At 44.7% G+C, this 144,179-nt stretch overlaps 2 protein-coding genes across 5 annotated transcripts in view; both read right to left on the bottom strand.

Moving 5' to 3' along the window:
• Positions 1-67,540: 67,540 nt before the first annotated feature.
• On the bottom strand, positions 67,541-121,852 carry glipr2 (GLI pathogenesis-related 2). Of its 4 annotated transcripts, none has more exons than XM_048558482.2 (12): positions 121,805-121,852; positions 121,259-121,386; positions 105,180-105,244; positions 103,142-103,351; positions 95,323-95,400; positions 91,383-91,583; positions 89,358-89,567; positions 85,521-85,598; positions 83,392-83,631; positions 79,363-79,581; positions 76,008-76,085; positions 67,541-70,801 (listed from the first exon to the last, which is right to left on the bottom strand). In XM_048558482.2, exons 1-12 carry the CDS (start codon positions 121,835-121,837, stop codon positions 70,644-70,646), a joined length of 1,698 nt encoding a protein of 565 aa, XP_048414439.1. In that variant the 5' UTR covers positions 121,838-121,852; the 3' UTR covers positions 67,541-70,643. The 4 variants fall into 4 exon arrangements, with proteins under 4 accessions (XP_048414439.1, XP_048414442.1, XP_048414440.1 ...); XM_048558485.2 differs by lacking the exon at positions 121,805-121,852 and adding an exon at positions 121,555-121,660 and having other exon boundaries at positions 121,259-121,381; XM_048558483.2 differs by lacking the exon at positions 121,805-121,852 and adding an exon at positions 121,555-121,646.
• Positions 121,853-143,274: 21,422 nt separating this feature from the next.
• The window catches only part of LOC125465248 (Golgi-associated plant pathogenesis-related protein 1-like), an 11,515-nt gene continuing 10,610 nt past the window's right edge, over positions 143,275-144,179 (bottom strand). The window contains exon 6 of the mRNA XM_048558525.2: positions 143,275-143,722. Coding sequence (XP_048414482.2) covers positions 143,622-143,722 — 101 coding nt within the window. The 3' untranslated portion in view covers positions 143,275-143,621. The remainder of the gene's footprint in view (positions 143,723-144,179) is intronic.

The following is a 144,179-nucleotide window of genomic DNA, read 5'->3' as shown; positions in this document are numbered from 1 at the left end:
ATGTGACGGGGTGATATTCAATGGCATACCACTGGGATCAGTGCTGGATCTTTTATTGTTTATATATATAAATAACATAGATGTGAATGTTGGGAGAAGATATGTAAGTTTGGTGATCACACAAAGTTTAGCTGGATGGTTAATAGTGATGAAGAAGGTCTTTGGTCACTGGAAAATATAGATGGATTAGTCAAATGGGCAGATCAGTGGCAGATCAAATTTAACTCTGAAAATTGTGAGGTGATGTACTTGGAAGAGGTAACAGGACTTAGGAGTATTCAATAAATAACAGGACACTTGGGAGCTCAGAGGAACAGTGGAATTTGGGGTGCATGCCCACAGATCCCTGAAGGTGGGAGGGCAAATACATAGGATGATTTTCAGAGTTATTTTAAATTTAAGTTTTGTTGTCATGTGTATCAACTACTGGGGTGCAGGGGTATAGGGAAAAGTGTCATATGTCATTGTTCCCAGCGTCATCTCAGATATGAAGTACCTGGGTACAAAATCTTATGCACAAAAATAGAAAAATCAGTAATTTTAAAAGTTCACCACTACAGTTCTTAGTATAATGTAGAAAAATAAAGAAATGAAGTTAGAAATCAAACATTACAGTCCTTTCTTAAGCCACAGGCTTGCAGTTGCACCACAATGGGCTTTGCACAGGAGGAACAGAAATAGAAGCTGCTGGAAAAGCTCAGCAGGTCTGGCAGCATTTGCGAAGAAAAATATCAGAGTTAATGTTTTGGGCCCAGTGACCCTTACTTAGAGCTCAGAATGAAAATTACGCCAGAGAGAGGAGCAGAACGTCTTCTGAGATGAAGGTTCTGAGGAAGGGTCACAGGATCTGAAACGTAAGCTCTGAATTTTCTTCACGGATGGTGCCAGACCTGCTGAGCTCTTCCAGCAATGTCTGTTTTTGTTCCTGATTTACAGCATCAGCAGTTATTTCAGTTTTCCTCAGGAGGACTTTGTCTGTCCTGCCCTGGGCAAAGTCCAACCAGAGCTCACCAGCTGTTTTGCCGCCAACCGCTGCTGACCGCCGCCTGGGCTTGCACTGGGGCCCAGCTGCTGCCACACTGCATTGCCACTGCCTCCACAACCAAGCTGTCTCCAGAAGGTAAGTAAAAAAAAAACAAAAAGGGAAATAAAATGAGAAAAGACAGAAAAAGAACCAAGAAAAGTGGACGGAATGGAAGAGAGCGGCACAAGAGCCCTGGTGCTGACCACTCCGCAGCCGCTGCCATCTTTAGGAGGCATAGGAGACACTTGCCTTATCGGTGATCCAGTAGATTACAGCAGCAGCGAGGTTATGTTGGAGCTGTCCACAGTTGGAGTAGCGATTTGATTTATTATTGTCATATATACCGAGATACAGTGAAAAATATTATTTTGTGTGATAACCAGACAAATGATTTATTACATTAATACATCAGGGTAATAGAACAGAACGCAGAGTATAGTGTTACAACTACAGAGAAAGATCAACTCTAATATACAAGAGGCCTACTTATAAGTCTGACAACAGTGGGGAAGAAGCTGTTCCTAAATCTTTGGCGTGTGTTTTCAAATTGTTGTACCTTCTGCACAGAAGAGGCTCAAAGAGAGTGTGACCAAGGTTGGCGGAGTATTTGATGATGTTAGCTGCCTCCTGAGGCAGCAAGAAGTATAGATGCAGTCAATGGAAAGAGGGCTGGTTTTTGTGATTGGCTGGTCTTGCAGTTGCAGTTCTCTGTAATTTCTTGCAGTCCTGGGCAGAGCAGTTGCCACACCAGGCTGTGATGTATCCTGATAGGATGCTTTCAATGGTACATCTATAAAGGTCGGTAAGAGTCATTGCGGACCTGCTGAATTTCCTCAGCCTCCATGCTGTAGGAAGGATGTAATTGAACTGGAGAGGGTGCACAAGAGATTCCCTGGATGGTGCCTGGTTTGGAGCATTTTAGCTGAGAGAGGCTGAATGGGTTTGCATTGTTTTCTTTAAAGGAGAGAAGGCTGAGGAGTGAGCATAGTTGAGACATATAAGATTATGAGGGGCATGGACAGGGTAGTTAGAAAACAGCTGTTCCCCTCGGTTGAATGGTTAATAACGAGGAGACATAATTTTAACGTGAAGGGCAGGAGGTTTAGAAGAGACTTGAGGAAAAGTATTTTGACCCAGAGGGTGTTGGGAATTTGCATTGCCAGAGAGGATAGTAGAGGCAGGAAACTTCACAACCTTTATGTGGATGAGTACTTAAAATGTTACAGCATTCAGGGCAATGGGCCAAATGCTGGAATGTACGATTATTGTAGTATGATCAGCGCAGGGCTGAAGGGCCTCACCTGTGTTGTATGACTCTATGACTGCTGTAAATGTCTTAAATTTTTAAACAGCAGTCTTAAGTACATCCATAGAACCATAGAAGTGATACAGCACAGAAAGGGTACCTTAGGCCCATCTTGTCCATGCTGACCCAAAGACACCCAGATGCCCTTTCTAACCCTGTCTTCCTGTACACCGCCCATAGTCCTGTATCTTACAGCACTGAAGGTGCGGATGCAGGTACTTTTTACAAGAGTTTAGTGCCTCCGCCTCCACCATTAGGTCAGGCAGCAAATTCCAAACACCCACCGCCCTCTGCTTAAGAATGTTTCTTCTCACATCTTCTCAAACCCTCCTCCACTTAGCTTGAGCCTATAACCCCTGGTTTTTGAAGTCTTTGCAAAGGGAAACAAGTTCCTCTTGTCTTTTCTACCTCTCACAATTTGTTTACTTCAATCATGTCACCTCTCAGGCTTCTCTGTTCTAAGGAAAACAATCCCAACCTCTCCAATCTGTCCTCATAGCTGCAATTCTCCACCCCTGGCAACATTCTGGTAAATCTTCTTTGAACTCTCCCCAGAGCAATTATATCCTTCCTGTAATGTGGTGACCAGAAATGCACATTATACTCCAGTTGTGGCTTCATGAATGTTTTACACAGTTTGATCATTATTACCCAAACAAACAAAGACATAACTTACACAATTATACATAGGGCCTTAGTTAGTGTTGTAGGACAGAGAGACCTAGGGGTTCAGGCACATAATTCATTGAAGTTTGCATCACATACAGATAGGGTGGTTAAGAGGCATTTAGCACTCTTGCTTTCATTACTGAAACATTTGAGTATAGGAGTAGGGACATCATGTTGAGGTTATACATGGCGTTGAGTATAGGAGTAGGGACATCATGTTGAGGTTATACATGGCGTTGAGTATAGGAGTAGGGACGTCATGTTGAGGTTATACATGGCGTTGAGTATAGGAGTAGGGACGTCATGTTGAGGTTATACATGGCGTTGAGTATAGGAGTAGGGACGTCATGTTGAGGTTATACATGGCGTTGAGTATAGGAGTAAGGACGTCATGTTGAGGTTATACATGGCGTTGAGTATAGGAATAGGGACATCATGTTGAGGTTATACATGGCGTTGAGTATAGGAGTTGGAATGTCATGTTGAGGTTATACATGGCATTGAGTATAGGAGTTGGGATGTCATGTTGAGGTTATACATGACGTTAAGAATAGGAGTTGAGACGTCATGTTGAGGTTGTACTTGGCGTTGAGTACAGGAGTTGGGACGTCATGTTGAGGTTGTTGGTGAGATGGCTTCTGGAGTACTGTGTTCCGTTCTAGACACACTGTTACAAGAAGGATATTATTAAGCCGGAAAGGGTTCAGAAGAGATTTATCAGATGTTGCTGGAAATGGAGGGCTTGAGTTATGGGGAGAGGCTGGCACATTTTTCACCAAAGCATAGGAGATTGTAAGGTGACATTATAGAGGTTTATAACATCATGAGGGGCATAGATAAGGTGAATGGCAGCTGTCTTTGCCCTAGGGTGGGTGATTTCAAGATCGGGAGAGAGGAAAAAGATTTAAAATAAGTTGAGAAACAACTTTTTCACAGAGTGTTTTGTGGGTGAGTAAACTTCCAGTGAAAATGATGATGTGGATACGATTGCAATGTTTAAAAAAAATTTAGATAAGTACATGAATAAAAAATATTTGGAGGGACACGGGCCAACAGCAGGCAAGTAGGACTAGTTTAGTTTGAGATTATGGTTGGCTTGGACAGATTGGACTGATGGGTCTGTTTCCAAGGTGTATAACTCTATGACTCTATCCTTACTTTTGTATTCTATACTTCTGCCAATGAAGGAAAACATTCCATATGCTTTCTTTACAACATTATCTACAGTACGGCTGCCTTTAGGGACCTGTGCCTTTGCACACCAAGGTCTCTCACTTCATCTACACCTATCAGTATATTCCTACTTATTGTGTATTCCCTTTTCCGATGTGACCTTCCTAACCGCATTACCTTGCACTTATCAGAATTGCATTCCATCTACACTTTCCTGCCCACTCCACCTATATCATTTTAGAGCTTATAGCTATCCTCTGCACAATCCCCTACGGAGCCAGCTTTTGCATCATCTTCAAGTTTCTCAATTGTGCCACCCACATTCAAATCCAAATTGTTAACATATAGAACAAACAGCAAGGGTTCCAATACTGAATCCTGCACAACAACACTTGAAAAAGCTTTCCATTGGCAAGGGCAGCCATCAATTCTCGATAAGATGCTATCACAGTTTATGGCCAGAACATGAATTTTAAACTAAACACAGAAGCTGGAGTGTGCGTTCTTTCTGAGACCAATGCCATGTCTGAAGCTTAAAATCCCCCAACCATCTTCCATCCAACTTCATAAGGCAGGATACATTCAAATGCAGGTGAGGGTAGAAGCATGCTGTGTTTCAATGTAATGGAAGAGAGATTTCTGATACTCTGTATGTCGCTCCTGATCAGAATTGTTCCTTTTTGAGAAGCTTATATAATTTTGAATCTTGTTTATTTCCTAGTTCCCCAAAAGAAATTCAAATTGACTTGACATGCTGTGAATTAGTCTTCCTTGAAGAAATGTCACTCCTGTGACCACAGGAGGAAATTGGAGATATTGAATTGTTCTTTCAGTAGAAACTGAGGAAGCGGGAAAGAGGTGCATCAAGTATGAAGGTAGCCGGCCTCAACCTGCTCTTTCAGGAAACAGTGAGGAAGCATGACAATAAAAATGCCATTGACACTGATGATTTATTACAGAAAGAGAGGCTAACCCTTGATTTACTCTTTGAAAATAGTGTAGGCAAGGTCCAACCCAACGTCTTTGCTTTCAGAAAAGTGACAAAATGTTCAATTCAGTCAGTTCATGCTGCTCAATGCAGCAATAATGTGATGCAACTACTGCTTTAAAAAAAGACCTTCTGAAACTAGGAATTCTGCCTATTACCAAGGTCAATGTGACAGAACAAATGCTTTCTGATATTGTTGAGTCTGCAATGAAGTCTGAAGATCAGAAAACTGCAGGGTAGCTTACTACAGATGTTAACAGTGCCTTCAGTGTACAAGGAAGAGTAATTTCTCACAAGTTGCAAGCTCATATCACCATTGACATTGGAGATATCATGTGTTCTTCTAAAGTATCAGATGTGTTGTTGCTGCTGAGGAGTAGATTTACACCAAAGGAGTGTGCAAGAGGAACCACTATCGACAGAAAGAGAAATTCCTACATTATTAGTGGGAAATCGTCAATTCTTCATCATAATATTCTTTGCTCTTCTCACTTAATTCATTCATAGATGAGTTATTACTTCATTCTTCTTTTGTTGCATTAGTAGAAAACACAGGTATACAATTCTTCAGAGGACCTGATTGAGCTTTGTTCTATTATATGGGAGCAACTAGCAACTTCACCATTTTCCAATCTGGTTGAAAGAGACAACAGCAATGAAGATGCAAACTTTCACCCATCATCTTTTGTCAGTGACTAAAAAACAGAAATCTGAGCCTGATAATGCCAGTGACTTCCAAGCAGAAGCATATAGAGAGTATACATCCTATACATCCTATGAGGGAACTGAGAACACAGTTGAATAATGACACCTTCATGCAAGGGACTGTGTGACTAGGCATAGGGTGAGAATGTAAGTAAGGATTTGGAGTAGATTTGTAGCTTGGCTTGGTGGTTCTCCCTGTCCGTGTGGATTGAGATGACTGACTTATTGGTCTTATCCTTCTGTAGCGAGTTGGTGTTCATTCCCTCTTGTTGTTAGTTTCCTTCCTGTTTGTCCGATGTAGTGTTGCTCACAGTCTCTGCAGGGGATCTTGTAGATGACATTGGTCCTGTCCATGGCGGGGAATGGGTCCTTGGTTTGGGTGAGCGGTTGTTGTAGGGTTGATGTGGGCTTGTGTGCCGCTGTGATGCCCAGCAGTCGTAGGAGTCTTGTGGAGTAGATTTGTAGCTCGGATTGTGGGTGTTGAGGTTGGTTAGCTCACCGAGTTGGTTTCTTGTTCCGATAGCGTTTCATTACCATGCTGGGTAACACCCTCAGTGCAGCCTCCGATGAAGTGTCGGTGCGTTTTCCCGCCTGGTTTTTAAACTCTGGAGTCCGTTGAGAAGGATTGCCTCACTTCCGGGTTTCCTTTGTAGTGGAATGTATATGGGGTTGAGCTCAATGTGTTTATTAATAGCCTGCTTTGCAGAGTACCTTGCTTCTAGGAATTCTCATGCCTGCCTCTGCCTGGCCTGTCCCAGTATCTTGTATTTGTCCCAGTTGAAATGGTGGCTCTCCTTATCCATGTGGTTTGAGATGAGTGAGTATTGGCTGTGCCACCACAAGACTCCAACAACCGCTGGGCATCAGAGTGGCACACAAGCCCACGTCAACCCTCTGACAACTGCTCATCTGAACCAAGGATCCACTCCCCGCTATGGACAGGACCAGTGCCATCTACAAAACCCCCTGCAGAGACTGCGAGAAACACTACATCGGACAAACAGGAAGGAAACTAACAACAAGAGGGAATGAACACCAACTCGCTACAGAAGGATAAGACCAATAAGTCAGTCATCTCAATCCACACGGACAAGGAGAACCACGACTTCAACTGGGACAACACCAAGATCCTGGGACAGGCTAGGCAGAGACAGGCGCGGGAATTCCTGGAAGCGTGGCACTCCACGAAACATGCGATTAATTAACACATTGAACTCGACCTCAAATACACTTCACTATGAAGAAAACCCGGAAGTGAGGCAATTCATCTCAATAGAACCCAGAGTTTAAAAGCCAGGCGGGAAAACACACCAACGCCTCATTGGAGGCTGCACTGAGGATGTTACCCATCATGGTAACGAAATGTCTGCGAAACAAGAAACCAACTCGGTGACCCAACCAACTTCAACAACCTTATGAATGTAAATAGTTTAGGAGTAGAATGACAGTCTTGGAGGAAGGTAGAGTCATAGAGTCTTACAGCATGGAAACAGATCCTTTGGGCCAACCAGTCCATGCTGAACTTAGTCCCAAACTAAACCAGTTCCACCTGCCTGCTCCAATGGTCAATAACTGCAATGCTCATTGCTAAGGTTTTAATCGTGGCCTGCTAAAGTCTATACCTGCATGTCATGTAAATAGTCAATAAATGTTCACTCGTTAAAAAAAGCATATTTTCCAGCTATGTTCTATCAAAAGCACCAGACCGTGGACATGATATTAAAGTAAGTTTAATGTTTCCTCTTTCTCAATTGTGAAGGCCGATATAGAGTGATTGTGTAGCAGGACTATATTATCCACAACTGGACCTGCAGAATCACTTGGCCTGTCTGTTGCAGGTCCTGTTCTTATTAGTTATTCTTTAAGATGATGAATATGTATGTTAATCTGCACCATTAAGACAATTGATGGCTGTTGCTGATGAGCAGCTAAATGTGTTTGCACTATGACTGTGAACATTTATAATGTTTTCCATCCCATGAGTCATGAAACGTCACCTCTTCTGACTTTGCAGGATTTTATTCAAGAATTACAATTGTGGAAAATGGAAGTGGCAGAGATCGGTGCTTGACCAGCAAGTGTGAATGGCCAAAGGGCCTCTTTCAATCCTGTAAAGCTCTATGATTCCATCTCATCTAAAAGTTGGTTCCTACGACCTAGCAATACTGCTATAGTACTGCAGTAGAGCTTCAGTCACAAATGCTTTGAAAATGGATTCACATGGGAGTAGGCCAGAGTGAAGCATGGAATTCTAGGGCTGAATGACTTATCCCTGCACTGTAACTTTCTTTGTAATTCTGGTTTCAGTAAGCGGTCTGTGTTTCATAAAACACAAACCTATGGTTACGTATAGTGAACTAAATGAACTTCTTTAGTGCTGTGTGTTGTTCTTTCAGACAGAATTAAAATTGCCTCTTGAATGTGATAGGAGGATGCACAAGTGACTGTAATGATTGTGTATGAAAATAGAAAGCAGAATTATATCAATCCACATGTCAAGTACTTATCACATACTGAAGCATTTACATACAGTAAACTTCATTTAACTTTGAAAATTTATGTCACTAAAACTAAAATTTAGGCAAAACATGATAGCAATTGACAATTCAGAAAAGATAACTTCTCTGTTCAGTATGAAAAATCTAATGTTTCTCCGGCTCCTATGTCATGGACAAAAGGAGAATGGGGGAGAATTTAAATTATGTTTGCTTTTCTTTACTTGAGCTCAAAAGAGTGAATAATATTATTTGATTTACTCCTTCCCCTTTTCAGTCCTGTCCTTTACTGAGGTAGGCCACAGAGTTGCCCCAACCTCTGGCTTAAAGTTTGTTAACAAAACTTTCGAAATGCAGCGGAATTGAGTCGATACTCAATCCACAAACAAACACTCAGGAAATTAGGAAAAACAGGATGGCAAAGGAAATAGCTTGTTAAGTACAAGTTTTGGCAAATCCATTGGTATCTTTAAAAATCAATTCATGTGAGTTACAATTGTCTAGGTGTCAGTGTTGAATACACGTTTTGTTTGTGATCTAGGCAAATTAGTTTCCATTCTCGCAAGTGTAAGCTTCCTTATGGTGGCATGGTGGCTCAGTGGTTAGCACTGCAGCCTCACAGCGCCAGGGACCTGGGTTCAATTCCAGCCTCAGGTAACTGTCTGTGTGGAGTTTGCACATTCTCCCCATCTCTGCGCGGGTTTCCTCTGGGTGATCCGGTTTCCTCCCACAGCTCAAAGATGTGCAGACTGGGTGGATTGGCCATGCTAAATTGCCCGTAGTGTTCAGGGGTATGTGGGTTATAGGGGAATGGGGATGGGTTTGGGTGGGATGCTTCAAGGGTCAGTGTGGACTTGTTGGGCTGAACGGCCTGTTTCCACACTGTAAGTAATCTTATAACCAGCAGCTTGGAGGAAGACTTGCTGTCCCTCTGAAGGTCAAACAGCAACTCACTTAGAATCCCAGAATTAAGCCATTCAACAAGCTTGGATTCAATCATGTGACAAGGTCAAGGTTTTCTGGTGCTGATGGCCCACCTCAGTGGGCTAATTGGAAGGGCATTAAGCTAACTGTTTGGCTTTACCTTCCCCCATTAGAGTTTCCACTGTGATGTAGTGAAGTAACTGTAAAAGCATTAGCAGGGATAGCAAAGTCTGCAGATGCTGGAGATGGAGTCTAGGCCCAAAACGTCAGCTTTTGTGCTCCTGAGATGCTGCTTGGCCTGTTGTGTTCATCCAGCCCCATACTTTGTTATCTCAACACAGTGTGGAGCTGGTTGTAGTAACTGGTTTGTTCAGTATGTGGTTGAAGACCTTCAGGGCTGGCCGTAGTAATGGGTTTATCATTAGCATTAGTTTAACATTAAGGATCTTGGTGTCTTGTTTTGTCCAGAGTTATCTGGAAGCAGACAAATTCATTCTTGATTCCTTTGTGTCAGCTATAGCTGAAATACCGATACAGTACAGGGGGTCAGAAATTTCTGGAAATACCATCACGTGTTCAACTTTGGGTATTTTATGAGTGCAGTAAGGTTGTTAACTTTTGAAAATAACAGAATTTTTTTCACAAAAATAGGGAAGAAAATGTTCTTCGCTTTGGGATTTCTCTTAATGCCCGCTGAATACGATACTCGAGAAAGATTAGAACATTTACTTGGAGGAACAATATAGATTACAGGCCGTTTTGGTAGAAATGTTTAAAATTGTGAAGGGACAGGGCAAAGTCAGTGAAAACAAGCAATTTCCAATTATTCAGGGCTCTAGGATGAACTGCCATCAATAATGAACAGGAAGAATCCTTTTTCACGCAAAGTTTGCTGGTAAGTACATAATACAAACACATCTGCTGGTAAATACGTTATTACTTTCTTTATATTTACGAGCAACATAAAGTATTTTAATTAACACCATTAACTTTGTAAAATGAGCCAGGAGAGTTATTAAACAAAATCTTATATTGAGCCACAAATTAGAACCAGCTTAGCCAAAACTTGGGAATGTGAAGAAAATCCAACATGAGTAAGAGGCTAGAATTGAGAAATATGGGGGTATTGGAGGATTCTTGGGCTGAATGAGGTCACAGAAGTAGGGCCTGGTGACTTCAAGGGGAATTTTGATGTTTGTAAAATCCAGGCATTATTGGGCAAGAACCAAAGAGAGTAGTAAGGGAATGAACGCTTTGCCTGCAACTTTAGGTACATTTAAGTCGTCATTGGACAAGCAGATGGACATACATGGAATAGTGTAGGTTAGACGGGCTTCAGATCGGTATGACAGGTCGGCATAACATTGAGGGCCGAAGGGCCTGTACTGTGCTGTAATGTTCTATGTTCTATGTTCTATGTAAATCAGCAAAGTCATGCTGCGTGAACGGGACTTGGTGCAAATTCAGGCATTAACAATAGTTAACCAAGGAAGTTAAGAGTAGGATCAAACTGAAAGTATAAATATACAACGTAGCAAGGATTAGTGGTAAATCAGAGTTTAGGGGAAATTTTAAAAACCAACAAAAGAGGACTAAAAAATAATAAAGATGGAGAAAATAAACTATAAGGGTGAACTAGCAATAATTAAAAAAACTGACCGTGAGAGCTTCTTTAAACGTATTAAAAAGAAAGAGACCAACATAAGCACAGAGAATGAGGGCAGGGAAATAATATTGGAGATCTAGCAGCACCTAATAATAAGTACTTTGATCAGTTGTCACAATGGATTGCGGTGGTGTCAATCGCTCAGTGGTATTATCACTAGACAATTAATCTGGAGACCTAGGTGATGTCCTGGGTTTGAAACTCGCCGTGGCAGATGGTGGAATTTGAATCAAAAGTCCAATAATGACCATGAAGCTATTGTTGGAAAAACCCATCTGGTTCACTAATGCCGCTTTAGGGAAAGAAATTGCCATCCTTACCTTGTCTAGCCTACATGTGACTCCAGACCTACAGCAATGTAGTTGACTCTTAAACTACCTTCTGCCCTCCATCGGCAATAACATTGACCTAGAGAGTGAAGCCCTCAAACTGTGAATAAGTACAAGAAAAGATACCTAAACATTCCAAAAATCTAAAATCAAGGGACAAAAAGTGGGGAAAGGAAATGTAACTATCACTGGAGAAAAAATTACTAGGGAAAGTAGTGGGATAAAGTTCGCTAGACTTGATGGACAAGTATACTGGAATATTAAGAAAAGTAGCTACAGAGATGATGATGCACTGGTAGCCACCTTCCAAGATACCTGCAGCCAAATTTATTAGAGCTCTTTGATGAGGGTAGTACACAGGATAGATAAAGCAGATGTGGTATGTTTACATTTTTGAAAGGATTCGATAAAGCTACTTAACAAGCCAAGAGCACATTGCGTTGGGAGTAGTATAGAACGTAGAACATAGAACAATACAGCACAGAACAGGCCCTTCGGCCCTCAACGCTGCGCCGACCTGTGAACTAATGTAAGCCCCTCTCCCTACACAATCCAGTATCCAAGGACTGTTTAAATGCCCTTAATGTGGCTGAGTTAACTACATTGGCAGGGTGTTCCACGCCCTCATCACTCTCTGAGTAAAGAATCTGCCTCTGATATCTGTCTTAAATCTATCACCCCTCAACTTGTAGCTATGCCCCCTTGTACAAGCTGAAGTCATCATCCTTGGAAAAAGATTCTCACTGCCCACCCTATCTAATTCTCTGATCATCTTGTATGTCTCTATCAAATCCCCTCTTAGCCACCTTCTCCCCAGTGAGAACAGGTCCAAGTCCCTCAGTCTTTCTTCATAGTGCCTGCACTCCAGACCAGGCAATATCCTGGTCACATCCTGGTATATTAGCATTGGGATTAGCAAGGGGATATTCGCATTGGCCTCTTGACAGAGGATTGGCAAACAAGTAGACGATTGAGATAATAAAATGTGAGGCTGGATGAACACAGCAGGTAAAGGAGCATCTCAGGAGCACAAAAGCTGACGTTTCGGGCCTAAACCCTTCATCAGAGAGGGGGATGGGGTGAGGGTTCTGGAATAAATAGGGAGAGAGGGCGAGGCGGACCAAAGATGGAGAGAAAAGAAGATAGGTGGAGAGAGTGTAGGTGGGGAGGTAGGGAGGGGATAGGTCAGTCCAGGGAAGACGGACAGGTCAAGGAGGTGGGATGAGGTTAGTAGGTAGATGGGGTGCGGCTTGGGGTGGGAGGAAGGGATGGGTGAGAGGAAGAACAGGTTAGGGAGGCAGAGACAGGTTGGACTGGTTTTGGGATGCAGTGGGTGGAGGGGAAGAGCTGGGCTGGTTGTGTGGTGCAGTGGGGGGAGGGGACGAACTGGGCTGGTTTAGGGATGCAGTGGGGGAAGGGGAGACTTTGAAACTGGTGAAGTCAACATTGATACCATTAGGCTGCAGGGTTCCCAGGCGGAATATGAGTTGCTGTTCCTGCAACCTTCGGGTGGCATCATTGTGGCACTGCAGGAGGCCCATGATGGACATGTCATCTAAAGAATGGGAGGGGGAGTGGAAATGGTTTGCGACTGGAGGTGCAGTTGTTTGTTGCGAACTGAGCGGAGGTGTTCTGCAAAGCGATCCCCAAGTTCCGCTTGGTTTCCCCAATGTAGAGGTAGCCACACCGGGTACCGTGGATGCAGTATACCACATTGGCAGATGTGCAGGTGAACCTCTGCTTAATGTGGAATGTCATCTTGGGGCCTGGGATAGGGGTGAGGGAGGAGGTGTGGGGGCAAGTGTAGCATTTCCTGCGGTTGCAGGGGAAGGTGCCGGGTGTGGTGGGGTTGGAGGGCAGTGTGGAGCGAACAAGGGAGTCACGGAGAGAGTGGTCTCTCCGGAAAGCAGACAGGGGTGGGGATGGAAAAATGTCTTTGGTGGTGGGGTCGGATTGTAGATGGCGGAAGTGTCGGAGGATGATGCGTTGTATCCGGAGGTTGGTGGGGTGGTGTGTGAGAACGAGGGGGATCCTTTTTGGGCGGTTGTGGCGGGGGCGGGGTGTGAGGGATGTGTTGCGGGAAATACAGGAGACGTGGTCACGGGCGTTCTCGATCACTGTGGGGGCAAAGTTGTGGTCCTTGAAGATCTTGAACATCTGGGATGTGCAGGAGTGGAATGTCTTATCGTGGGAGCAGATGCGGCGGAGGCGGAGGAATTGGGAATAGGGGATGGAATTTTTGCAGGAGGGTGGGTGGGACGAGGTGTATTCTAGGTAGCTGTGGGAGTCGGTGGGCTTGAAATGGACATCAGTCACAAGCTGGTTGCCTGAGATGGAGACTGAGAGGTCCAGGAAGGTGAGGGATGTGCTGGAGATGGCCCAGGTGAACTGAAGGTTGGGGTGGAAGGTGTTGGTGAAGTGGATGAACTGTTCGAGCTCCTCTGGGGAGCAAGAGGTGGCGCCGATGACCCCACCACCCAAGACATTTTTCCATCCCCACCCCTGTCTGCTTTCCGGAGAGACCACTCTCTCCGTGACTCCCTTGTTCGCTCCACACTGCCCTCCAACCCCACCACACCCGGCACCTTCCCCTGCAACCGCAGGAAATGCTACACTTGCCCCCACACCTCCTCCCTCACCCCTATCCCAGGCCCCAAGATGACATTCCACATTAAGCAGAGGTTCACCTGCACATCTGCCAATGTGGTATACTGCATCCACGGTACCCGGTGTGGCTACCTCTACATTGGGGAAACCAAGCGGAGGCTTGGGGATCACTTTGCAGAACACCTCCGCTCAGTTCGCAACAAACAACTGCACCTCCCAGTCGCAAACCATTTCCACTCCCCCTCCCATTCTTTAGATGACATGTCCATCATGGGCCTCCTGCAGTGCCACAATGATGCCACCCGAAGGTTGCAGGAACAGCAACTCATATTCCGCCTGGGAACCCTGCAGCCTAATGGTATCAATGTTGACTTCACCAGTTTCAAAGTCTCCCCTTCCCCCACCGCATCCCTAAACCAGCCCAGTTCGTCCCCTCCCCCCACTGCACCACACAACCAGCCCAGCTCTTCCCCTCCACCCACTGCATCCCAAAACCAGTCCAACCTGTCTCCGCCTCCCTAACCTGTTCTTCCTCTCACCCATCCCTTCCTCCCACCCCAAGCTGCACCCCCAACTACCTACTAACCTCATCCCACCTCCTTGACCTGTCCGTCTTCCCTGGACTGACCTATCCCCTCCCTACCTCCCCACCTACACTCTCTCCACCTCTCTTCTTTTCTCTCCATCTTTGGTCCGCCTCCCCCTCTCTCCCTAATTATTCCAGAACCCTCACCCCATCCCCCTCTCTGATGAAGGGTCTAGGCCCGAAACGTCAGCTTTTGTGCTCCTGAGATGCTGCTTGGCCTGCTGTGTTTATCCAGCCTCACATTTTATTATCTTGGATTCTCCAGCATCTGCAGTTCCCATTATCTCTTAGAAGATTGAGAGTTGGGTTAAGGTGTACATTCAGATGGAAACCTGTGGTGTGCCACAGGGTCAGTGCTGGGTTCCCACTTACTTATAACTTAGATTGCCAAGTTCTTCAGAAGGATATAAACCAGTTAAGCGAGTGGGAAAAACTTGGAAAATGGAACGGGAAATGTAAAGTTATGTACTTTGGCAGAAAGCAAAGAGGAGAGCTGAATACAATTTAAATCGAGGAAGACTGCAGGTAAGGACTTGCGGAATCTCATGCATGAATCACAAAAAGCTAGCATACAAGATCAGCAGGTAATTGGGAAGGCAATTAGAATGTTGTTCTTTATTTCAAAAAGAAATGCAGGTTGGAAATAGGAAGTCTTGATAAAACTCATCAAGGCACTAGTCACACCGCACCTAGAACGTTGTGAATGGAGTTGGTCCTCTTATTTAAGGGAAGATGGAGTGACACCAGAAGAAGTCTAGATGAGTTCACTAGGTTGTTTACAGGTAAAGAAGAATTTTCTTCTGGGGAGAGGTGGAGTGAATTGGGTGGGTACTCAGTACTGTGGTTAGCACTGCTGCCTCACAGTGCCAGGGACCCAGGTTCGATTCCACCCTCGGGCAACTGTCTGTGTGGAGTTTGCACAAATCCCCCCTGTATGCATGGATTTCCTCCTGGTTTGCTTCCACAGTCCAAAGATGTGCAGGGGAGGTGGATTGGCTAAATTGCCCATAGTGTCCAAGGATGTGCAGGCCAGGTCAAATAGCCATCGGTAATACAGGGTTACAAGGATAGGATAAGAGGTGTGTCTGGATGCGATCTCCTTGTAGGATCAGTGGGCACTCGATTGGCCAAATGGCCTGCTTCCATACAATAAGGATTCTATGGTTGTAGGAGAACAAGAGGTGACCATCTTCAAATATGCAAGGTTTTTAGGGCCTTTGACAGGGTAGATATGTAAAGGTTGTTTCCTATTGTGGCAGAGTCTAGAGCCAAGAGGCCACTCTCAGGGTAAGAGGTTAGCCATTTAAGACATGAGAAAGAATTTCTTTTTTCAGATGGTAGTGTGTAGTAGAATTTTTTACTAGAGAGGTGTAGAAGCTGGGTTGTTAATATATTCAAGCTGAGATGAACAGATTCTTAATCAGTAAATGTTAGGGGAAAAGGCAGGAAAGTGGAATTCAGGATTATTGGATCAGCCATGATCTAACTGAATGGCAGAGCAGACATGAGGGGCTGAATGGCCTACTTCTGTTCCTGTGTCTTATGGTCTTCTAGACAGCAGAGTCCTGGTTACCAGCAACATATACAGAAAGCTGTTAAACACAAGAGGCTTCTTGAATTTAGTAATTATTTGAAAGTTGAAATAAGTTATTTGCCAAGGTCAAGCAAGCAAATGCTAATCATCTTCACGCCTTAATATAGAATTAAACATTGCTGAAAAAATGTATGAAGTTGAATATTTTCATCCTGCACTCATCATAGCTAGGCCTGAAATAACTCTGCAAAGGCTGGTATCCCATCACCAAATCACCTTTATTTGCATGTGCATGGTACGTTACCCTGAACCAGCCATCTTCACAGCCATATTCTAGAGTGAACAGCGCCACTGATATTGCTCTTTATATCTGCCAGTCAGGGCTCCCTGATTGGACTAGGTTAACAGTCCTAATCAGGGAACTCATATTCTATGAGATCCACCCAACTGTCCTCATTCCAATCATATCATGACAGAACAAACCAAACTCAGATTGGGAATATCAATGTCCACAGCATGAGAAGACGATACTGATTGGTTGGGTCATGGTTGGCATGGTGATGCAGCCGAAATTGTTAATCATAAATCTTAATTACCTGATTAAACTCAGACCAGACAGGTGGACTCTGATTGGTCAAGGCATTGGCATTGGGAACACAGCAGGGTTTGGCAGTCTCTGTGGTCCTTCCTCAATGAGAAATGTGCAATGTGAACAAGTTCATTTTGTCTACACAAACCAGGATCTTGTGGGTGAATATTTGTTGCTCCTACCGTATGCAATGAGTCTCACTATGAGACCAACTGATGATCTTGAAAGGATTTTCAGTGTAATTCTTAATACAGTTGGGCAACAACAGAATCACAGAACAACTGAATCTAATGTTGGCCATGGTATTCTGAGGTTTGTAATCATGGCCTAGTTGATGAGTGGGCTTAACATCTGTCATTGGGAAAACATTAGGGTGTAATACAAATGATGTAATAATAAAACATTTGGAAATACATATCTAATCAAGCAAAATCAGCATGGCTTCATGAAGCAGAAGTCATGTCTGACAAATGTATGAGAGTTCATTGAGATGTAACAAGCAGGATATTTAAAAGGAGCCAGGGGATGGAATATAATTGGATTTCCAAAAGATATCACACTTAAAGGTCTGACACTCAGGATGCTGCTTGCTACGGATGTTCAAAGAGACATGCTGTTTGGATACAGTGCCCAAGGTGGCCGACATACCTGACATCACACTTGCATTGAAACCCATTTGTGTCATAGATAAATCGTGTTTCTGGTTTGACAACAGTGCTTGTTAGTGAAGAACACCAATAATATACAAATATAACTTAATGTACAATAGCAGAATCTCTTGTAATTGTTATATTTTATTTCCTGTTAATGTACCTTCCACATTTCCATAAATCTGACAAATTAGAACAATTAGAGATATATCTTAGTCTGACAAATGATACTTATAAAAGCAAAGTACTGCCAATGCTGGAGATGTCAAATACAATCAAAAAGTGCTGAAGAAACTCAGCAGGTCTGGCAGCGTCTGTGAAGAGAGAAGAACAGAGTTAACATTTGAAGTCATACTGAACTCAGAAAATTCATTTTGCTTCTATCTCCACAGATACTGCTAGACTTGTTAAGTTTCTGTTTTTTATTGCTTACGTTATTCCCGGTGTCACTTCCAGAGAGAATTTTTATTTGTTAAAGGTTGAGGAGAAGAATTTATTTAATGCAAAATTTGTTATGATCTGGAATGCTCTGCCTCAAAATGTAGTGGAAGCAAATTCAATGTTTACTTTTGATAAGGAATTGGTAACTGGATTGGGAATTAGAAAGCATTTCAGGGCGAAGGGGCAAGAACAGGAGAGCCTAACTAATTATACCAGTCTTTCAAAGGATCAGCATGGATTGATGGCCTAAATAGCCTCCTTCTCTGGATCATTCTGGGACCTTGTCTATTTCACGCAGAGTTAAAATCATCCTTTAAGTGCCAGGTTTCAGGATTAGGCATCTATTTTTTTCTCAGAAAAGATCTAGAAATGGCTTCCTCCAACAGTTATATATTTGGGCAAAGTTAATGGAACAGATGTTTTCAAAAAACACAGGTTCTAAAATAGAGGGGTAGTTAATGTTGAGGTTGTGTTGTTTGGGGAAGGGTTGGGTGGTGGATTGGTGGCCATCAATTTATTGACAAAGCAACAATCTTGATGTTTTTTACAGCAATTGGGCAACCAGGGGAAATTACCTTGGATTAATTTCCCGGAGGAAGTCAGAGGATCATGATCAGGCTAATGATGAGGCTTTACCCATAAGTAGGTGGGGTCTAATAGGTAATCAAAATGGTGACCTGATGACACCGTAACATGGTTTTAACTGAAGGCTTGGGAGAATTTCTGTACTTTCACCGCATATCTGAGATGAAAGTCAAATACTTAACTCTTTTTAGAACTGCCTTTAGCAGCAGGACTACAGACGTCACAAGATAGACTTGGGCCTCCCTGTGCCTGAATCAAATCATTTGAATCTTGCACCTGCTGATCATACTTTCCTCTAGACTAAGGTCAGGGACAATCACATGGTAATTTGTGTCAAAATGTTAGATACGACTCAACAAAGAGACATTGGGGTACAGGTTCATAGTTCCTTGAAAGTGGAATTGCAGGTCAATAGGATAATGAAGAAGGCCTTTGGCATGGGAGTTGGGAGGTCACATCATGGCTGTTCAGGATATTGGCCAGTCCACTTCTGAAATACTGCATGCAGTTCTGGTCTCTGTGCTATAGGATTTATAAGGATGTTGCCTCTCTCAGAGGGTTTGAGCAGTAGGAAGATGCTGAATAGGCTGGGGCTATTTTCCCTGGAGCTTTGGAGGCTGAGGGGTGGCATTATAGAGGTTTATAAAATCATGAGGGGCATGGATAGTGTGAATAGACAATGTGTTTTCTCCAGGGTGGGGGAGTCCAAAACTAGAGGGCTTTCTAAGTAATTTTAAGGTGAGGGGAGAAAGATTTGAAAGGGACCCAAGGAGCAACTTTTTCATGTAGAGGGTGGTGCATGTATGGAATGAGCTGCCACAGGAAGTGGTAGAGGCTGGTACAATACAACATTTAAAAGGCGTCTGGATGGGTACATGGATAGGAAGGATTTAGAGGGACATGGACCAAATGCTGGCAAACGGGACTAGATTAATTTAGGATATCTGGTCAACATGGATGAGTTTTTCAGAAGGGTCTTTTTCCATGCTATACGTCTTTATGACTCTTTATGACTCACAACTACTCATAGAAGGCTTCACCAATAGGGTGTGTAGAGCCTCCGTGCCTTCAATAATAAAAACAGAATATTCCAGAAATACTCAGTAGGTCAGGCAGCATATGCAGAGAGAGAAATGGAGCTAATGGAGGCAAACAGCAAGCAATGCTAGGCCAATTAACCCATTGTTTGAAAAATATTGGAAGCAATTATTAAAGAAGCAGCATATTTGGAAAATCATAATATAATTAAGTGGAGTCAGCACAGTGCCATGAAAAGGAAATCATGTCTAACCAATATATTAGAGTTTTTTGTGGAAGTCTCAACCAGAGTGAATAGGAAGAATCAGCAAATGTATTCTATTTGGACTTTCGGAAGGCAGTCGATAATGTCTCTCACAAAAGGTTAAGTTATAAGATAAGGGCCAGTAGTGTAGGAAGTGGTATATTGGCAAGTACAGAGAATTGGCTAATGGGCAGTAAACAATGAGTGAGGAGAAGGTACTCCTTTTCAGTTGGCAACCTGTAACCTGTAGAGTTTCCAAAGGATTCAGTGCTGGGACTGTTTACATCTATATTAATGACTTGGAGGATGGAAGTAAATGTACAGTAGCCAAATTTGCAAATGACCCAAAAAATATATTGAAGGCAAATTGCAAAGGAGACTCAAACAGTTTACAGAGAGGTATCTATAGGTTAAGAAAGTGATCAGACTGCTGGCAAATGGAGTATAATGTGGAAAAATGTGAAGCTGTTCATGTTGAAAGGGAGAATAGAAGAACAGGATATTATTTAAATGGAGAAAAACTGTGGAAAGCTGTATCTCTAAGGGACTTGGTTGTACTTGAGCAAAAAGCTAACTCACAGGGGCTGCAGATACTCAGGAAGGCTAATGTAATGTTGGCCCTTATTTCAAGGGGATTGAAATGTAAGAATAAGGAAATCTTAATGCAACTGTACAAGGTGTTTGTGAGACCATATCTGGAATACTGTGAGTGACTTTTGTTGCCTTATTTAAGGAAACTGATTGTTTCACTGGAGCAGTTCAGAGAAGGTTCACTAGGATGATCCCTGGTATGGAGAGAGTGTGTTGTGAGCAAAGTCTAAACAGGTTGGGAGTGTACTCACTGGAGCTTAGAAGAATGAGAGGTGATCTTATTGAAACCTAGAGAATCTTAAGGGAAATGACAAGGTAAATGCTGAGGGAATGTTTCCCCTCACAGGGGAATGTAGGACCAGGGACAATTGTCTCAGAATACAGGGATGCCAATTTAAAACTGAAATGAAGGGAAATTTCTTCTCTCAGAGGGTTGAGAGCCTTTGGAACTCATTGCCACAGAGAGCTGTGGGGACAGGGTTCTTGCGTTTGTTAAGGCTGCGATAGATAGATTTTTGATCAGTAGGGGAATCAAGAGTTATGGGAAAAACACAGGAAAGCCGCAGTGAGGAATCCCAGAGATCATGCATGATCCTACTGAATGGTGAAACAGCCTCAAGGAGCCAAACCACCTCTCCCTGCATCTTTTTATTCTGGTCTAATTTTACAGGTCTGTGACCTTTCACCAGACCAAGGAAGAGCTACCAATGTAATAGATTTTAAATAAATGAAAGGGTTGTGAGGGGGGGGGTAAGAAAAACATGAAGAAATACCCATGTGTTAGGCTATACAGCTGGAGAGATTTAAATGACAAAAGCTTTCTTAGTTCAAGGTGTGAGGGAATGGGGACGAGGGAACAAACAAAAGATGTGCCGAGAGCAGTTGGAATGGCAGGGTCCTAAATCAGAAATCAAACAATTAAGGGAGTGGATTATGTTTTTATGGAGCTTTTATTTCAGCTCAATGAGTTAATGAGCGAGGATCAATGGCCGCGTTTACAAGCTAAGTAAGGACAGCGATGGTTTGAATATTAAGTAATTCTTCTTTTGTCAGATGATAGTGGTCTATGGAAAAGGCTGCCAGCTCCCAAGGTGAATGCTGACTCAGTACATCCCTTCAAGGGAAAGTTGTACTTGTTTCTGGCTGGAGTTACAACCTTGTGTGAGTATTCTTGTATCCTGTAGTAACAATCATGGTCTATGTGATCCTGTGATTCAGTTTCAATTACAAAGCAGGGTGGAAAAGGAATTTCCTACCTTTCCTCGGTACTTGAGATTTTGAAAAAAAAATCTACGTTTTCACTTTTTTCCAGGAGATATGGGCACTAGGCTATATTGTCAACATAGTTCAGAACAATCTAAAAGGTGAGCTGGTCTATCTTTTATAGTTCATTATCTTACAAATATTTATGTGAAGTAAAGATAGAATGACCAAGCAATAATTTGTCATAATTTAGTGCTAAAAAATAGATCGCTGTGAATGGGTTTGAAGTGAGATATAACTGGGTCCAGAGAGTGTGAGAGACCGGATGGGGAGTGAGAGGAACAGAGAGTGAAATGTTACTGGACTGACCTGTTTGCAATGGTCTGGGGCTGGAGGAGGGCTTGAGTGAAGACTGAGGGACAGAGACCAGATCATCGCAACAGCGGATTTTACTGTCACTCTTTAATCAGCAAAGGCATGAGGAGCTCCTCCCTGAGTTTCCCAAACTATCACAGAATTGTCACCATGTTTGCATCTGCCAGTGGGAAGATCTCCATGTGATTGGATCCCGAAAACAATCAGAATGGTTACATCTTGCACTCAATCTGGAAAGGTTTTTGACCAAATCAATGGAAGCAAGACATGAGAAGGTCATCTGCCATTATGCAACTCATTAACACAGATCATAAATATTTGACTTCCCAGCGGTGAACCAATGGCACTCCACTGGTTACAGTTTGCTGGTGAAAATGACCGTTTTATTCCAATTTCCTGTTTCCAAGTTATTAGCTAATACACGACCCTCAACACCCTGAGCTCTTATGTTGTGTATAACTTTCTGTGTAGCATATTACCAAATGTCTTTAAGAAGTTCAAATATGCTGTATATATTGATTCCCCATCTGCATATCTTCAGAGAATGCAAATAAATTTGTCAAAATTGATTTCTCTTTCATAAAACCAAAGGTTGCAATAATGAGAGGGCAAGCGTAGACGGTCAGTGTGAGTGTCGGATTGTTCGGGGGTGATGTGAGCCCATGACTTGAGGGAGAGGTGCGAGTGCAATTGGTCATCTCCCCCAACTCCCACCTCAGGTACTTTGAGCTTTTCATGGAGGTAACGCTAAAGATGGTGAAAGTTTGAGGAGATGCATTATTGCCCACAATTAGGAGGACAAGATCAGCTACACAAACTAACCAGATGTGGCTGGGGAGTTGGGGGGGGGGTGGTGGGAGATGATGGGAACTGCAGATACTGGAGAATCTGAGATAACAAAGTGTGAAGCTGGATGAACACAGCAGGCCCAACAGCATCTTAAGGAGCACAAAAGCTGACGTATTGGGCCTAGACCCTTCATCAGAGAGCTCTCTAATGAAGGGTCTAGGCCTGAAACGTCGGCTTTTGTGATCCTAAGATGCTGCTTGTCCTGCTGTGTTCATCCAGCTTCACACTTCATTATCTCAGATGTGGCTCGTTGTCTTTGAAACAGCCAGCAGCAGGTCAGGAGTCAAACATGGCTACAATGCTGCCAGGCACTCAGCATGAGGACAGTGAGGTATATCACATTCAGGAGCCCAACCCCACACACTGACTGCCTCAGCATTCTCCTGCATGGTGTTCCTTAGAACAGCATGTCTTGCAAGACTGAGGTGCAGAAACTTGTGGGTGATGTGACTGTCGTAGAATGAAGAAATCACAGCAGCTTCCTGGATATCTTGCATGGAGTTAACATACATCGCAGCCCAGCTGAGTATCAATGCAGTGGGGTCCATTCTGAGCTTCAAATGCTACAGGGTCCTCTGAGTACACCTCAATTGCCATGTGTTTGCAGTCACTGTCTCTCTCTGTAGCTGTGGGAATCCAGCCAGTGCTGCAAGGATGAGGGCCTTTAGTGTCTGGCCTCACCAATGTCAGAGTTGACAGATATGGAACAAACTTTCTGAGGAAGAGGTGGACATGAGTACACTTGCAACATTTAAAAGACATTTGGATAAGTACATGAAAAGGTTTGGAGGGATATGGGCCAGGAGCTGGCAGGGTGGGACTAGTTTAGTTTAGGATTATGTTCAGCATGGATTGGTTGGACCCTTGTGTCTGTTTCCATGTTGAATGCCTCTATGACTTATAAAGATTGGCTTTGGGAAGAATTAGTCACCAGTCACCTGGAAGACACACTTATGGGTAGCAAATCATAAAATTCTGCAGCTTCCATCTGCAGATCCTAGAAGGAGCTGAAGTTGAGGCTATTCACGTGGTAACTAGTAAAGTGAAATTTCCATATGAACAGGGTCCGAATGAGGATTGTGAGAAGCAATATCCTTGCCAGATGAGTAGGATATTCCTTGGTTCTGGCAATATAGAAATACCTGACACTAAGTTAAGATTTGCTCATTGCAGCCACCACTCTGAATAATTACTGTGCCTATTAATACCAAGGAAGTCATAGCGATTGTGTCCTACTCTAGCTACTCAGAAGTCACAAGAGTTATATTGGACTGTGTAGCTCTTATTTTTCCACAGACCCTGGAATGGTTATCAGGAAATGATAACAAATAAGGAATACAATGCCTGTGTAGGCCATCGCTGCAATATTGGCCTGCTGCAGTGAAATGGCTTTTTCATGACAAACTATTTCTGCAGATTACAGAATTAAGAAAAAAAATCAATGACTATATGAGTAAGGGATGAAAAATATCTTTATTCGAAGAATAGCTACGGAATTTGTTCACTATGAGTGATGTTGTAGCAAAGACATATCACATGGAACTGAAACCTAAGTCTGTAGGTTTCCAGAGCAGTGCTCTCCTACTGTACATCCTATGTAGTTATGATTAATAAAGCTTGTTAATCTCACTCACACACGAGTATGACTGATCTTATTACACTTACCCACACCCAAATTTAATTCCCTCCCCAGCAAACATCAATAACTGTGCTGCTAAATTGTATAAATTGGTTTATTATTATGTCAGGACTATTTCTACCTGATCTAGCCTACCCAAAATTCTAGTCCCACTTACCTGGCTGTTTTAGGGTTTAAACTAAAGTGTTTAACTAAAGTGGAACAAGACTGGCAATGTTAAATCAATTACATGTTCCACACAATGCGTAACCTTCAAACCCATTGACTGGCAACTAATCCAATTGTGCTCATTTTGCACCACTCCATTCGGCATCCCTAACCATCCTTAATTCTAGCCCTAAATCTTATCCTATCCCTAAACTTTTCCCTAAACCTGACCCATTTCCCGATCCAATTCCTAATCCCAACTCTATCCTTGTTCCTAACCTTATCACTAACATTATTCCTAACCATAATCTAATTCCTAATTTAACCCTAATCCTGTTACTACTGATAGGCCCAACCCTCTCCATAATCTTCTTCTTGTTCCTACATCTAACCCCTTCTCTATCCCCGAACCCTCACCCTATTCCTACCCCACTTTAAAAACATAGCAGACATAGTGAGAGCAGAAACAAAATAAAACAGAGAAGAATCTGTTTGGGAAATGGTAGCTCTTTTAGGAATAGTTTTTATAAACTTTATTTTCGATGCTGATAAACTGCTAAATGCAGAAACAAGTTGTGGGATGAACTGGACTTATGGTTCATTACATTCTCTATTAAAAATAAGCACTGGGAACTCACTGTAAGATGGTAATTAATATGAAGAATGTGGAAGAGCGAGTATGCAATTTGTTCAAACACGGTCCAGCCTGTATCGGTTCGTCATTCTAACTCCAGCTCGGGCTTGAATAACTGAAAGCTGGTACTAAAAATTGAATACCTAAATTATGTTTTATCCAAAGCATTACACAAAATTTACAGATCATTCAGCCGAACATTCAGCTCATGTCAGTGCTTATGCTCCATAAAAGCCACCTCCGAATCTACTACGTCTCATACATTCACCGAATATTTCTATTCCTATTTTATGACCTCTCCTTTTAATTACTTTCTATCTGGCACTGAGTTATTTGGTACTCTAATTATAACTGATATTTTATCATTTTCTGTTGATCCAGTTTCCTTCATTTTCCTGATGTCTCTCTGTCTTAGTTGATTTGATTGCTCTATGTTCCCCCATAGAATTTCCCCTAATGAATTTCTTTCTATCATGTATATATAGAACATAGAACATGGATCAGTACCGCACAGTACAGATCCTTCGGCCCACGATGTTGTGCCAAAATTTTACCCTAAACCTAAGTTCTATTTAACCTCCACCCCTCCCTTATACTATCATTCATATGCTTATTTAATTGCCGCTTAAATGCCCCTAATGAGGCTGGCTCCACTACCCTCTCCAGCAATTCTTTCCACACCCCACCACTCTGAGTAAAGAACCTACCTCTGACGTCTCCCGAACCAGCTTTTTGTAAAGCTGGAGCATAACTTCACGGCTCTTGAACTCAATCCCTCAATTAATGAAAGCTAACACGCTATACGCCTTCTTAACAACTCTATCCACCTGGGTGGTGGTTCTCAGGGAACTGTGAACATGAGCCCCAAGATCCCTTTCAAGATCCTACCTTCACTTTAAAACAATGTTGTCTCATAATAGCTACCTCCACCCTAGAAAAAGGTCTCTGGCTGTCTGCTCTATCTATACCTCTGATAATTTTGTAGACCTCTATCAAGTCACCTCTCATCCTTCGTCATTCTAAAGAGAAAAGCCCTAGCTGTCTCAACCTTTCCTTGTAATACATTCCCTCCTTTCCAGGCAACATCCTGGTAAATCTCCTCGGCACCTTTTCCAATGCTTCCACATCATTCCTGTAATGAAGTGACCAGAACTGGACACAATACCCCAGATGTGGCCAAACCAGGGTCTCGTAAAGCTGGAGCATAACTTCACGGCTCTTGAACTCAATCCCTCTGTGAATGAAAGCTAACACACCATATGCCTTCTTAACAACTCTATCCACCTGGGTGGCAACTTTCAGGGAACTGTGAACATGAACCCCCATGTGCCTCTGCTCCTCCACACTGCCAAGAATCTTTCTGTTAATCCTGTATTCTGCTTTAAAGTTTTTCCTTCCAAAATGAATCACCTCACACTTTTCAGGGTTAAACTCCATCTGCCACTTCTCAGCCCAGCTCCGCATCCTGTCAATGTCCCTTTATAACCTAGAACAGCCCTCCGCACTGTCCACAATTCGACCCACCTTCGTATTGTCTGCAAACTTGCTAATCCATCCTTCCACTCCTACATCCAAATCATTTACAAAAATCACAAATAGAAGAGGATCCAGGGCAGATCCTTGTGGTACACCACTCGTAACTGAGCACCATGTTGAATATTTTCCATCCACTACCACCCTTTGTCTTCTAAGGGTCAGCCAGTTCTGAATCAAATCTGCTACATTTCCCCCTATCCCATGTCCCCTTACCTTCTGCATGAGCCTACCATGGGGAACCTTATCAAACGTCTTTCTTAAATCCATGTATACCACGTCCACTGCTCTACCTTCAGCCATGTGTTTGGTCACCTCTTCAAAGAATTCAATAGGTTTGTGAGGCATGATCTACCCCTCACAAATCCATGCCAATTATATTGAATCAAACTGTGCCTATCGAAGTGATCATAAATCCTATCTCTCTGAGCCCTTTCCAATAATTTGCCCTCCACTGGCGTAAGATAAACTGGCCTGTAATTTCCAGGGCTATCCCTGTTCCATTTTTTTGAACAAGATAATGACGTTTGCCTCTTTCCAATCTTCTGGCACTGTACCTGCGGACCGTGAGGATGAAAAGATTCTTGCCAAAGGCCCTGCAATCTTGTCTGTCGGTTCCCATAGAATCCTTGGAAAAATCCCATCAGACCAAGGGGGCTTATCTATCTTCAACTTCCTCAAGATTCCTAGCACATCTTCTTTACTAACATCAACCTTTTCTAGCCTACCAGCCTGTTTCACACTGTCCTCCTCTACAACTAGGTCCCTCTGTGTTGTGAATACTGAAGAAAAGTATTCATTAAGGACCTCTCCTATCTCTTTAGGCTCTGTGCACAAATTCCCTTTACAATCCTTGATCGTCCCTACCCTTTCTCTGGTCATTCTCTTATTCCTCATGTACGTGTAAAAAGCCTCGGAATTTTCCTTGATCCTATCTGCCAAGGTTTTCTCATGCCCCTTTATTGCTCTCCTAAGCCCTTTCTTCAGCTCCTTCTTGGATAACTTGTATCCCTCTAGAACCTTTTCTGTTCCTCTTTTCCTAAACCTTACTTAAGCCTCCTTCCTCCTCTTAATTAGTTGTTCGATCTCTCTTGAGAACCATGGCTCCCTCACTCGACTGCATCTTCTCTGCCTGTTAGGGACAAACATATTGAGCACATGCAGTATGCATTCCTTAAACAATCTCCACATTTCTGTGGTGCTGTTCCCTGACAGCAACTGTTCCCAATTTATGTTACCCAGTTCTTGCCTAGCAGAATTGTAATTACCCTTCCCCAGTTATAAACTTTAACCTGTCGCATGTACCTATCCAAGTTTCTGCAATGGCCACAATAACGTAGTTCCAAGTGCCGACCCATGCTCTAAGTTCATTCGCTTTATTTCTGATATTTCTAGCATTGAAGTATACACACCTCAAACCATCTCAGTGTCTGCAATGATGCTCCATCGGCCACATTTCTTCATGAACCACCTCACTCCCTGTTGTGTCTGTAGTAAGGCTGAATACCTCATCCTCTGAATTATAAATCCTGTTCCCTACCCCTGTCAAACTAGTTTAAACCATTCGGTCACATGTCAGATTAATGTTTTAATCCTGCTTCTTCCTTTCAAAAAAGAATTTTCAATTGTTCAAGGCAGCAAATAGCCTTGCCTCACTGCTCATGGGCAACCAATGCAAACATTAAATTAGAACTAGGTGGTGGGGGGTGGAGATTGAGGAGAATTCTTTAAAAAGAAATTCTTGTGTTGTTATGAGCACTGGCCAAAGGAGTAGAGATTGCAGATTCAACCGGGCATTCAAAGATACCTCGATAAATACTTGGAAGAAAATTATTTCTCAGGTCATGAGGAAAAAGCCAAGGAGTGGAGCTGTTTGAACTACTTCTCTGTGCTGTTACTTGAATCACAATTTATGCAACGTACACAGAATTGGGAATGGGCCATCCAATCCTCAAGCTCGCTTCATCGTTCAAGCAGGTCATACTTGATTTGGTCTTCAGTTTCACTCACTTGCTGAGCTCTATGTCTCAGAATGGCCCCTACTCTATATTGATCACAGATAACAAGGTGTGGAGCTGGATGAACACAGCAGGCCAAGCAGCAACAGAGGAGCAGGAAAGCTGACGTTTCGGGTCTGGACCCTTCTTCAGAAATTCTGAATCTTCACCTATCATTTACTCCATACTCTCTCCCTCCCACCCTACCTTCAGCATAAAAAACAACATTTTCCTGCCTGCCATCAGTTCTGAGGATGGGTCACTCAAACCAAAACATTAATTCTGATTTCTCTCCACTGATGCTGCCAGACCTGTTGAGCTTTTCTAGCTATTTCTGACTTTATTTATTACTCTCATGCCTCATTGAATACTTTGACACTTTCGCAGAACAGCTTATGCTGGGGTACACAGAAATTCTGAAGAAGGGCCCATACCCAAACGGTCAGCCTTCCTGCCCCTCTGATGCTGCCTGGCCTGCTGTGTTCATCCAGCCCCACACCTTGTTATCTCAGACTCCAGCATCTGCAGTTCCAACTGTCTTTATATTGATCACAGACTGCCCACTGCTGGCACTGTGGTGAGATATTGTTCAAATTCCAAAAAAGAGAATAAATTGCATTCATGCGGTGTCTTCAACACAATAAGATGTTCTGATGCATTTCACAGTATAGCTAGAAAAGCTCAACAGGTCTGGCAGCAACTGTGGAGAGAAATCAGAATTAATGTTTTGGTTTGAGTGACCCTTCCTTGGAACTGATGGCAGGCAGGAAAATGTTTTATACACTGAATGTAGGGTTGGTGGGGGAGTTGCGGATATGGATTAAATGATAGGTGAAGATAGAGCCCGAAGACAGAGAAGCACAAATGAAAACAGAAACTGCTGGAAAATCTTGCCAAGTCTGACAGCATCCATGAAGAGAAACCACAGTTAACATTTAGGGTCTGGTGACTCTTCTTCTCAATAGAAAAGCACTTTTGTTCAGACAAAGGAGTGAATGATGATCTGCCTACGAGGGTAAATTGCTGTTAATGGGGACTTGTTAGCGGCTGACAATGGGTTATGTGTTCTAGCAGACTATGTGATAACAAGACCTGGTGTGTGGGGCTGAGGGTAAGATCATGGGAAAGCTCAAGGTTGAAAATTGTTGAACATGATATTAAATCCTGAAGGCTGCAGGATCCCCAGGTGGAAAATGAGAAGCTTCACTGGAGAACGACAGCACACCTGAGACAGACATGTTGGTCAAGGAATATAGTGGTGGGTTGAGGTGGCAGCCAACTGGAAGCTTAGGGGGTTTTTTTTGCAGACAGAAAGTAGGTGGCCCCTAAAGTGATCAGCTGATCTGCACTTCATTTCCCCAGTGTATAGGAGTTCACATTGTGAGCAGCGAATGCAGTAGGCCAGATTGAGTGAAGTACAGGTAAAGTGCTGATCCACTTGGAAGGTGTGTTTGGGCCCTTGGATACTGAGGAGAGAGGAAGTAAAGGGATAGGTGTTACACCTTCTGCTGTTACAGGGGAAGGTGCCTTGGGGCTGTGGGGGGAGATGTTGGGAGTGAAGGAAGAGTGGACCAGGGTGTCCCAAAGGAAATGGCACCTCTGGAAGACTGATAAGGGAGGGGAGGGGACTAGGTGTCTGATGGTGGCATCTTGCTGGAGGTGGTGGAAATGGTGACAAATGATCCTCTAGATGTGGATGCTGGCGGGATGGTAGGTAAGGACAAGATGGGAGAGAAGAGATGGGTTGAGGGCCAAAGTGTGGGAGATGGACCAGATGCGGCTGAGGGCCTTGTCAACTATGATGGTGGGGAATTGTTGGTTGAAGAAGAAGATGGACATTGCAGATGCACCATTGGGACAGATGTGACAGAGGCGGAGGAACTGGGAGAATGGAATAGAATCTTTCCAGGAAGCAGCGTGTGAGGACGTGTAGTCAAGGTCACTTTGGGAGTCAGTTGGTTTATAGTGAAAGTGGAAGGAGCCATTAGAATCAATATTCCATTCCAAAGTCTGGCTCTGCCATTGCGGTGCCTAGTTCCCAGAATGCAACTGTTTTGACCTCCCAGACATTACGGGTGTTGACTGTATCCTCAAGTTTGCTTTCTCTGACACCTTTTGGCTGGTTGGATGTGGTCCAAATTTATGAGGGAACGCACAAAATCTGTCACTGCATATTGTCAGTGTTCAGTAACTCTAAGATCATGGATAGTTATGACCCAGGAGTGGCAATCATCACATCTCAATTCAGCCATTCAGAAAGGCCTAACAGTCCTCCATCGCAATATCCAAGTTGTAGGAATTCCCTCACTAAACTTTACCACCTTGCCATCTCTTCATGTTCTTTAAGGTTCTTCTTCCTCTTAAACCTAGCTCTTTGGCCAAGCTTTTGTTTACCTGTCCAAATATCATCTTGAATTTCTGTTTGATAAACATTGCTGTGCAATGTCTCTGGGCGTTTAATACATTAAAAACATTACACAAATAAACGATGCTGAGGTTGTTAAATAATTCCAAGGTTCCTCTAAAAGTAATATTTCAAATCTATTTTCTCCATTTCCTTCACTTAAATGTCCATAACTGTAACTCTGGGATGTGTCCTTTTTTAAAGGGAAAGTCAGCTGCACCTCAGATCTCAGAGTCCTGACATGTGGGATGAATCTCATTGCTTTTCTCCACTTTACCCTAATGACTAGTTTTGGATACAGCACTAAAGCTATTCATCTGAATAGAACAAACCTTGAACAAAATATTATCCCCAACTGTTTGCGGACTTTGCTGTGTGCATTAGTCTCCTGCAGAACCTACATTCATTGGCTGTAATTTGGGAAATGAAGTCAGGAAAGATGTGAAACTGATGGAAATCTTGCATTCTTCCCTTTAATGTAGAAACACCTTGGCTGCAGACACCAAATGTCGTTTAAAGAAAGTCAGCAGGAACTTTTTAATCATAATAACAAAGAACATTTGTGATATGGTGCATTACGTTTTGCAGTCTCTGTGCCTGTCAGCTAGCCATTTCAACACACAATCACAGTGAGACACATTTGAGGCTGAAGTTGCAAGACCACACAAACAATTTCTTATTCTAAGTTGTAGGTCTAGGAATAATTTCATCTCATCAACATCTGGAAAAACACAACAGTTCCTATTTATACTAACTCATTAACCTAATGAACTTGCAAGGAGAAAAGCAGCTCCAAGCCAGTGAACAGAAATTTTATTTTAGAAAACTCGAGTCTGAAAAATATGCTACTAGTCACTGCGTTTGACTTCAGCTACAAAGAAGCCGAAACAATAAAATTTATGGCAGTGAGTAGATCCCTACATACAACAATGTCTGAATGAACAAGAGGGTTGTGCCTGGGTCGCCAATGATGCACTCAATACAAATCAATCCATTAGGGACCTCCTTCTCCACACATGCTACTTTGTAGAGTAGAGAACAGTGCAAATCAGGGATAGTTAGTGTTCCCAGAAAGAAGGATTGATTTTAACTTCACCTGCACATCCTGACTCACCCCCTTGCTGCCGCCTTTGGTTGCCTGATATACCTAATCCTTGCCAAATCCAAGCCAATTATAACCTAATGGGTTGGGGGAGGGGGCGTAGTTGCGTGTTGTCAATTGGGGGTAAAATGAGATTTGGGTTATGTAGGATGCAAAAATTGTGAAATTTCAAACTTGCATCCAAACTATCCTAATGTATTTTCAATGGAGGCAGGATGGAAGGTGGGAAAGTAAACCTGACCCAGGAGATGGATTAGCCATTACATATGTAGACGATTTTGGTCTCAGCCCTGGCCAGCCAGTTTACTCAGGGACTAGGGAAATTTTCTCGAGAAAAGGAGTTGAGATATACTTAGTGTAGGAAATAAGTCATTTAACAGGACTGCTGTGGGCCAGGAGGAGCAGGAATGCTTCTTCCCAGCACACCAAGCTGACCTGTTCCCGGTGATTGGTGCCAACCCACCTCTGGATCCAAAGAAGACTGTAACTCCCTTCCATCCCCCCCAGTCCTTCTAGGATTTTATATATTACAACACTGATTTTTTTCAGCTTTATCTCTTTATTCTTAAACTATTCAAAATGGCAGCAGTTTTTTTTTATTCATTCATGGGATAAGGGTATTGCTGACCAGGCAGCATTTATTGCCCATTCCAAATTGCCCAGAGGGCATTTAAGAGTCAAACACATTGCTGTGGGTCTGGAGTCACATGTAGGCCAGAATGGTAGTTTCATTCCCTAAAGGACATTAATGAACCAGATGGGTTTTACCAACAATCAACAATGGACTCATGGCCATCATTAGACAGTAATTCTAGATTTTTGAAATTGAATTCAAATTCCACCATCCACCATGGTGAGATTCAAAGGATATTTAAGACAACAAAGTGTGGAGCTGGATGAACACAGCAGGCCAAGCAGCATCTTACATGAGCACAAAAGCTGAAGTTTCGGGCCTAGACCCTTCATCAGAAAAGGTGGCTGGAGAGAGGATTCTGAAACAAATAGGGAGAGAAGGGGAGGCGGACCGAAGATGGATAGACGAGAAGATAGGTGGAGAGGAGAGTATGGGTAGGGAGGTAGGGAGGGGATAGGTCAGTCCGGGGAGGACGGACAGGTCAAGGGAGCGGGATGAGGTTAGTAGGTCGGAAATGGAAGTGCGGCTTGAGGTGGGAGGAGGGGATAGGTGAGAGGAAGAACAGGTTAGGCAGGCAGGGATGAGCTGGCCTGGTTTTGGGAAGCAGTGAGGGAGGGGGAGATTTTGAAGCTTGTGAAATCCACATTGATACCATTGGGCTGCAGGGTTCCCAAGTGGAATATGAGTTGCTGTTCCTGCAACCTTCTGGTGGCATCATTGCGGCACTGCAGGAGGCCCATGATGGACACGTCGTCTAAGGAGTGGGAGGGGGAGTTGAAATGATTCACGACTGGGAGGGTATTTATCTGTGGTTCTGGATTAATAGCCCCATGATAATACCACCAAGCCATGACCTCCTCAGATTGTGGCAACAGTTGAAGCTTTTCACTATATTATTCACTGTGAAATACAAGTGACAATAAATCATCATACATCATTCATTCAATACAGATTAAATACAGTACAACAATACAACATTGTTTTATATATTACAACATGACAACACCGATTTTCATTAAAGTGCTTTTGGATATGCTGAGATTGTGATACTGGCAATTAAATATTATTGAAGTGTACATAATGGTCTTTAGCCAGTGTTTAAATGTTTGTATCCACTTGTAGGACTGAAAGCAGATTAATTCAACATCTCAACCTAAAGTTAGCTCTTCCAACAATGCAGCATTCTCTCAGCGCTTCACAACATTGCCAGGACTCAGAAGTGAACCGAAACTCAGAGATGAGTGCTAACTGTTAAGCCACAATTGGATTGTATTGAGGGAGCAACACAATTCTTCATTATTTGCCGATGATTGTACATAACTTCACAGATACTGAAGCGGCCTGTATCCGTATGCACCAAAGTTTGGACAGTATTCACGTTCATGATGATAAGTGGCAGATAACATTCCCGCTGCATAAGTACCATGTAATGACCTTTTCCAAAAAGAGAGAATCTAACCATCACCCACTGACATTCATTGGTATTACCATCACTGAATCACTCACAAGCAACATCCAATGGTTTCCATTGATACTTCAACTGAACTGGACCAGCCATATAAACACTGGGACTACAAGAGCAGGAAAGACGTTAGGAGGTCTGTGGTATGCCAATCACCTCTTGTTTCTCTTATGCCTATCCACCGTCAAAAAGATAGAAATAAGGGGTGTGTTGGAATACTGCCCACTTGCCTTGACAGGTTCAACAGCCATTAAGAAGCTACATTTCACCATCAAGTATTATGCATCCTCGTCGACTCTAGCCACCCCATTGAAATTCACTTCCTCCTCCACAAATGTACTGTAGCAGCAGTGTGTGCCATTTTACAAGATGTGAAATCTCACCACAGCTTCTTCAATTCCGCCTTCCAAGTCTGTAATCTCTACCGTCTAGAAGGACAAGAGAAGCAAATACATGGGAATGATGCTACTGAGAGAGAGATCAGAGATAATGGGAACTGCAGATGCTGGAGAATCCGAGATAAATTGTGGAGCTGGATGAACACAGCAGGCCAAGCAGCATGTTAGGAGCACAAAAGCTGATGTTTCGGGCCTCGACCCTTCATCAGAAAAGGGGGAGGGGGAGAGGATTCTGAAATAAATAGGGAGCGAGGGGCAGGCGAACTGAAGATGGATAGAGGAGAAGATAGTTGGAGAGGAGAGTATGGGTGGGGAGGTAGGGAGGGGATAGGTCAGTCCGGGGAGGACGGATAGGTCAAGGGGGCGGGATGAGGTTAGTAGGTAGGAAATCGAGGTGCGCTTGATGTGGGAGGAGGGGATAGGTGAGAGGAAGAACAGATTAGGCAGGCGGTGACTAGCTGGGCTGGTTTTGGGAAGCAGTGGTGGAAGGGGAGATTTTGAAGCTGGTGAAATCCACGTTGATACCATTGGGCTGCAGGGTTCCCAAGCGGAATATGAGCTGCTGTTCCTGCAACCTACAGGTGGCATCATTTTGGCACTGCAGGAGGCCCAGGATGGACATGTCGTCTAAGGAATGGGAGGGGGAATGGAAATGGTTCGCGACTGGGAGGTGCAGTTGTTCACTGCGAACTGAGCATAGGTGTTCTGCAAAGTGGTCCCCAAGCCTCCGCTTGGTTTCCCAAATGTAGAGGAACCACACTGAGTACAGCGGATGCAGTATACCACATTGGCAGTTGTGCAGATGAACATCTGCTTGACGTGGAAAGTCATCTTGGGGCCTGGGATGGGGGTGAGGGAGGAGTTGTGGGGGCAGGTGTAGCACTTCCTGAGGTTGCAGGGAAAGGTGCTGGGTGTGGTGGAGTTGGAGGGGAGTGTGGAGTGACAAGGGGGGAGTCGCGGAGAGAGTGGTCTCTCCGGAAGGCAGACAAGGGTCGGGATGGAAAAATGTCTTGGGTAGTGGGGTCAGATTGTAGATGGCGGAAGTGTCGGAGGATGATGTGTTGTATCTGGAGGTTGTTGGGGTGGTATGTGAGGACGAGGGAGATTGTCTTTTGGCGGTTATTGCGAGGGCGTTGTGTGAGGGACGTGGTGCGGGAAATGCGGGGGACATGGTCGAGGGCGTTCTCGACCACTGTGGGGGGGACATTGCGGCCCTTGAAGAACTTGGACATCTGGGATATGCGGAGTTGGAATGCCTCATCGTGGGAGCAGATGCGGCGGAGGCGAAGGAATTGGGAATAGGGGATGGAATTTTTGCAGGAAGATGGGTGGGAGGAGGTGTATTCCAAGTAGCTGTGGGAGTTGGTGGGCTTGAAATGAACATCGGTTTGTAGGTGGTTGCCTGAGCTGGAGACAGAAAGGTCCAGGAAGGTGAGAGAGGTATCAGAGATGGTCCAGGTGAACTTGAGGTTGGGGTCGAAAATGTTGGTGAAGTGGATGAACTATTCGAGCTCCTCTGGGGAGCAAGAGGCGGCGCCGATACGGTCATCAATGTACCGGAGGAAGAGGTGGGGTTTGGGGCCAGTGTAGGTGCGGAAGAGGGACTGTTCCACATAACCTACAAAGAGGCAGGCATAGCTGGGGCCCATGCGGGTGCCCATGGCCACCCCCTTAGTCTGTAGGAAGTGGGAGGAATCGAAAGAGAAGTTGTAGAGGGTGAGGACGAGTTCGGCTAGGCAGATGAGGGTGTCGGTGGAGGGGGACTGGCCGGGCCTACGGGACAGGAAGAAGTGGAAGGCCTTTAGGCCATCTGCATGGGAAATAGGGACTGGTGAATAGGGACTGGACGTCCATGGTGAAAATGAAGTGTTGGCGGCCGGGGAATTGGAAGTTCTGGAGGAGGTGGTGTGCGGGGGTGTTGTCACGGACGTAGGTGGTGAGTTCCTGGACCAAGTGGAAGAAAATGGGGTCCAGGTAGATGGAGATGATTCGGTGGGGCAGGAGCAGGCGGAGGCAATGGGTTGACCAGGGCAGGCGGGTTCGTGGATTTTGGGAAGGAGATAGAAGTGGGCGGTGCGGGGTTGGGGAACAATGAGGTTGGGGGCTGTGGGTGGGAGGTCCCCTGAGGTGATGAGGTCATAGATGGTGTTGGAGATGATGCTACTGGCAAGATCCCCACCAAGTGACACACCAATTCTGATTTGGAACGATATGACAGTTCTTTTCCCGTTTCTGAGTCAGAAACCTCGAACCCTCCTTCTACATAGCATTGTGGCTGTTCCTGCTCCAAATGGACTGCAGCAGCTCAAAAAGTCAGCTCATAGCCACCTTCTCCAGAGGAATGGGGGCAGTCAATAACTGCTAGCCCCCTGACTGCAATGCCCACATCTCATTAAAGAATACGTTTTAAAACAAATTATTAACCAAATTTTGTCTGTGTAATTTCTCTGTATGTTTTGATGAATATTGCATGCGCACTCCAACGATGTTAGATGTCAAACCCCTCTTAACTAACCTAAGGTTATGGTGCATTCAAGGATTTGAAATGCAAAGGCACAGTGTTTCAGATAGAATGACAATGGGTGCTTCAGAGAGAGAGAGAAAAAAAATCCTAGCTCCTACAATCCTTGGGGATAGGGTTAAATGATCATTTTCCATGCCACCTGAATCTCGTGGCTGTTGTTTTGGTTCTTCACCCCTACTACCACCACCGTTCCCCCCCCCCCTCACTTGACAGTAGAATAGACATTACATGCTGCAAATCCTTCAGGCAGGCAGTCTGGTTGTCACACTCCCTATTACCACAGAGTCTCACAGCTCAAGGAACTTTGCAGCACCAGACAGCAGTGCGGCTGTAGATTTGTTGCATAGCAACAGTGCTCTTCGCTCTGCTGACTACACAAAAGAAAGAAATTGCATTTACAGCATCTTTCATAACTTAAAAAAATGCTTTACAGGCAACTAATTCATTTTAGAAATGTAGTCACCTTTGTAATGTGGGAGATGTTGAAGCCAATTTGTGCATTGCGCATGGTAATCAGTGATCTCCTGAGTGATACTGGTTGAGGGGTGAACATTAGTCTGATCACTGCCTTATTTGGAAATAGTAGAGCAGGATCTTTCACAGCTACCTTAGAGTGCAGACAAGATCAGGTTTAACATTAAATCCGACAGACAAAATCTCCAGCAGAGCAGCTCTCACTGCAGATATACATGTGGTTGGTCACATTTAAATCCAGTGTTTAAACCTGATGACCCAATGACTATGGGCAAGACCCTTCAAGAGAGTAAGTACACAATTGATTGGTATTACAAGTTAGGGCGGAAAATTCCAACAACATCTTTTTATATCTGATGACGCCTCAAGGCCTCAAAAATCTGGATCAATATTATTGATCGTTTACATCCATTTCGGGTACGTTTAGCAATCCTGGTGTTTCAATTTAGGATTTACTAGCACAAAAAATGGCCATTCCTCAAAAAGTAGATCAGAGTTCCTTAGGCTGCATAAACAGAATTGGCAGTGCTCTAAGGCTGCACAGGGTTGAGGCCTGTGGAATGAACACTAATGCAGTGTAAGCAACAATGTTTTCGGCTCTAAAGCTATTCCTCAGTATATCTGCTTATCCAGCTGTTTTCTATGTTTTCTTCTTTGAACGCTCTTTGAACATTTGAGTAGGGAGGATATTATTAAATTGTTGGGGTTCAGAAAAGATTTATCAAGATGTTGCTGGGACTGGAGGGTTTGCGTTATAAAGAGAGGCTGGATAGACAATAGACAATAGGTGCTGGAGTAGGCCATTCGGCCTTCGAGCCAGCAGCACCATTCATTATGATCATGGCTGATCATCCACAATCAGTATCCTGTTCCTGCCCTATCCCCATAACCCTTGATTCCACTATCTTTAAGAGCACTATCCATCTCTTTCTTGAAAGTATCCAGAGACTTGGCCTCCAATGCCTTCTGGGGCAGAGCATTCCATATATCCGCCACTCTCTGGGTGAAGAAGTTTTTCCTCAACTCTGTTCTAAATGGCCTACCCTTTATTTTTAAACTGTGTCCTCTGGTCCTAGACTCACCCATCAGCGGAAACATGCTTCCTGCCTCCAGAGTCTCCAATTCCTTAATAATCTTATACGTCTCAATCAGATCCCCTCTCATCCTTCTAAACTCAAGTCTATACAAGCCCAGTCGCTCCAATCTTTCGACATATGATAGTCCCGGGAATTGACCTTGTGAACCTACGCTGCACTCCCTCAATAGCAAGAATGTCCTTCCTCAAATTGGGAGACCAAAACTGCACACAATACTCCAGGTGCGGTCTCACCAGGGCCCTGTACAGCTGCAGAAGGACCTCTTTGCTCCTATACTTAATTCCTTTTGTGATGAAGGCCAGCTGGAGAGTTGGATAGGCTGGAGAGTTTTCCCCTGGAGCGTAGGAGGTTGAGGGATGGCCTTATAGCAGTTTATGAAATCATGAGGGGCTTGAATAAGATGAATAGCAAAGGCCTTTTCCTTAGGGTGGGGAGTTCAAAACTAGAGGGCATATTTTAAAAACTTAAAAGGGACCTGAGGGACAACTTTTGCACACGGAGCAAGGTTCGTACGCAGAATGCGCTGCCAGAGGATATGGAAGATGCAGATACAGTTACAACATTTGAAAGCTATTTGGAGAGATACATGAATAGGAAAGGTTCAGAGGGATATGGGCTTAGTTTAGTTTTGGAAACTTGGTCTGCATGAACAAGTTGGACCGAAGGGCCTATTTCTGTGCTGCATGACTCTAAGACTGGAGAAGATGTTGTTATATGGTGGACGGGACAAACTTATTTATCCAATGACACATACAACCTACAAATTACAACCTAGCCACAGAACAGAACAAATTGAAGAAAACACAAATGAGGATGATAGAGCTATAAGCAGGCATGGAGGACAGTTACTGGAATGCTGATGATCGATTGCTGATGCTGATGACTGGTGAGATTTTCTCACTTGTTTGTAAATACCAAGCACAAACTGGCTCTAACCCAAAGGCCTGCTTTATTGGATTGTCAGTTTGTGTTCGAGGATTCCTTAACATTCCTGTAACGTTTTACTGAGATCGGTTTTGTCAGTTTTGCAGAAATATCTAGCCATTCCATTAAAGTGGAAAAACTAATGTGATTCAGTGGTATAAACTGCTAGAGCTAGGTATGAAGTGTATCCCTCAATCATCTGCTTAATCCAGGAAATCTGCCTGGGATTTCCAGCGTGACTGCTGCGAATTCAGGAGTATTTCTACACCAGCACATCGATCCATTTAAATCAGAAACTCAGGGCCCCAGACACAAATGATCTGTCATGTCTCAGACCATGACTTCATATGAAGCACAATACTAGTTTATTTCTCCTGCCAATTAGCAACAAATTATTGAGTTATTTATTAGCTTTATAAAGCTCTGCTGTAAATTCATCTGTTCCTGTTAATTCATCAGTTCCTTTCTCCTTCATGTCTGGCTTCCACTTAAATACACCTATCCGGTTCTCCTCAACCACTCCACATTGTAACCACTCTTGTTTAATTTCCCGTTAGTGACCATCTTATATCTATGGCTATTCCACAGTCTCATGACATTCTTCCGTGCTGTTGTTAGAAATTACTTTCAAACGATAATTACTGCATGTCTCATCAGTGATTTCAGTTTTTGCCTTTGAATACGTCTCCACCGCACTCTTAGAACATTGAACATAGAATAATACAGCGCAGAACAGGCCCTTCAGCCCTCGATGTTGCGCTGACCTGTGAACTAATCTAAGCCCATCCCCCTACACTATCCCATCATTATCTGTATGCTTATCCAAGGACTGTTTAAATGCCCCTAATGTGGCTGAGTTAACTACTTTGGCAGGCAGGGCGTTCCACGCCCTTACCACTCTGAGTAAAGAACCTGCCTCTGACATCTGTCTTAAATCTATCACCTCTCAATTTGTAGCTATGCCCCCTTGTACAAGCTGAAGTCATCATCCTCGGAAAAAGACTCTCACTGTCCACTCTATCTATTCCTCTGATCATCTCGTATGTCTCTATTAAATCCCCTCTTAGCCTCCTTCTCTCCAATGAGAACAGACGCAAGTCCCTCAGCTTTTCCTCACAAAGCCTACGCTCCAGACCAGACAACATCCTGGTAAATCTCTTCTGCCCCTTTTCCAATGCTTCCACATCCTTCCTGTAATGGGGCGACCAGAATTGTACGCAATATTCCAAGTGAAGTCGCACTAGCGTTTTGTGCAGTTGTCGCATGACACCACGGCTCCTGAACTCAATCCCTCTACCAATAAAACCTAACACATCGTCAGCCTTCTTAACAGCACTAACAACCTGGGTGGCAACTTTCAGGGATCTATGTACATGGACACCAAGATCCCTCTGCACATCCACACTAACAAGAATCTTTCCATTGACCCGGTATTCTGCCTTCCTATTATTCTTCCCAAAGTGAATCACCTCACATTTATCCATATTAAACTCCAATTGCCTACCTCTTGGGTAGACCTTGCTGAAAATGCTGATGTTCAGAGAGACTTGGGGTGTCCTAGTACGAGGTTTGCAGAAGGTCAGCAAGCAGTAGCAGGACAACAAATGAATGATCATCCTTTAGTGCAGGGAAGTCTTCCTACTGTTGTGTAAGGGTTTAGTGAGAAAGCTTAGTTCCTTACTACCTAGCGAAGGATTATATGTGCTTTAGAGGCAGCACAGTGCAGGCTCATAAGACTGGCTCCTGTGACCAAAAAGGCTAATTGGAGTGGCCTTCTCTGGAGTTTAGAGAAATGAGAAGTGATCACGTTCTGAAATGTTCTGAAGAGACTTGACAGGGCAGGCTCTCAGAGACTGTTTCCTCCTAGCTGTGGAATCTAGGGGAGGTTTAGGGACACAGGCTCAGGATAAGGGGCCAATTACTCAGGACTGAGAAGAGGACAAATGTCTTCACTTGGAGAATATTGAATCTTTGGAGTTTTCTATCCTAGAGGGCTGTGCGAGCACAATTGTAGGATCAATCAAGGCAGAGAGCTTACATAAAGGGCCCACTGGCCTCCTGCTGTGTTGTAACCATTCTGTGATATTTGTGATTAAACATATAGACAAAGAAGGGGATGAATGATAAGGGAAATGGGCTGGAAAGAGGACTTAATATAGAAGCTGCCAATCCCAGAATGTGTGTCAGAGTTCAGGCAGGTCGGATGAACCCCAGAAACTGATTTAATGCCTTACTTACAGCAATGTGTCAAACATTTTAGCCTGAAGGAGAGACTAAACTTCGCGGCTCTTGTAGTAGACTAGGTAAACAGCAACTGGATTTAACCATGAATCATTTTAACAATTGCATACTGCAGCTGCTGTATTTTTCACAATCTGAATGAATCGTTTCCACTGGGACAATCCAAGCAGAAATTCAGGTTTGCGTTTATTTTCAAGTGTGCCTCGGTGACAAGCATCTGGGCATTTAATTAGGACTTCACTCAGGCAGCCATTTTCTTTTCAAAAAATGTTGAGCCAATCTAAGTGAATCTCTCTCCGCCAATTTTGCTCCATCATGCTTGGTCCTGAACTTTTACTACAATCAGTGGTAACTACACCAACTGCTCCTCATAAGAGACTGGAACTAAAGTTGTATCCTTAATCTGTAAACATTCCTTGGTAGAGAAACTTTGTCTGGGCTGGAGTCCAGGGTGAATTTTGTTAAAGTCTGTTTCTGTGATCACTGAAACAACCGCTCTGATATCCATTTGAACCATCATCGGACCACTTAACCAAATGTTTTATTTGATCGGTTCCGATCTGGATGTCGCTCAGCAATTTAACTGCTCCAAACCAGATTGAGGTGCGTTTTCTACGTTGTGTGCACTCTCCTAGATACCGGTCAATGAGTTCTCTTACTCAGTTAGGGGCTCCTTTGCTGTTTCAAGTCCATTTACTGGCAGCAACTACAGTGCCTTGTCGGCTGGGACCCTGAAGACAATCTTTGGCTGATGCTCGGTTTTGTTTTGCGGCTTTGCTGTGGGCTGGTCTAGAGACCCTCTGTTGAGGAAATGCCCTGAGTGAGGCTGTGCAATTGCCTTCACTCAAGTGGTGTTCCCCAAGCCCATTTGGACTGGCGAGGGTGTCCACGTCCATTGGAATACCCTGCAACTCATAAACTCCATCTGCTGCACTTTCCAATGATAAAGATAGCTGTCGTGTCTGTTTGAAGTCCAGTTGGGCTTCAGCTAATAGGTGCGTCTGCATGGTTACATCATTAATCGCACATCGCAAATGGCCTTTCAGCACCTCATTAAGTGTTAAACCAAAGCCATCTGCCTCTGCCAGTTGTCTTAACCTAGTCAAAAATCCCGATGCAGATACCTCTGGTTCTCAAACCGCTGAGGAAAACGATAGCATCTAAGAATTATAGTAGGCTTGGGGTCCTAATATTCCTTAATTACATCAACTCTGAAAAGGTGCCTGGTGCCTCAGGGAAAGTTACGTTCTGAGAGAAATACTCATTGCTTTTCATCTGCCCCAAAGTCATTTGTCCAGAAAATAAAAACTCTTTCTTTCCACACACTGGGCCTAGACTTTGATGACTGGTTTGAACAAATCAAGCTTCCCAATTCACAATCCAAAAATGAATGTTGTGAGTGAGTTTCTTCAGGAACCTGCTTTAATCTTGTTGAAATAACATCTCAGAGGCTGGCATCCCATCACCAAGCCACCCTTTATTTAAACAAGGAAAGTGCTTAGCACTGGTCCAGCTCTTCTTACATGTCAGCCAGGGCTCCCTGGTTGGACCAGATTAACAGCCCCAGCCAGGGAGCTCATATTCTATGAGATCCACCTGGCTGACCTCATTACCATCACTTACAATCACAGATGCTGCCAGACCTGCTGAGCTGTTCCAGCAACTTCTGCTCTGGTTAGCTCTTTCTTTTTTGACATTTCAATAGATTCATTCAGCCTAAGAGAAGGCTGTTCAACCCGTCCTGCTTATGCCAGCTCCTGGAAGATGGAGGGGTGCCCAGATATGACGTCCACCCCTGAGCTGGCCCATTGCTGCAGGTGAGATCTTGGCCCACAGTGATGGTCCATATTTCCACACTCAGACCGATCATTCACTGAGCAGTCTGCCTCTTCATGGCAGTCACTGGCCTCCTCTTTGTGGAAGCCGTGTACTCACACATCTGAGCAACAACAGAAGACATTGGTCAAAACAGAGTCCTCCATCATCAATTCACAAACCTCAGGGCAGCTCTGCCAGGTCTTACTACACCCCCCCGCCACCGTTTGCTTCGGTAGCTCCAGCAGATTGAGTGTGGCAGACAGCACCAGAGCTGTATCGTTGTGAGAATGGGAACAAAGAGAATGAAACTACATTCCGTCTAAAGAAAATGCTAACACACAAAATCTCCTTATGATTCTTACTCCAAAAGCCACATGCCTGAAGAACTTTAGAAGGAACCTGAAACATTTACAGCCTTGAGTTAATTCCTTTCCCTGTTGGAACAGCAACCATGCTCAAGACAGAAGCCTAGATTTTCCAATTTCACCGTAAGGCTATAAGATATAGCAGCTCATCAAGTTTGCTCTGCCATTCAATGAGATCATGGCTGACCTAATAATTCTTAACTCCACTTCTCTGCCTTTTCCCCATAATCCTTGCCGCGCTTAATAATTAGAAACCTGTGTATTTCTGACTCACATATACATAACAGCCCAGCCTCAACGGACATCAGTGCCCCTGTGTTCTAGACTCGCAGCTACAGGCAAACAGCCTCTCAGCATCCACCCATCCACACTTTATAGAAAATCCTGTATGTTTTCAATGAGATCATCCCTAATTCTCCTAAACTCCTGGAGATAACTCCCCAATGCACTCAGCCCCCTTAGACAAGTGGGATGATGAACAGAGCACTAGACTGGCACAGTGGCTCAGGGGTTAGCACTGCTGCCCAAAACTGCCACAGACCTGGGTTCGGTTTCACTCTCAGGTGACAATGTTGAGTTTGCTTATTCTGCCCGTGTCTGCATGAGTTTCCTCTGGGCGTTCTGTTTTCTTCCCACAGTCCAAAGATGTGAAGGTCAGGTGGATTGGCCATGGGAAATGCGGGGTTACAGGGATAGGATAGGATGGGTCAAATAACCTACTTCCAATCTGTGGAGATTCAATGAAGTGAGGTAACAAGTGGGGCTACAAATGCAACAATAACGTCCAAGGCACTATCACATGCTCGCTAGAGGAATGTGTATAGGCTTCCTGTTCCAGATGCATATCATTGACATCAGCGCCACAAATGCCTTGTGCCAACATCGTGGCTGGAGGTCCATTTAATTTGCTCTTGTATTGCTAAATATCAGTTTGCCTGGATATTTCACATGCATATATCACATGCTACTCTTGGGAACTGCCTGGATGCTAATGGCTGCCATGATTTCTGCTTTACAATACTGACTACACTTCCAATAGAATTCATTCACAAATAAAAGCTGCAAATACGCAGTTGTTTGGTGGTGCCTGTGGGAGAGAGACAAAATCATTTCATGTCCAATGAGCCAGGATTAAAGCAAATAATAAGGAAATGGGAGAGAGGAGAAAAGGAATAGGGGGGTTTGTCTGTGATACGTTGGAAACAAAGAGATTAAATGATGTAAAATGATGGTACTAGGCTAACGAGGATAGTCATGGGACAAATAAAGAGTCAAAATACCTGTCTGGATGAAGTGTAAACAGGAAAAGCAGAATCATGATTAACTGTTCTCATCCTGAAACGTGAAAAATTAAAGCTTTTTGCAGATCAGTCCCTGTGGTCTCTCTTTGCTTAAGGCTGAACTTCATTTCAATAATGATTCAAAAAGGTTTCAAACAATTAACATAAAAGCATAATATTTTTATGATGCAAACGTTACTGCATTCTGCAGGCGTTCCACAGCCAAACCAGGAGATGCATCGGGATGTAGTTCAGGATGGTAGCTGTAGGAAGCATGTTACCAGGACAACAGGAGTAGTGCCAGAGATCATTAACATCCAACTGAACTTGATTGGATTACCCTTAGTGTGAATGAGATACACAATGTACTGTCATCAGCTCAGGAGAAATTTCCTTCATGTGCTACATCTGTCCAAATCAGAATCGAGTTATTCTAAATGTTGTGTGCAGCCTGCAGAAAGGTAGTACTGGGTCAGACCTGTGGGAGGGGAGTGCAACTGGGTGAGAGACACAACAAAACATTCCTGTGTCCAGACCATTGGTTTCAACTAACATCATGACCATGACTCGCTTGACAAAAACAGTGATGAAATATGTGAACTTTTACAACAAAGTCAGAAATCACACGACCCTAGATTATAGTCCCACAGGTTTATTTGAAAACACAAACTTTTAGAGCGTAGCCCCTTCATCAGGTGAAGAGCTATCAGCTTTCATTCCTTGGAAAAACAGCTCAAAGTTAAGAAGCCAGCATTTCAACAGCTCAAGGTTGATGACCAAACATAAATCCAGAAGATAAAGGATATGTGATGGGAAGTCAAATCTCGAAAGATCCAACAATACACTGACTATTCTGACTAACAAAAGGTTTTTTTCTCTGAAGCCAGCAGGGCCATCTGTAGACCAGTCAGATGGAGAAAATCTTCATTCACTCACAAAGTAGAGCCCTACTTCAGGATGAAAATGCCATCTGTCAATTTGGAAAGATCATTTTAAACAAATCCTCAACTGTGAATCTACAGAGACAACTGATCTCCTCCCAGTGATAATGGGAACTGCAGATGCTGGAGAATCCAAGATAATAAAATGTGAGGCTGGATGAACACAGCAGGCCAAGCAGCATCTCAGGAGCACAAAAACTGACGTTTCGGGCCTAGACCCTTCATCACAGAGGGGGATGGGATGAGGGTTCTGGAATAAATAGGGAGAGAGGGCGAGGCGGACCGAAGATGGAGAGAAAAGAAGATAGGTGGAGAGGAGAGTATAGGTGGGGTGGTAGGGAGGGGATAGGTCAGTCCAGGGAAGACGGACAGGTCAAGGAGGTGGGATGAGGTTAGTAGGTAGGAAATGGAGGTGCGGCTTGGGGTGGGAGGAAGGGATGGGTGAGAGGAAGAACAGGTTAGGGAGGCAGAGACAGGTTGGACTGGTTTTGGGATGCAATGGGTGGAGGGGAAGAGCTGGGCTGGTTGTGTGGTGCAGTGGGGGGAGGGGACGAACTGGGCTGGTTTTGGGATGCAGTGGGGGAAGGGGAGATTTTGAAACTGGTGAAGTCCACATTGATACCATTGGGCTGCAGGGTACCCAGGCGGAATATGAGTTGCAGCTCCTGCAACCTTCAGGTGGCATCATAGTGGCATTGCAGGAGGCCCATGATGGACATGTCATCTAAAGAATGGGAGGGGGAGTGGAAATGGTTTGCGACTGGGAGGTGCAGTTGTTTATTGCGAACAGAGTGGAGGTGTTCTGCAAAGCGGTCCCCAAGCCTCCGTTTGGTTTCCCCAATGTAGAGGTAGCCACACCGGGTACAGTGGATGCAATATACCACATTGGCAGATGTGCAGGTGAACCTCTGCTTAATGTGGAAAGTCATCTTGGGGCCTGGGATAGGGGTGAGGGAGGAGGTGTGGGGGCAAGTGTAGCATTTCCTGCGGTTGCAGGGGAAGGTGCTGGATGTGGTGGGGTTGGAGGGCAGTGTGGAGCGAACAAGGGAGTCACGGAGAGAGTGGTCTCTCCGGAAAGCAGACAGGGGTGGGGATGGAAAAATGTCTTGGGTGGTGGGGTCGGATTGTAGATGGCGGAAGTGTCGGAGGATGATGCGTTGTATCCGGAGGTTGGTGGGGTGGTGTGTGAGAACGAGGGGGATCCTCTAGGGGCGGTTGTGGCGGGGGCGGGGTGTGAGGGATGTGTTGCAGGAAATACGGGAGACGTGGTCAAGGGCGTTCTCGACCACTGTGGGGGCAAAGTTGCGGTCCTTGAAGAACTTGGACATCTGGGATGTGCGGGAGTGGAATGCCTCATTGGGGAGCAGATGCGGCGGAGGCAGAGGAATTGGGAATAGGGGATGGAATTTTTGCAGGAGGGTGCGTGGGAGGAGGTGTATTCTAGGTAGCTGTGGGTGTCAGTGGGCTTGAAATGGACATTAGTTACAAGCTGGTTGCCTGAGATGGAGACTGAGAGATCCAGGAAGGTGAGGGATGTGCTGGAGATGGCCCAGGTGAACTGAAGGTTGGGGTGGAAGGTGTTGGTGAAGTGGATGAACTGTTCGAGCTCCTCTGGGGAGCAAGAGGCGGCGCCGATACAGTCATCAATGTAACGGAGGAAGAGGTGGGGTTTGGGGCCTGTGTAGGTGCAGAAGAGGGACTGTTCCACGTAACCTACAAAGAGGCAGGCCAGTTCGTCCCCTCGCCCCACTGCACCACACAACCATCCCAGTTCTTCCCCTCCACCCACTGCATCCCAAAACCAGTCCAACCTGTCTCTGCCTCCCTAACTTGTTCTTCCTCTCACGCATCCCTTCCTCCCACTCCAAGCCGCACCTCCATCTCCTACCTACTAACCTCATCCCACCTCCTTGACCTGTCCATCTTCTCTGGACTGACCTATCCCCTCCCTACCTCCCCACCTATACTCTCCTCTCCACCTATCTTCTTTTCTCTCCATCTTCGGTCCGCCTCCCCCTCTCTCCCTATTTATTCCAGAACCCTCACCCCATCCCCCTCTCTGATGAAGGATCTTCTCCCAGTATCCTGTGGTAGGATTGATAGGTGAACCTCCATTGATAAATGAGATGCAACAAGCCATCAAAGAGATGAAAACTAACAAAACTTGTGGACCCAGTAACTGAGATCTTCAAAACTGGCAGGCTTTTGCTCAGAACAAGACTCTATGGGCTCATTGTCTTTTCTGAAGAAGGGTCTAGACCTGAAATGTCAGCTTTCCAGCTCCTCTGCTGCTGCTTGGCCTGCTGTGTTCATCCCGCTCTACATCTTGTTATCTCTATGGATTCATCCTCTGGATTAGGGAAGGAGAAGAACTCTTCCTCACCAACTTCATGATCGTGACACTTCAAACCTTATTTAAGAAGGGAAACTATTGATGTATTTCTCTCTTGTCCACAACGGAAAATATCCTGACTCCCATATTCTGAAATGCCTGTGGTTGAAGAAATACACCCAGAGATGCAGTCCTTCCACAGGGACCTGTCTCTTGGTCTTTGTTTCTAGACAAATCCAATAAGTGTGCTGAATGGCTCTGTGAATTGTGTTCCAGAGATTTGGATATCCAAGAAACTTTGTTACAATCCTGCAACTTCTTCATGATGATATAACCACAGCAGTCTTGAGTGGGAGACTTGAAACAGACCCACTGGAAATCTGGACCAGCGTCAAATCCCCATTCTATTTCTGTTCTACCTGACAGTGCTACCCACTTCATCAGTAATTAACTTCCCTCTGGAGTTAGGATTAAATATCACCTCGATGGAGAACCCCTCATCTGTTTGCCTCTAAGCCAAAACTGAACTGATCATGTAGGTGTACATGATCGCCAGTTTTTGGATGACTAGTTTTGTTGCCCAATCTATACAAGAGTTGCAAACCACTCTCAATGTATTTGATTTTAGATACACAAGACTCAGCCTGTCATTGGATATTCTCCAAAATTAAAGTCAATGAAACATCCTTCCTCCCATATATGTTAAAAGTGAAACTCTGGGAAAGGTGCAGCAAGTGAGCTCAGTGGTTAGCACTGCTGCCTCACGGTGCTGGAGACCCAAGGTTCGATTCCAACCTCAGGCAACTGTCCATGTGGAGTTTGCACGTTCTCCCCATGTCAGCGTGGGTTTCCTCCCACAGTCCAAAGATGTGCATGTTAAGTGGATTGGCCATGCTATAGTGTCCAGGGATGTACAGGCCTGGTGGATTAGCCATGGGATATACAGGACTACAGGTATAGGATGGGGGTGTAGGTCTGTTGTGCTGCTCTTTGGAGGGTCAGTTTGATGGGCTGAATAGCCTGTTTCCATATTGTAGGGATCCTATGAATGTCATATTAACTGTACCAGCTCGGCCTTATATGAATTATGTTACCAAAGATTTGACAAGTGAAACCTCCCAGCCAACAACAACCCTACTACACAGAGCTCTGTTGTCATCTCTACACTTCCCTACTGCAGTGAGACTTAGATGTATCAATGCTGCATAAGAACACTAGAGAAATTCTAATAGCATTGCCTATGCCACATTCTTGAGACTCAAAGGGAACCTTGTCATACAAATACTAATATCCTTCTTGAAGGCAGGTCCACAAATATTCAGATGAACCTCTTGTAAACTGTGCTGGACTGGATATTGTGTACTGAGGGACGTCTTGTGTTCTCAACTCTCAAACAGATAACATTCCCGGAAAATCAAAGAAAATGCTTCAGAGACGATTTGAAGCTCATCTTCAAGAGCATCATTGGTATAGCAACTGTTCAAAGTGACAGCAGCATGGAGTGGTATCACACTTTGAGACACAACATCTTAGCGATGAGGCGGAATGGTGGCAGAGCAGGAATGTAAAGAAGCAAATCCCATGCTCTGGGACCAACAATTTGTGGAGTGTCCTGCCCCATGTACCTAATGATCTGAGGATTGAAAATCAACGGGCTTGATCACATGAAGGAGCATGGTACAGATATATTATCTGAGTGGATGCCATCCTTGAATTGAGGGGCAGCCACTGGCTGATGGATTTAGGATAACAAAGTGTGAAGCTGGATGAACACAGCAGGCCAAGCAGCATCTCAGGCGCACAAAAGCTGACGTTTCAGGCCTAGACCCTTCATCAGAAAAGGGGGAATGGGGAGAGGATTCTGAAATAAATAGGGAGAGAGGGGGAGGCGGACTGAAGATGCATAGAGGAGAAGACAGGTGGAGAGGAGAGTATGGGTGGGGAGTTTGGGAGGGGATAGGTCAGTTCGGGTAGGGCAGACAGGTCAAGGGGGTGGGATGAGGTTAGTAGGTGGGAAATGGAGGTGCGGCTTGAGGTGGGAGGATAGGATAGGTGAGAGGAAGAACAGGTTAGGGAGGCGGGGACGAGCTGGGCTGGTTTTGGGATGCAGTGGGGTGATGGGAGGTTTTGAAGCTGGTGAAATCCACATTGATGCCATTGGGCTGCAGGGTTCCCAAGCGGAAAATGAGTTGCTGTTCCTGCAACCTTTGGGTGGCATCATTGTGGCACTGCAGAAGGCCCAGGATGGGCATGTCGTCTGAGGAATGGGAGGGGGACTGGAAATGATTCGCGACTGGGAGGTGCAGTTGTTTGATGAGATTTGTTGCATTTGTTGAGATCTGTAGAAGAGAAGTGGGTCTGGCAGACATCTATAAGCCTGCATCAGAGATAATGGGAACTGCAGATTCTGGAGAATCCGAGAAAACAAAGTGTGGAGCTGGATGAACACAGCAGCCCATGCAGTATCTTGGGAGCACAAAAGCTGACGTTTTGGGATGAAGGGTCTAGGCCAGAAACGTCAGCTTTTGTGCTCCTGAGATGCTGCTTGACCTGCTGTGTTCATCCAACTTCACACTTTGTTATCTATGAAGCCTGTTTTCAATGAGATGGATATAGTTTGTAGAGCTGACAGGTTCAATGGGTATGGGGAGAAAGTGAGGACAGGGCATTGAGTTGGGTGATCAGCCATTTGAATAGCAGGCCAGGCTCGAAGGGCTGAAGAGCCTACACACAGAATCATAGAATTATAGAATTACACTGTACGGATGAGGCCCTTCGGCCCTTCATGTCTTTACCAGCAAAGGTACAATATGGCCTACATCAGTCCCATTTTCCTACATTAGGTCCATAGTCTTCAAGCTTATGACACTTCAAGTGCTCATCCAAGTACTTTTTAAATGTTGTGGGTTTACCTGCATTATCCATGCAGCCCATTCCAGAGCTCCATACCCTCTGGGTGAAGAACTATTTCCACAAATCTCTTCTAAGCCTCCTGCCTTTCACTTTAAAAGTGTGCTGCTTGTTGTTGACTCTTCAACTGAAGGGAACAACTACTTTCCATCCAACTGTCCATGCCCTTCATACGCCTCTGTCAGGGCTCCCGAACGCAACCTTCTCTGCTCCAAATAAAACAGCCTGAGCTTATCCAGCTGCTCTACATAGCTAAAGTATTCCATCCCAAGCAACAGGCATTCCCTACAGTGCAATCATATCTTTCCTATTTCATGGTGACCATTTGGAGTAGAGAAAATACTAGCCATTCATGACAGTCCCGAGGGGTAGGCCAAATTCAATACTCTACGTATAAATGTACTAATTGTGCTTTGTACCTATGTTTTGTGCCTAAACATTTGGTGATGTGATAACTCAGCCTTGCTAACGTTTTTTTGTCTTCACTTTTAGAATATGACGTTCAGTTCTGGTCTCCCTTTATAGGAAGGATGTTGTTAAACTTGAAATGGCTCAGAAAAGATTTATAAGGATGTTGCCAGGACTGAAGGGTTTGAGTCACTGGGAGAGGCTGAATAGGCTCAGGGCTATTGTTCTTGGGGTGTCAGAAGCTGATGGGTGGCCTTATACAGGTTTATAAAATCCTGAGGGGCGTGGATAGGGTAATTGGACAACGTCTTTATCGCAGGGTAGAGGAGTCCAAAACTAGAGGGCATAGGTTTAAGATGTGAGGGGAAAGACCTGAGGGGTAATGTTTTCACCAAGGGGGTGGTGCATGTATGGAACAGGCTGCCAGAGGAAGTGGTGGAGGCTGGTACATGAGTAGGAAGGGTGGGAGGGATATGGGCCAAATGCTGGCAATTGGGACTAGGTCAGTTTAGGATGCCTAGTCGACATGGATGAGTTGGAGTGAAGATTCTGTTTCCGTGCAGTATTAACTCTACCCATATTTTCTGTGTTTCTATGCACAGGAGAGCAGGGTGACTAGATGTGGTCCAAAGGAGGGAAATGACACATGGTGAGATCAACATTTTTCTTTCTAGGGTTGTTGAAGAAATGAGTGAAATGGCAGGACTTATTTTTTAAAAGTGGATTTGTAAATAACGGAGCTGTAGTTGAGAATAGCTCAGTAATCTAAAACAATGTTATGAACTTTTGAAATCATGGGGCATTGTCAAGGATGCTGCCTTCCAAAGGACACACTTTATCTAAGCTCTGTTCTCTCTGGTGAATATAAAAACTCTCATGGCACAATTTCAGAGAGGAGGGATGTTATCCCTGGCTGAATTTCTGAAATGCAGTCGCAGACTCAAGAGAGTTTTTATGTTGACTGCCAATGTTTATCTACACAGCAGAGAGGCTACAGGAGGTAGTCAGCCTTGATTTGGAAACAGCAGGTCAAGTGTTCTGATTCTACCCAAATTCTTTGTTTGAAAGTGAATTAATGGTTGAAGCATTGCAACAAAAATAATTTAATTTCAGTAACACATGGCTCAGTTTTCAGTTCTCAATTGTTACTGATAAAGCTAATGGGAGGATGTAATTTACTCGACTAGGGTTCAGGACACGGCCCATGTGGAATGTAAATATCCACAGAGACCTGTTGTGATTTAGACTGCTTCTGTGCTGTAACTATTGTCTAATTCTACGTAGTACATAACTTTCTTTTGCCTTTAGTCTTTAGTGAATTTTTAAAAATATAAATAATGAAGAGCATTACTGAAACAGAAACTGAACATCCAATCTGAAACAGGTAAGAAATGATCTTTATATTCCCAGCAATAGAAAGCAATGTGCTTTGCTTCTATATTTTTAGAAGCTCATTTACAAGATGAGGACATCACTGGCTAGGTCAGCATTTATTGCCTATCCCTAATTGCCCAGAGGGCAGTTAAGAATCAGCCACATTGCTGTGGGCATGGAGTCACATGTAGACCCAGACCAGGTAAAGATGGCAGTTAGCTTCCCTGAAGGGCATTAGTGAGCTAGGTGGGATTTTCTCAACAATTTACAACGGCTTCATGATCATTATTAGACTCTTAATTCCAGGTTTTTATTCAATTCAAATTCCACCATGGTAGGATTTGAATGCAAGTTCCACAGAATATTAACAAAAACCGAAAACCGTTCTGAGGAAGGGTCACCAGACACGAAACGTTGACTCTGATTTTTTTCTCCACAGATGCTGCTAGATATGCTGAGCTTTTCCAGCAACTTCTGTTTTTGTTCCCCCAGAACGTTATCTGGGCCCCTGAATCAGCACTCCAGCCATAATTCCACTCAGCCATTGCCTCCCCTCCTTGGGGCAAAGTGACAGCATGTAATTTTGTAAGCTAACCTCATAGGACAGGAGCTGCCAGATTCTGTGGATGGCCTGCAATGCCTCACCTTGAGTTACTGCTGTTCTATAAAGTTATTGCTGCCTTTACAAAAATACTCTGTCTGGATGTGGGCAACCTCACATCAATGATACCTATTGCCCTGAATGTAACTACTTACAAGGCTCCTTCAGTGAACTGTTGAGATTGCAACCATATTGATGTCACATAATGGTCAGAATAAGACCACCCAGCCGGAGTATGGTCTACAATTTTGGGTGCCAAATTGTAGGAAACACATATACACATTGGACAGAGTACAAACGAGGTTTTCAGGAATGGTTCCAGGCATGAGACTCTTCAATTGAGGAAGGATTGGAAAGATTAGGGCTGTTCTCCTTGGAGAGAAGGAAGTTAAGAGGAGATCTGAACGAAGTTTTCAATATCATAAAAGAGGTGCATAAAATGGTCAGGGGCATAGATAAGCTGAAGAGCAAGGCTCTACTCCCGAGGATGGGGGATTCAAAACTAAGGGGCATATGTTTAAGGTGAGAGGAGGAAGATTTAAAAGGGATCTGAGGGGCAACCTTCTTCACACAGAGAGTGGTACGTATGTGGAATGAACTGCCAGAGGAAGCGATAGATGGAGGTACAGTTACAACATTTCAAACATGTTTGGACAGGTACATGAAAAGAAAAGGTATAGAGCGATATGAACCGAAGGCAGGCAAATGGGACTAGTTTAGTTTTGGAGACTTGGTCAGCATGGACGAGTTAGGCTGAAGGGTCTGTTTCCATGCTGCATGACTCTGAAAGGGCTGAATAGAATAGATGGATGAAACTGAGATTGAGCGGGGACAGATTGGAAGTAATTTGCAAAAAACAAAGCAGCTGTGATTTGAGAAAAAAGCTTTATCACAGAGCAAGAACATGGTGGCTCAGTGGTTAGCACTGCTGCCTCACAGCGCCAGGGACCCGGGTTCGATTCCAGCCTTGGCTGACTGTCTGCGTGGGGTTTGCACATTCTCCCTGTGTCTGCGTGGGTTTCCTCCCACAGTCTAAAGATGGGCAGGTGAGGATGGATTAGCCATGGGAAATGCAGGGTTACAGGGATTGGGAGTGTCTGGGTGGGATGCTGTTTGGAACATTTGTGTGGGCTGAATGGTCTGCCTCCCTGCTGAAGGGTTTCTGTGAAAAGGTGATTCAGTTTTGGAATGCACTTTCTGCAAGTGTGGTGGAAGCAGGTTCAATTGGACATTGAGAGAAGCTACTGGATGATTATTTAGATCAAAGCAATGTGCATGAAATGGGAGAAATAAGTATGAGCTACACTACAGTTAAATAGTCACTGTTATGGACACCATCTTTTTAGAATTGAATTGAACACTTAAAATAGCCCAGAGGATTTGAACACATGTTCCCTAATTGTATTGGTAACTTGTGAAATGCTATGAGATGACCACTTGACTATTGTACCAGAGTCTATGTTTCTCTGATAGTCACATGAAGCATCTTGTGGAGGACGTGTTGAATCAGACTCAAGGAATTTACACTGAGATGACCCTTTGCCTTTGGGTGTGTTTATGTCCATCATCAAAAATACTGTCTTCAAGGGAATTCTATGTGTACAGGGGGCTGTTTGTTGAGTACAATATTAGATATCCAAATGACGTGATCCGACAGAAGTGCCAGAATGCTATTTAAGTCGAGAGTATTGAGAAGGGTATTGAGGGTATTGAGAAGGGATGAGTCTACTGGATCATCGGTGCAGGGAAATAGAGATCTCAGAAGACAAAACTAGTAAAATTGGTGAATAAGGTGGCACAGTGGCTCAGTGGTTAGCACTGCAGCCTCACAGCACCAGGGACCTGGGCTTGATTCCACCTTCGGGTGACTGTCTGTGTGGAGTTTGCACGTTCTCCCCGTGTCTGTGTGGGTTTCCTCCGGGTGCTCCCCCTCAAGGTCCAAAGATGTGCAGGTGAAGTGGATTGGCTATGCTCAATTGCCCATGGTGTTCAAGGGAGTGTAGATTAGGTGGGTTATCAGGGGATGGATCTGGGTGGGATCTTCTGAGAGTTGGTGTGGACTTGTTGAGCCAAAGGGCCTGTTTCCACACTGTAGGGAAAAAAAAAGACACATACAGGCCTGATTCACCTTGTATACTTCAAAAAGGAGGACCAGTATGACCAATATATTCATTTCCAAGTATTGTTGGCTCTTGATTTTTTTTATCCCCACTACCATTTGAAAATACTGGTGGCTGACAGAACATAGAACATAGAACATACAGGGTAGGTGTGACTTTCTTCCTAGTCATCTTCTGGGTTTGATTGTCCTTTGGGATCTTTCACTTAGGTGACTTCATCTACAGTTATCTTAATAAATCATCCCCATTGCATGACTAAAATGTGGAGTGTTCAGAAAACGACACAGAGAGGGTTGTACTGCAACTCACCTCTGGAGCTGTTCAGCTAATAGTTTTGCTCCTGGATGATGTTTGTTCAGTTAGTGCTCTGGTGTGTTGTTTGTATCTCAGTTTGTCATCTAAGCTTACGCTCCTGCCAATTAATGTGAACCTGCATGCGTGCAGAGGGATAGGACCAAGGAGACTTGGTGGAAAAAGTGAGGGGAGGGGTAGAATTTAGGACTGGTACGGGATGGAGGCATCAAGATAGCTGTCAGGATGCCTGGCACACGCTGAGCATTGTCCTGCACCAGCTACAGCCTCAGTGAGTGAGTGTCCTACCTGCCCATGTAAACTCCAGGGCCTTGTGTTTGAAATTGCTAGGTGAAGTGAGCAATTGACAGCGCCCTCACTTACTTGAAGTCTGGAAACTTGGCAAGACTCAGATCTCTGTATTGCTAGACCACTGCTTCCTAGAATTTCAACAATCGGGGCTTGAGTTGAGCTCAGTTTTGGACGAGGGATGAGGCTACAAATGGTTGAAAATAACAGGCAGATTAGAAACTTGACATGATCCCGGGCATTCCAGGTTCACCAGAGCCTGTTCCCAGACAAATGGGCAACACTTACAGTGCTGTTGGGTCAATAGTTTCAACGTGCGAACAGGCAATTGTAGCTTTAACTGGGGATTAATAGCCAGGCTCTTTGTGCAGTCCACCATTGATCAATAAAGCTAACAGTAAAGGGAGGAACACATTGCAATGGCCGGTCTCCTCATGTGAAAGACATGTTTTCACAGCACTTCCTCCAAGCGTGAGGTTTCGATGCTTTAACAGGGGATTTCTAACATTTTGGAAAACATTGTACTTTCTCGGACTTTTCTGAGGTGGACTGCACAAAGAGCCTGGCTATTAATCCCCAGTTAAAGCTGCAATTGCCCATTTGCACGTTGAAACTATTGACCCAACAGCACCGTAAGAGTTGCCCATTTGTCTGGGAACAGGCTCTGTTGAGGATACCTGGAGCAGCTGCTTTGCTGCTGTTGAGGCCGGTCGGACACTGAGGCCCCTCGTGCTTACTGCACTGGTTGGATTTCCACAGCTACAGGGAGACAGCAGCTGCATCCATACAGCAACCGAGGTGTCCTCAGAGATCCTGGAGCTTTTGAAACTCAGAAGGGATTCCCACTCCATCGATGCTCAGCAGGATTACAACTCTTGTGAGATTATCTCGTGCAAGTCACCGAGGAAGTTTCCACGATTCCTTCATGCTGTGACAGTCAAATCGCCCACGGGTTCACATGGCACAGCACAAGCTGGCGTCTCCTTGGAGACGAGGCCTACCCTCCAAGGGCCTGGTTAATGAGGCCTGTGACAAACCCCATCACTGAAGCAGAAGAGAGGCTGGAGCCTCATCATTACAAGGGGGACTGTGTTGCTAAAGATGTGATTCATACCTCGGCTGATCCAGGGATGTGTATACCAGGAGGAGAAAGCTGCAGGCTTCTCGACATCACCCCCCTGGGGTGAAAGAGGATCCAGATGTGACCCAGCTTTCCACAGCTGGTTGTCTGGCCTCCATACAGCCTTGTTTCAGCTGACATGAGTGTGAGCAACCCTCTAGCACTGCAGTCAATCACACCCCCTGCTTCCCTCACCCTCCCCTCCTCTAAATCAAATCATTCCCACCATCAAAAACAGGAAAGCATGTTGAATGGGTCATGGGCCTACTGCTCACTACCATTACCCCAGCTCATGCCTGTTGGGTTTGGCAGCTGCTCTCTTCCTCCTACCCATAGGGATCAGTAATTGCCGATTCAGGCCCTCACTATCTCCAGCAGCACTTCCAAGGGAAGAGGGCTTTACATTGACAAGCGTAGGAGGGGGCATCATTACATCTGATCTTTGTCCTGGGGTGAGGGCACTAATGTGTGGCTGAGTCCAACAGTCGTGACCAAGCTTGCCTTTGAAACAGAAAGGTTCCCGACTCACTGCTGCCCCGTGCCTTGCCACCCTCGATACTACAAGTGGGTCATTACAATAACAGAGATAATGGGAACTGCAGATGCTGGAGAATCCAAGATAACAAAGTGTGGAGCTGGATGAACACAGCAGGCCAAGCTAGGCCCAAAACATCAGCTTTTGTGCTCCTGAGATGCTGCTTGGCCTGCTGTGTTCATCCAGCTCCACACCTTGTTAACACAGCAGGCCAAGCAGCATCAGAGGAGCACAAAAGCTAACTTTTCAGGGATGAAGGGTCTAGGCCCGAAACGTCAGCTTTCCTGCTCCTGAGATGCTGCTTGGCCTGCTGTGTTCATCCAGCTCCACACCTTGTTGTCACATTACAATAACATCCTGCTGAGGCCTTCTGAGGGAGAGAAATTTGAGTTATTTAACTAGCCGCAGGAGAAACATCTACCTGCTTGATGGACAGCAGATTAATGTAATGTTGCTACTGCTGTAGGCTGGGAGGTCCTGAAAGATAAAATTTCAGGTCCACGTAATGTAAAATACTGTAATTAGTGCCACCTAGTGCTGCGCTGCAGTAAGTGCTACCCACAAGTGAAACAGCTCAGTTTCTAGTAAATCAATGGAGCACAGGGTGACACTGACAAAGACATCTGCCAGCACATGCACAGATGGTGATAATTATACCACACCACCTCAACGAAACCTTCTGGTCTTCTGGCCGCTAACCACTCCCCCTGTGAAAAAGCTGCTCTCTTCATGACAGAGCCTTCTGGGTGTGTCTGTATCACTGGCACTGCCTCCCATCTTTGGACTGTGGGAGGAAACCAGAGCACCCTGGCGAAATCCACGCAGACACGGGGAGAACGTGCAAACTCCACACAGACAGTCACCCGAGGGTGGAATCAAACCCGGGTCCCTGGCGCTGTGAGGCTGCAGTGCTAAACACTGAGCCACCGTGCCACCGTTGATTTCAGGCAAGTTAAATGATTAGATCCAAAATCATTGAGCTCATCTCAGGCTAGATAAAGGCCCAGTCTAACTCCAAGCATTTTAGTGTACAAAAAGATTTACAAGGATGTTGCAGGGTTGGAGGGTTTGAGCTATAGTGAGAAGCTGAATAGGCTGGGGATATTTTCCCTAGAACTTCAGAGGCTGAGGGCCAACCTTAGAAAAGTTTGTAAAATCATGAGTGGCATGGATAGGGTGAATAGCCGAGGTCTTTTACCCGGGTGGGGGAGTCCAAAACTAGAGGGCATAAGTTTAAGGTGAGAGTGGAAAGGGACCTAAGGGGCAACTTTTTCATGCACAGAGTGGTGCCAGAGGAAGTGGTGGAGGCCGGTACAATAACAACATTTAAAAGGCATCTGGATGGGTACATGAATAGGAAGGGCTTAGAGGGATATGGGCCAAATGCTGGCAACTGGGACTAGGCCAGATTGGGATGCCTGATGATCACAGATGAGTTGGACCGAAGGGTTTGTTTTCATGCTGCTTGGCTCCATAACTCCAGCCTTTCATCACATGTAATGTTGCTACTGCTGTAGGCTGGGAGGTCCTGCTTGATGGACAGCAGATTAATGTAATGTTGCTACTGCTGTAGGCTGGGAGGTCCTGAAAGATGTGGGAGGATGGTTCCAGGCAGAAGTGATGCTGCTAAAGCATTGGACTAAAAGTGGTGCCCAATGCAGCACTGTTTTTTTTTACTTTATTAATTGTCCCTTCCACATGACTTGTGAAGTAAAGAATCATAAAAACTGGGGGATGCTATTCGGGACATCATTGTCGTGCTGAGAATTTGAAAGAGCAATGCAGTTAGTTCCAGTCTCCCCCCTACAAATTTCTCCCCTTCGTATAATTATCTGATTCCCTATTCCTGTCCATCGTTGAATGCACATCCATCATCTTTCAGAATGTTTGTAAAAATAAAAATCCTCCCTATCTCAGAGATAGTAGGAACTGCAGATGCTGGAGAATCTGAGATAACAAGGTGTAGAGCTGGAAGAACACAGCAGGCCAATCCCGATCTCAGCTTAGGTTCTTCTGCCAATTACCTTAAATCTTCATCCTCTGGTTAACATGGCCAATGAAAACAGTTTCAGCTTACTGCATGTAAACCCCTCTTAATATGGAACACATTTAAATTTCCCTTCAATATTCTCTGTTCTTTTGTTATTCTACACAACCGAAGGCTTTCACCTCCAGTACCATTCTGTTAAGCCTCTGCTGTACCTTCTCCAAACACTTGATAAATCGCCCTCTGGTTAAACCACCACATGCCAGCTCTCACGAGTGAGAGAGCAGCCCACAGTTTGGTAAGATGATGGTGAGTTTATCTTTAATTAGGTCGACTCAGCACATCTTGTAGAGTTGGGATATGAATGGGGAAGTGGGATCATCTTTCTGTTTGTAGTGAATGCTTTTTCTGGATGTGATATTAAGGAATAAAAACAGAAATTGCCGGAAAACTCAGCAGATGTGGCAGCGTCTATGGAGAGAAAACAGAATTCATGTTCAGGTTCAATGATCCTTCTTCAGAACCGATTGTAGCTATGGAAAGGTTGATATATATGCTGAAGATTGTGGTGGGTAAGACAGGGGAGAGGTGTAAGCAAAAGTGGAGACCACGTCCAGAGAGAGAGAAACACAATTTGCTGGACAAACGAATTGGTAAAGGTTAGTGTGGGAGAATCAGTAGCTGATTGGGGCTCGTTATTGGGTCTTCATTTTCGGGAGGAGAGCGAGAGAGAGATGGAGAGCACTAGGAGGCAGCCGGGAAGGTAAAGTTTTCCCACTTTAAAAAGCTTACCTCGAGCGGGAGCGATCTTTATTTATTTGGCCAGAGGCTGAACCCGTGACACTACACTACCCGCCCTCCTCTTCTAACCAAAAAAAAGACTCAGTGGTGTGTAGATAAGGTAAGGCTTTTTCTAGTTCACATTTCTTTATATATATGTCGTGTGATTGCCAATGACTTTTTAAGTTCCTTTTTCATTTATCTAAGAAGTTTAATAATGTCAGGAGATCTCACACCCGTGTTGTGCTCCTCTTGCTCAATGTGGGAGCTCAGGGACAGGGCTGGTGTCCCTGACTCCTTCATGTGCAGGAAGTGTGTCCAGCTGCAGCTCTTGTTAGACCACATGTCGGCTCTGGAGCTGCGGATGGACTCACTTTGGAGCATACGCGATGCTGAGGGGCCGTGGATAGCACATTTAGCAATTTGGTCACACGGCAGATTAGGATTGCAGAGAGAGATAGCGAATGGGTGACCGAAAGGCAGAGGAAGAGCAGGAAGGCAGTGCAGGTGTCCCCTGCGGTCATCTCCCTCCAAAACAGGTATTCCGTTTTGGATACTGTTGGGGGAGATGGCTTACCAGAGGAAGGCAGCAGTAGCCGGGTTCATGGCACTGTGGCTGGCTCAGCTGTACAGAAGGGCAGGAAAAAGAGTGGAAGGGCGATAGTCATTGGGGATTCAATTGTAAGGGGAGTAGATAGGCAGTTCTGCGGTCGAAAACGAGACTCACGAATGGTATGTTCCCTCCCAGGTGCACGGGTCAGGGATGTCTCCGATCGGCTGCAGAACATTCTGAAGGGGGAGGGTGAACAGCCAGTTGTCGTGGTGTATATCGGCACCAACAATATAGGCAAGAAAACGGGATGAGGTCCTACCAGCAGAATTTAGGGAGTTAGGAGCAAAGTTAAAAAGTAGGACCTCAAAGGTAGTAATCTCAGGATTGCTACCAGTGCCATGTGATAGTCAGTGCAGAAATGAAAGAATAGCCAGGATGAATGCGTGGCTTGAGAGATGGTGCAAGAGGGAGGGGTTCAGATTTTTGGGACATTGGAAACGGTTCTGGGGAAGGTGGGACTATTACAAATTGGATGGTCTACACCTAAACCGGACTGGAACCAATGTCCTTGGGGGTGCTTTTGCCAATGCAGTGGGGGAGGGTTTAAACTAATGTGGCAAGGGGATGGGAACCAAATATTGGACAGAAAAGAGGTAGAAATGAAAGCCTGTAGAGAACTAGATAATGGAGTCAGTGTGACTAAAGGGAATAGTAGTCGGGGAGCAGATGATGAACACAAAGGGACAGGTGGTCTGAGGTCCATTTGTTTTAATGTGAGAAGTGTAGTAGATAAGGCAGATGAGCTTAGGGCTTGGATTGGTACCTGGAAGTATGATGTTATTGCTATTACTGAGACTTGGTTGAGGGAAGGGCATGATTGGCCACTAGTTGTCCCAGGATATCGCTGCTTCAAGTGGGATAGAGAGGGAGGTAAAAGGGGTGGAGGAGTTGCAGTAATGGACAAAGACGACATCACAGCCGCACTGAAGGAGGGCCCCATGGAGGACTCAAGCAGTGAGGCAATGTGGGTAGAACTCAGAAATAGGAAGGATGCAGTAACAATGTTGGGGCTGTACTACAGGCCTCCCAACAGCGAGCGTGAGATAGAGGTACAAATATGTAAACAGATAATGGAAAGGTGTAGGAGAAACAGGGTGGTGGTGATGGGAGATTTTAACTTTCCCAACATTGACTGGGATTCACTCAGTGTTAGGGGTCAAGATGGAGCAGAATTTGTAAGGTGTGTCCAGGAGGGTCTTCTAGAGCAGTATGTATGTAGTCCAACTCGGGAAGGGGCTATACTGGACCTGGTGCTGGGGAATGAACCCGGCCAGGTGGTTGAAATTACAGTAGGGGACTACTTCGGAAATAGCAACTGCAATTCCGTAAGTTTTGCAATACTCACGGACAAGGATGGGAGTGGTCCTAAAGGAAGAGTTCTAACCTGGGGGAAGGCCGACTATACCAAGATTCGGCAGGATCTGAGGAATGTAGATTGGGAGAAACTGTTTGAAGGGAAATCCACATTTGATATGTGGGAGGCTTTTAAGGAGAGGTTGATTAGTGTGCAGGAGAGACATGTTCCTGTGAAAATGAGGAATAGAAAAGGCAAGATTAGGGAACCATGGATGACAGGCGAAATTGTGAGACTAGCCAAAAGGAAAAAGGAAGCATACATGAGGTCTAGGCGACTGAAGACAGACAAAGCTTTGCAAGAATATGGGAAACGTAGAGCGAATCTGAAATGAAGGATTAAGAGGGCTAGGAGAAGACATGAGATATTGCTGGCAAACATGGTGAAGGAAAATCCCAAAGCCTTTTTTTCATATATAAAGAACAAGAGGGTAACTAGAGAAAGGATTGGCCCACTTAAGGACGAAGAAGGAAAGTTATGCGCTGAGTCAGAGAAAATGGGTGACATTCTTAAGGAGTACTTTGCATTGGTATTCACCAAGGAGAGGGACATGACAGATGTTGAGGTTAGGGATAGATGTTTGCTTACTCTAGGTAAAGTTGACGTAAGGAAAGAAGAAGTGTTGGGTATCCTAACAGACATTAAGGTGGACAAGTCCCCTGGTCCTGATAGGATCTGTCCCAGGTTATTGAGGGAAGCGAGAGAGGAAATAGCTGGTATCTTTGCAGCGTCCTTAGACACGGGTGAGGTCCCGGAGGATTGGAGAATTGCTAATGTTGTCCCCTTGTTTAAGAAGGGCAGCAAGGATAATCCAGGTAATTATCAACCGGTGAGCCTGATGTCAGTGGTAGGGAAGCTACTGGAGAAGATACTGAGGGATAGGATCTATTCCCATTTGGAACAAAATGGGCTTATCAGTGATAGGCAACATGGTTTTGTGCAGAGAAGGTCATGTCTTACCAACTTAATAGAATTCTTTGAGGACGTGACAAAGTTGATTGATGAGGGAAAGGCTGTAGATGTCATACACATGGACTTCAGTAAAGTGTTTGATAAGGTTCCCCATGGCAGGCTGATGGAGAAAGTGAAGTCACATGGGGTCCAGGGTGTGCTAGCTAGATGGATAAAAAACTGGCTGGGCAACAGGAGACAGAGAGTAGTAGTAGAAGGGAGTTTCTCAAATTGGAGACCTGTGACCAGTGGTATTCCACACGGATCTGTGCTGGGACCACTGTTGTTTGTGATATATGTAAATGATCTGGAGGAAGGTGTAGGTGGTCTGATCAGCAAGTTTGCTGATGACACTAAGATTGGTGGAGTAGTAGATAGTGAAGGGGACTGTCAGAGATTACAGCAGAATATAGATAGACTGGAGAATTGGGCAGATAAATGGCAGATGGAGTTCAATCCGGGCAAATGCGAGGTGATGCATTTTGGAAGATCCAATTCAAGAGCGAACTATACAATAAATGGAAAAGTCCTAGGGAAAATTGATGAACAGAGAGATCTGGGTGTTCAGGTCCATTGTTTCCTGAAGGTGGCAACGCAGGTCAATAGAGTGGTCAAGAAGGCATACGACATGCTTTCATTCATCGGATGGGGTGTTGAGTACAAGAGTTGGCAGGTCATGTTACAGTTGTATAGGACTTTGGTTCGGCCACATTTAGAGTACTGTGTGCAGTTCTAGTCGCCACATTACCAAAAGAATGTGGATGCTTTGGAGAGGTGCAGAGGAGGTTCACCAGGATGTTGCCTGGTATGGAGGGTGCTAGCCATGAAGAGAGTTTGAGTAGATTAGGATTATTTTCATTAGAAAGATGGAGATTGAGGGGTGGTCCACAAAATCATGGGGAGTGGTCCACAAAATCATGAGGGGTATAGACAGGGTAGATAGCAAAAAGCTTTTTCCCAAAGTGGGGGACTCAATTACTAGGGGTCATGAGTTCAAAGTGAGAGGAGGAAAGTTTAAGGGAGATATGCGTGGAAAGTTCTTTACGCAGAGGGTGGTGGGTGCCTGGAATGCGTTGCCAGCGGAGGTGGTAGACGCAGACACATTAGCGTCTTTTAAGATATGTTTGGACAGATACATGGATGGGCAGGGAGCAAAGGGATAGAGACCCTTAGAAAATAAATGACAGGTTAGACAGAAGATCTCGATCGGCGCAGACTTGGAGGGCCGAAGGGCCTGTTCCTGTGCTGAACAGGAAGAACAGGAAAGGTGATGTTTCGGGTTGGGACCCTTCTCCAGAAATGGGGAGGGGGGCAGGGAACTCTGAAATAAATAGAGAGGAAGGGTGGGGCTGGGGAAGGTAGATGGGATGGGGACAGGTCAATGCATGTAGGGAGTGGTGGGATTGGTCAGTGAGGTGGGCAGGGTGGATAGGTGGGAGAGAAGATGGACAGGTTGTGTCAGGTCAAGGAGGTGGGGATGAGAGGGAGGGTTAGTCAGGGGATGGGGCCAGGGGTGGGGAGATTGTGAAATTGGTAAAGTCCACATTGAGACCATTAGATTGTAGGCTCCCAAGGCAGAATATGAGGTGCTGCTCCTCCAGTTTGGGAGTGGTGCCATTGTGATGCCGGAGGAGGCCCAGGATGGACATGTCACCCAGGGAGGGGGAGTTGAAATGGTTCATGACTGGAAGGTGTTGTTTGTTGCGAATAGAGCACAGGTGTTCTACAAAGCGGTCTCCGAGCCTCCGCTCAGTCTCACTGATGTAGAGGAGGCCAAATTGGGTGCAGCGGCCGCATTAGGCCACATTGAAGGATGTGCAGGTGAACCTCTGTCTGATATGAAAGCTTTGTTTGGTGCCTGGGATGAGGGTGAGGGGGGAGATTCAGGGGCAGGTGTAGCACTTCCTACAGTTGCAGGGAAAGGTGCTGGGGGTAGTGGGGATAGTGGGGAGTGTGGAGCGGACGAGGGAGTCGCGGAGAGAGCAGTCCGTATGACAGGCAGAATGGGGCGATAGGCAGATAGAATATATTCTTTGTAGTGGGGTCAGATTGCAGGTAGCGGAAGTGGTAGAGAATGATGCGTTGAATCCGGAGGTTAATGAGGTGATATGTGAGGACAAGGGGAATTCTGTCTTTGTTTTTGTTGCGAGGAGGGGTGTGAGGGCAGAGATGCGGGAAATGTAAGAGATGCGGTCGTGAGTATTTTCGATCATCAAAAGGGAGGAAGTTGCGGTCCTTGAAATAAGAGGACATCGGGGATGTCTGGGAGTGGAACTCCTCATTTTGGGAGCAGATGTGGTGGAGCCGGAGGAATTGGGAGTAGGGGATAGCATTCTTGCAGGAAGCTGGGTGAGAGGATGTGTAGTTTGGGTAGTTGTGGGAGTTGGTGGGCTTGAAATAGATGTTGGTTTTGAGGCGGTTACCAGAGATTGAGACCAAGAGGTCCAGGAAGAGAGAGGTATCAGAGATGGCCCAGGTGAATGTTGAGGTGGGGGTGAAATGTGTTAGTAAAGTTGATGAACTGTTCAAGCTCCTTGTGGGAGCAAGAGGCGGCGCCAATACAGTCATCAATGTAACGGAGGAAGAGGTGGGGTTTGTGGCCAGTATAGGTGCGGAAGAGGGATTGTTCCAAATAACCTACAAAGAGGCAGGCATAGCTTGGATCTGTGTAGATACCCATGGTCACCCCCTTGGTCTTTAGGAAATGAGAGGAGTTGAAGGACAAGTTGTTAAGGATGAGGGTGAGTTTGGTTAAGCAATGATTGCTTGGCTTAGCCCGCAATGCTCATATCCCGCAAATAAATTTTAAAAAAATCAGGCTGGGACATCTGCACAAATACAGGCTGTGGGCATACACACGTGCTCGGAAAAATTAAGACAGACACTGGCAGAGTACAGAGACAAGGAGAATTACATCTTTGGAGATCCATTATCATCGAATCTCTATGATGTGGAAATGGATCCTTTGGCCCAACAAGACCATGCTGACCCTGATAGCATCACACCCAGACCCATTCCCCTTTAAACCCCTCATCCCTGAACACTCCGGGCAATTTAGCAAGGCCAATCCACCTGGCCTGCGCATCTTTGGACTGTAAGAGGTACCCAGAGCACCTGGAGGAAACCCATGCAGTAACGGGGAGAATGTGCAAACCTCACAGAAACAGTTGCCCAAGATTAAACTGAACCCAGGACCCTGGCGCTGTGAGGCAGCAGTGCTAACCTCTGAGCCACCATTCCACTCCAGTTATTGGCAATATGCTGAACATGTTAATGTTGTATTGATTGTAGCAACGTTGATAGCTTATATTAAATAAGCTTATCTTAAATATTTAAAAACTTGTCTTAAATAAGTAGAGTGGCTAAAATAAAAGGCAGGAATATCAATATTTCTCGCCAGCATCAGCTATAATGAACTATAGGCTGTGCAGACTGAGCAATGGCCTGGCCAACTCTCCTTCATTCATGAAGATTGTGATCGCCTGCTCTCCTATGACTATGGTGTTTTGCGATTAGCAAATTGCATACTTGCAGCTGAGATTGGTCACAGTATGTGATGAAAAATCTCACAGCTAGAATTTGAACACAGCAAAGAAGTTGGGGAGCGGGCTCAGTAGGAATTTGAAATGCAGAGCTGAATAATTTAATGTAGACTACAAAAGATGTCTTGAGCAATTTTTAATTTAAAGAGTATCCACAAACAAGTACATTGGAAGGGGCTGAGTATTAACTCAAAACTTCTATCATAGAGCACTTTCACGCTCTTTGCAATTCCAAGTTATGAAGTCAAATTACTGTCTGAACAGATCCCAATGCCACAAGTGGAAATAAGCAGATGTGTCAGAATCAATCACAGTAAATGTTTATCTCATTGAGGTTTATTCATGTCAGGTTGATTCACTAATCCAAAATTAGGATACCCCTTTCTCTCTGGCTTTGGCCCTGGCTGTTATCTACACCTTGCCACATTATTGGAGCAATGATCTAAGATGTTCAAGAGGCAGGTGTCATATAAACATGGAAACATGTTGGTGTTTCACACCTTGAACCCATTCTGTCATATAACTTAATCTATAAGACGGATCTCTAAGAGCAGAGGGCACAGGAGAGATGAACTGTGAAAGTGTTGGGGGAAGGTGTAGAGCTTAGCAACTCTTGCTGTCCTGACCCCTTTGCATTTTGAGGTGAAGCAAGTCAGTGAGCAAGTTGTAAAGTCTCCCCAGGTCAGCTCCAGCTTGAACAAACTAATACACATTTCTGGGGAAATGTGAAGCCTTTCTTTGTCCATAACTCTGCCGGAATTGCCTTATTAAGAAATTCTGACCCGGTATAACCCTTTGATAACCGGCCCCCCAGTATATAAACAGACTGAATAACTCAAAGCCCTTTACCAATCACAGGAATGAGAATCTGCAGGAATCCATAAACTGTTTGATACATCAGACTCCAAGCATATCCCAACAACAACTTCTGTTTGGGTAGCATTTTAGCACTGTAAAATATTGTAAGTTTTTTGCAAGGAGTGCTGTCAGACATATACTAATGTCAGAGAAACATTGGAAATAGGTGCAGGAGTAGGCCATTCAGATCTTTGAGCCTGTACCACCATTCAATATGATCATGCAATTTCACGATCCCTCTCCTTGTCTTCTCTCCACATCATTTGATCCCTTTAGTTGGAAGGGCCACGTCCAGCTCCCTCTTGAATATACCTAACAAACTGTCCTCAGCAGCTTTCTGTGGGAGAGAATTCCATAGGTTCACAGCTGTCTGAGTGAAGAAATTCTTCCTCACCTCCCTCCTGTATGGCTTACCCCTTATTCTTAGACTATGGCCCCTACTTCTGGACTTCCTCAATACTGGAAACAGCATCTAGCCTGTCCAATCCCATCAAAATTTTTTTATGTTTCTATGAGATTTCTGACCCTCTGCCCCAATAGAGTGATAGAGCTGTACAGCGTGGAAACAAACCCTTTGGTCCAATTCATCTGGTACCAACCAGATATCCTAAATTAATCTAGTCTCATTTGCTATCATCTGGCCCAAATCCATTTAAACTGTTTCTATTCATGTACCTATCAGGATACCTATTAAATGTTGTAATTATACCAGCCCTCACCACTTCTGCTGGCAGCTCGTTCCATAGATGCCCTGCCCTCTGCGTGAAAAAGTTACCCCGTAGGACACATTTACATCTTACCCCTCTCACGATAAACTTACGCCCTCTAGTTTTGGACTGCCCCACCCCATAGAAAAGACCTTGTCTATTTACCCTATTCATGTACCTCATGATTTTGTAAACCTCTATAAGGCCACCCCTCAGCCCCCAACGCTCCAGGGAAAATAGCCCCAGTCTATTCAGCCTCTCCCTGAAGCTCAAACCCTCCAATCCTGGCAACACCCTCGTAAATCTTTTCTAAGCCCTTTCAAGTTTCACGTCATCCTTCCTATAGCTGCAAGACCAGAATTGCACACAGTATTCCAAAAGTGGCCTACCATGTGCTGTAGAGCCACAAGATGACCTCCCAACTCCTAGACTCAATGCATTGACCAATAGAAGCAAGCATACCAAATGCCTTCTGCACTATCCCATCTACCTGCGACCCCACTTTCATGGAACTATGAACCTGCCTCCCGAGGCCTCTTTGCTCAGCTACACTCCCCAGGACATTACCATTAAGTGGGTAAGTTCAGCCCTGATATGCCTTTCCAAAATGCATCACCCCATATTTATCTAAATTAAACTCCATCTGCCACTCCTCGGCCCATTGACCCATCTGATCAATATCCCGTTGTACTCTGAGGTAACCTTCTTTGCTGTCCACTACACCTCCAACCTTAGTGTCATCTGTTAACTTACTAACCATATCGCTTCTGTTCACATCCAAATCATCTATATAAATGACGAAAAGCAGTGGACCCAGTACCGATCCTGTGACACACCGCTGGTCACAGGCCTCCAGTCTGAAAAACAACGCCCCTCCACCACCTTCTGTCTTCTACCTTCGTGCCAGTTCTGTATCTAAATCATTCTTCTAAATTCCAGCAAATACAAGCCCAAGTGAGTCTGCCTTTCTTTATATGTAAGTCCTGCCATCCTGGGAATCAGGGTCTCATGTTGAATCACAAAAGGAGATATTAAGAAGGTGGTCAAAGAGGTTGGTTTTATGGAGCGTTTTAAAGGAAGGAATTGAGCTGGAGAGGCAGTATCACAAGCCAACAATGAACAGCATGGTACCAATGAAGGAGTTCAGGAAGGGGAGGCAATGGCCTAGTGGCATTATCACTCAAATATTAACACAAGAGACCCCAGTAATGCTCCTGCCATTGTAGATGATGGCACTTAGATTCAGTTAAAATCTGGAATTAAGAGTCTGATGACCATGTTGATTGTTAGAAAAAGCCACGTGCTTCACTAATGTCCTTTAGGGAAGGAAACTGCCATCCTTACCTGGTCCTGCCTACATGTGACTCCAAACCCACAGCAAGGTGACTGACTCTTAACTGCCCCCTGGGCAATATATGCTTGCCTAGTCAGTGACACCCACAACCCATGAATGAATAGAAAAAAGAAATCGGGGTAAGCAATCTTCTGACATTCGATCTTGTTAAAAATATATCATGGTAAAATCCACCCGCAACCCGGAACACAATCTTATTTAAATTTCTCATTAAGCTCCAAATGCAATTCCAAGCAATCCCATTCAATCATCAGTATACATTAGTACAGTGTTTGGCATTTGACCCCATTCCTCGTCCTTCTCAGTTAGTTTTTAACTGGGAGGTAACACGTTTTTCTCAAAGTATCCAGGATTGGTGATATTTCCTGGTGGATTGTAGACTGCCACCACCATGAACATACCCTTCCCATCTGTAGCACAGCCAGCACCCATTTCACGTGATTCCTTCCATACCATCTGGGTGAAGTGGCCTAGAATCAAAAAGAAAATCTTGCATTTTTATAGATCCTTTTACAACCGCAAGATTCATAAAGCGCTTTACAGCCACTGGAATTGTCATCCTTGTGTGGTGTGGGAAGTGTAATAGCCAATAAGGCAGAGCAAACTCCCACAGCCTTACAATGTTGGCCAATAAATCTGTTTTAATGGTATTGATTGACAGATAAATATCAGGAAGAACTGTCTTCCCATTCTTTGAATCTTTTATGCCCACCTGAGAGGGCAAATGGGAACTTGATGTAACATACCCTGTCAAAGATATTTTACCCAACACTCTCTTCAGTAAGGCGGTAGGACTGTCAGCCTAGGGTCTATGCTTCCGTGAATGAAAGAGTATTTGTACAAACATCATGTATGAGAATATCAGATGTGGCTAGGTTGCCCCATAGGATGGCGCAGTTACACAAAACTCAGCATTTGAGTTCACAAGTGAGGAATGGCCACTATGTGTGCCAACAGAAAGTGCATTGTACACTTGGAACCTGATCCCAGCAAAAGTTAACTTGCTTTTGCTTCCTTATTTCGCAGTTTCGTCCCAGCAGTGTCACCTTTCGACTTGTTTTCATGCATTCAACCAAATGACTTGTAAACGCCATCTAAATGGTGTCTCCCTGAAAATATTCCCAACATGGATCACTCAGTTTTTTAAAAAAAAGTGTTCAAGTGATTTGTGGGCCTCTGGCAAGACCAGAACTAATTGCACATTCCCAATTTCCCTTGATAGGATGATGGTGAATTGTGTTTATGAATTGCTGCAGTCTATTTGGTGTAGAGCTTTCAGAGATGGAATGCAAATTAAGTAAATTTACTTTAGAAACTGATATTTGGGAATACAGTCTGAGGACTTTTAAAACATAGCTGAATTTATGTCTATGGTTCCTAAAACTCTCCACCACTATAGATTTCTTTACACCATGCTTGAGTTTATTGTAGACCGAGTCTTTCAGTAGAAAAGGAAGTGACCTGTCCCATTGAAACAAATCTGTGAATGAGCTATTTTATTATTCTTGTTTTCCAAATACAAACAGAAATCACAAGAGAAACTCAGTAAGTCTGGTGGCATCTGTGTAAAGAGAAACAAAGTTAATGTTAACTGATAGAACATCTTCAGAACTGAAGAACAGTCAAAACAGACTCGAAGTGTTAACTCTGTTGCTGTTTCTGCAGATGTTGCCAGGCATGCTCTGTTTCTCTGGCATTTCATGCTCTTATTTCAGATTTCCAGCATCCACAGTATTTCTGTTTGTTTCAGTCTCACTTCTCCATCTCTTTTCTCATAACCCGAAAGCTCTTTCTCTTCCAAGTTGTCTACTTCCCTTTTCAAAGCTGTGACTGAATCTGCTTCCACTGCCTTCCCAGGCAACGTACTCCAATTTACAACATCTTGATCTGTTACGCCCCGCTGACCCCTGCCTTTTTGTGTCAATGACCTGTTGTTTGGTCTTTGGTTGCTGACCCACTTGCCAGTGGTAAAAAGTTTCTCTTAATTAAGTCTTCAATTTTGAGCACATCTGTTAAGAACATAAGGAAAAGAAGCAGGAGTTGGCTATGCCTTGCTCCACCATTCAATAAGATCATGGCTGATCTTTTCATGGACTTGCTCCCTTTACCCACACGCTCACCATTATCCTTAATTCCTTTACTGTTCAAAAATCTTTCTTTGCCTTAAATCGGTGAGGTAGTCTCACTGCTTTACTTGGCAGGGAATTCCACAGATTCACAACCCTTTGGGTGAAGAAGTTCCTTCTCAGCTCAGTCCTAAATTTGCGCTCCCTTATTTTGTGGCTATGCTGCGAGTTAAAATATTTTACAGCTACTGCAGGACCCTTTGAAGTACCATCATTGTACAGTGTGCAATAATAGCTAATTAGACAGAGCAAGCTTTATAATGTTGACTAATAAATCTGCTTTCAATAAATCTCCCCAGCCTCCTTTCCTCCAAGGAGAACTATTCCAAATCAGGGAATTCATAGAATAATGGCATAGAAAAAGGCCATTCAGTTCAGTTATGATGATCTAGTTTCTCTTGCTGATAGGAATTGATGGCTATGATTGGCCAACAACTGCATTATCACTGTGCCATGCGATTACCAGATTGGCAGCACATAAACAGTGTTCTTTTGCCTGTGTTCCTTTGCATATTTCCAACTGCTGACCACTCACCATACCTTGTGGTGGTTTTGCTATATATTTGCCCAATTAGCAATACTTGGGAGAAATTTAAAGTGAAACAGCACCAATTTATTTCCTCACTGTATTATTTGGATATGACTCTCCTGTTGTTACCGTGGCAAATACATTGAAATGAGAAGGTAGTTCAGCTTTGTTGAATTTCTTTTGCAAATCAGTCACAGATTTGTACCTCAGATTCATTTACTTATCTTTGGTTCACATCCCTTATATCATAGCCGAATTAAAAACCTCTAAATTGCAGTTTTGAAAGTTCCAACTGTCCCAGCATTCACAGCATTTGGTGTATAAAATGCTTCGAGCTTGCACTCACACTCTTCAGTTTGGAGATTGCATCCCCACATTCTTTATTCCCTCACTACAGGAAGTAGCCTCTTCATTGAATCCTTTTTCTCCCCAGTGAAACATCTTATGTCTAAACCTTCTAGACCCAAGGAACTACAAGCCACGAGATAACAAAGTGTGGAGCTAGATGAACACAGCAGGTCAAGCAGCATCTTAGGCTTTTGTGCTCCTAAGATGCTGCTTGGCCTGCTGTGTTCATCCAGTTCCACACTTTGCTATCTCGGATTCTCCAGCATCTCCGAACTACAAGCCATATTTGTGCTTCTCCTTGGTGAGTGTTTTTATTCTGCCGCTTTAATCCCAACCTTTGATCCCTTCTCAGTGCGTCCAATGAGTAAATACAGTGGCCAGCCTATACTTCAGTAGGATTGAAGAGGGAGGAGTGTTACTTGTTGAAAATAGCCTTGATAGTGCACCAGCAACAGGCTTTTCACACCTTAGCGCACTCAAGTCCATTTACCATGGCCGCTGTTGGGTGGGCTATGTCTGAGGTCACCTCGAGGCAGTAACCATATTCATGCTTACTACAGTCAGAGCCCTTCTACCTGCACCCCTGGACTGCAGACCAGGCAGCAACAGTAAGGTCTATGTCATGGCTTGCTTAGTCCAACTGCTGAGCAGACTGAAGCACAGAGCTTCTGCAGTTTCCGCTCTTGTTGATGATACATTTTGGTAGCAAAAACAGGAAGACAGATTATGATCTGAATGGTGTTAAATTGGGAAAGGGGGAGGTGCACCAAGACCTCGGTGAGTTTGTATATCAGTCACCGAAAATAAAAATCTAGGTGCAGCAGGCAAATGATATGTTGGCTTTTATAGTGAGAGGATTTGAGTTCAGGAGCAGAAGTATTTTACTGCAATTGTACAGGGCCTTGGTGGGAGTGTACTGGAGTATTGTGTGCAGTTTTGGTCTCTTTACCTGGGAAAGGATGTTCTGTCTAAGGAGACAGCGCAGCAAAAATTTACAAGATTGATTCTTGGGAGGCAGGACTGATATATGATAAGAGGTTGGGTTGGTCAGGACCATAGTCACTGGAGTTTGGGAAAATGAGGGGTATCTCATAGAAATCTATAAAATTCGAACAGGACTAGACAGGATAAATACAGGAGGTATGTTCCTGATGACTGGGGAGTCCAGAGCCAAGGGCCACAGTTTAAGGATATAGTGTAGGCCATTTAGGACTGAGATGAAGAAAAAATTCTTCACCCAGTGAGTGGTAGAATTCTCTGCCGTAGAAAGTGATTGAGGCCAAAATTTTGAAGTTTCATGAAGGAGTTAGATATAGTTCTCAGTGATAAAGGGATCAAGGGGTAATGGAAGAAACTGCAAATAGTTAGATGATCAGCCATGATCACATTGAATGGTAGAGCAAGCTTGAAGGGTCGAATAGCCTACTGCTGCTCCTATTTTCTATGATTCAATGTTTCAATATGCCTGTTGGTTTTAAGACCTGTGACTGTGGGAGACAGTACTGTTTATATCTGTAAGGTGGATTGGGTGTCAATACTGGAGTTGTCACCCTGTCACAGTGCGCTGTGGCGCCAATGTCTGTGGGTTTGTCACCAAGTTCAGGGCAGACCTCAGTGCACAGGAGACTTTGTATATGACTGCACAGGGTTTATCAATTGTTCTATAAAATACAATAGAGGCTCATCACTTTGAGTCAGCCTGGGCTCTGTCCATAGCATGGGGCATGAACATCACACCATGTTTGTGCAACACTTTACAGAACATTAACCTTCATCTTTCTTGGTCATCACATGGCGCTTGACATGCCTTATATTTCATTATTTTTATATAGTATAGATTTTTATTATGCCTGAATATTTTTGCTCCACGATCTCTTCAATTGCCTTTCTCTCAAATTACTCTGTAATGATCTGACATGAGTCTGCCTCTATGTGTTAATTTGTCCATGGGACATAGGCTCCACTAGCTGGGGCAGCATTTATTATCCGCTTCTAATTATCCTTGAGAAAGCTTTGGTGAGCTACCTTCTTGAATTATTGCAGTCACCTGCAGTGACATTGCAAAGGGAGATTGAGTACTTTGATTCAAAGGTGATGACTGAATGACATCCAAGTGAAGGTGTTCTTGTGACTTCAAGTGGAATTAACAGGTAGTTGCATTTTATCTGTGTCACTGCTTCCCTGCAATATAACCAGTGTATGAATTCATCTCATTCTTGTGATATGATGCAAAATTTGAGCATTTTGTTTAACTGCCCTATTTATTGGGGAGATATAAATAAAGCTGTTCAACAGTAGTTAATCTTACTCACTGCAATGGGCAGCACATCTGCCTCTCTTCCTCTTTCTTGCTGTCTACCTCTGCCTTTCTTACTGTGCGTTACTGTCTCAAATACGTTGTTTTTCCCGAGATAGTAGGAATTGCCAATGCTATAGAATCTGAGATAACACGATGTGAAGCTGGATGAACACAACGGCCCAAGCAGCATCAGTGGAGCAGGAAAGCTTGATGTTTCGAGTTGGGATCCTTCTTCAGAAAACCTGAAGTTCTGAAGAAGGGTCCCAACCCGAAATGTCAAGCTTTCCTGCTCCTCTGATGCTGTTTGGCCCGCTGTGTTCATCCAGCTTCACACCGTGTTACCTTATTTTTCCCGTTGACTCTCTTTTTCTCACCTGTTCCACTTTTAAAACCAGGAGAACTGAAGTTGTATTTCTTGATTTCGTTGTACCAGGATTCACTCACTTCAGCCCCTAAAACAAAACAAAGAAATTTATGATAGGATTTGAAAGGGTAGGTGGAGTGCAGGGTTTCCATTTGTGGGGAAAATCAAATCAAATTCATAAACCCTGGTTATAAATTTAAGATAGTAAATCCAATAACAATCAGGATTTTGACTATTGATGTGGATTTTATTGTCACATCAATAAAATGTGACAATAATTACGTGTACCTAGCTACAGAATCTTAGAAAGAAAGAACAAAGTTGAAAGTTCAGCATTGCAGTAATTATAGTACAGTGACACTGTCTTAGTTTTAAGTAGAAAATAAAGAAATAAAGCCAGAAGTTCAGCTTTTTTACCCAGACAATGGTGAGGATGTGGGACTTATCATCACAAGGAGTGGCTGTATTTAAGGGGATACTAGATAAATGCAGAGGGAGAAAGTAATAGAATATTACGATTGTTTCAGAGATAGTAGGAACTACAGATGCTGGAGAATCTCAGATAACAAGGTGTAGAGCTGGAGGAACACAGCAGGCCAAGCAGCATCAGAGGAGCAGGAAAGCTGACGTTTCGGGCCTAGACGCTTCATCAGAAATTTCTACTGCTTGGCCTGCTGTGTTCATCCAGCTCTACACCTTGTTATCTGAGAATATTAGGATAATAGGATTAGGTGAAGGATGGAGGAGGTGAGGCATCACATTGGCATAGACCTGTTGAGTTGATTGGGCTATATTAATTCTGGATGTAATATATAATTGCTCTTTCTACTTCTTCTCGCTTCACTCTGGTTTGATATCAATGGAGTTAAACTGGACCATCAGCAACTCTTCACACATTTCTTCCCAAGTTTTACAAACTGTGAAATTCTCATTGAGCAACCTCTAGGCTTTTAAACCAACAGCTTGGTGCTGGGCCCCATTTCACTCGCATTTGGCCTTGTCATTGAGAAACTTATCTTGACTAAATGCTGGAAAATCAGCTTCATACGACACATGTTTTCAGTCATCAGTTTTCCCATTGGAAATGTTATTGGATTTGAGATCACACAAGCTCACTTTGAGGAAATCAGATCTGAATTGAGGGCCGCAGAAAGGCTTAGGACAGAATTAGTCAAGGGTGGGAAAAGTTTTGACTTTCTACCTTTTACCTCGGCGATGAACAAAAGTTGTGCTAAGTAGATAGTGTTTTTTTTTCATTCATTTGTGGGATGTAGGTGTCGCTGGCAGGCTGGCATTTCTTGCCCGTCCCTAGCTGCCCTTGAGACTTTATTGATTGGTTCAACTGAATGGCTTGCTGGGCTATTTCAGAGGGCAGTTAAGAACCAACCACATTGGCTGTGGGTCTGGAATCACAAGTAGGCCAGACCAGGGGAGGATGGCAGTTTTCCTTCCCTGAAGGACATTAGTGGACCAGATGGGTTTTTCCTGACAAATGACAATGGATTCAAGGTCTTCAGCAGATGCTTAAATGTAAATTGAAAGCAATGTTATGTAAAGTCCTGTTTGCCACTGTTGTGTCCTTTTTTGTATCTCATATCTACACACACATGACATTCCAGCTGCAAAACGCCTACTATATCCTTCAGTTCTAGCTTCCAGCTCTTTCTACAACTTGTTTACTTTTCCGGGTCAGGCTTCATCAATCAAGTATTGTGAATGTTATTACTAAACAACCTTGCAAAATCAAACATGGAATAAATGCACACAACACTCAGCAACTGTGTGTATTGTTGACCCGCAATCCTGACCCTGATTACCTTGATTTTAAAATTCTCCTCTTTATATCCCACCGTAGCCTCACTTACATCCCAATCTCTGTGAAGTCATTCAGACCCACAACACTGTGTTATCAGGGTTCTTGCTTCTTGGGGATCCATCCACTGTTGGTGGCTATATTTTTGGATACCTGGGCCCCTAGCTCTGGAACTCCCATGCTAAACCACTTGACTTCTTTGATCCATTCCTGTACTCCTTGAAACACACCTTCTTTGTGGTACAACATCAATTTTGGTCCAACCATTCTCTTGTGAAGTGCGCCTGGATGCTTTAACATTAAAGGCGCAATAACAATGCAAGTTGTATCGACAGCCCAGCAAGGAGGAGGATTGAGGATTATTCAATGAGAGGGTCAAGTCAAGTGAAGGCATCTCAGATGTAGCCTGCAGCTGTTCTGTCCCTTTTCTGCCACACACTAGACACAACTTCATACCATATATGTAGCAATCTAGCCTAGCAGTAAAAATGACATATTATTATCTCAAGCTAAAACAATGTGTGTGACTCAGCTTATGAACAGTTTTCAATGAAAAGAGATTGATAGCCATGAGTATAGTTTGGAAGTGCTGGGACTGATATATCATTGGATACACTGTAGCCAATGTCAGACCTATAGACCCAGCTCAAAGTTCCTGTAGGGCCGAGGCTGCATGGTAATAAACGGATGTTAAAGATCACTGCGAATCATCGTGTTTGTACACTATTAACTAGAAGGTACTACTTTGGCTCAGTGTGATCTATTTTGTCACCTTCCTGTGGCTGAACAGGTGGTCAGGAGCAGAAGACAATATTAAAATTCATTAAGAAGCTTCCAGTTTTCACTGTCAAAGCTGTTAGCGGTTAGAGTTTAAGGATAGTGTGGCTTACATTATCTTCCTCAACATTCAAATTCAGGCTTAGCTCTAATCTGTTATTATTCAATTAAATTATTGGGTGGCACGGTGGCTCAGTGGTTAGCACTGCTGCCTCACAGCGCAAGGGATCCAGGTTCAATCCCACCCTTGGGCAGCTGTCTGAGTGGAGTTTGCCCATTCTCCCTGTGTCTGCATGGGTTTCCTTCGAGTGCTCTGGTTTCCTCCAACAGTCCAAATATGTGCAGGTTAAGTGGGTTGGTCATGCTAAATTGCCCAATGTGCTTAGGGATGTGCAGGATAGTTGGGCTAGCCATGGGATATGCAGGGTTGAACGGATAGGGTTGGAGGTTAGGTCTGGGTGTGATGCTCTTTGAGGGTTAGTGTGTACTCAATAGGCCGAATAGCCTGCTTCCACACAGCAGGGATTCTATTATCATAAGGATTTCAGTCAAAGTTCATTCAATCTACAGTACATCTAAAATGCCACTCTGACCCTTTGCTTCCTTGGGCTCGAGTGATCACTCAAACCATTCACATTGCTGCAGCAAGAGGTCCTCTGAATGCACACCTCCCTGACCACAGGAGGTCACTGTGAGCCCTCACCTCCCTGACCACAGGAGGTCACTGTGAACCCTCAGTCATGTGTAAGTTCCTGCTGAATTCTGAGCTCATTACCTGTTGGTGGCTTTGTCTCACTGCTCCATTTGTACCAGAGGTTCTCTCCGTACTCGGTGTTACTGTGCCGGAGCTGATTGATCTCAATGAGATGATCTGCCCATTTCTGCGCTTGCTTGGAGAGGTCAGAGTTTAACTGCAGGGGCTGTGACTGATGTAGGGTCCGTAGCCTGTTGTGTTCTTGAAGTAGTTCAGCTTGAAATGCTTTTATTCCCTTGTCTGTAAAATGCCAGATGTCGATTGATATTTTCCACAGAGCATTACTGAGGCTGCAGTGTAAATTATTGTTTATTTTATTGGTGTTAAGAGTGCTACTGAAACTTACATTTGGCTTTTACACGTATGCCCAGCATTTACAGCACAGAAACAACCATTTAATAAAACACATCCATTCAACATTAATGCTGTACAGGAGTGTCCTCCCAACTTGCTTCATCCAATCCTATCTTTATAATCTCATATGCTTCTGCCTCACTACCTCTGGGTTCCCCTTAAAGCCACTTTTGCTTCACAAGTCATTCACTACTTGTGATAACAAGGTTCACAATCTTAACTTACTCATTTTGGGGTAAGTTCCCTCAGAAATATCATAGGCACCATCAAATTGAAAGAGTGAGTCACTCACTATGAGTCTGTATTGACGCCAATCAGTAGGATGTTTCTGACTAGTTGCTCAGTCAATTTGAAATGCACCAGATCAGGGGACCTAACAGGGGAAATGTGGTGAGCTTGTCTCTCCTTTCAGGAGAATGCATGCCCAGACAGAATAATCTCAGAGTAAGGTGTTGCACACTTAAAATGGAGATAAGGAGGAATTTTGTTTTCCTCTCAGACAGTGGTGAATTTGTGAAACTCTTCACCACAGAGGGCTGGATCATTTTGTATTTTCAAGGCTATCATAGACAGGGTTTCCAACTAGTCAGGGAAACAAGCGTTGTGGGGTAAAGTCATTAACTTAGAGTTAAGGTTATCGGATCTACCATTGAGTGGCAAAGCAGACTTCATAGACTGAAGGATCTACTTCTGCTATTATGTCTGACGGTCTTGCATCATACAGTGAAGTAGTATTGTGCACAAAACAAGGCAAGGGTCAAAAAAACACAAAAATAGCTTTCACTTGGTAAGGGTCAAGAAGTAAAATGTCTCAACTTAGCTCCAAACTACAACATGCCTGTAAAGCATCTTATCATAGGAACTCAGACTCCTAAATTGTATAGACCATCACCAAAACGTACGTGACAGCAGTTTTAGAGAACTGTGGTATTGCGTTCTCCTCTGTGGCCCTCTCAGAAATTTTACTAGTTTGTGGTATAGTTGAAGCAAGTGAGAAATACATTGTATCAGTGATAATGGGAACTGCAGATGCTGGAGAATCCAAGATAATAAAGTGTGGAGCTGGATGAACACAGCAGGCCAAGCAGCATCTCAGGAGCACAAAAGCTGTTGTCCAGGTTTTGTTGTGGGTCAAGGTGAGGTCAAGAAGCCCAGGATGATTGAATCTCCATGACTCTAACCATACAGAAACAGGCCATTCGGCCTATTGAGCCTGTGCCAGTAAATAACAAGCACCCAACTATTCTAATCCCATTCTCCAGCATTGGCCCATAGCCTTGTATGCCATGGCATCGCAAGTGCACATTTAAATACATTTTCAATATTATGATGGTTTCTGCCTCTACCATCCACGCAATTCCAGATTCCCACTACCCTCTGGGTGAAAAATTGTTTCCCTATAGCCCCTCTAAACCTCCTGCCCATCACCTTAAATCTAACCTGGTCAGCAGTGCCCCTATTAAAGGGAAAAGTTCCTTCCTGTTTACCCTCTCTCTGTCCTTCATAATTTTATACACATCTTAATCATGTTGCCCTTCAGTTTCAAGGAAAACAACCCCAGTCTGTCCAATCCCTCTACATGTCTGTATCTCCGCAGCCCAGACTACATCCTGGTAAATCTCCCTCGGCACCCCCTCCACTGCTGTCACATTCCTTCTATAATGTGGATTCCAGGATTCATACAATACTCTAGCTGTGACCTAACCAAAGTTTTATACAATTCCAGGAAAACGTCCTTGCTCTTAAACTCTATTAATAAAGGCAAATGTACCATGTGTCTTTTTACCCAATTTCTCTACCTGCCCCATTACCTTAAGGGACTGATATATGGACACCAAGGTTCCTCTGATCCTAGTGCTTCCCAGGGTCCTGCCATTCATCATGTACTTCCTTGCCCTGTTTGTACTGTCCAAATGCATCACTCACACTTATCTGGATTGAATTCCGTTTGCCGAATTCAGCTCACCTGACTGGCTAGTCTGTATCCTCCTGTAATCTAAGGCTTCTCACTGTTTGCTACTCGACCAATTTTAGTAAAATAGAAACATCATAGGATCGCCACATTGTGAAAATCTGCCTCACGGCCCATCGGGTCATCGATTCCTCAGAATTCCTCAGCATGCACAAAAATGTCCTGGGCATCTCTTATCACCCAGATTTCGAACACATCAGTTGTGTGCACCCCACCCCACCCCGAACTCCTCCAATTGTGGGAAGGAGCTCTCCAAACCAACTGTCAGCAATCTTCCCCAAGGTCCTGGATTCAACTTCCTGTTGTAAATTAGTGCTCCAACTCACTGGTCAGGGTGTTAAACAGGACCCTCCTGTCCCATTGTTTCAGTGTGGGCCTGTCATTTGAATCAACAATGTGTTTCTGAACTTGCTGCATTTTCTCTACACTCCTCCTAAGCCCTTCTTGTACCCCTTCCACACCTCCCACACACTTTAATGTTACGTCTATTGTTTCTACCTATTTCTGTCAGTTCAGTGTTGGCAGTGTATGTGTCGCTAGAGTTCTGTGGACAGTTACAAGAGGCAGTGTAAAATGGATTGTGTTCAGGAAATGTAGGAGCTACCTAAGTTTGTACTTGGGTTTGCACATTTAGGCTCCTCTACCATTTCAACAATCATTGTCAGTTTTGCTGAGAAAAGATACATTTTTGTTGAAGCTTTTCATCTTGCACTTGTTGGGACAACTCACAATAAAAAAAAATTCAAAGGGGAATTGTTGAAATATTGTGCATTAAAGCCATCATGCAGAATAATGGCCACTTGGATCAGATCATTTCTTTCTGTGAATCAGTGAACTGATAGAAGGCTCTAATGTGGTTCTGAAAGGTGTTGGTCCACCTGGGGTGATATCTCTAATGTTTGAGCAACAGGTAAGCTAGTTATTTTATGTTGCTAATGTGCAGAGGTCTTCAGCACTAACAGGATGATGCCTTCAAGCGTGAAATACATTCTGCCTATCATATAAATGAGTAACGTGTTATATAAATTTCAGTGTTTGTGCACTAAGTAGGCTGTATGCCCCAAAGGTTATATCAAACAGCATATCTCTTTTGGCTATTCATAACAAGCTCGGTACTGACTGTATACAAGCAGACCAAAACTACAAAATCACACCACCATATCTAACAACAAATGTGATTCTGTAGTTGGATAGCTGGTGCTGCGTAATCCTGTGTGTGTGAAAGAATTATGCTGATTGTCAGTCAGGCTTGCAGTCTGATATGCTTATGTGTACTGGAAATAACATATATTATTACACAGGGCTGTTTTATATACAAATAGAAAGAATGTACGCATGCACTGAGAATGTTTCAAGTCAACAAAACATGTGACACACATTTGCTGGTTCAGCTCTCAGGTCAATGTCCTGGGTGATCAGAATCAACCTTCCTGGTTTAAAATTTGAACAATGCCTAGCAGATAACTATCAATCAGCATTAATGAATACATTCTCCTCGGCAATACTTCTACTAATCTGAGTCCACAGGCCAACGCATTAGCCCTCTCCTATCATACAGTGTAAATGTTGGTTTTTCTTTAAGTGGTATTTTTGTAAATTGTCTTGATGAATGTAAGATGATAAGCTTCTTTTTCCTTATAATATTCAAGTTCTCACTACCTACAAGTGACTATGTTTTCATCTTCCTGACAGTACATGTATTTTTTAGAGAACAAAACACATACCTGGCAATGGTGCCATGTGGCCTGTTTCTGGTGCCTTGCCACTGCCTCCTTGAGCCGAGCCACCCTCAACCTCCTCCACTTTACTTCCAACTGGCAGGACATTCTTAGCAAAGTAGCCAGGGTTGGTGATGTTACCGGCTGGGTCAAACTGGGCCACCACGATGGTGAGACCTTTGCCATCTGATGCCAGGCCAGCCCCCATCTCCTTGGACTCTCTCCAAACCAACTGTGTAAAATGGCCTGCAGAGGAACAGAGTCAGGTGATTGATAAAGAGCACAGGTGAGCTGCAATCCACATCTTCCACAACCTAATTCAATGCTCTCCTAGACAGACTCCCACTTCCCATTCACTGTAATCTTCAGCCCATTCAAATTTCTGCTGCTCATGTTCTTGTTCACATTGGAGTCCTGCTCACCTCTGTGTTCACTGAGCTGCATTGGCTCCTACTTGGGAAAAACCTCAATTTGGAAATTCTCGTCCTTGTTTTAATCTCTTCAGATACCTGCACTTCCCTTTCTCATTCATATCCTCTAGTTCCACAACCCTCTGAGACCTCCATACTGCTCCAAACCTGGCGTTGCTCCTCCAACTTTGCAAATCTAATATCATGTAGAGACATTTGCACCAGCGGAGATGCTCAGCCTGTTTTTGATGATCACTTGGTGTTCCAAATAATGAATTGCGATAAAGTGTGGTACCTGTTGTGATATATTTTACACACAATGATGAGCTTCTTTGGTTCTGATCTCTTGCTTGAGGGGTGCGAGCGCCGACCCAGTCTATTTGGAAACTCATCCACTCTTCTTCAAATATTTCAATCATTGCAACAGGCAGCTGGCATAAAGCTTAATATCTCATTCCTAGTGCTACCAATAACATGTCATTGCTACTGTGCAGTATTTGGAAATAATGTGCTTGAGCTTTGCCACAAGAAACTAGGCCAGAGACATGGAGACACTGCCATTCTAGTCTCTTACATTTTGCAGCCGCCATCTCATCAGGCAGCCAATTGGATTGCAGGCGACAGAGAGAACTCACATTGGGAGCTCAACAGAAAGCCTGGGATGTGCCAATATTGGGAGCGATGGGGAAGACTGATGCTCTTCCTGGACCTTGACCATTACTGAGGCAGGCACTCATCTCTCAGAGTGGATGCAAAATTCAACACTCTTTGGTCATATAACAATGAAACATGATAATGCAAAGACAAAGGGGATTGATCTATGCTTTTTTGATTTGATTTGATTTATTATTGTCACATGTACCTAGGAACAGTGAAAAGTTTTGTTTTACTTGCAGTACCGGCAGATCATACCATACAAAGTGCATGAGGGTGATAGAACAGAGCGAGGAATACAATGCTACAGCTGCAGGGAAGGTGCACAGACAGGAATATTTAAATATAAAATTTGAGAGGTCCATTCAGAGGCCTATTAATGGTGGGGAAGAAGCTGTTCTTGAATCTGTTGTTATGTGTGCTTAGGTTTTCGTGTCTTCTGGCTAACAGAAGAGGTTGGAAGAGATTATAAACAGGGTGGGAGGGGTCTTTGATGATGTTGGCTGCCTTCCTGAGGCAGTGAGAGGTGTAGATGGAGTCAATGGATGGAGCATCGGCTTTATCAAATGCAGTTCAATGTTTGTCACGGGACGGAATGGTACTTACTGCATTGCTATGGCTTTAAGAAAAGATTGAAGGTAATAACACCCATCAAGCCACAATAGGAAAACCTAGAGATTACCAGAATGCCTTTGACATCATGAATGAATTGGACAACATAGATTTCGAGAGAATTCCACTTGTAGGAGTGTTCAAAAGTGTGGACCATGAATAGTAGTAACTAAGTGTGTTAAAATAAAGCTTTTACTCAGTGAGTAGTGAGAATGTAGAATTTTGCTCCTGAAGGAAGGAATCGGGCTAAACAACTTAGATGTTTTTCACGGGAACTAGATGTGCCCATGAGAAAAGGGATTAAAAAGATATAATGAATTGCTGGGATAAAGCAAATGGAATAAGAAGAGACTTGTGTGAAGTTCAGATACTAACACAGACTATTTGGGACAAATGGTGTTGCATATTTTACATAAGTCGATGCAATCATTGTGTGGAAAGGAAAGAAACAAAACTTACCACAATTCTTCTGAAATCCAGGAGAGGAGAAATCATAATTTTTAATTTCGTTGTACCAGGAGTCAGCAACATCCTTTCCTTTAAATGTAGAAAGATTGACAGCTTAAGGCACTTACAGCATAAAAAGGTAGAGTCTGGGGCAGGAGACATGCCATCAGGTATCATGCTAATAACCTAGTTACTATAAACTCTTAACAGAAACTTCTCTTTGGATGAACTGGATATACATGAACTCCTGTTATACTCAACTCCTGTCAGAATACACTCAAGTTACAATAAATTCAATCCACAACAAAGTTCTGCTGCTGTAAACAAAAGTTATGAATAAATTCCAGTCGTAATAAACACTTGTCAGAATAAAATACTGCTACAATAAATTTCTCATTACAATAAATAGTTGTTATAAAACTCCAAGTTAGTTCAATTGTATTAAATTGTTTTAGAATTAAATTCTTCCCATAATAAACCCCTGCAAGAAACATGCTTTCAACTTCTGTTTGCAATAATCTCGTCAGAATAAACTTTTTACACAATTAATAGCAAAAAATACTTAAGCTCATACTCATAAATTCTTGTTATAATTCTAATTACTTTATTTGCAATTTTGTTAGTAGTATTCATCTGCTGAAGTTTCTCGATTATATTGCAGACTTGATTCAACTTTAACTTCAAGATGCGTACAATCTATGCTTAGAGATTCAGAAGACCCTCAAACATCGAGCACAATCTGATGATTCTTGTGCAACATGGGCAGGAAATTCCTGGAAGCAGATTCCTTTCCTCACAGGTCACTTTGCCAGAGAAATGGAGATAAGCAAGCAACTCCCAGGAATTTTAAGGTCACAGATATGTACAGCAATACGTATGTGAAGTTATAGTTAGCTTTGGCTCCTCTATTAGAAAAATCATACTTGGGATAGCTCTGGATAAGGATCTTGTGACCCATATGGATCATATAGGGGTGGCACGGTTAGCACCACTGCCTCACAGCGCCAGGGACCTGAGTTTGGTTCCAGCCTCAGGTGACTATATAGAGTTTGCACGTTCCCCCCGTTTCCTCCATGGTTTCCTCCGGATGCTCTGGTTTCCTCCCACAGTCCAAAGATGAGCAGTGTAGGTGGATTGGCCATGCTAAATTGCCCATAGTGCCCAGGAATGTTTAGGTTAGGTGGATTAGGCATGGGAAATGCAGGGAGGGGGAATGGGTCTGGGTGGGATGCTTTTTGGTGGGGCGATGTGGACCTGTTGGGCTGAAGGGCCTGTTTCCACACTGTAGGGACTTTTGATATTGATGTAGAATTATGGAGCTTCTGAAGATTTGGACAAGGTGAGACTTTGTGAAATTAATTGAGTTGTATTGAGTCCAGGGTAGAGCAAAGTGCATTTCAGCTGTGGGTTGAACATGCTTGATGGGCTGGGGTCATATTTTGCAAATTGAACAATTTGAAGTTGGGAGGAAGGAGGTATTAGGAGTTTCAGTGAGCTTGAAAGCAAAGAAATCTCAAGGCCCACATGAGGTATATCCCAGGCTGCTGTGTGAAGCAAGGAAGGAGAGTTTAGGGAATTCAACACTAATTGTCAAATCATCTCTGGCCACAAGTGGCAGAACAGAGGATTAGAGAACTGCTCCTGTGCGAATATTATTTAAGAAATGTGGTAAGGATAAACCAGGAAAATACAGGCCTGTGAGTCTAACATCAGTACTAGAGAAATGGTTGGAAAAAATTCTGAGAAATAAAATAAATCGCCTGTTGGAGAGACATAGATTCATCAAGGATAATCAGCATTTTTTTTCAGGGAGATATCATATCTAACATAATTGTATTTTCCAAGAACGTGGCTAGGTGAATAGATGAGGGTAACACAGTTGATGAACTATATGGACATCAGTGAGGCTTTTAACAAGGTGTCATATGGTGACTCGTCAAGATGTCCAGGGCTTCCAGGGCAGTTTGGGTTAAAATAGACTTAACGGCATGAGGCAGTGGGTAATGGTCGAAAAGTGTCTTTGTGACTGGAAGTGTGTATCCCGTGATGTGTCACAGAGCCTGGTGCTGGGTCTCTTGCTGCTAGCAGTGTGCATAATATTCTAGGCATGAATCCCCGTGGTATGATCAGTAAGTTCACAGATGGTGCAAAAATTAGTGGTGGTTCGGTTAGATTCATCAAGGATAATCAGCATTTTTTTTCAGGGAGATATCATATCTAACATAATTATATTTTCCAAGAACGTGGCTAGGTGAGTAGATGAGGGTAACACAGTTGATGAACTATATGGACATCAGTGAGGCTTTTAACAAGGTGTCATATGGTGACTCGTCAAGATGTCCAGGGCTTCCAGGGCAGTTTGGGTTAAAATAGACTTAACGGCATGAGGCAGTGGGTAATGGTCGAAAAGTGTCTTTGTGACTGGAAGTGTGTATCCCGTGATGTGTCACAGAGCCTGGTGCTGGGTCTCTTGCTGCTAGCAGTGTGCATAATATTCTAGGCATGAATCCCCGTGGTATGATCAGTAAGTTCACAGATGGTGCAAAAATTAGTGGTGGTTCGGTTAACAGCAAAGATGAAAGTCTACAGGAGGATACAGAGGGACTGGTGGGATGGGCCGAACAGTGGCAAACGGAATTTGATTCTCAAAAGTGTGAGGCGATGCATTTTGGGAGGATTAACAAGGCAAAAGAGAGCACATTGAATATCGAGCCTTAGGAAAGTACACAGGATCAGAGGGGTCTTAGTGTGCATGTCCATAGATCCTTACAGGCTGCAGGGCAGGGAGAGAAAATGGTTGAGAAGGTGAGAGATTCCTGCCTTTATTTGTTAAGACATTGAATATAAAAGTAAGGAGGTTATGATGGAACTGTATAAGATCTTATTTAGGAATACTGAGTTCTCATCTCTAAAATGTTATGAAGGATTTTTTAAAAATTCATTCAGAGGATGGTGGTATCACTGGCTGGGTCAGCATTCACTGCCCATCCCTAATTGCCCACAGGCGAGGTAAGAATCAGCCACATTGCTGAGGGTTTGGAGTCACATACAGGCCACTCTAGGTAAGGATGGCAGTTACCTTGCCTAAATGGCATTCGTGAACCAGGTGAGTTTTTCCAATAAGGGACAATGGTTGCATGGACTTGATTAGACTCTTAATTCCAGACTTTGTTAAACATTGACTTTAAATTCTATCATCTAGCATGGCAGGGATTTGAAGCCAGGTCCCCGTGACATTAACTGGTCCAGTGACAACAGCATGAGACCATTGTCTCTCTGATGTGATTACATAAGACAAGGTGCAGACAAGAGTCAGTAAAATGTTACCTGGGCTGGAATGATTTATCTATGAAGATTCATCTGCGATAGCCTTGGGGATTGTGTGTCCCATACAGCAGAGAAGGTTGGGGGTGGTGGTCTATCATTGAAGTGTATAAAGGTGTTTGGGGTGCAGATAGATCGAGCGAAAGCTTTCCATTTGTAGTAGAGGGTCAAAAATCAGGAGGCACAGTTTTAAGGTAAGGAATGGGAGGTTTAGAGGGGATTTGCGGAAAGCCTTTTTCACCCAGAAGATAGTGAGTCTCTGGGAATGACTGCCTAAAAGGCTGGCGGAGGCATTTAAGATGTAATTATATGAGAACTTACAATGCCAGAGAATTTAAGATCACTGGCCAAGTGTTGGTGAATAGGATTGGATCAGACAGACACTTGATAACTGGTGTGTACGCGGTGGGTTTAAGGGCCTTTTACCATATTGTAAAGACTCTATGACTCTTTGAAATACAAGTCCAGTCCCACAAATATTGACCAAGAAACATTGTGTGTGTCTCAAGTGGTGGAGAGATATACCTGTGGCCTGGACACTGCCAGAACCTTGCTGACACCAGATGTTCTCCCCGTACGATGTGTCGCTGTGCTTCAATGTCCTCGAAGTGACCAGATACTTCGCCCACTTCTCAGCTTTCTCACTCATTGCTGTGTTCAGGGTTAACGGCCCTGCTCCATGTTTCACCCGATATTCATTCACAGATTTCAGTAACTGTGCAGCGAAGTGTTCCCCTGAAAGAAAGTGATGGTCAGTAATGGACTACAAAGCCCACAGAGCGAGGGAGCTTGCCTTGAGGAAGTAAATGCCTCTCTCACCAGCTGCCCCCAACTTCTCTCTCTCTAGAGAAAGTGGCTGCAATGTTCTCCCTTCTAGCATTACATAACAATGTGTGTGATCACTGAAAGTGAAAGAAGGGGAACATCATACAGGAGAATTATGCAGCAGATGTAAAGATGAAAAGACGGACTTCTTCCTCACCTGACCTGAAAATGCATCAAAAACCAAAACATTTTGTATAGTGGAAGAAAAATAACAAGGAAGGAAGGAAGCGTCAGCGTATATTCCAACATTGAGATAAATCTTGTGCATTACCTAAAGATTGTAGACAGGGTCGTCTAATTACATGAGAACATTGTTGAAGCAGGTTCAGAAATTTGTGGATCCACTTGGAGGTGCGTTTTCCCTGACCCAATAACCACAGGTCGCATGAACAGGAACCAGGTTTGATTCCGCCCTCAGGTGACTGTCTGTGCAGAGCTTGCGTGTTCTTGCTGTGCCTGCGTGGGTTTCCTCCAGATGCTGTGGTTTCCTCCCACATTCCAAAGATGTGCAGGGTGGGTGGATCGACCATGCTAAATTGCCTGTAGTGTTCAGGGATACATAGGTTGGGTGGCTTAGCATGTGAAATACAGGGATAGGGTAGGACATGGGTTGCATTTTCAAGGGTCAGGATGGGCTGAATGGCCTGCTTCTACTCTATAGGGTTCTATGACCTCTTGATTGAACATCAATAAGTGCTGACAAAGACTGTTAATGATTTTCACGGTTATTTCAACAGCCTCTTCACTGGAAATATGTGGGTAGCTGGCTCCTCCTCCTGCTTTAAAAATACCACTGTGTGATAGAGGCTCTGAGATCCGATGATGCAATCTGAAATCATCGTTTATAACTTATACTGGGTCCTGACCTCGCCCCGCTGGACCTTTGAAACTCTAGTCCCTCGATTCTGCTCAGAGGCTCGGAGTTACCCAAACCAAGCTTTTAGTCATTTCTCCACTTCAAACTTTATTTTCAGTTTTTCTTACACGTACAAGTGATTTTCATTGAACAACACGAGGTAATCTCACTGAAACACCCAAAGTAATAAAAAGGATAGACAAGTAGGTAAGATGTATCTCTTGTTGGGGTGTCTAAAAGCTGAGAGAACAATTTTAAAATGCTGAGGTATAAGAGGAGGATTAGTTTGCATGTAATCCCTATAGTGTGGAAGCAGGCCATTCAGACCATCAAGTCCACACTGACCCTCCAAGAGCATCCCAACCCCTATCCTATCCTATCCCTTAACCCTGCACTTCCTACAGCCAATCCATCTAACTTACACATCTTCGGACAGTGGGAGGAAACCAGAGCACCTGGAGGAAACCCACGCAGACAGGGAGAGAACATACAAACTCCACACAGACAGTCACCCGAGGCTGGAATTGAACCCGGGTGGGTCCCTGGTGCTGTGAGGCTGCAGTGCTAACCACTGAGCCACTGTGCCACCTGCTGAAATTGCTGGGAGCTTTGGAATGCTCTCCACGGAGGGTTGTGGAAGCTCAGTCTCTGAGTATGTTGAAGATGGAGATTAACAGATTTCTGATTATATGTTACACACAGAGTTATGGGGATGGAGTGGGTAAAAGGCATTGAAATGTTTGATCTGTCATAAATTGAGTTGAATGTTGAATGGCTTGGCAAGCTCATTGGGGTGACTAGGGTACTTCCATTCCTAACAAAGCCTGCAGCTGGCAGTGATGCCACGTGGCCTGTTTCTGCTGCCTTACCACCGTCTCCTTGAGCCGAACCGCTCTCGTTATCCTCCACTTTACATCCAACTGGCAGAACATTTTCAGCAAAGTAGCCAGGGTTGGTGATGTTACCAGCTGGGTCAAACTGGGCCACCACGATGGTGAGACCTTTGCCATCTGATGCCAGGCCAGCCCCCATCTCCTTGGATTCTCTCCAAACCAGCTGTGTAAAATGGCCTGCAGAGGAACAGCAGTCAGGTGATTGATAAACAGCACAGACAGTTCACATTTATGATCTATCTTCCAATCTATCTGTAGCAGCCCACAAGAAACAATCCTACTCTTATCAACTACTATTCCCGAACGTTAGAAAATCAAATTACTTACTCTCAGTGTATCTAGCAGCAGAGATACCTGCAATAATAACTTGCCTTTATGATAAAACATTGTGCAAAAGCATTTTATAGAATTCTTATTAAAAATTGACCACCATTCAGTGAAGTGAAGCATGAACGAAATGATCAAAAACTTGTGCATGGAGGTGATTCTGATGACAGGACTGAAGTCAATGGGCAGAGTGGTTTAAGTGTGGTTAATTTCAGAGTGTTACCTAAAGCAGCTGAAGTCATATTGTGACAGGAGGGGAAGAGCGTACAGAGATGTGGTGACAGGAGGGGAAGAGCGTACAGAGATGTGGTGACAGGAGGGGAAGAGGGTACAGAGATGTGGCAGGGAGAGGTGAGGAGGGGGAGGGTTAGCACATCATAATAGGATTTGACAAATATTATTGGAATGACTGAGGAAGCTTGACTGGAAAGGAACATCATTTGTTGCTGAACACTAAAATAGAGCTATGGCTCAGGGTGTATATAGGCCAACCTCATGCCAGAGCAGAAAGTTGGGAGGCGGTGGGATTTGAATGCGGGCCTCCTGGTTCACAGGTAGAGACAGTACCATTACACCACAAGAAGGGCTCAGGTGATGAGTTCTATCTGGGCAGACTATTTCTTGTTACTGAGGGAACTCACTCTCAATGGGATTAGTGAATCCCCGTGGGCGTTCTGGGTTAATATTCATAAATTTGGAGCAATGGATGGAACCATTCTAGGCAGAGCATTGAATGAAGCAGTGAGACACAGTCTGATACCTAAAAATGAACATGGGCCTTGCAGTTGGTGGCAACCCAAGCCCTTGGAGAGATTAAGGAGACAACTGTAAGCTTCCAATGTATATATTAGGACTAAATGCAACAATACCAGTTGATTTTGTTCATTCCCTCTTTGATATTCCCTACTGCCTGGTCACCTTTCCATCGACCTTGTTTTCTTTTTACAACAAAATGCAGCCTACGTTAACAAAAGGGTCACTTGTCCAAAAGGTCACTGAAAATCATTGCTCATCAGTGCAGTCATGAATGATGGATGAATTGGACTTACTTCAGAACTGATGTAAATACTGAACCTTTGCATGATTGGAATTCTCTAAAGGATGAAAGGTCACGATGACATTGGAGTCGTTGGGTGTGGAGGTTAAAAATTCATAGATCAGGATTTCAGCAGTCAATGGGCCTCAGGCATGGTGTATTGATCATGGTAGGCAGCACAAAGGTTTGGGATGGGGAGATTATTAAGTAGGAAGCAGCTCAGTCAAATCAGATGGCAACATTGGAAATAACTGCCTCAGCCTGAGATATGATGAGTCAGAGTGGTAAGAGGGCCACTGATGATCAACCTTTGAGAAGAATTCAGTTAGCGACATTTACAGCTCATCTAGAATTAGAAATCAGAAAAACTGTCTAACCCCACAGAGATGGAAGTGTTGGGAGAGTTGGAGAAATAGGGCTGGATATCATCTTGTTGGGAATGCATGTTTTATGGATGATGAGAACTTTAAAACTTATATTTGGGCATTACTGGGTTGAAAAGGTGTTGTCATGTGGTTGCTTAGAATTGCAGAGTCAAAAGCTTAAAGGAGACTATAGTTTATTTGTTTACAACAAAACAAGCGAATTTGGAAAATGGTAGCAAAGTGTGAAACTGGATGAACACAGCAGGCCAAGCAGCATCTCAGGAGCACAAAAGGTGATGCTTTATGCCTAGACCCAATGATGTCTGTCTACGTTAAAGGGCGATGTAAGGATGGAGTTTTGTTGCTTTAGTCATTGAGCAAGCAGACGTGGAGAACCCTATTGGATTTATGCTACTATTACCTAACAACTAGCCTCTAAACTGCGGTAATGGGTTCTTTCTTCACCTCACATCAAGAAAATGTGTGTAGTTACTGGAGAAGTTTGCAAGGAGAAGCGGTATAGTCTCTCACTCTGTCAGAGAATCAGATTGGAGGTGGTTACAGCATAGTCTATTTCTCTCTAAATGAAACAGTCTTTTTTTAAAAAAAGCGACTGTCAAATATCTGGATTCCTAACTATTTCTCAGCTGAACTTGAAATCTAGTCTTAAGATTTTCCATTGTTCTGAAACTGTCAGTAAATGGATCCCATCCAACTGAAATTCAAACGAATTATAAAAAAAAGCTAAATTCACCCTTGACCCAGGGGCATGTGGAGTTTCTTTTGTCTTTCTTTCTAATTTTTCCCCAACTGCAAATTTGTATGTGTCTGTGTATGTGTTTGGGATTAAGGGTATATAGTTTAATTTGCATTGTAGCTTAATTGATAACAGTTTGACACTTGTTTGAAGAATAAGTTTGCCTGTAAAAAACATGTTATTTTTCAGTTATTGAAAAGCCTGGTGAAAATCTTTCATTCCAATGAACAACAATGAAGAGAAACAAGTTGACTATACTTGGTGATTAAATAAAGAAATTACACTTTTGGTTCAGTTTGGTAGATTTTGTTCCTTCCTGTAACTTTATAGTAATATGGAAGTTGACCACATATTTGCCAATAGCGTCCCCAAGGGAAATTGGGAAGGGGCATGAGGCGAGGATTGATCCTTGGGAAAGTCTATAGCTGAAGTTGCAGGTTAAGGAAGTGAAACGATTTTTAGAACACTGACTATTTGTTGAATAGGTGAGATTTGAGCCTAGTGAGGAGTCTCACTGAGTTGGTCGTTAGAGAAGTGGTACAATGGTGCAGTTTATCATCACACAGGCTATAGTTTTGGTTGGCTAAAATTAAAGTATATGGTATAGGAGGTAATGTACTTGCATGGATTAAGGACTGACTAACAAACAGAAAGGGAAGAGTAGGAATAAATGGGCCATTCTTGTACTGTCAGGCTGTGACTATTGGGGTACCACAAGGATCAGCACTTGGACCTCAGTATCAATGATTTCAAAGTGAGGACTAAACGTAATATTTCCAAATTTGCAGATGACACAAAGTAAGCAGGAATGTGTGTTGTGGTAGAGATGTGAAGCATTTTCAGTAAAATTTTGAAGGGCTTAGTGACTGGATAAGAACCTGGCCTTTAGAAAATAACGTGGAAAAATGTGAGATTATCCACTTTGGTAGTAGGAAGAGATGAGCAGAGCATTTCATAAATGAGAGGCTGGAAAATGTAGATGTACAAAGGGACTTGGATCTCAGGATAACTGGGTCACTGAAGGCTAACATGCAGGTGGAGCAAACTGATAGGAAGATCAGTAGAATTTAATCTTTACTACAAGGGGGTTTGAATACCGAACTAATGAAATATTGCTTCAATGGTGTAGGAGCTTGGTTAGACTGCACATGGAGTACTGTATACTGTTTTTGTCTCCTTATCTCAGAAAAGATGTTATTGTCATACTGGACGTGCAATGAAGCTTCATCAGAGGAAGTACTGTCCCATGAGGAGAGATTGGGCCTGAGGTCTCATCATAATCTCATTGCACATGGATGATGTTAAGGGTGTGCAGGGTAGTTTGATCTTGTAGTGGGATAATAGGTCGGCACAACATCATGGACCAAGGTGCCTGTACTGTGCTGTACTATTCCATGCCTATGTAACTTGTTGAGTCAGTCAGTCACTTACCACAATTCTTCTGAAATCCAGGAGAAGAGAAGTTATATTTTTTAACTTCATTGTACCAAGAATCTGCAACTTCCTTTCCTGTAAATATGGATAAAATTATTTAATTAAAACCATTGTACGTAATGGTGTGCCACAGTGACAAAAAAGATATACTTAGATATCTCACTGCAAGTAATTTTGTTATAAAGGCTCCTGTCATGATAAAACTTCAGTTATCATTAACCACCATATAACACACCATTACACAGGGCCCATTGTAATAGACTGTCAAGAAAATTGCTGCAATGAACTCCTTGCAATTAATTAATTTTAATGAACTGTTATTATTCTAAATCTCTATTTTAGTAAGGCTGATCTAAACAAACCATGTTCCTGTAAAGTTATGATAAAATTTAAAAATCAAAGAACTGTTGATGCTGGAAATCAGAAAAAATAACAGAAATTGCTGGAAAAGCTCAGCAATTAACATGGGTTTAAATTCACAAGGGATGAAGAAAACAACAATCACCTTCTGTTTCTGGACATTAGAGTTGAGCTCATAACCAATGGGGAGTTCCAAAACCTCATGATACAGAAAAGCAACCCATACTGATTAAATCCTCAGATCCACAGCATCCACCTCAATGCCCACAAACAGAGCTGCATTTGGACACTATTTAAGTGGGCCACGACACACTGCAACACCCCAGAACTATGCAGGAAGGAGGAAGAGCACCTATACAAAATCCTCGCTATAAACGGATATCCCTGTAACTTCATCCACAGATGCCTACTAAACAGACAACAACAGGAGGACACAGTATGCCCTGACACACTGGCCACACTGCCCTCCATCAAGAACATGTCAGAATTGACAAGACTCCTAAGACCACTAGGAATCATGGGGCTCACAAGCCCACAGCCACTCTACAACAAGCACTTACGAGGATTAAAGGCCCCATTCCCACAACATGCAGAACCAACATGATTTACAAATCACCATGCAACAACTGCCACAAACATTACATCAGACAGACAGGAAGGAAACTAGCCATCAGGATACACAAACATCAGTTCGCAGCAAAACAGCACAACAAACTCTCCTTAATATCAGTACAGTCAGACAATGAAGGCCATCAGTTTAACTGGGACATGGTAACCATAGTAGCCCAATCCTAACATAGACACACACGGGAATTCCTAGAGGCATGGCGCTTCATCGTAATGCAATCAAAAAACATATAGAATTGGATCCCATATACAAACCCATATAGATCAAAACCAGAAATGACACTATTCACCATAATGGACCAAACAGTATGAATCCCAAGCAGAGTAGGATAACATCGATTCATTGGAGGGTCCACTGATGTTACCTAGCACGGTGATGAAACGTCTGAACGAGAACAAGCCAGCTCGGCGAGCAAGTCAACAACCTCATTCACAACCCGAGCTACAGAGCTGTGCCAAAACTTTAAATCAGCAAGGAATTCGGGAAAATCTCTTTAGCAGAGAGTGGTTTGAATTTGGAACTTGTTGAGTAATTGAGCATAAATGCCTTTAAAGGAAGGTGGCTAAGCACAGGAGAAGAAAGGAAAATAAAGATCTGCTGATAAGGAGGATGATGTAGGTATGAGGAGGATCTTAAACACTGCCATGCATCATTGACATTGAATGGCTTATTTCTCTGTTTTACACACTTTGTAATTCGCTCAGTGCTATTTGACATGAGCTGTGGATTTGATCAAAGAGTGCAGTTTAGATTTTGATTAGTTGGATATCATAGACCCCTCATGATGTAGAAATGAAAAGTGGCCTGAATAAAATGTGATCTCATAGGACAATAAGAATGAAAGTTGCAATGCTGAGAGAGCAGCTTGCCATCCTCGCTCACTGTCATCATGTTTGGGGTCACATGTGCGTTAAAATTATTCCAGAGGCTGAGAAAAAAATAATACCACAAAGCATCTTTGAGCCCATAATCCAGGTTGATGCTCTTGTGCTGAGCTGAGCGAATGCTACATTGTCAGAGAAGCCATCTTTCAGATGAATAGTTAAACTGAAGCCCTGCCTGGCTTGTCACAATGAAGGAAAAGATCTTAAGGCAAGATTGGAACTAAAAAACAGGATATTTGAGGTTGTTGAGGTTGGTTGGCTCACCGAGCTGGTTTGTTGTTCCACAGACATTTCGTTACCGTGTTGTGTAACATCCTCAGTGCAGCCCCGGTGAAGCGTCAGTGTGTTTTCCCGCCTGCTTTTTAAACTCTGGGGTCCGTTGAGATGGATTGCCTCACTTCCGGGTTTCCCCCGTAGTGGGATGTGTATAGCGTCGAGTTCAATGTATTTATTAATAGCATGCTTCGTGGAGTATCAGGCTTCTCGTGCCTGTCTCTGCCTAGCCTGTCCCAGGATCTTGGTGTTGTCCCAGTCGAGGTCGTGGTTCTCCTTGTCCGTGTGGATTGAGATGAGTGAATATTGGTCTTATCCTTCTGTAGCGAGTTGGTGTTCATGCCCTCTTGTTGTTAGTTTCCTTCCTGTTTGTCCGATGTAGTGTTTCTCGCAGTCTCTGCAGGGGATCCTGTAGATGACATTGGTCCTGTCCATGGCAGGGAATGGTCTTTAGTACGGGTGAGCACTTGTCGTAGGGTTGATGTAGGTTTGTGTGCCACTCTGATGCCCAACAGTCATAGAAGTCTTGTGGTGAGTTCTGACGTGTTCCTGATGTAGGGTAGTGTGATGAGTGTGTCGGGGCATGTAGAATCTTTCTGATGCTGTGCCTGTAGGCATCTCCTGACCCAGTTCTTTGGATACCCATTATCCTTGAACACTTGGAAGAGGTATTCCTCCTCCTCTTGGCGTAGTTCCATGTTGCTGCAGTGTGTTGTTGCCTTTTAATTAGTGTTCACACGCAGCTTAGTTTGTGTGTGCTGGGATGGTTCCTACTGAAGTTCAATACCTGGTCTGTGTGTGTGGCTTTTCTGTGTACTTTTGTTTGCTGTTCCCCATTTGTCTTGCACTCTACCATGACGTTCAGGAATGGGAGCTGTTTGTTCCTCTCCTCCTCTCGGGTGAATTTTATTCCGGTGAGGGTGTTGTTTATAAGTTTGTGTGTCTCTTCTAATTTGGTCCGTTTAATGATGACATAGTGTCGTCTACATAGTGTATCCATAGTTTAGGTTGGATTTGCGGAAGGGCAGTCCTTTCCGATCTTTGCATCACTGCTTCTGCTATGAGTCTGGAGATAGGCGATCCCATAGGTGTCCCATTGATTTGTTTGTATGTTTGGCCGTTGGAGGTGAAGTGGGTGTCAGGCATAGGTCCAGTAGTTTAAGCATGTTGTCCTTGGAGATGGTTTCACTGGGGTTGTGTTCTTGTTCAGGTAGTGTTGTCATTGTTTCCCTTGCTAGTGGTAGGTCTGTTGATGTGAACAGGGCGGTGACATCAAACGATATCATGGTCTCTTCATCCTCTATCTTTATGTTTTTGGTGGAGTTAAGGAGTTCTAGGGCTGAGTGGATGGAGTGGGGTGATTTGTCGACTAGGTGTTTGAGTCTTCTCTGTAGTTCTCTGGCTAATCTGTGTGATGGAGTGCCTGGTAGGGAGACTACGGGCCTGAGGGGGACTTCCGGTTTGTGAGCTTTAGGGAGGCCGTAGAATCGGGGTGTGTTGTTTCCTTCGGGTTTCATTCTTTAGAAGTCTGCTTTGTTGATCTGTCTTGTTTGTTTGAGTCTTTGGAGCGTGTAGTGGATTTTGTTGCCTAATTGAGGTGTTGGGTCAGTTTGTGCTGGCCGTTATGTGTTCTCATCGGCGAACAGTGCTTGTGCTTTGGAGATGTAGTCCATTTTATTCATTATCACTGTCATGTGCCCTTTAAACAGGCCGGTTCTCCATGTTAAGATGTTCAATCTTTATTCTTCCATCACCATCACTAAAACTGATTATCTGTCTCCAATCACTTGTGGGATTCTGCTGTGTTCGAATTTTATATTTGTCGTATTTGCAATTGGAGGTCACAACACTGCTTCAGAGGTGAGAGCTATACCAACTGAACCAAGACCAAAACTCTAGGCCCGAAACGTCAGCTTTTGTGCTCCTGAGATGCTGCTTGGCCTGCTGCGTTCATCCAGCTTCAAACTTTGTTATCGTGGATTCTCCAGCATCTGCAGTTCCCATTATCACACACCAAAACCTGTTTCTTTGTCTGCAACCAGGCCAGGACGGTACTCAGGAATTTCACTGGGGTTACTGTGGGCAAGGTAAGAATTTGGAGAATGAATTGGGTATCAAAGAGAATAGAGTACACATAGGCTGTAGAAGGAAAGTGCTCAGTAGGCTTACTCTGATACCCAACCTATATCTTCCCTCGCTGATGTTAATTCTCTTGCTAAATCATATTTTTTTTGGCAAAATGTTAGTGTCAACAAGTTTCACCGATGGTTTCTCATCGTGAGGTCCAGTGTGACTTTGCACCACATCATATCTAACTCCGTTTGTGAACTATCCACGCGTCCCTGTATGCTCAATTCATCCGAATGCAGCCCCATTCAACTATTTGCCTTTCCCAGAACAACGTGCCCCTGGTTGGATATCCTGGAACTGAGCAACATGCCGATCCTGGTGCTTTTTTTAAAAACCTGCTGTGCATCTGGACAAGGACGGTCAGTCCAGAGCTGCCCTGCACGATTCCTGATTCAGGAACCTGAAAGTGCTGGTGGCCACAGTATGGGGTGTCCTCTTGCCTCAGGACCAGCAGAGCTGGTCACTGAGACTGGGCCATGCCAGCCTGGTACCATTTGGCCAACTGGGTCAGTGTAGCCTCAGGTCAGCTGGAGGAATGTCCTGCAATATAGCAAAGTCAATGTTCCTCAACACTCCGCCTGCCTCACCAATTTTGTCCACCATAGCTCACACTCTAGCTCGACTGCTTGACCCACCATCCACCAAGGCTCATCCCCTATCACTCTTGCTACTGCCTTCAAGAAATTCCTCACTCACTGTCACCCACCCCAACTCCCAAACCCTCTAACCCTGCCTGCCCTCTGCACTTTCTACTCACTCACTCCGAACACCTCCTCACCTGCATTGAAAATGACAGGTGTTCCATTCACATCCATCTCCCTCAATACCCAGCCCTCCCTTATTCCAGGATAAATGTCAACAATAGGGCAGGAAGAGTCAGGATGGTTGCCTGACATTCAGGTTCTCAGCCCTTATCCTGACTGACTTACACAGTTAATGTAAGTCCCTGGGGAGTGTTACGAAACAGAGATACCTAGGGGTGCAGATGCAAAGTTCTTTGAAAGAGGAGTCACAGACAGAAGCGTAGTAAAGTAGGCATTTGGTACGCTTGCCTTCATTGGTCAGAGCATTGAGTATAGGAGTTGGGAGGTCACGTTACAGGACATTGGTGAAGCCGCTCCTGGAAGACAGTGTACAACTCTGGTCTCCCTCCTATAGGAAGCATGTTATTAAATTGACAAACATTCAGAAAAGATTTACAAGTATGTTACTGAGGCTGGAGGGTTTGAGTTATGAAGAGGAGCTGGATAGACTGGGACTCTTTTTCATGGAGCATCAGAGGCAGTGGGTTACTTTACAGAGGTTTATAAAATTGAGGGGCATGGACACGGTGAATAGTCAAAGTCTTTTCCTCAGGGTGGGGGAGCCCAAAACTAGAGGGCATAGGTTTAAGGTGAGAGGGGAAAAGTTTAGTCTGAGGTGCAACTTTTTCACGCAGAGGGTGGTGCGTGTATGGAATGAACTGCCAGAGGAAGTGGTAGGGGCTGGTATAATTACAGCATTTAAAAGACATTTGGACAGGTACATGGATAGGAAAGGTTTAGAAGGATATGGGCAAAATGTGGACAAACAGTTGTTGGCATGGACAAGTTGGGTGCATAATGCTGTAATCGTTGCTGCTGTGCCCTGAGCTTTTTTCCTTTATTCATTCACGGGATGAGAGTGTCGCTGGCTAGGTAGCATTTATTGCCCATCCCTAATTGCCCAGAGGGCAGTTAAGAGTCAGCCACATTGCTGTGGGTCTGGTGTCACATGTAGGCCCAGACCAGGTAAGGGGCATTACTGAACCAGATGGGTTTTTCCAACAATCGACAATGGACAATGGATTCATGGTCATCATTCGGTTCTTAATTCCAGATATTTATTGAATTCACATTCCACCATCTGCCATGGTGGGATTTGAACCCAGGTCCCCAGAACGTTATCTGGGTCTCAGGGTTAACAGTCCAATGATAATACCACTAGGCCACAACCTCCCCGATAGCTGCAGCTGCACCAGTGAAGAGCTGAGGTGCCCTGTAAGGGGATCAAAGATGTGCCATGAGGGTTCCTAAAGGTTGACCAATGTCAATGCCAATGCCTGTGAAGATGGGGTGCCCATTGTCATGGCCAAAGGAGCATGCCCTGTGGTGTTTGGGACTGAGCGCCAATATGAAGGTCCTTTGGAACAAGCTGAAGTACATGATTTGAGATAGTGCTGAGAATTCTCAGAACCCAGTTTGCTGGCAGCAGGTGGTAGGATGGGCAGAGGTTGGAAAGGAAGTCAGATGGGCAGTTAATAAGCTCATTAACAGCAATAATTTCCCCCTAACTATAGCTCACACTCATGCTCCCTACCAACAATCTCGCCTCAATGCTGGGCTAAAGAAGTTAAAACATTTAGTTGAAGAAGTTAAAGAAGTTTAATTAAAGAAGGCAGCAAGTTGTTCCACCATCGAAATGGGTCTTGCTGGACTTCTCATGTGCTTATGGAGCCACAGAGTCATAGGCTTGTGCAGCATGGAAACAGACCCCTTGGTCCAACTCGTCCATGCCGACCAGATATCCTAAATTAATCTAGTCCCATTTGCCAGCATTTGGCCCATACCCCTTTAAACCCTCCCTGTTCATATACCCAACCAGATGCCTTTTAAATGTTGTAATTGTACCAGACTCCACCACTTACTCTGTCAGCTCATTCCATACACGCACCACCCTCTACATGAAAAAGTTACAACTCAGGTCCCTTTTAAATCTTCCCCCTCTCACCTTAAACCTATATCTTCTGGTTTTGGACTCCTTTAGCTTGGGGAAAAGAATTTGACTATTCACCTTATCCATGCCCCTCATGATTTTATAAACTTCTATAAGGTCGACCCCTCAGCCCCTGACGCTCCAGGTAAAATAGCCCCAGCCTATTCAGCCTCTCCCTATAGCTCAAACCCTCCAAGCCTGGTGACATCCTTGTAAATCTTTTCTGAGCCCTTTCAAGTTTTACAACATCTTTCTTACAGCAGGGAGACCAGAATTGCACGCAGTATTCCAAAAGTAGCTGCACCAAAGTCCTGTACAGCTGCAACATGACCTCCCAACCTTTATACTCAATGCACTGTCCAATAAAGACAAGCATACCAAATGCCTCCTTCACTGCCCTACCTACCTGTGATTCCACTTTCAAGGAGCTATGAACCTGCATTCCAAGGTCTATTTGCTTAGCTACACTCCCCAGGACCATATCATTAAATGTATAAATCCTGCCCTGATTTGCCTTTCCAAAATGCAGCACCTCACATTTATCTAAATTAAACGCTGTCTGCCACTCCTTGTCCTGTTGGCCTGTCTGATCAACAAATCATTGGATTCTGATGTAATCTTCTTCGCTGTCTGCCACACCTCCAATTTTGCTGCCATCTGTAAAAGTACTAGCTATACCTCTTATGTTCACATTCCAAACATTTATTTCAATGACCAAAAATGCATTCTGACACATTTCCCGCAATACCTCACGTCATTCAGTAAGATTTCCTCTTACGTGTGTGTTTCAAGTGGTGATGAGATATACCTGTGACCTGGACACTGCCAGAACCTTGCTGACACCAGATGTTCTCCCCGTACGTTGTGTCGCTGTGCTTCAATGTCCTTGAAGCAACCAGATACTTCGCCCACTTCTCAGCTTTCTCACTCATTGCTGTGTTCAGGGTTAACGGCCCTGCTCCGTGTTTCGCCCGATATTCATTCACCGATTTCAGCAACTGTGCAGCGAAGTGTTCCCCTGAAAGAAAGGGATGGCCAGTGACCGAGGATTGCAGATTGGATTGGAAATGTCGAATCTGCGCACCCACTGCAGATGCTCCCCAGCACTTTGTGTTTTTATCCCTTGTACGCCATCTCCAAGTCAATGTTTCTGCAGGCCTGCAAATCGCCCACAAACTGCATATAAGTTATGGGGTGTGTTAAACCAATCCCATACCTGGGCCAGTTTGATTGAGTTGCTGTCCTGTTGAAAACATTGCTGACATTTGTAACTTGTTTTTAAACCCCAAGTGAAGGGGGTGCAGCGCCAAACCATTGTTCCCTGAAGGTGGCAACGCAGGTCGATAGAGTGGTCAAGAAGGCATATGGCATGCTTTCCTTCATTGGGCGGGGTATTGAGTACAAAAGTTGGCAGGTCATGTTGCAGTTGTATAGGACTTTGATTCGACCACATTTGGAGTACTTTGTGCAGTTCTGGTTGCCACATTACCAAAAGGATGTGGATGCTTTGGAAAGGGTGCAGAGGAGGTTCACCAGGATGTTGCCTGGTATGGAGGGTGCTAGCTATGAAGAGAGGTTGAGTAGATTAGGATTATTTTCATTAGAAAGACGGAGACTGGGGGGGGACCTGAATGAGGTCTACAAAATCATGAGGGGTATAGACAGGGTGGATAGCAAGAAGCTTTTTCCCCAGAGTGGGGGATTCAATTACTAGGGGTCATGGGTTCAAAGTGAGAGGAGGGAAGTTTATGGGTGATATGCATGGAACATTCTTTACGCAGAGGATGGTGGGTGCCTGAAATGCGTTGCCAGCGGAGGTGGTAGACGCAGACACGATAGTGCCTTTTAAGATCTATCTGGACAGGGAGCAAAGGGATACAGATCCTTTGAAAGTAGATGACAGGTTTAGACAGAGGATCTCAATCGGCACAGGCTTGGAGGGCCGAAGGGCCCGTTCCTGTGCTGTAATTTTCTTTTTTCTTTGTTCTTTGTTCTTTGTACAGGCCCTGGGCGTTTCAAATGGTGGAGAGTTGCCTGGAACTGGTGTGAAGGTGAGGAATGGCAGCTGATGAAGGCAGGCCCTGCCTTCCAAATAACTGGCCAGATTTTGAAGGGGTCTCAGGAAGTGGATAGAGTTCATGGAAAATCCTGCTCCTCCCGACTCCCTAAGGAGAAAGTTTCAGAGGTACTTGGCCTGATGGGGTCTCTTTTATCTGCTGACCTGCATCAGCCTCATGCCCCACTCCACCACAGACTCCCCACTCAGGCCCTGTCTAATAATGAATCAGGGTTGCATCTGATGTAATAGTACAGGACTTGCAAACACTATGAGGCTTGAGCCTGTTTGAGGTGGATATTTAACCCAGCAGCAAAGTTAAAATGGGAAATGTTGGGAATATCTGAATTTTGTTGCTAATCTCCCAGTTTTTGCTGGGGAGGGATAGCGAAACTCCACTCATCTCACATCTTTTACAGAAGGCAAGAATTAGATAATGATGCTTGGCAATGACAGGCTTGATGAGGTTCCCTCCCTGGGTAACCCTCTTCAACTCTCCTCAAGAAGGAGATGCTCAACAGAGGGGCCACAGCACAGATTCACCAGAAAGATGTCAATCTGAAAGGGTTAGGCTGTATTCTGAAGACAGGTTTCACAGGCCCGTCTCATAATCTTTAAAATGATTGAATGAGTGGATAGAGTAGATGGAGAGAAATTCTTTTGTTGTGGGTAAGAGACCAGAATAAGTGGCAGAATCCTAAAGTTAGAGCCTGTTTATACAGTATGATGTCAGGAAGCCATCTTCACACCAAATGGTGAATGGAATTTAGACACAGCTCGCTTTTATTACCGGCTCTATTGCTGTCACGAGATGCCATGCTTATCCTGATCTTCCTGAAGCCTCTTAGAAATAACCTGTAGGGTAACAACAGTCAGATTTAGAAAAAGCATAGGACATAGGACACCGTCTCAACCACCACACACTTGGCTGTACCAGTCAACCAGTTATTTCAATGTTGCAAAATATTTTCACTGAATCCCAGTCACTTTATGTTCAGTACTAATCTTAATTCTGACATTGGCCATTTTGGAGACTTAACTGAAATCCAAACACACATTACACTGGGGGAGAAATTCTGGTTGTACTTACCACTCAACTTATTTGCATCAAATTGGCATTACTTTCCTATATTATTGCTAAATGCTTGGTGTTTCAGGGATTGAATTAGTCACTGAGTCAAAGACTTCGTACAGCATGAAAACAGACCCTTTGGTTCAACTTGTTAACCAGGGATGCCTCACTTAACTAGTCCTATTTGCCTGTGTTTGGTCCATATCCTTCTAAGCCTCTCCTGTTCATGAACCTGTCTAAATCCTTTTTAAATGTTGCAATTGTTCCTGCTTCTACCACTTTCTCTGGTAGCTCATTCCACCCTCAATGCAAAAATTGTTGCCCCTCAGGTCCATTTCAAATCTTTCCCCTCCCACCTTAAACCTATGCTCTCTGGATTTGGCCTCACCTACCCTTGGAAAAATATCTTGTCTATTCACCTTATCAATGGCCCTCATGATTTTGTATACCTCCATTTAGATCACTCCTCAACCTCCAACGCACCATGGTTAAAATGTCCGAGCCTATCCAGCTTTTCCTTATAGCGCAAACATAACAACGCCTCCATATACTCCCCTCTCCCCCCTTGTCCGCCTTCTGCAGGGACTGTTCCCTCCAGACACCCTGGTCCACACTTACTTCACCCCCAACACCTCCCTACAGCCCTACGGCACCTTCCCCTGTAACCAGCAACACCTGCCCATTTCCCTCCTCCCTGCCCAGTGTCCAAACATACCTCCCAGGTGAACACTTCACCTGCACTTCCCAGAATCTAGCCTACTGTATTTGCTGCTCACAATGCGGTCTCAATGTGATCTCGTTTGGGGAAACGAAGTGTAGACTTGGCGACCGCTTCACAGAACATCTACATTCTGCTCGCAAGAAAGACCCTGAACTACCTGTTGCCAGCCACTTCAATGCACCACCCTGCTCCCTGGCCAACATCTCTGTCTCTGGCTTGCTGCAGTGTTCCAGTGAAGCCCAACGCAAGCTGGAGGAACAACACCTCATTTTTCACCAGGGGACCCGACAGCCATCAGGACTCAATATTGAGTTTAACAATTTTTGAGGCTAAACTCCCCCATGTCCCAGCCCCCTACCCCACACACCAGGCCTTGTTACCACATAGCCTGCCATTACACACCTCCAGTTGTTAGTCACTAACAGTCCCCATTAACAACTATTCACCCTCCCAGCCTGATCGTTAGCAACTCCTTTGTCTGTCCAACTGTCTCTCTCTCTCTCTTTGGGCTCTATCCTATCATTTACTCCCTACCCCACCCACCTCCCTATTTTCTGCATATAAACTGACGTTTTCCCAACCACCATCAGTTCTTAGTCCTCCACAGATGCTGCCAGACCTGCTGAGCTTTTCCAGCAACTTTGTTTTTACTCCTCCACGATAATCCTTAACACTGGTACCCCGCAAGGCTGCATACTCAGCCTGTTACTATACTCCTCATACACTCATGACTTTGTGGCCAAATTCCATGCCATCTCTATTTACATGTTCGCTGACGACACCCACAGTTGTAGGTCGGATCTCAAACAATAGACCGCATGGTGGCGTGGTATAAAGGTGACAATGTCTCTCTCCATGTCAGCAAAATGAAAGACTTCAGAAAGCAGAGACCTGGCCCTGTCTGCACCAATGATGCTGAGGTGGAGGTGGTTAAGAGAATCACATTCCTAGGACGTTGTTGTGACATTCAATTGCTTTGATATGAAAATGTGTGTTTAACCATAACTATGAGATATGCTATAAAGAATCACCCTTGCTCACAACTGACGGTGGGTAGGAAGACGAGATAGTAGGAACTGCAGATGTTGGAGAATCTGAGATAACAAGGTGTAGAGCTGGATGATCACAGCAGGCCAAGCAGCATCATAGGAGCAGGAAAGCTGGTGTTTCAGGGAAGTGTCTAGGCCTGTAACGACAACCTTCCTGCTCCTCTGATGCTGCTTGTCCTGCTGTGTTTATCCAGCTGTGCACCTTGTTATCTGGAGGCATGATTGCTTTGCCTAGGATTGTAAGAAACTACAGTGAGTTGTGGATATAGCCCTGTCCATCACACAAACCAACCTTCCATTCGTTAACTCCATCCATATTTCTCACTGCCTTGGGAAAGCAACCAACATCATCAAAGACTCCTCCCACCCTGGTTATAATCTCTTACAACCTCTTCTGTTGGGAGAAGATACAAATGCTTAAACACACGGTTCAACAGATTCAAGAACAGCTTCTTCCCCACTGTTATTAGACTTCTGAATGAATCTCTCAAATTTTGAATTTACTGGTGATCTATGCACCTTTTCTGCAGCTCTAGCATTATATTCCTCACTCTGTTCTATTATTCTAATACACTTTGCATGGTATGATCTGCCTGTACTGCACGCAAAAGAAAACTCTTCGCTCTACGTAGGTTCATGTGATGACAATAAACCAAATCAAATCAAAAAAAACTTTCCAATCCTAGCAACATCAATGTAAATATTTTCTGCACCTTTTCTAGTTTGACAACATCCTTCCTATCACAGGAAGACCAGATTAGAACATAGAACATAGAACACAGAACACAGAACATAGAACATTGAACAGTGAAGTACAGTACGGACCCTTCAGCCCACAATGTTCTGCCGAACTTTTACCCTAAACCTAAGATCTATCTAATCTCCACCCCTACCTATACTATCATCTATATGCCTATCTAATAGGCGCTTAAATGCCCCTAATGAGGCCGACTCGACTACCCTCTTCGGCAATGCATTCCACACCCCTACCACTCTCTGAGGTAAAGAACCTACCTCTGACGTCTCACCTATATCTACCTCCACTCACTTTAACTCCTCATAATAGCTACCTCCACCCTAGGAAAAATTCTCTGGCTGTCCACTCTATCTATACTTCTGATCATTTTGTACACCTCTATCAAGTCACCTCTCATCCTTTGCCGTTCTAAAGAGAAAAGCCCTAGCTCTCTCAACCTTTCCTCATAAGGCCTTCACTCCGTTCCAAGCAACATCCAGGTAAATCTCCTCCGCACCTTTTCTAACACTTACACATCTTTTCTGCATTGAGGTGACCAGAACTGGACACAATACTCGAGATGTGGCCAAACCAGGCTTTTGTATAGCTGGAGCATAAATTGAACACTATATTGCTAAAGTGACATAACCGATATCCTGAACAGCTGCAATATGACAGCCAACTCCTACATTCAATGTTCAACTGAAATATAAAAAGATTATTTAAATTCATGCAAACTCTGTAAGTGCTGTGCATCATATTACAAAGAGGACACAGAAACATCAGAAACTACACCAAAAATGTTCATAATGTGATGAGATCAGATCGATCATTAAGTAGGGTGGACTTCTTTGCTCCCGAAAAGGAGAGCCTCGTTGTGATCTCATGGAGATTTTTTTAAAATTATGAAAGGGGTCGGTGCAGAGAAAACTTTCTATTACTTGGGAAGACCAGAACCACCAATCAGAAATCTAATGCAAATGAATTCTACAAAAGATGCAGCTGAGACTTTTGTCTCCAAGAATTGTTAGAATGAGATATTTGATACACTATAATCGGTGAATAGCAAAAAAAATTTTACGAGAATGTCAGACATGCATGGGAAACATGCATTGAATGTAGGAGATAAGATGAAACAGGCTTATGCGCACAATACAAACCACAGCAGCTAGAATAGCCAGTTTCTGTGCTTCGGATTCTGCATAGTTTAGAGAAACTGCATCTGCTTTCCCACCCTTATCAAGCTTCTCCTTGTGTCATCAAAGAAAAAGCAGCAAGTTAAATTGACAGGATCTTCCCTTTATGAATATATCTTGATTGCTTGGATGCCCCAGGACTTCATCCTAGTTATTTGTTGCATACCAGATTTTTAAAAAGGGATGGTGAACGTATTTAGTACTTTAGAAAGTTGTTCTGACTTCACCTGATCCCACTTTTGGTGGCTTCATTCCATCGCTCATGTTTCCTTTCTACCCGAATATAACTAGAATCCTTTTTATGACTACCCTTCACTTCTCAACCTGGGTTCTTTCTTTCCAATCCTGCAGCGTTTTCTGCATGCTCTCTATTCCTTTTGGTTTTGACCCTGACTTAATTAGGTGTCATTTTACTTCATAGCTTTACTGTCTCTTTTCTCACTCTTCACAAATTTTTTGACAGTCATGTTTAAACAACACATTAATCTTGTTGCTGAAAGTCTCCCCCACGTTTGATTTGTGATCACTCATAATTAAGATCAAGACGTTGGCTCATTTCGAACATGTTTCATGAGACAGTATACCATTAACTCTGTAAACCTCTCATGTCTCACCAGGAGAGCATGTAACAGCCTGCTGTCTAGATAGCTAACTTGGCCAAACAGTGAGGGATGCTGGGTAAGTTGGCCAAGTAAAACTCTTATGTTGCGAAACCTAATCAACAGACACAGTACAAACGTAGCAGCCAGATGCGAATGGTATGAGGATAATGTAAAAGTCAGCAGGTATCCTGGACAGACACACTGCCAACAACATACCAACTAAAGGAGGGCCCAGACAGAAAGGCACTGGGCCCAGCTACACAAAGTAGCATGCCATCCAAATAACTGATGCCATTTCAAACTACTAATTTTGTCTCCCCAGTTGGCCAGAACTGTACGAAGTTCCAGAAAACCATATGTAAATGTATAAAAGAGCAGGGTTCACCTGCAGACCAATCTCTCTTGAATCTTCTGGAGGCCTTCAGGAGACCAGCATGGCAAGAGGGAGAGACCTGCTGACCATCCGAGGAGAGAGACAGAGCCAGAAACTGAGAGAGAGGAAGAGAGAAAGCAGCTTCGCAGACCCAGTCAGAGCCAGAGAGAGAGAGACAGAGGGACAGAGAGATAGAGAGAGCAACTGCGTAAATCTACAAGAGACCCAGGAAGTGTTGTAAGCTTAAGGGGCCATATAGGAGTAGAAATGTTATGTTTAGTATTGAAGTTTTTTGTAACTTGTTTCCTAATAAAATTGGGACTGTTTTGCATTGGTACTGGCTTATGTTTGTGATGATTTGACTGCTTTGGTGTTGAGGGACACCTGGGCAAATTCATTCACAACATTCTGATCAGCGTAGTTGAACTTGTTTTAAGGAGAGACTGCACACATGCTGTTACACTATCTTCTTTAATTTGTCCCACGGTTCTAGAATAAAACTTTCACCCAGGCCTGGAAGGCCACAGCAAAACTCTGGAAGAGCTTGCCTTTCCTCCAATTCCACCCAAAACAATTGAGCTGTCACTTTCTTCTTTATTATACTCTTTCAATTGCACCCCAGCACTGATGTATTAAAAATCACCTCAATGCCCCCTCTTTTTCACCTGACATGGTCACTTCCAAACAATATTTATTCCACTGATTGGAAGCATTCACCATGACTCGGGGTTCAATCACTGCAAGGCATTCTGGACGAAATGTCTTCTTTGTCAGAATTAATAAAAGTTATAGACCAGATTTTAATTGATCACAGTGATGTTAAATGAATGGACTGTGACTGTGTGCAAACTTTGGTCAGAGTGAGGATATAGTGTGAATGGGGAAAACGATGCTTCTTTGTTACCTTAACAATTACAGTCACTTAAGTAAGCTTGAAGTATTAAGTATTTAAACATTTCGCTCAGTGTTTCAGTGCTAGAGCAAATGTTCATGAACAAAAGTTGCCCATAACATCCAGGGATGTGCAAGCTGGGTGGATTAGTTACGGTAAATGCAAGGTTACAATGATAGGGTAGTGGGGTGGGCCTGGGTGGGATGCTTGTCAGAGGGTTAGTGTGGACTCAATGGGCTGAATGGCCTGCTTCCCCGCTGTAGGGATTCTATGATTCTTTGAAAGAAAACAGAAGACAGCGAGTGGTAGTAGAAGGAAAATATTCTGCCTGGAAGTCAGTGGTGAGTGGAGTTCCACAGGGCTCTGTCCTTGGGCCTCTACTGTTTGTAATTTTTATTAATGACTTGGACGAGGGAATTGAAGGATGGGTCAGCAAGTTTGCAGACGACACAAAGGTCGGAGGTGTCGTTGACAGTGTAGAGGGCTGTTGTAGGCTGCAGCGGGACATTGACAGGATGCAGAGATGGGCTGAGAGGTGGCAGATGGAGTTCAACCTGGATAAATGCGAGGTGATGCATTTTGGAAGGTCGAATTTGAAAGCTGAGTACAGGATTAAGGATAGGATTCTTGGCAGCGTGGAGGAACAGAGGGATCTTGGTGTGCAGATACATAGATCCCTTAAAATGGCCACCCAAGTGGACAGGGTTGTTAAGAAAGCATATGGTGTTTTGGCTTTCATTAACAGGGGGATTGAGTTTAAGAGTCGTGAGATCTTGTTGCAGCTCTATAAAACTTTGGTTAGACCGCACTTGGAATACTGCGTCCAGTTCTGGGCGCCCTATTATAGGAAAGATGTGGATGCTTTGGAGAGGGTTCAGAGGAGGTTTACCAGGATGCTGCCTGGACTGGAGGGCTTATCTTATGAAGAGAGGTTGACTGAGCTCGGTCTCTTTTCATTGGAGAAAAGGAGGAGGAGAGGGGACCTAATTGAGGTATACAAGATAATGAGAGGCATAGATAGAGTTGATAGCCAGAGACTATTTCCCAGGGCAGAAATGGCTAGCACGAGGGGTCATAGTTTTAAGCTGGTTGGTGGAAAGTATAGAGGGGATGTCAGAGGCAGGTTCTTTACGCAGAGAGTTGTGAGAACATGGAATGCGTTGCCAGCAGCAGTTGTGGAAGCAAGGTCATTGGGGTCATTTAAGCGACTGCTGGACATGTATATGGTCACAGAAATTTGAGGGTGCATACATGAGGATCAATGGTCGGCACAACATTGTGGGCTGAAGGGCCTGTTCTGTGCTGTACTGTTCTATGTTCTATGTTCTATGTTCTATGTTCTAAAACCTTAAAAACACTAAATGATAACTGCAAAGTGCAGATTTAGGGCCACTAAAGAAGGCATGTAATATAGTACATTATAGGCGCCATGTAACTCAAAAGTATTACTCTTCCTTGAGCCTTTTTCCTGCATGTTGTTGCTCTGTATCGCAAATTTTAAGAAAGAAAACATTTTATTAAGAGTTCTGACCTAACTGGGGGAGCCTCTAGGCCAATCCATATCCAACAACCTGCTGCGGAAACTCTGGTCATATTTTGACAACTGTCCACCACGCAGCTGAAGACAATCCACAGCCTTCTAAAACAATCTGAGAACATTTTGAACAAAACATCATTCTAAATAAAATTTTCTAACTTTCTAAATAAAAACATCAATTTGCCCAACCTGCTCATATTAATGGATCCTTTGAATTATTCCAGGATCCAGATTTGGATCAGACATTCACCAAGGGTCTAGGCCCAAAACGTCAGCCTTCCTGCTCCTCTGATGCTGCTTGGCCTGCTGTTTTCATCCAGCTTCACACTTTGTTGTCTCAGTTCTCCCATGGGGTGTCCCATATTCACGTACCAAGTTTATTTGAAATCTGTCCATCGATTTTTGGGATATATTTTTTACTCACAAACCAGGGACAAAAAGGATTACTTTTACATTCTTTCAATGCCTGAGCTAATTGGGAGGGCCGAAGAGAAATAGTTAAAGAGTGTAACATTGTTCTGAAGCTTGCATTCAACTTGGAGTAAGCAACTACTGAACGCAGTGACATTGGACAAAAGCCATTGGTGATTGGTTAGTGTTTAATGTATTTCTTTTGCCTTGACTTGAGTAAACATGAAGTCATTTATTATGTTTCTAAACCATCCACCTAAATTTAATTTGGATTATCAATAGCCACATAAAAAGTAACAGAGCAAGCAATGTATTTGGATTGTAGTGTGTGGAAATTCATGGGCAAGGTGATTGCCTTATCCCCCACATCCTTTTCTTCATTCTTTCATGGGATGTGGACATTGCTTTTAAGACCAGTACTTGTTGCTTATTGCCCTTGAATTGAGTGGCTTGCTAGGTGGTTTCAAAAGGCAGAGAATTTTATTATTCTTTCATTGGATGAGGGCATCACTGGCCAGGCAGCATTTATTTCCCATCCCTAACTACCCAGAGGGCAGCTGAGAATCAACCACATTGCTGTGACCCTGGAGTCACATGTAGTCCAGACCAGGTAAGGATGGCAGTTTCCTTCCCTAAAGGGCATTAATGAACCAGATGGGTTTCCCCCCCAACAATTAGCAATGGATTCATGGTCAGTATTAGACTGCTAATTCCATACTTTTATTGAATTCAAATTCCACCATCTGCTATGTCAGGATTTGAACTCAGGTCCCTTGGATTAACAGACCAGTGATAATACCACTGGGCCATTGCCCTCCACTGTAAGGGGAGCTATTGCTGACTTTGTGGAATCAAACATCGCCAATACATGACATTTATGAACCAGATCAACAATAGTTGCGTTAGTCACCATCAGTGAGACCAGCTTTCTCTTCCAGATTTACTCATTAAATTCAAATTCCATCCAATGGTGTCAAGAAATTCGAACCTCTGCCCCCAGAGCATTAACCTTTAGTATTCAGCATTTGAGAAAACATTCTCTTCTTTATGTCTGGAACACAGTCACACCCAGGGAGGAAGGCACAGTTTGAGGAAGATGAGGACGTGATAAGGAGAGGTGGAGATGGAGGTCTGATCAGTGCCATTCCTGCCCAATAGATACAATGTACTGGCTCCCTGTTAGGGACACAGTCTACATAAGAACGGAAGAAATAGGGGCTGGAGTAGGACATCTGGCCTATTGAGTCTGCTCTTCCACTCAGTAAGATCATGGCTGATCTTTTCATCGACACAGCTCAACTCACCCACCCGCTCACCGTAACCCTTAATTACTTTACCGTTCAAAAATCTGTCTATTTTTGCCTCAAAAACATTCAATAAGTTAGCCTTTACTTCACTGGGCAGGGAATTCCATAGATTCACAACCCTTTGGGTGAAGAACTTGCTCCTCAGCTCAGTCCTAAATCTGCTCCCCCTTATTTTTGACTCTATGCCCCATAGTACTAGCTTCACCTGCCAGTGGAAACAACTTCACTCTTTCTATCTCAGCTATTCCCTTCATAATTTTATATGTTTCTCTAAGATTCACCCCTCATTCTTCTATATCCGAACGAGTATAGTTCCAGCCTGCTCAACCTCTTCTCGTAAACCAACCGTGTCATTTCCAGAATCAACCGAGTGAACCTCCTCTGCACCCCCTCCAGTGCCAGGAGGAGGATAGTCACAACACAGACCAGTGTCTTAGGAAATTGTGGGAGTGTGAGGCAGGGGGCATAGAAATGTGTTATTGATCAGGTATCCCTTAATTAACTCCTTGGGCACACAGAACTCACTTCTTGTTGAGAAAAGAGGTATCTTGCTAAAGATGTTCATCTTATACTCATCAAGACAAATGCAAAGATGTCAAATTTCAAATCGTTAGAGCCTTTGTTAATTTTTCATTATTCTGACTTTATTCTTTTATCACTTTAGCTTTGAAGCTGTGAACTGGGAATTGTGAGCTGCAGGTGCCTTTTAGATGGTGGGTATCAGCTAACGTTAAAAGGAAAACAAGTTTTTGTTTATTCATGAGGCAAGGCACGGAAGGAGAAGAACTTTATGGGTTTCCTGATGTGAATACAGAAAGCTGATTTGGTTCAGCTAACAAAGTGTGAAGCTGGATGAACACAGCAGGCCAAGCAGCATTTCAGGAGCGCAAGATGCTGCTTGGCCTGCTGTGTTCATCCAGCTCCACACTTTGTTATCTCGGATTCTCCAGCGTCTGCAGTTCTCATTATCTCTGATTTGGTTCAGCTGCCTCATCTCTATGTCAAAACAAATTGATAACAATTTACATGACAGGAGAGAAACAAAGGATTTTGATTGTTTGGCAAATTGATTCTGTTGAGCCAAGGCATTGTCATTGAGAAAGCAATGTGGATCTAAGGCTCCCCAAACCCCTGGGTAATTCAAAAAAGCCCAAAGTTTGGAATACATGTATTTGGAAAGGCAAGGACTGATTAGGGATAGTCAATCTGGCTTTGTGCATGGGAAGTCATGTCTCACAAACTTGATTGAAGAAGGAACAAAGAGGAATGATGAGGGAAGAGCGATGGAAATGATCAATATGGACTTCAGTAAGGCATTCGACGAGGTTCCTCAAGTAGACTGGTTAGCAAGGTTAGATCATTACAGGGAGAACTAGCCATCTGGATACAGAACTGGCTCGAAGGTCGAAGACAGAGGGTGGTGGAGAGTTGCTTTTCAGACTGAAGGCTTGTGACCAGTGGTGTGCCACAAGGAGCAGTGCTAGGTCCACTGCTTTTGTCATTTATGTCAGAAATGAAGAAGGGTCCAGGCGCGAAACGTCAGCTTTCTTGGTCCTCTAATGCTGCTTGGCCTGCTGTGTTCATCCGGCTCTACACCTTGTTATCTCAGATACTCCAGCATCTGCAGTTCCTCCTATCTCTAAAATTTGAGGTGTAATGGACGGCGAGGAATGTCACCTCAGAGTACAACGGTATCTTGATCAGATAGGCCAATGGGCCAAGGAGTGGCAGACAGAGTTTAGTTTAGATAAATACAAGGTGCTGCACTTTGGAAAGGCAAATCAGGGCAGGATTTATACACTTAATGGTAAGGTCCTGGGAAGTTGCCGAACAAAGAAACCTTGGAGTGCAGGTTCATAGTTTCTTGAAAGTGAACTCACAGGTAGACAGGACAGTGAAGAAGGCGTTTGGCATGCTTGTCTTTACTGGTCAGTGCATTGAGTATAGGAGTTGGGAGTCATGTTGCAGTTCTACAGCATATTGGTTAGGCCACTTTTGGAATACCACATGCAATTCTGGTCTCCTTGCTATAGGAAAGATGTTGTCAGACTTGAAAGTGTTCAGAAAAGATTTGTAAAGGTGTTGCCAGGATTAGAGGGTTTGAGCTATAGGGAGAGGCTAAATGGGCTGGGGCTATTTTCCCTGGTGTGTCAAAGGCTGAGGGGTGACCTTATAGAGGTTTATAAAATCATGAGGGGCATGGATAGAGTAAATAGACAAAGTCTTTTTCTCTGGAGTGGTGGAGTCCAAAACTAGAGGGGCATAGGTTTAAGGTGAGAGGGAAAAGATTTGAAAAGGACCTAAGGGGCAACTTTTTCACACAGAGGGTGGTGCGTGTATGGAATGAGCTGCCAGAGGAAGTGGTGGAGGCTGGTACAATTACAACATTTTAAAGGCATGTGGATGGGTGTGTGAACAGGAAAGGGTTTAGAGCGATGTGAGCCAAATGCTGGCAAATAGGACTAAATTTATTTAAGATATCTGGTTGGCACAGATGAGTTGGACCAAAGGGTCTGATTCTGTGCTCTACATCTCTATGACTCTAAGTTCCCTTTTTGTCTGATGAAGGGTCTAGGCCCGAAACGTCAGCTTTTGTGCTCCTGAGATGCTGCTGGGCCTGCTGTGTTCATCCAGCCTCACATTTTATTATCTTGGATTCTCCAGCATCTGCATTATCTCTAATGGCAGACATTTTGCTTTAGGCTTTGTAAGCACAGGCAGGCTGAGTACCATCTGTAAGCTGTCTTTTTGGAAACAGCTGAGGGAACATGCTTTACCATTTGGTTAGCCAATCATTGGGACTTAAAGCCCACAAACATTCAGCTCCTCCAGGTATGAAAGCCTCTGTGCAAATGGGAATTGCCATTGTTTTCGTCTTTGTCAGGCTGAAGGATTTTCAACAATGAATCAATCACCAGTTGAGTCAGTGATAATGGGAACTGCAGATGCTGGAGAATCCAAGATAATAAAATGTGAGGCTGGATGAACACAGCAGGCCCAGCAGCATCTCAGGAGCACAAAAGCTGACGTTTCGGGCGTCAACAGTTGAGTCAAACTGGTTCTTCTTGCCTTAAACCTGCACCTGAGAGGAACAAAACTTTACATTTTATACTCCACCCAGTTGTCTCAGCGAGGATCTGTGGAAAACAGGACCCAGCTGGGGACAGATGTGGTGACTGCAGAAACAGGGTGTCTGGAGCTTCTGGCAGTCAAAGAGGGACATGCGGCTCATTTCCACAAACCTGTGGCAGAAGAAATATATGGAGGCCCGATGCTATTCAATAGCTAATCTGTAACTTTGATTATATCCACCCACCTTGATTCCAAATCCCAGAAAACCCTTGAACATACAAATTAGGGGCAAGCATAGGCCAATCACCTTTGAATCCACTCAGCGAGAGGTGATGGCTTAATAATATAATCATTAGATTGTTAACCCAGAGACCTGGTAACGTTCTGGGGACCTGGGTCCCAACACTGCCACAGTAGAAGTTGGAATCTGAATTCAATAAAAGTCTGGAATTAAGAGTCTCACGATGATTGTGAATTGGTAGTTGGGAAAAACCTATCTGGTTCACTAATCCCCTACAGGGAAGGGAATTGTATTCCTCACTCAGTCTGGCCAACTTGTGACCCCAGACCCACAGCAATGATTGACGCTTAACTGCCCGCTGGGCAGTAAGGGATGGACAATAAACACAGGTCCATTCAGAGATTTCTTCATCCCATGAATGAATAATAATATATAACAAAATTTTCTGAAGAAGGGTCTAGGCCCGAAACTTCAACCTTCTTGCTTCTCTGATGCTGCTCGGCCTGCTGTGTTCCTCCAGCTCCACACCTTGTTATCTCTATCCTACATAACAAATGCAGTCAGTTACATTATTTTGTGGAGCTGGAGGCCAGGCATCATGAGAGGAGCAGGAAAATTGACCTTTTGGCTCAGGCCCCTTCTTCAGAAATGGGAAGGGGTAAGACAGCTGGGAAATAAATAAAGAGGAGAGGAGGGGTGGAGCTGGGGAAGGGTAGGTGGGATGGTGATAGGTTAGATGCAGGTACGAGATAGTGGGGATTGGTTGGCGGGAAGGGTAGGGCAGATAGGTGGGAGAGAAGGTGGACCGGTTGTGTCAGGTCAAGGAAACGAGGATAGGTTGGAGGTTTGGATGTGGAATGAGGCCGGGGGTGGGGAAATTTTAAAACTGGTGAAATTTATGTTTAGGCCATTGGGCTGCAGGCTCCCGAGGCAGAATCTGAGGTGCAGCTCTTCCGGTTTGTGGGTGAGACATTGGAGGAGGCCCAGGATGGACAGGCCCCTCAGGGAGGGGATGTTAAATTGGTTGGCGAACAGAAGGCGTTGTTGATTTATCACGTACAGAGAGCTTATGCTCCACGAAATGGGCCCCAAGTCTGCACTCGGTCTCACTCATGTAGAGGAGGCCACATTGGGAGCAATGCGTACAGTGGATCTGTACAGTAGATCTTCTTCCCCACCCATCCATCCTACCCTTCCTGCTGACCAATCCCCACTGTCCCCTACCTGCATCTAACCTATCACCATCCCACCTACATTTCTCCAGCCCCACCCATCCTCCCTCCCACCTCTTTGAGCTGACACAATCTGTCCATCTTCTCTCCCACCTATCTGCTCCGCCCACCTCACCAACCTATCCCCACCATGGCCTACCTGAGCTTACCTATCACCATCACACCTACATTTCCCCAGCCCCCCCGCTCCTCCCGATATTGGTTTAGCTCCCACACCCTCCCCATTTCTGAAAAATGGTCCCGACCTGAAATGTCAAACATTCCAGCTCTTCTGATGCTGTCTGGCCTGCTGAGTTCCTCCAGCTCCACCCTGTGTTATCTATTGTAAAAATCTGTCTGGTTCACTGATGCCCTGGAGGGAAGGGAAATCTGCTGACCTCACTTGGTCTCACCTACACATGAATCCAGACCCAGAGTCATGAGGTTAACTCTCAAGTGTCCTCTGAATGAGCCACTCAGTTGTTTCAAACTGTACGAGTAGTCAATGAGGAATGAAACTGGATGGCCAATTCCAGTCCAAACAGCACCGGGTGAGGGGATGTTCCTGCGTCACAGATACTGCAGGGAGGCTCAGAAAGGAGGCATCAGGAATGGGGCAGGGAGACTCGGAATGGAGGCATCAGGAATGGGGCAGGGAGGTACGGAATGGAGGCATCAGGAACGGGGCAGGGAGGTACAGAATGGAGGCATCAGGAACGGGGCAGGGAAGCTCGGAATGGAGGCATCAGGAACGGGGCAGGGAGGCTCGGAAAGGAGGAATCAGGAACGGGGCAAGGAGGCTCAGAATGGAGGCATCAGGAACGGGGCAGGGAGGTTCAGAAAGGAGGCATCAGGAATGGGGCAGGGAGGCTTGGAATGGAGGCATCAGGAACGGGGCAGGGAGGCTCGGAATGGAGGCATCAGGAATGGGACAGGGAGGCTCGGAATGGAGGCATCAGGAACGGGGCAGGGAGGTTCAGAAAGGAGGCATCAGGAACAGGGCAGGGTGGCTCAGAAAGGAGGCAACAGGAACGGGGCAGAGAGGCTCAGAACGGAGGCATCAGGAATGGGGCAGGGAAGCTTGGAATGGAGGCATCAGGAATGGGGCAGGTAGGCTCAGAATAGAGCCATCAGGAACGGGGCAGGGAGGCTCAGAATGGAGGCATCAGGAATGGGGCAGGGTGGCTCAGAATGGAGGCATCAGGAACGGGGCAGGGAGGCTCAGAATGGAGGCATCAGGAATGGGCCAGGGAGGCTCAGAATGGAGACATCAGGAACAGGGCACGAAGGCTCGGAATGGAGGCATCAGGAATGGGACAGGGAGGCTCGGAATGGAGGCATCAGGAACGGGGCAGGACGGCTCAGAAAAGAGGCATCAGGAATGGTGCCATGGAGGCTCAGAATGGAGGCATCAGGAACACGGCAGGAAGGCTCAGAATGGAGGCATCAGGAACGGGGCAGGGAGGCTCGGAATGGACGCATCAGGAACCGGGCAGAGAGTCTTGGAATGGAGGCATCAGGAATGGGTCAGGGAGGCTCAGAATGGAGGCATCAGGAACGGGGCAGGAAGGCTCAGAATGGAGGCATCAGGAACGGGGTAGGGAGACTCAGAAAGGAGGCATCAGGAATGGTGCCATGGAAGCTCAGAATGGAGGCATCAGGAACAGGGCACAAAGGCTCGGAATGGAGGCATCAGGAATGGGGCACAAAGGCTCGGAATGGAGGCGGCAGGAACCCGGCAGGAAGGCTCAGAATGGAGGCATCAGGAACGGGGCAGAGAGTCTTGGAATGGAGGCATCAGGAACGGGGCACGGAAGCTCGGAATGGAGGCATCAGCCACATTCCAGTCTGTAGAACATACAACATTGGCCAGAGAGGTCCCGTCTGAGAATTCATGCTAGACGTAGCAATACCTCACCAGCCCAGCCTTGAAATTTTCTGAGACAGGTGCAAGAAATCAGAAACCAACCAAGAGTCAACAGGAGATAAAGTAAGCAGAAGCGTTCAACTGACCTCTGTAGGAGACCGGGTATTATTAATGTAGATACTAGCTTTCTGAGTGATCTTGTTCCAGACAGTGCCCAGCTCCCCCTTAGAAAATGCCCACACGCTCAATGCCCATAACACCAGCTAACTCATGTTCCCGGCTTTACCTTGATCTGTTCAACAGAAATAATCTGTCACCCAGGTACATAATGTAGTTGTTTCATTTTATAAATTCTGCATCAATTTCCTTTAAATCTACAGTGGTCTGAGCTTATCAGACCTAAACTATAGCTTATTCTCACTGCTTTACTGTATGTAGGTGAAGTACTCCATCTGTGGTTTTACAATAATAATAGTCTCCTTTAATTTGTAACAAATAATTCTATTAATACATTGCAATTATCCAGAACAGGTAGATCAACTTGAAATTTTAAAATGCCTGTAAAATATGCATTCTGCTTACCTACGCTGATAAGTCGTGAAAATCCTGCAGTGCGTATTTCTGTCACGAGAAGGAAATAGCAGGGGTACTGCTGAAACTGAAATAGCCGAGACAGACTGGCAAAGGTGTTTTCTTATCAATCTTCTGAACTGGCAGAAACAAAATGGGGAAAAACACAGTTGAAGAGGAGGATCTATAATAAGATCTGTTGAGGCAAGAACAGCAACAGCAAGGCAGAATTACTCAAACTACTCTAACCACTGCACATTAAATTCTGATTGGCTCAAGACCAACCACAGGGAATGTCTTCTTTTTACCGAATCAAATAGCCCCGCAGCCTGAAGGAGTGAAAGCTGTGCTTTTGATGCAAGCAGAGATTCTGCGAACAGTATCAGGCCGGATGCAATATCACAGGATGTCAACAACAAAACACAGGCGCAGAAATGGGCTGCTGGGTCTTAAATATACAGGTGCAGATTCTTGGCCTACAAATCCTGGGGATTATAGGATTACTGGTCTGTGGACCTACAGTTTAGATCAAAAAGAGATCCTTTTGATAAAACTCACCTCAATGCAGAAATACAGCAGGCACTCGCTCATTAATCTTCATTGATGAACTATCCCTACATTAGAGATAACAAGGTGTAGAGCTGGATGAACACAGCAGGCCAGGCAGCATCAGAGGAGCAGGAAAGCTGACATTTCGGGCCTAGATCCTTCTTCATTTCTGAAGAAGGGTCTAGGCCCGAAACGTCAGCCTTCCTGCTCCTCTGATGCTGCTTGGCTTGCTGTGTACAACCAGCTCTACACCTTGTTATCTCAGATTCTCCAGAATCTGCAGTTCCTGCTATCTCTCACTATCGTTACATTGCTAGCTTTGTCTAAGTACTGTTTCCCATCTGAATGAGAGTTAGTTTTCTTTTAATTTATTCATTCATGGGATGAAGGTATCACTGGCTAGACTCTGCATTTATTGCCTATTCTGGAGGGCAATTGAGAGTCAACCACATTGCTGTGGGTCTGGAGTCACATGTAGGCCAGATCAGGTAAGGATGGCAGTTTCCTTCCCTAAAGGGCATTAGTGAGCGGGGTGGGTTTTTTTCCCGACAATCAACAATGGTTTCATGGTCATCATTAGACTCTTAATTCTGTCTTTTTTTAATTGAATTCAAATTTCACCGTCTGCTGTGGTGGGATTCAGACCAAGCACCACCACCCCCTCGGATCATTATCTGGGTCTTAGGATTAACAGGCCAGCAATAATACCACTAGGCCATTACCTCCCCAGGTCTCAGTGATGTTGACTGATGGATAAATATTAGATAAGACACCAGGAGGACCGGCCTTATTTCAAAATCATGTCATGAGATCTTTCATGTCCCAACGAGCTGGAAAATGGGACGTTGTCCGAAGGCCTCAAATGAGAGGCACTGTTGTATTAGGCCATCAGGGTCTGAAAGGGTTAATGCTAAGAAATGCCTTAAACACTGCCCACTACACTGACCTTATAAGAACTTGTTGGGAGAACACCTTAGAATCTTGGAGTATCAGGCCAAACATCAAAATCTTGGGTCAAAATCCTGGGATTCCCTCCCTAATGGTATTGGGCGGCACATGGATTGCAGAGGTTCAAGAAGGCAGTTCACTATCACTTTCTCAAGGGCATTAGGGATGGGCAGTGACTGCTGGCCAGCCAGGGACTCCCATATCCTACAAATGAATGCAAAAAATTCCAGGGCTTCCTCATAGCCTCTGTAACAATGTCTAGCGTAACTTGTGCCAAGTTGCCTTCAAGCAGCAAACCACATCTTGTTTAAGCCAAGAGTGTCTTCCCATTAGAATACCAGGTGATTTTCCTCCAGCACACCAGACTAAGCTGGACCCATAGTTCCCGTCCCTGAAAGCAGATAGTGACAGCAAACCTTCCCCATAGAAAGTACAGAGATAATGGGAACTGCAGATACTGGAGAATCCCACATAACGAAGTGTGGAGCTGGATGAACACAGCAGGCCAAGCAGCATCTTAGGAGCACAAAAGCTGACATTTTGGGCCTAGACCTTTAATCAGAAAAGGGGGAGGGGGACAGGGTTCTGAAATAAACAGGGAGAGAGGGAGAGGCAGATAGAAGGCAGATGGAGAGAGAAGAAGATAGGTGGAGAGGAGACAGACAGATCAAAGAGGTGGGGATGGAGCCAGACAGACAGATCAAAGAGGTGGGGATGGAGCCAGTAAAGGTGAATGTAGGTGGGGAGGTAGGGAGGAGATAGGTCAAGAGAGCGGGATGAAGTTCGTAGGTAGGAGCACAATGGTATCAATGTGGATTTCTCAAGCTTCAAAATCTTCCCTCCCCCTACCGCATACCAAAACCAGCCCAGCTCGTCCCCGCCTCCCTAACCTGTTCTTCCTCTCACCTATCCCCTCCTCCCACCTCAAGCTGCACCTCCATTTCCTACCTACTAACCTCATCCCGCCCCCTTGACCTGTCCATCCTCCCTGGACTGACCTATCCCCTCCCTGCCTCCCCACCTACACTCACCTTTACTGGTTCCTTCCCCGCCTCTTTAACTTGTCTGTCTCCTCTCCACCTATCTTCTCCTCTATCCATCTTCAATCCGCCTCCCGCTCTCTCCCTATTTATTTCAGAACCCTCTCCCCCGCCTTTTTTCTGATGAAGGGTCTAGGCCTGAAACGTCAGCTTTTGTGCTCCTAAGATGCTGCTTAGCCTGCTGTGTTCATCCAGCTCTGCACTTTGTTACTATAGAAAGTACAAATGAACGCAACTTCGTATGGGATTGCTTATGCATTAGTTAGCACCTCTGAAAGTGAACTATCCTATACACAGTACTGCAATGACATGTCAGGCTAGAGGTTTGTACCCAAGACTCTGGAATTAAACCTATGTTGTTCCTGTTCAAAATAGTGTGTTTTACCAACTGTGCCATATCTGACACAAAACTAATTATTATAAACTAGCTTGAAAACATGCTTGTTACATTTAAACTCCAGGCATCATAAACTCTAACTTACAATGAACCCAAACTGACAAAATAGCATACTATTTAGGAAAACCGTGCCACAGTGGAACTCTTATTGTAACAAGTTGTGTTATAATGAAAATAAACATCATCGTAAGCAGCTGTTAGAAGTAGACTCCTGATGTAATGAAGTCACAATTTATAAAGCATAATATACCTGGTTGCACTTAATGGATCCCTTCAACATTTTTAAAATTCATTCACGGGATGAAGTGACTGCAGGTTAGGCAGCATTTTTTGCCCATCCCTAATTTCCCAGACAACAGTGAGGAGTCAACCACATTGCTGTGAACCTGCAGTCACATGTAGGCCAGACCAGGTAAGGCTGGCAGCTTCCTTCCCTAAAGGGCGTTAGTGAACCAGGTGGGATTTTCCAGCAATTGACAATGGATTCACGGTCAACAGTAGATTCTTAATTCCAGATATTTTATTGAATTTAAATTCCACCATCTGCCGTGGCAGGATTCAAACCTGGACCTCCAGAGTATTATCTGGGTCTTTGAATTAACAGTCCAGCAATGCTACTTTCATAATAAAATAAAAACATTTTATCATAAATTATTTTCAAAGTTAACAAGAAACAAAGAACTTTGGATGCTGGAAATCTGAAACAAAACCATAAATTGCCAGATAAACACAACAGGTCTGGCAGCATCTGTAGAGACAGAACACAGTTAGCGTTTTGGGCCCAGTGACCCTTTCCAGCACTCTGAAGTTTCTCCAGTGATTTTTGGTTTTGCTTTCATGGTTAATCCTGTTACATATTCTCACATATAAAGCCTCCCCATTGTAGGTGCGGTGCTTACATTGATTAGTAATCAACTGAGCTATATTGTTTGCCTCTTGTCCCCATGAACACCCAGTTTGTTGGGTTTCTGTCCTTTTAAGGTTGTGTATACGAGATTGCTGGCCCACCTTGAAATTTCTCCTCCAAACTTAGCATTGAATTTCCTTCCACTGCCCTTTCAGACTGTATATTGTAGAATACTCATGAATTCTGATGAAAACCATTACTAACCTAAGTTCCCCTCCACTCGATACTTCCAGGAATTTCGGATTTTATTGACCTGTGTCTTTGTTATTTTCAGAGATTAGCAGGTTAGATACATTTTCCCTTTGAGCCTCGTATCTTGGTTGTTACACAGCCCAGGATCAGATTAAAAGGTGTAGAGCTGGCCAAGTAGCATCAGAGGAGCAGGAAGGCTGATGTTTCAGGTCTAGACCCTTGATCAGAAAATGGATCAGGTTGAAGCTTTCTCCAAGTGTGGGCCATACTCAGTAAGTACCCTACATCCTCAAGGTCCTATTGCATTACTGCAGTGTTATTGACACCAGAACAAAGCCTAAGGTTACATTACATTCATGTACTGAAAACATGTCATTTTGGACCAGACAGCTCAGTGGAGAATCCTCCTTTGGGGTGCACTAACATTCCCAAGGTCACTGGTTCAATAATCTGACCCGATAAACAATCGCCCAATTTAGCAACTTCACGTCTGAGTAAAAATCCTCAAATAGTTTTGCAGCAACACTTGTAGTCATGACTTCAGCATCTTGAGACCAAACCACCTGACCAAACTTCTGCAATCCTCTTTGCCCTCTCCCATCCTATCAACCCAACCTCTTTAACCAAGCTTTTAGTTACCTATCCTGATGCCTGCCTATGTGCTGAGATGTCACTTCCTGTCTGATTACATTCTTGCAAAGCCTTGGTATAGTTTACCCGTTTACAGATGCTACGTAAATGCATATTGTTATTGAATGCACTGCTGATGTGAAATACCCAGCAATACACCTCCCCCACCGACATCATAATTTTTTCAACAAAATGGTCACATTTCTTGGAACATGCAGGTGTCATTTCCAAAACATGACCGTGAGTACCGCCAAGTAAATATTTGGTCTGAAGTTCAGAAGGAAGGTGTTGTAATCAACGGATGAGTCGAAGAAAGATTGGAGTGAGCCATGAGATAGATGAGAGAGAGCGAGAGAGAGGGAGGGACAGAAAACAAAGAGCAAAAAAAGATAAAAGGTGATCAGAGAAAGTGAATGGTGTATTATGAAAGATTGACATCAGAGTCTAAACCTCCAGGATTGTCCTGGAGCATCCAGGAATTGAAAATTAATCTCCTCAACAGTGCTGCTTTGCTCAGGTTGGTGGGGATGAAGTATGGTGTTCTGTGCTCAGGTCAGGGACCTGGGCTGCGATGCTTAGGTTCTGGGGCCAGTATTCCCAGCCAAGAACAGCAATGGGTCGAGGCTTACATCCCTGCCCCTCCCAATCAGAGCTGACCAATTCTTTGAGTGACACAAAACTGACATTAGGCTCTGCAGCATTCCACCTAGTGAAGTTCTTCAACAACGGCACCAATATAAAATGCTGCAAACATTCTGCAGGTCACACAATGCCTGTGGAGAGAACAGGGCAGCTAATGTTTTAAGTGTAGGCCTTTCAGCACTAACTTATCGATTCCCTCACCACAGATACATCCTCTCGCTTTTGTCTTATTATCGTTTACCAACTTTCCATCTCACTCACAAGCTGCTGTGGCCTCTAATAACACCTCAAATTTCTTCCAGACCCAACCTCTGTAATGTCCCCCACGGCACCCAGGACCCACTTTCAAGATTATCTGCTTCCTCTCCTAACTCAGACATCTCCAGTTTTAATTGCTCCATCACTAGTTGCCATGCCAACAGCTTCCTAGGTCCTGAGCTTTGGAGTTCCCACCATACCTCGTTTTTGTCCTTGAAACACTCATGAAAGCCTTTTTCTCCATTGGCTGGATGTTCAGTCAGCAACCCTACTCTCTGGTTATGCAACTCCACATCACAGTTTGTTTTATTTATTTAGTTAAGTGTGCTACATGAATGCAAATTGTTGTTGTTGACTTGGACCTGAGTGTCGATTCAGGAGGACCAGAGGCCCTACTCACCCACAGTTGAGAGAAGCTGAAAGGTGGTGCGCATGATAACTCTTTGAAATAACATCAAGAAGGAGCATTTAAGGAAAAACAGAATCCCTGTGAATTACTGAAGAGGTCAAATTCGCAAGATCTGTATTTTGCATTTATGCAGTGAATTTTACAGGAAGATCAAAGTGCAGGACAAGAGCATTTTGAAACAACAGAGAGTCATGAAATGAGAAATTAACGCCATTGATAAGGAATTGATTTTAATGGAGAAAAGAAGGGTCGAGAGGCAGAGAGATTTAAAGAGGGATTTTCAGAGTTTGAAGTACCGCCCTGACTGTACAAAGCATGGCTGATCCATGGGGATATAAGGTAAATTTGGGATGTAGAAGAGGCCAGAATTTGAACCTGTGAAGATTTCAGAAGGTTGTACAGCTGGAGGAGATTCCTGAGATAGGGAATTGAGAATTAAGGATGACAATTTTAAACTGGAAGCGTTGCCAGACTGGTCACTAACAGAACTCTGTCAGTAGGTCAGACTGTACTTAGTGGAGTTGTGCATTGGAGGATGAGGTGGTAAGCAGAGTAAAAGTTGATTAATGGAGATTGTGATAGCATAACTGAACTACAGAAAACCGTAAGGCTTTTTAATGAAAAGGCATCTTTGCCTCATATTTAGATGAAGAGAATACAGAAGCAACCAGAAGATTTCAGAAAAGTCAGAAGTGCTCAGCAAACTTAACAGAATGAAGTACCAGATTTTGGAGATGTATGTGGTGCAGTAGATCTAAAAAAGGCTTTCACCAGGAAGTTGGAGGAATGTAGAATTAAGAAGAAAAATTAAAAACTGGTTTGATGGCAGAGTACAGAGCTTGGGTGTAAAGAGCAACTTACCATAATTGGAAATGAGTCATAGAATCAATTTTAATCCCTTCCCTCCCCAGTTAAGAGGAATCATAGAATTCCTATGGTGTGGAAGCAGGCTATGCGACCCATCAAGTGACACCGTCCCCTCTGAAGAGCATCCCACACAGATCTACTCACCTAGCGTATCCCTGTATCCCTGCATTTCCCATGGCTAACCCACCTAGCCTGCACATCCCTGAACACTAAGGACAATTTAACATGGCCAATCCACCCTAACCCGGACTGTGGGAAGGAACCCATGCAGACACACTGGGAGAACATGCAGGGTCCGCCCAGGCAGTCGCTCAACAGTGATAACCACAGGAAGGAGAAGACATGAGAGAGGAGAGTGTGAGAGAGAGACTGTGAGAGAGAGAGATTGCAGTGCTCCAATCAGCCCTCACAGACGTCTTCAGCCACTACCAATGCACAATTGTATCTGCCACTGGCAGGCTAGTCCCAGACTGTAACCTGCTGGTACACTCTACTCTTTTAAACACAAGATTCAAGTAGAAAAGTTAAAGCCTGACACTGCCCCCATCTGACACTCCTGGGATGAGGACAACACTGGGTTTGGTGTAGAGTAAAGCTGACTCTACCATTTTAAGACAGGACAGTAAAAGTGTTCCCAGCTGTTCAACTGAAATGAAACTCCAGTAACTCAGGATAAAAAAAAATCTTCCTCAACTCAACAGGGGTCGGAATGTGGAATAAACGTTCTTTGATACAGTCAAATGCAAAGGAAACTGAAAATGTAACCCCCTAAATTTGATCCACTCTGAATGCTCCCAGGAGAGGGTCATCAACCACCCAAAAATCAAAGAGGTTGGCTGGTAGTCTAACCAGCAAAAATCAGCATTGGTTTATTTCAACAAATCCCCAAAGTTTCATTTGACCAAGTTATGCCTGCAGTCTATTTTGTCTGATTCTTCACCCAATACAATCCCCGCTGCATTCTCCCCACTTCCACAGTAATATTGGAACCAAGGGGGCCCAGGTTCGCTCTGCTTTGGGCCACACCTGCTTACTGTTTACATCAATCATTTTTTCAAAGACCCAGAGGATGTGTTGTGCTGTGGTTTTATGCTCAGTTCCAGGAGTTTGGGTTTTTGGCCAAGGGGAAGTCAAGATCAGGAAGTGGCTTCAAGCTGAAGCTTTCTTAAAGCACTGTTTGTTACATGTTAAGACTGCAACAGATTCCAATCAGATATATACCAGGCTCCAGTCCAGCTCTTTGCATGTTTCTCTATCACTCCTAACTCTGCCAACACGGAATCATTGATACCCAGCCAAGAGCGTCGAGGATTCAACGTTGAATTGAACACCCTCAGAGCACGGCCTCTGTCCTGCATTTTGGTTACAACTCCCTGCACAATGCCCCCACGCACACCTCCACCCCCACCCCTGCTCTCCTACCCCTCACTCATCCCATTCTAACCAATTCCTGTTTGCATCTTGTTGGCTTTTACTGTCATCTCATTAGGCATGGGCCCATTTTCTCCTCATTTACACACATTTTGCATCTCTGCCTCTAGCACAACCTTTCCCATTTGCTCTGTGCACCCTGTTCCACTTCCTCCGCAGCAACATAAAAACCATTATTTTCCAGCTCCTTTTCAGTTCTGATGAAGATTCATATCAAACTTGAAATGTCAACCCTGTTTCTCACTTCACAGATGCTGTCAGATAAACTCATACAGCATGAAATCAGGCCCTTCAGCACATCTCAACCATGCCAACCAGGTTTCCCAAACTGAACTAGCCCCATTTGACTGAGCTTGGCCCATGTCCCTCTAAACTGTACCAGTCCCCACCACACTCATTCCACACGTGCACCACCCTAAGGTTTTGGAGTAGATTTGTAGCTTGGGTTGGGGATGTTGTGCTAGGCTGGCTCGCTGAGCTGGTTCGTTGTTCCGCAGATGTTTCATTACTCTGCTGGGTAACATTATCAGTGCAGCCTCTGATGAAGCGCCGGTGTGTTTTCCTGCCTGTTATTTAAACTCTGGAGTCCGTTGAGCTGGATTACCTCACTTCCGGTTTTCCTTCGCGGTGGAGAGTATATGGGGTCGAGTTCTATGTGTTGTTGATGACTTTCTTCATAGAGTACCAGGCTTCTAGGAATTCTCATGCCTGTCTCTGCTTTGCTTGTCCCAGGATCTTGGTGTTGTCTCGGTCGAATTGATGGCTCTCCTTATCCGTGTGGATTGAGATCAGTGAGTACTGGTCGTGTCTTTTTGTAGCCAATTGGTGTTCATGTGCCCTTGTTAATTTTGTTCCTGTTTGTCTGATGTAGTATTTGCCATAGTCTCTGCTGCAAGAAATCTTGTCTTTGTCCTGTCCTCAGGGGCTGTCTTTGGTCCGGTGAGCAGTTGGCGTAGGGTTGGTGTGGGTTTGTGCGCTATTCTGGTGCAAGTGGTTGTAGGAGTCTTGTGGTCAGTTCCGATGTAACATGATCACAATGACAGCATGGCCCACCCTCGGCATAAAAATGTTGCACCTTAGGTCCTTTAAAAGTCTTTTCCCTTTCACCTTAAACCTCTGCCGTCTTGGTTAGGACTCCCCTACCCTGGGGAAAAGAGCTTGGCTATTCTCCCTATCCATACCCTTCATGATTTATAAACCTCGGAAAGGTCACCCCTCAGCCTCTGACACTCCAGGTAAAATAGCCTTAGCCTATTCAGACTCTCCCTGTAGCCCAAACCCTCCAATCCCAGCAACTTCCTTGTAAATCTTTTCCGCACCGTTTCAAGTTTAAAACCATCGTCCCTACAGCAAGGAAACCAGGATTGTACACAGCATTCCAATTATGGCATAACCAATGCTTCTCCAGTATTTTACATTTTTATTTCTACCCTGTGCTTGCTGAATGCTGAATTTTCAGCATTTGTACACTTGAGCTCACCTAATGCTCTGCTGGTGGTGTGCTTTGATCAAAGGTAACACAGTGGTTCAGTGGTCCCTCACCAGCGCCAGGGACCCAGGTTCGATTCCAGTCTCAGGCGACTGCACAGTCTCCCTGTTTCTGCATGGGTTTCCTTGCACAGTCCAAATGTGTGCAGGTCAGGTGGATTGGCCTTGCTAAGTGCAGGGTTATAGGGAGTGGGTCTGGGTGGTGTGCTCTTCGGAGTGTTGGTGTGGACATGATGTGCTGAATGGCCTCTGCCTTTCTCTCCTCCTATACTTTAAGATACTCCCTAGAACCTATCTGACCTGCCATAGTAATGTCCTTAATAGCTTGCTGTCACGTCCTTGCCTTAGGATGCTCTGCTGCTGACACGTTGGGGATGTTTTGTTACCCTACAGCATCATTTTAATGCAAATTGTTGCTGTAAAATTGCATTGCCCTTCCTGTCGCCCCATTTCACATCAAATGGGTGATATTCTGCTGTCAATTCATTCAGGGATAATGTTCTGCTCCTGTTGGGGATGTGTGCTGGAGGGCGCTGGCTGTGATCCATCACACACGGCCAAAAGGGAGTGATTCGTGTTGGACCTTGTTAAGGTCTAAAATGCCTCGCGGTTGCAAAAATGTGATTTTTCAGCTAGAACGACTGGGGAGCTGGCAAGAAAGCTTGGTAGAATTCAAACAGATTCACAGCACAGAGTGAAGTCATTTGATCCGTCGAGACTATACTGGTCACATCCTGTTGCTATAATGAACAGCCTCTCCCAATTGCAAACAGCTGATCAGGGGCAAAGACGTCATTGGTCAGGATTGTAAATGCCATTTAGCCTTCACTTTTTCCTCTTGATGCTTGAGACCCACTGGCACCATTTCAGGAGGGCTTTCAGGGATTCATAGAATCCCTAGACTGCAGAAAGAGGCCATTCAGCCCATTGAGTCTGCACTGACTATCCAAAGAGCATCCCATTCTTCTACCCTCCCCCCCCACCAACCCTACATTTTCCATGGCTCATCCACCTAGCCTAAAAAACTCTGGGGCTAATTTAGCATGGCCAATCCACCTAACCCATGCATCTTTTGGCTGTGGGCAGAAACCCACGCAGACACGGGGAGAACGTGCAAACTCCACACAGACAGTCACCCGAGGATGGGATTGAACCCAGGTCCCTGGTGCTATGAGGGAACAGTGCTAACTGCTCAGCCACTGCTCCTTGGCAGACTTTCTGGGTGAGTCAAGGAGCTCACTAATACTATCAACATATTCCTTCACCGGGTCAAAGTCCGGGTGATTCCTGACTGATCTGCACTGTTTGGGAACCGACACCACATTTATGGCTCACCACCACTTCTCACAAACATTTAGGAACAGGCAACAAATGCTGGCCTAAACCCATGCAAAAAATAAGAAGATTCCATAAATTTTCTGCAGATTTCACCAAAGGAAAAAATGTGGTGCATATGTCATCTCTCTGGTCCTACACACATCCCTGGAACATCTAGGTAACAGGGACATTTACGTCAAACTCCTTATTTTTTGACTTTGTCTCTGCCTTCAAACACCATAATTCCAACCAAATTCATCTCCAAACTCTGAAACCTAGGACTCTGCTCCCCTGCTCTGCAACTGGATCCTCGACATTCTGACCCACAGGCTACAATCAGTGAGGATAGACAACACCTCCTCCTCCATAATCCTCAACCCCAATGCACCACAAGGCTGTGCACTCAGCCCCCTTACTGCACTCCTTAAACACTCACAACTGAGTGGCCAAATTGAGCTCTAACTCCATTTCCAAATTTGCTGATGAGACCGCAGTAGTAGGTCGGATCTCAAGCAACAAGAAGAAAGAGGTAGAGCTCTAGATAGATAGAAAGAGAAAGAAAAGAGACAAAACCAACAGAAACTGAAGTTCAACTCTGCAATGCAAACCCGATTTCATATCATGACCATCAAATATTTTACAGCTCGCTATGATCTGCTGCACCCAGCTCCCTTCCAGTGGAAGTTGCTGTTAATGAGACTCTGTCTGGCTTGGAGCATCGGCACAGCTGGACTCTATCATGGGAGGGACCAGTTTCTTCCTCCACAATGTCCTCCTGTTGACCCTCTAAAACACCAGGAATATGAGGGTGCCCCAGGGTGCAGAAGAGATGGCATCTGCCTGGGTAATTGGCACACACCTTCCAGGAAGTGAAGATAGTGATCAAGATCACTGCTCCTTAATGGAATGGAATTCTCTTCCCATTGATGTGTTCCAGAGTGTTGTGTGAGCATCCTCTCAAAGCTGTGTGTCTGCCGTCAATGATACTCTGAGCTGAGCCATGTTCCTGAATCCGCCTGCCCAGGCTGCAGCACTGACCTTACCATGGGGGAGCAAAATGACCTGGTGTGACCATGCCCAGATGGCATCAGTCACTGTCCTGATGTATTTGTGGGTGGCCGTCTGAGAAATTCCAAACAGGTCACCCATCGCTCCCCGGATGGAGCCAGCCCTATGGAGGTTCAGCCCCATGGTGACCTTCACAGCCACTGGGAGAGGGAGGCCTCCCATCCCGCAGACCCCAGGTCCCACTCCAGCATCTCTGACTGGGACCACCCCAATATCATCGAGAATGGAGAGCCTGCAATGCTCTTACCCTTCCTACCCCAGGCCCAAATCAAGCTCTCAACCTGTCACTGCATTCAGTACAGACCATCACTACATTTCCACGACAGAGGAGGGAGTGATGGTGTGTTGCTCCCATAGTTCCCTTGGAGATGGCATAAATAATGGTCCACCATCAGCCAACGGTTTGTAACACCACTGTCAACAACTTCAATTTCATTGAGATGTCCATAAGCACCAAAGGGATGGTGCAAATCATCTTCAAACAGCATAGGGCCCCTTTCGTTTCTCTATAGCCGGGGTTCGCAAATCATATTTCATATATTTGTTCTTTCCATGGTCTAGTATTCACCCAATGTAGATCCTATGCTTTTGATTCTGTCCATTGTGGGTGTTAACCCAGTCATTTCGTCACAGCCCCTTGACAACAGAGGGTGATGCCGGTGGTAGATGCCCTCAGCACCCGACCCCGCTTGGTCACCGGGGTATCCCATGAAGCCACCATGTGCCTCATATCACCCTGACAGTCTGCTACGCTTGTCCCCCAAATGGGGACCTGTCATGTTGGGCTTTGCCTCCAACTGCCCACCCTGACCCCCAGCATTACAGCTTAATGTACAATTCTACTCTCTATGTTCTGCTTTTGGAGGCCACAGTAATGGTCATCACTCACACCCCATCCCCCCCACCTTGCAGAGATAATGGGAACTGCAGATGCTGGAGAATTCCAAGATAATAAAATGTGAGGCTGGATGAACACAGCAGGCCAAGCAGCATCTCAGGAGCACAAAAGCTGACGTTTCGGGCCTAGACCCTTCATCAGAGAGGGGGATGGGGGGAGGGAACTGGAATAAATAGGGAGAGAGGGGGAGGCGGACCGAAGATGGAGAGTAAAGAAGATAGGTGGAGAGAGTATAGGTGGGGAGGTAGGGAGGGGATAGGTCAGTCCAGGGAAGACGGACAGGTCAAGGAGGTGGGATGAGGTTAGTAGGTAGCTGGGGGTGCGGCTTGGGGTGGGAGGAAGGGATGGGTGAGAGGAAGAGCCGGTTAGGGAGGCAGAGACAGGTTGGACTGGTTTTGGGATGCAGTGGGTGGGGGGGAAGAGCTGGGCTGGTTGTGTGGTGCAGTGGGGGGAGGGGATGAACTGGGCTGGTTTAGGGATGCAGTAGGGGAAGGGGAGATTTTGAAACTGGTGAAGTCCACATTGATACCATATGGCTGCAGGGTTCCCAGGCGGAATATGAGTTGCTGTTCCTGCAACCTTCGGGTGGCATCATTGTGGCAGTGCAGGAGGCCCATGATGGACATGTCATCTAGAGAATGGGAGGGGGAGTGGAAATGGTTTGCGACTGGGAGGTGCAGTTGTTTATTGCGAACTGAGCGGAGGTGTTCTGCAAAGCGGTCCCCAAGCCTCCGCTTGGTTTCCCCAATGTAGAGGAAGCCGCACCGGGTACAGTGGATGCAGTATACCACATTGGCAGATGTGCAGGTGAACCTCTGCTTAATGTGGAATGTCATCTTGGGGCCTGGGATGGGGGTGAGGGAGGAGGTGTGGGGACAAGTGTAGCATTTCCTGCGGTTGCAGGGGAAGGTGCCGGGTGTGGTGGGGTTGGAGGGCAGTGTGGAGTGAACAAGGGAGTCACGGAGAGAGTGGTCTCTCCGGAAAGCAGACAGGGGAGGGGATGGAAAAATGTCTTGGGTGGTGGGGTCGGATTGTAAATGGCGGAAGTGTCGGAGGATAATGCGTTGTATCCGGAGGTCGGTGGGGTGGTGTGTGAGAACGAGGGGGATCCTCTTGGGGCGGTTGTGGCGGGGGCGGGGTGTGAGGGATGTGTCGCGGGAAATGCGGGAGACGCGGTCAAGGGCGTTCTCAATCACCGTGGGGGGAAAGTTGCGGTCCTTAAAGAACTTGGACATCTGGGATGTGCGGGAGTGGAATGTCTTATCGTGGGAGCAGATGCGGCGGAGGCGGAGGAATTGGGAATAGGGGATGGAATTTTTGCAGAAGGGTGGGTGGGAGGAGGTGTATTCTAGGTAGCTGTGGGAGTCGGTGGGCTTGAAATGGACATCAGTTACAAGCTGGTTGCCTGAGATGGAGACTGAGAGGTCCAGGAAGGTGAGGGATGTGCTGGAGATGGCCCAGGTGAACTGAAGGTTGGGGTGGAAGGTGTTGGTGAAGTGGATGAACTGTTCGAGCTCCTCTGGGGAGCGAGAGGCGGCGCCGATACAGTCATCAATGTACCGGAGGAAGAGGTGGGGTTTGGGGCCTGTGTAGGTGCGGAAGAGGGACTGTTCCACGTAACCTACAAAGAGGCAGGCATAGCTGGGGCCCATGCGGGTGCCCATGGCCACCCACTTAGTCTGTAGGAAGTGGGAGGAGTCAAAAGAGAAGTTGTTGAGTGTGAGGATGAGTTCAGCTAGGCGGATGAGAGTGTCGGTGGAGGGGGCCTGGTCGGGCCTGCGGGACAGGAAGAAGCGGAGGGCCTTGAGGCCATCTCCATGCGGAATGCAGGTGTACAGGGACTGGACGTCCATGGTGAATATGAGGTGTTGGGGGCCAGGGAATTGGAAGTCCTGGAGGAGGTGGAGGGCGTGGGTGGTGTCACGGACATAGGTGGGGAGTTCCTGGACCAAAGGGGAGAAAATGGAGTCCAGATAGGTGGAGATGAGTTCGGTGGGGCAGGAGCAGGCTGAGACGATGGGTCGACCAGGGCAGGCAGGTTTGTGGATTTTGGGAAGGAGATAGAAACGGGCCGTGCGGGGTTGGGGAACAATGAGGTTGGAGGCTGTGGGTGGGAGGTCCCCTGAGGTGATGAGGTCATGAATGGCGTTGGAGATGATGGTTTGGTGCTCGGGTGTGGGGTCATGATCGAGGAGGCGGTAGGAGGTGGTGTCGGAGAGTTGGCGTCTGGCCTCGGCGATGTAGAGGTCAGTGCGCCATACTACCACTGCGCCACCCTTGTCTGCGGGTTTGATGGTGAGGTTGGGGTTGGAGTGGAGGGAGCGGAGGGCTGCCCGTTCTGCGGGGGAGAGGTTGGAGTGGGTGAGAGGGGTGGAGAGGTTGAGGCGGTTGATGTCTCAACGGCAGTTGGAGATGAAGAGGTCGAGGGAGGGTAGGAGGCCTGGGGGTGGTGTCCAGGAGGAGGACTTGTGTTGGAAGCGGGTGAAGGGGTCAGTGGAAGGAGGGTTGGGTTCCCGGTTGAAGAAGTAGGCATGCAGGCGAAGACGGCGGAAAAACTGCTCTATGTCCGACCGTGACTGGTATTCGTTGATGTGTGGTTGTAGGGGGACAAAGGTGAGCCCCTTGCTCAGGACTGACCGTTCGTCCTCAGTCAGTGGGAGGTCTGGGGGGATGGTGAACCCCCCACCTTGCACCTCCCTTGTAGCTCACCGTGCCCTCTGATACTGGTCCACGTACCCACTTCACCTTGAGTTTGTCCCTGCCACTGCCCTGGTCCTTGCTCTGCCTCTGCTTTTCCTCCCCAGCTTTGACTGTCCCCTGCTCCTCACCCAGAGAACCCTCACTGCCCCTACAGACTGCCCTTGCTCCCTTTGGCTGATGGACCCCCCCCCCCCCCCCGTATCAGTGATAATGGGAACTGCAGATGCTGGAGAATCCAAGATAATAATGCCTCACATTTTATTATCCGGACCCCCCGCTGTATTTGGCTATATTTGCCCCTGGACATGACAGGCCAGATTTCCCTATTTGTAATTCCCAAGATTGCTTGCAATGGCCCCACCACACTGACCAGTACCTACTGGGGCGGATCCCCCAACAGTACACGGCCAAAGCAGGTGGCCGAGAGTGGCCAGGCCCCTGGACTGTGTGTGGATTGTGTTTGTGACTGAAGGTAATGTGATCACTGACTGACAAATGTCCCAGACCCTGACTGAAGACTAGTGCACTAACAACACGCCCCCGCAAATGTGGCCATTTGGATGAATGAATGTGTAGAGTGTTTCGTGCACAGGCAGTTTGCTGTCGGTATTGATCGATGTCCTTGCAGGCTGCGCAGCAGGATGTCTCCCACTGTCCTACTGACAGGTAATCTCTGCACCTCAGTAACGCAGGGCTTTGTCTCTGAACCATTAACAGACAAAGCAAGGCACACTTGGGTGTTGTGAGCATGCAGTCAGGCACTAAGTGAGCAAGCTTTTTTTAATATCAAAAATAGATTTTAATCAGAAAAAAAATTTTATACACACATACATAGTCACAAATGCAGTTCAGCTCTGTACAGTAGCAAATCAGGGAAACAAATGAACGTTGTGATCAGAGATAACGGGAACTGCAGATGCTGGAGAATCCAAGATAACAAAGTGTGGAGCTGGATGAACACAGCAGGACAAGCAGCATCTCAGGAGCACAAAAGCTGACATTTCGGGCCTAGATCACACACCGAGATGTGGTTTGGATGTAGAAAACTGAGCAGCCAGGTGAATTCACCAGGTTCCTGCCTCTGATTTCCATGGTGAGCCTTCTCGACCTTTAGCATGTCTAACACAATTATTAAGATAGAAAACTGAATATTAATGAGGCAAGTCAGGGTTTTAACAAGGAATTTTACAAGCAATAATCTCCCTTAATTGATAAGCTGCCACTCCGCTCAATAAAAATATAAAAAAAAGGCAAAAGATGATTCCAATGTCATGCCAAATGTCTCACCATTTCTGCCACAAATCTCGCCATGGCCCATGTTGCTCAAAGCTTGAAAAGACTTCATCTTAAAGGAGCAAGCCCTTATTTTTATGCAGAGAAGAAAACAAAGGATTGTGGAGGCTGGAGATCTGAAACAAAAACAGAAATTGCCCAAGAGCAGCAGCTGGCATAGAAAGATAGCAGAGTTTAAGATTGATTGATTGCTTCATCGATTGATTTATTGTCACCTTGTACCTAAGTGCAGTGGAGAGCTTTGTTTAGGAGCCGTACAGGCAGATCACAGTAAGCAAGGACACACTGATCATAGGCTAAAAAAGGACTTGGGCAGAGTGGGGCATACAGATTACACTGCACAGGATGTGCACTGGGCAAAGTCAATATTAACATCAGCATTATTTTAAGTTAGAGAGTTTGTTCATCAGTCTAATAATGGCAGGGAAGAAACTGTTCTTGAGCCTGTTGGCGCATGTTCAAGTCTCTGTACCTTCTTGCTGCTGGAGAAAACATTGTAGGAGATCATTACCAGGGTGCGATGGGTCTTTGATGATGCTGTCTGCCTTTCTGCGGCAGTGAGTCATGTAAAGAGGGTCCGTGCATGAGCGTTTGGCTTCTGTGATGGTCCTGGCTGTGCACACCACCTTCTGTAGTTTCTTACAGCCCTGGGCAGAGCAGTTTCCATACCAGGCCGTTATGTACCCGGACAGAATGCTTTCAATGGTGTATCTGGAGAAATTAGTGAGGGACCTTATGGACATGCCAAATTTCCTGAGCCGCCTGAGGAAGATGTCTTCTTGACCATCGCATCTACGTGGGAAGTCCAGAACATGTTGTCGGTCATCATCACTTCCAGGAACTTGCCGCTGTCCACCCTCTCAACCCTCTCAATGTTTCAGGTCCACAGACCCTTCTTCAGAATCAACTCTGCTTTCTCTACACAGATGCTGCTGGTGCCACTGAGTTTCTCCAGTAACTTCTGATTTTTGTCTTTTAATTCCAGGTTCGCTGACAAAAGTATAAACGCCCACACTTAACCTACGAAGACCCCTCAGAATGTCACGTTTCAATTAGGTCACCTCTTACTTTTCTAACGTTCAGTGGATAGAAGCTCTACCTGTGCAAACTTCCCTCGATACAATCCTCAGCTGTCCAATCTGCTGGTGTCTCTCCAAGCACCAGAACTCCAGCTTTCACTGTTCCAACACTGTCCTTTTGGGGTCTTTCCCTGCAAATATTTCTTTCTTGTTGGAGTTTGCTTATTCTGTGTATACTGGACCATAACCTTAAATGTCTGCTACTGTATCTTTCTTGATCTATCCCTTAACCTAATTTGAATTTTAAAATACTAGCCTTGGATCCACTGTTCTCTCTGTTCCAGAACAGCTACAAACACTAGCATTGACCAGGCAATGTGGAAAATTGCCCAAATTTAACCGGTCCGCAAAAATCCAAGTACCACTCCATTTCCTCTCGATCATCAGCAAAATGATGGAAAGGGTCATTGACAGCGCTGGGAACGGGCCCTTGCTCAGCAATAACCTGCTCACTGACGCTCCATCTGGGTCCGCGAAAGTTTCTCAGCTCCTGTCCCGGTCCTGGTCAGCTCCTGCTGGAGGAGGGAAAGGGTGATGAGATAGGAGCCAAGAAGATTGAATTGCTTCATGCTCAAAACAGCCTGGTGATCCAGACAGACTAGACATTATTGCCAGTGCCTTAGGCCCCACAAAGACAGGAAGAGGAGAAAAAGAAGGATAGGTGGCAAAAGGGGAGGAGAAAGACATGGTGGCCTACGGACGAGTGCTAGAGGATTCCAGAACGATGGCTCAGACAGCGGAGAGCTGCTTATAGCTATTTAGTTGAAGACCACTTTTTGATATGATTTTATTTGATTTGAATTGATTTATTGTTGCATGTACCTATGTACAGTGAAATGCTTAGTTTTGCTTGTAGTACAGGCAGATCATACCATACAGAGTGCATTAGGGTAATAGAACAGAACGAGGAACACAATGTTACAGCTGCAGAGCAGGTGCACAGAGAGCAAGATCAACATTGAATTTGAAATTTGACAGGCTCAGTCACAAGCCTAGTAGCAGATGCCAGAACTTCTGCTCCCTCCCTTACCATTCCAACATGCCCTTGCAGTGCCCAACAGGCTGGCAGTCCAGAGGGCTGAAGCCCACACTCAGCTGGTGCAGGCTGAGGAATGGCCTTGATAGCCCACAGAGTCACAGAAGGCTATCTGATTTGTCCCCTTCTGATTCCCAGCAGCCTGCCTGTTGCTCCCTCTTTAACATGGGCTGAACTTTGTGTAAATAGCCCAAATAGTTTAGAACATTTGTAGGCAGTAACTCAAGGTGAGCCCCAGGGTAAATGCTTCCTAATTTTGCAGAAAAAAACTGTTCTTGAATCTGTTGGTTCATGTGTTTACGCTTTTGTACCTTCTGTCTGACAGAAGAGGTTGGAAGAGGTTATAATCGGAGTGGGAGGGGTCTTTGATCATGTTGGCTGGCTTTCCCGAGGCAGCGAGAGTGTAGATGGATGGAAGGTTGGTTTATGTGAAGCACTGGGCTGTTCACAACTCTCTGTAGTTTCGTACAGTCTTGAGCAGAAGAGTTGCCATACCAAGCCGTGACATTCCCCACCACCAAATATTGAGCATCACAGATACATGACCTTTGATGAATAAAGAATTCAAAACAATTTTCAACCCCATCTGAACACAATCAGTTTAATTGCTTCTGAACTGAGACAAAAGCACACAGGAAACATGGCAGAAAATTAGGAAGTATTTACTTGCGGATCACCCCGAGTTACTGCCTACAAGTGTTCTGAACTACATAGCTGTTTACACAAAGTCCAGCCCACATTTAAAACAGTTACATAAAAACCAAAAGGACTGCTGCAAATCAGGGACAAAAGCAGAAGTTGGTGGAAAAGCTCAGCAGGTCTGGTAGCACGTGTGAAGAGAAATCAGAGTTAACGTTTCAGGTCCAGTGACCCTTCCTCTGACCGTACCCAAAATGTCAACTCTGATTTTTCTTCACGGATGCTGCCAGGCCTGCTGAGCTTTTCCAGCAACTTCTGTTTCTGTTTAAAACAGTTATTTTTCTTTACAGATCAGAGATAATGGGAACTGCAGATGCTGGAGAATCCAAGATAACAAAAGTGTGGAGCTGGATGAACACAGCAGGCCAAGCAGTACCTCGGGAGCACAAAAGTTGACGTTTCAGGCCTCGCCCTCTCTGATGAAGGGTCTAGGCCCGAAACGTCAGCTTTTGTGCTCTTGAGATGCTGCTTGGCCTGCTGTGTTCATCCAGCTTCACACTTTGTATTCTTCATTACAAAGGATTTGGAGAATGACAGTAAATTCTTCCTGCAATTATACAGGGTACTGGGAACATAGCAAATACTGTGTTTAATTTTGATTTCTTTACCTAATGCTGGTTTACTGGGCTGGTTCCCGGGATGAGGAGTTAGTCTTATCGGGGGATTGAGTAAGCTGTTGGGCTTTCTTTTCTAAACTCTAGAAGGATGAGAGAATTCTTGAAGGCCCAAGAGGGTAAGTATTGGAGCATGGGGAATTAGCATTCACAGTCACTGAAAAAGGGGGCTTTCAGACTAAGATGAGAAATAATTTCTCTTGTAAAAGGTTGTGAATCTCTGGAAATTACTGCCAGATAACTGTGGATACTCAGTTATTGAACATCCTCAAGGTAGTGAGTATGGATTTTTTAAAATTTTAAAACAACAGAGGCTTAGGGAACAAGGCAGGCAAGTGGAGCTGAGGAAGAGGGCCCTAATTTCTGCTGATGGGTACAGCAGGTATGATAGGCAAATGGCTCGCTACTGCTGTTACTGTTTTGTGATGTTTCAAGTTGTTTTGATTCACAACTTATTGAGTAAAGAAGTTATTTCTCATTTTACTCTGAAAATCCCTACTTTTAAGAGACCATGACTCCTAATTCACCAGCTAGGTGAAGCATGCTCCATTACATACCTTCTCAGGCCTTCAAGAGTTCTCTCTTTCTTCTAAACTTTGGGAAAGAAAGCTGAGCAGTTTATTCAATCTCTTTATTATATCATCTTTCCACCTCTGTGATTCCTCCATCAGGCTCTCCAATCTGCTTCCATTAGTCCTCAATCCCATTAAACACTGCTGTCTGCAAGGCAGCCCACTTCATACCTCCAGGGGAAGTAATTACCATGTAATCAATATTTACTGCTTGGCATAATTATACTTAAACATATAAGTTTCCAGTTTAGATAGCAAGAACTGCAAATGCTGGAGTCAGAGATGACACAGTGTGGAGCTGGAGGAACACAGCAGGCCAGGCAGATTCAGGGGAGCAGGAAAGCTTTGGGTCAGGACCCTTCTTCTGAAACGTCAGCTTTCCTGCTCCTCTGATGCTGCCTGGCCTGCTGTGTTACCTCCAGCTCCATACTGTGTTATCTCTTAAGTTTCCAGTTTAGTGCTTCCAAGCATCTTTAAGCTACAGTCATCAGTAATTATCCCACAATTAGGGCCTAAACAGATTTTTAAAACACAGCCTCTACTTTGGGCTCACCTTCACTCTTTCTCCTAATAAAAGCAATCAGTTCTTCTACACTACTGCCATTTCATTCCTGCATTTGTTTCTGGGTATCCTGCCAGCTTTTCAAGTTGGTGAATTGTCACTGAGATAATATGAAGCCTGTCTATTCAGCAAGGACAACAAAGAGCATGAATGACTGACATTCATTTTCTTCAAGCCTGCAGTTCTCAGTCAGACCAGTCCACACAATGCCATAGAACCAATGGGTCGTGGAAGAAGACTATTCAGCCCGTCAATTCCACACCAACAGTCTAAAGAGCAACCCACCCAGGCCAACCCTGCATTTCCCATGGTTAACCCACCTGGACATTACGAGCAATTTAGCATGGCCAATCCACCTAGTCTGCACATCTTTGGACTGTGGGAGGGTACCCACACAGACACAGGGAGAATGTGCAAACTTCACACAGACAGTCACCTGTGGGTGGAATTAAACTGGGTCCCTGGCGCTGTGAGGCAGCAGTGCTAACCTCTGAGACACTGCGCAGCAATGTGCAGGTTTTATATCTTAGGTCGACCGATGGGCAGTTTGTTGCATCATTGACACTCATTTGAGATCAGTGACTGTACATATTCTCTCAGTAACTATTTGCTCAGAAGTCACTGGAATTGTCTTACATTCAGTACAGATACATAAAGATATAAATGTGTTTCAATGAAGCTTTATTGCCGAAGTGCCTAAATGCCACGAATTTATTCCTGCAAGCAGCAAGTAGCAAGAAGAAGCCTATGGTCTGTCTTAATGGCTTTGAGCTCCACCCCTATTCGCATGGACTTCGTTCAGCTCGCTTTAGTTTTGGGTCCTTCTTTTTGGTGCAGTGGCGATGTGACTTTTTCTTCTCTTCTTTTGGAGCAGCTGGTGCTGTCGGTGGAATGACAAACACATCAGGATCTGTCTGATAACCCAATCAATAACAATTTTTATTTTGTTGGTGGCTGTTTATTGAACAAATCAAAGCTTTATAGCAATGTGCCTCCCAGCCCACCTCCATCAGTATAGGTGTGAAATACAACCCTACTGGCTCTTCCCATTCCTATTGGTGAGTATTGTGCCTTGAATTAATATTGGTGTGTTTTCTGCAGCCCCCCATCAGAATTGGTGTAATACCTCCCCCACCAACCACAACCCTATCGCAAACATGCACACACACACACACACACACACACACACACACACACACACACACACACACAAACACACGCGTACGCACACAGACACACACAGGCACACACACGCACATACACACACGCATGCATGCACGCACACACAAACACACCCACGCACGCACACAGATACACACATGTGCATACACATGCAC

This window comes from Stegostoma tigrinum, chromosome 29 (assembly GCF_030684315.1).
Source record: "Stegostoma tigrinum isolate sSteTig4 chromosome 29, sSteTig4.hap1, whole genome shotgun sequence".
Classification (NCBI taxonomy): Eukaryota; Metazoa; Chordata; class Chondrichthyes; order Orectolobiformes; family Stegostomatidae; genus Stegostoma; species Stegostoma tigrinum.
Note: the sequence above shows the minus strand (reverse complement) of the source record. Positions and strands in the feature narration are given on the sequence as shown.

Coding starts and splice junctions, on each gene's coding strand:
- glipr2 (XM_048558482.2), bottom strand. CDS start 121,837: ATGAGCGAGTGCCTGCTGTATTTCTGCATTGAG. Junction 89,568..91,382: donor TTCGGCTCAAGGAGACGGTG/GTAAGGCAGCAG, acceptor ACTTTCTTTCAG/GGGAACACTTCGCTGCACAG. Junction 70,802..76,007: donor TGGTTTTAAAAGTGGAACAG/GTGAGAAAAAGA, acceptor TTTTGATTCTAG/GCCACTTCACCCAGATGGTA.